General features: G+C 31.8%; 11 protein-coding genes, 2 long non-coding RNA genes and 2 pseudogenes across 15 annotated transcripts; 5 read left to right on the top strand and 10 right to left on the bottom strand.

Moving 5' to 3' along the window:
- Window positions 1-1050: 1050 nt before the first annotated feature.
- Window positions 1051-7867, top strand: LOC108339869 (ABC transporter G family member 15). The gene is made up of 9 exons (XM_017577090.2): window positions 1051-1347; window positions 4025-4104; window positions 4179-4640; window positions 5043-5165; window positions 5502-5612; window positions 5889-6173; window positions 6325-6597; window positions 6720-6827; window positions 7188-7867. The coding sequence occupies exons 1-9, from the start codon at window positions 1101-1103 to the stop codon at window positions 7542-7544; spliced, it is 2046 nt and encodes a 681-aa protein (XP_017432579.2). The 5' UTR covers window positions 1051-1100; the 3' UTR covers window positions 7545-7867.
- A 4516-nt stretch (window positions 7868-12383) lies between these two features.
- LOC108338903 (ABC transporter G family member 15) lies at window positions 12384-18434 on the top strand. Of its 2 annotated transcripts, none has more exons than XM_017575969.2 (9): window positions 12384-12797; window positions 15747-15826; window positions 15901-16362; window positions 16456-16596; window positions 16813-16923; window positions 17098-17382; window positions 17482-17754; window positions 17840-17947; window positions 18053-18434. In XM_017575969.2, the coding sequence occupies exons 1-9, from the start codon at window positions 12395-12397 to the stop codon at window positions 18407-18409; spliced, it is 2220 nt and encodes a 739-aa protein (XP_017431458.2). In that variant the 5' UTR covers window positions 12384-12394; the 3' UTR covers window positions 18410-18434. The 2 variants fall into 2 exon arrangements, with proteins under 2 accessions (XP_017431458.2, XP_017431460.2); XM_017575971.2 differs by having other exon boundaries at window positions 12388-12797; window positions 16474-16596.
- On the bottom strand, window positions 15168-16839 carry LOC128196508 (uncharacterized). The gene is made up of 2 exons (XR_008248859.1): window positions 16437-16839; window positions 15168-16342 (listed from the first exon to the last, which is right to left on the bottom strand). It is a non-coding gene; the product is annotated as an uncharacterized LOC128196508 (long non-coding RNA).
- LOC128196506 (uncharacterized) lies at window positions 17226-19052 on the bottom strand. The gene is made up of 3 exons (XR_008248858.1): window positions 18785-19052; window positions 17462-18421; window positions 17226-17362 (listed from the first exon to the last, which is right to left on the bottom strand). It is a non-coding gene; the product is annotated as an uncharacterized LOC128196506 (long non-coding RNA).
- Window positions 19053-20544: 1492 nt separating this feature from the next.
- On the bottom strand, window positions 20545-24517 carry LOC108338791 (protein TRAUCO). The gene is made up of 2 exons (XM_017575817.2): window positions 23381-24517; window positions 20545-21076 (listed from the first exon to the last, which is right to left on the bottom strand). The coding sequence occupies exons 1-2, from the start codon at window positions 24426-24428 to the stop codon at window positions 20802-20804; spliced, it is 1323 nt and encodes a 440-aa protein (XP_017431306.1). The 5' UTR covers window positions 24429-24517; the 3' UTR covers window positions 20545-20801.
- Window positions 24518-31932: 7415 nt separating this feature from the next.
- On the top strand, window positions 31933-39743 carry LOC108340697 (NAD(H) kinase 1). 2 transcript variants are annotated; one of them, XM_017578221.2, is made up of 11 exons: window positions 31933-32144; window positions 32765-32912; window positions 33011-33130; window positions 34014-34198; window positions 34613-34726; window positions 34877-34971; window positions 35592-35698; window positions 36628-36701; window positions 37457-37535; window positions 37690-37997; window positions 39229-39743. In XM_017578221.2, the coding sequence occupies exons 1-11, from the start codon at window positions 32118-32120 to the stop codon at window positions 39535-39537; spliced, it is 1566 nt and encodes a 521-aa protein (XP_017433710.1). In that variant the 5' UTR covers window positions 31933-32117; the 3' UTR covers window positions 39538-39743. The 2 variants fall into 2 exon arrangements, with proteins under 2 accessions (XP_017433710.1, XP_017433709.1); XM_017578220.2 differs by having other exon boundaries at window positions 31934-32144; window positions 32762-32912.
- A 6646-nt stretch (window positions 39744-46389) lies between these two features.
- On the bottom strand, window positions 46390-49665 carry LOC108340627 (protein RETICULATA-RELATED 4, chloroplastic). Its single transcript, XM_017578124.2, has 8 exons — window positions 48899-49665; window positions 48747-48815; window positions 48471-48602; window positions 48314-48367; window positions 48155-48199; window positions 47581-47717; window positions 46841-46966; window positions 46390-46745 (listed from the first exon to the last, which is right to left on the bottom strand). The coding sequence occupies exons 1-8, from the start codon at window positions 49400-49402 to the stop codon at window positions 46709-46711; spliced, it is 1104 nt and encodes a 367-aa protein (XP_017433613.1). The 5' UTR covers window positions 49403-49665; the 3' UTR covers window positions 46390-46708.
- A 3093-nt stretch (window positions 49666-52758) lies between these two features.
- LOC108340626 (phospholipase A1-Igamma3, chloroplastic) lies at window positions 52759-54491 on the bottom strand. The gene has a single exon (XM_017578123.2). It carries the CDS (start codon window positions 54354-54356, stop codon window positions 52842-52844), a length of 1515 nt encoding a protein of 504 aa, XP_017433612.1. The 5' UTR covers window positions 54357-54491; the 3' UTR covers window positions 52759-52841.
- Window positions 54492-58549: 4058 nt separating this feature from the next.
- Window positions 58550-61210, top strand: LOC108340735 (phenylacetaldehyde reductase-like; annotated as a pseudogene).
- A 3361-nt stretch (window positions 61211-64571) lies between these two features.
- LOC108340734 (phenylacetaldehyde reductase) lies at window positions 64572-66646 on the top strand. Its single transcript, XM_017578283.2, has 6 exons — window positions 64572-64725; window positions 64865-65034; window positions 65157-65348; window positions 65679-65841; window positions 66073-66259; window positions 66360-66646. The coding sequence occupies exons 1-6, from the start codon at window positions 64608-64610 to the stop codon at window positions 66502-66504; spliced, it is 975 nt and encodes a 324-aa protein (XP_017433772.1). The 5' UTR covers window positions 64572-64607; the 3' UTR covers window positions 66505-66646.
- Window positions 66647-67122: 476 nt separating this feature from the next.
- On the bottom strand, window positions 67123-70095 carry LOC108338801 (disease resistance protein RPP13). Its single transcript, XM_017575832.2, has one exon. The coding sequence runs from the start codon at window positions 69912-69914 to the stop codon at window positions 67215-67217; it is 2700 nt and encodes an 899-aa protein (XP_017431321.1). The 5' UTR covers window positions 69915-70095; the 3' UTR covers window positions 67123-67214.
- A 5813-nt stretch (window positions 70096-75908) lies between these two features.
- Window positions 75909-78035, bottom strand: LOC108339488 (disease resistance protein RPP13). Its single transcript, XM_052877664.1, has 2 exons — window positions 76136-78035; window positions 75909-75974 (listed from the first exon to the last, which is right to left on the bottom strand). Exons 1-2 carry the CDS (start codon window positions 77941-77943, stop codon window positions 75932-75934), a joined length of 1851 nt encoding a protein of 616 aa, XP_052733624.1. The 5' UTR covers window positions 77944-78035; the 3' UTR covers window positions 75909-75931.
- Window positions 78036-85020: 6985 nt separating this feature from the next.
- On the bottom strand, window positions 85021-87947 carry LOC108339489 (disease resistance protein RPP13-like; annotated as a pseudogene).
- Window positions 87948-91138: 3191 nt separating this feature from the next.
- LOC108339490 (disease resistance protein RPP13) lies at window positions 91139-94119 on the bottom strand. The gene has a single exon (XM_052878269.1). It carries the CDS (start codon window positions 93812-93814, stop codon window positions 91139-91141), a length of 2676 nt encoding a protein of 891 aa, XP_052734229.1. The 5' UTR covers window positions 93815-94119.
- Window positions 94120-97667: 3548 nt separating this feature from the next.
- Window positions 97668-100390, bottom strand: LOC128196509 (disease resistance protein RPP13-like). The gene has a single exon (XM_052877665.1). The coding sequence runs from the start codon at window positions 100371-100373 to the stop codon at window positions 97971-97973; it is 2403 nt and encodes an 800-aa protein (XP_052733625.1). The 5' UTR covers window positions 100374-100390; the 3' UTR covers window positions 97668-97970.
- Between the last annotated feature and the right edge of the window lie 6888 nt (window positions 100391-107278).

Consider the following 107278-nt stretch of genomic DNA (forward strand, 5'->3'; position numbering starts at 1 on the left):
TTAGAATGTTTGATTTGAAAATGGTGATTCCTTTAATAAAGCTGAGAGGTGTCGCTCTCCTTCACATGCATGCTCTTAACTGAACAACGAGGTCTGCATCACTATTACTTCTCTTCTGTGGGAGTTGGAACACACTAATTACTACGCATTCTTACCAACCACCATTCTCATTTCTCACTGCTCCCTCTAATTTTTCCCTCCCTTCAAAATTCCACACCAAATTTATACTTTATTTTACGAGTAATGACATACTTTATATTCATTTCACATAAAATATAAGAATAAAATATTCATAAAAATATAAATTTATGTATTTTTAAGAAAAAAAACAGTAAAAAATAAGAAATGATAGTATCAAATTAATATAAAAAATTTAAAAATATGTAAAAAATCATTTTTCTTATTTTACAAATCTATTTTATATAATTAAATTCAATTTAATATTGTTTCTTGATGCCAAAGTTATTCAAAATCATCTTAATTTTATTAGTTGTTTATTAAATTTTTTTGTATCAGAATTACTTATTAATATAGTATTATATATTTGTCGATATAGAAATGTATTGAAAATCATATATCAAATTACAGTCATATTTAAAGTATATAAATTTTATTTTACAAACCGATTTTTTTAAATTTAGTTGTTAAAATTTATTTATTAAGATTCCTTTAATATATTTATTATATATATATATATATATATATATATATATTGGTGTAAAAAATGTCTTACATTGATAAATTTACTTGTTACAAAACTAATTTTATAAGTTAGTTTAGTAAAATTAACTTAAATTTAAATTTACTTCTTAAAATAATATAAAAGTCATTTAAAATATATCTTAATAATATTTATTATTCACTAAAATAAGATGAAGAATGCTTTGAAAATAAATAAAACTAGATTTACCATATAAGTGGATGCAAATATTGTAAAGTTTTATAAAGTTAACTTAAAATCCACCTAAAAATATTCTTTCATACCTTCCATCACGTACATATATATCTATTTGTATGTAAGCAGGCTGGCTACTTTCCGATTATTTCTGCTTCCCTCTTTCATCTCTTTCCAGCCAAACCATCTTTTCATCTTTGGAACAATGGAAATAGAAGCAGCCACTGCAAACCAAAAGGGTGTTGCAGAGTGTAGAGAAACCATGGAAGTTTCAGAAAAGAGAGGAATGTACCTCGTATGGGAAGATTTAACTGTTGTGGTTCCAAATTTCGGAGATGGACACACTAAGAGATTGCTTAACGGGCTGAGTGGATATGCTGAACCTAACAAAATCATGGCTATAATGGGTCCTTCTGGCTCTGGAAAATCTACTCTTCTTGATGCTCTAGCAGGTTCATTTCAACTTCCTTCTTTCTGTTCATCATTGGTGTTTCTCTCTCTCTCTCTGTGCACGTCGCTTTTGTTGTACTTTTGAATATGATTCTCACGTTTGATAACATACCTTATATATGATGTACTTTCATTCACCCTTTTGCTTTTCTTGCTGTGATCTGCACAATTAATGGAACCTCAGGTTTGTTCTTCCATGATACTTTTTTTATTATCATTAACAGATTTTAATATTCATGTCTTTCCTTTTAGTTTATTCTATGGGAGTGTTTTTGTGCATTCTTTTTCATATATATATATATATATATATATATATATATATATATATATATATATATATATATATATGTGTGTGTGTGTGTGTGTGTGTGTGTGTGTGTTTTTTTATATATATATAATACAAATATAGAATCTGTGTTAGAAGTTTGTTTTTTAAGATGCCAGCTGAGGAGATGAATCAGAAGAAAACCAAGAAACTTTAATTTATTTGGATGAATTTTTCTTTCATCTTAATTTTTTATTAAGATGACTAAGAAAGTTTGATTTTTTAGATGAACTTTCATGTGGGGGAATGTTTGTGTGTGCTCTCTTTCTATATGTTATATAATAAATAGAATTTGTGAGGTTATTTAGATCTACTCACAGAAGATTTCGGGAGAGAAAACGTATTTTTTTCTAGCTTGGAAGCAGAAATGAACAGTGAGAGAAAATGGAAGAAATGAACAGTGAGAAAAAATGGAAGAAATGAACAGTGAGAAAACACAGAAGATTTCGTATGTTGTCTGCAGTTATCTTTCTTCAAACAAGGCTTAAAATTTCTGAGTTAACTCAGTACTATTTTTTTCTTCTCCTTTGTTCGTCTAAACAATTACACTGTTCCTGTTTTTGTTTTGATCTGAGTTTTTTTAGTACATGATGTGTCGATTCCAATCAAAGGAACAGTGTCATCTTCCCTACTAAATAAATTGTTGCAAACATAGAAAAACAAAGAAGCACGATAACATTAATATGAGACCTTTATTCATGGAAACATTTTCACTGTGTAAGTGTTGACTGCAGATTTATGCTTAGCCAGAAAATGAGCAATGGAACCATTCAATTGTTCCATTATTTCCTGTTCCATTAGCTTTTTATTTATTACAACTCTTGAAGAAAACAACTTCTGTCGCTCTTTGATTCAGAAGAAATCCAAAAAAAAAAAAAATAGACAACCAAATTCATTTGTGTTCTTTAGTATGAAAGTAAGAGACTGAAAGTCTTTTATGACATTGTCACCTATTTTTAGTATCCTTGTTTAATTTTTTCTATTTTTTAATAAAATGTTCTTAATTTTTATTTTCCTTTTTAATTATTTTTATATATTTTCTCACTCTATTTCTCTTGATTGACATGTAAATGACCAAACAGGGAGGTTTTACTTCCCATGACTCTTTCCTCATTTCAAAAACCTCAATTCATTTATTGGCTTTTAAGTAACTATATCTACCTCTTGCATGGAGATTCAACCTTTCGTTATTTTCCATCTACTTCACCAAACTAATCTGAATTATTTTTCTATTTTATTTAACTTTAGTAAATAATTTAAAATATTCCTTTACTTCATATTTTCATTTTTTTTAATAAAAGGTTTGGTATAGCATCATTGTAAAATCAGAGATTTTTAACAAAGTTGTAAATCCCAAGTTTTAACTATCATACCTAAAAAGTAAATATAAATACATATATATATATATAATAAAAATAAAGAAATACAAAAATTATAAGAGACTAGGTCAAAACCTATGAAGCCCTCCAACAGAAGGGCAACTTCAATTTTCAAATATTTATATAGAAAATGTGGTAAAAAAATAAGATTGTTATTTTTACTATATCTTATACACGCTGGGATTACTTTTATCGGGATACACAGGAGATTTACTATTATTATCTTATTATCACCTTTAATACAAAACTTTAAAGCTCAATCTTTATAAATTTTTTATATATCATTTATTTTTTTTATTTCTATTCAATATTTCTAACCATACAGAGATATTTATGAAAAGAAAACACTGTCTGAGATCGATTCTGAAAAAGAAAAAAAATAACTGTAGTAATGTTGTATCATCCAAACGGCCTCAGCCAAAACAGGCTTTTATATAAGCATAATTAAAAAAGAAAAAAAAGTCGGTGGAATAGACCAACCTGGTTTGGAAATTAGGTAGGAATAAATGAATCTGTATTTACGCTAGCTTTGTGGTATGTACCTTTTTTCCCTCATAATCCTTACATAAATTCATTCTATTCTTTTGTACTTTAGTTAGCTGTTTTGTTCTACAGCAAACCAGATTGTTTGGTCGAATTTATTCATATAACAAAAATTATTATTTATTGAATTTATTATATTATCTATTATTGGATTACTTTCAAATCAATTTTTAATATTGTATCAGAATTACAAATTAGTTTATCTTAATAAAAATAGATGTTGTCAAGTTTATTATTTCACATGAACTACAAGATCATTTCATTTATTAATGGTCAGTTTTGTTTGTGGTGAAATTGAGTTTGAATTACACTTCTTAATTACTTAACTTTATATCAGAATTTTTGCAGCTAGTTTAGTGGTATTATTGAGTTTCTTAATTATGATGACAGAAGCTCTATATATTAACATCAGATAACTGGAAATGGTTGCAGGAAGACTCTCCAGAAACGTTATCATGTCTGGAAATGTGTTTCTAAATGGAAAGAAGAGGAGATTGGAATATGGTGGTACTGTAAGTATGCGTGTAAATGTGAAAAGAAAAATCCATTTTTGATATTTCAGTGCTAATTAATGAGATATGTTTAGGCTTATGTGACCCAAGAAGAGACAATGCTGGGAACTCTGACAGTGAGAGAGACAATATATTACTCAGCGAATCTAAGGCTTCCAGGGAGCATGAGGAGAGAAGAGGTGAATGAGATAATAGAAGGAACGATTATGGAAATGGGTCTTCAAGAATGTGCAGATCGGATAATAGGGAATTGGCACTTGAGAGGTATAAGTGGTGGAGAAAAGAGAAGACTCAGCATTGCTCTTGAAATCCTCACAAGGCCAACTCTCTTGTTCCTTGATGAACCCACCACTGGTCTCGACAGTGCATCAGCTTATTTTGTTGCTCAAACTCTCAGAAATTTGGCTCATGATTCAAAGACTGTTATCTCTTCTATACACCAACCAAGTAGTGAGGTTTTTGCACTCTTTGATCATCTCTTTCTTCTCTCTGGTGGTCAAACAATATACTTTGGACCTGCACAAAAGGCTACTCAGGTATTCACATTAACCAAATTCTCCTGTTTTCATGTATGTCACGACTAAAATAACGTGTTTACGTAGTACTATTAAAACGGGTGATTCAGTCCAATCTGATTGGATATAATACGAGTTCATCATTTAGTGAACCAACTAAATTTTACTCGTTGAAAAAATTTGAACACCTTCCAACTCATTAGATACATATTGATGATTTAAACGGCTGAAAATTTTTAACTCCAGTCAGCTCACCAATCACTATAGATTGATGATTTAAAAAGAGTTGACTTACCAACCTAAATCCGTATTGGGTCGAGTGGTTCACAAGTTATAATCTATTTTCATAGTAATAGTGTATATAACATTAACAGGTTAAAAGCTGACACAGTTTATCCATATATCTTGTATTTTCGCATGCAGTTCTTTGCGAAAGCTGGATTCCCGTGTCCAAGTAGAAGAAATCCTTCTGATCATTTCCTTCACTGTATCAACTCAGACTTCGACGCTGTCACAACCATAATCACGGCCTCCCAAACAAGACATGTTTATATCTCTCACCATTGTTTTTTTTCTCTATATATCTATCTTTATGCATGTCTGAATTTGTTAATGAGATTGAAGGGCAATCATACTTTTATACTCAACAAGTTTTTACTCCCATTTGATGTTATTTTTCACTGTCCTTCACTCTATCTTTTTCTTTATAAAATAACTATATTTGATAACGTTTTATAGGGATAAAATGGTACTGAGTGAATTTTTTTGTATTTGTAAAGAAAAAGGTTGAGTGATGTAATATTTTTCTTCCATCCCCCTTGAAATCTTGTCTTTCAAATTTGTTACTTTCTTACTGTCTTCCCTGTTTTCTTTTTGATGCAGGAAGGAGTACCATTATCAACTACAGAAACCAAAGCAATACTTGTAGAAAAATACCGATGGTCAGAGCACGCAACCATTGCAAGAGCAAGAATCAAGGAAATCTCAAACATTGTAAGCAACCCTTCGCTCAGAAAATGCTATTGCTAACGATAGGCTATGGAAGAACAAGCATATTAATGTATTCTTTGATTTCTTAACTTGTGCAAATACAATGGTAATATTTAGAACAATACGATGTTTACACACTAATGTTTTTCAAATACCTATCACTTTTCTCTATCTTTATCGTTTATAATATCTATATATGCTAATGAATCATTGAAATCTAAGGACTAATCCATAAGAGAAATATCAAAACACGGGGAATTATTAATGGTGTTGTTGCAGGGAGGGATTGATTTTGAATGTAAAAGCAAATGCAAAGCAAAATGGTGGAAGCAGCTGCTAGTGCTGACTCAGAGATCTTTCGTGAACATGTCCAGAGATGTGGGATACTACTGGATTAGGATAACAATCTATATTGCCTTATCTTTGTGTGTTGGAACAATCTTCTATGAAGTTGGATCGAGTTACGGAGCCATTTTTGCAAGAGGAGCATGTGGTGCTTTTATCTCAGGTTTCATGACATTCATGTCTATAGGGGGCTTCCCTTCTTTTATAGAAGAAATGAAGGTATGCAATATAATATCTCTCTGATGAACCCTCTTATGAAAAAACTCATCCATAAGAAAAGTTTAAACCATTTGAAGAAAAGGGTTATGTTATGTATGGCCTTTAGGGTTTTTTTATCAGTGCTTAATTCTTTTCTTCCCTTTGGATACAGGTCTTCAATAAAGAAAGAATGAATGGATATTATGGAGTTGGAGTCTACATTCTCTCAAATTTTCTCTCTTCCTTACCCTTTGTGACAGTGATGTCCACTGCCACAGGGACAATAACCTATTACATGGTTAAGTTTCGTTCAGAATTTTCACATTTTGTGTATATCTGTCTGGATCTCATTGGGTGCATTGCGGTTGTGGAAAGCTCCATGATGATTATAGCTTCACTGGTTCCCAACTTCCTCATGGGATTGATAATTGGAGCAGGATATATTGTAAGTGTACTATATAAGAAAACAAGATATATATATATATATATATATATATATATATATATATATATATATATAAGCTTGTTTTTCATTGAAAATTGGTGAAATTATGTATGTTAATGCAGGGTGTTATGATGATGACTGCTGGCTATTTCCGTCGGATCCCTGATCTTCCCAAGTTTTTCTGGCGTTATCCAATATCATACATCAATTATGGTGCATGGGGATTGCAGGTAATTTTGGAGCATCAATATGTTCTCATAAGAGAGAAAATCTTGCTTTATGAAACTGACAACCAAACCAGTGTTTTTCTCAATATGCCATAATTCAAAAACATACAAAAGGTAGCAAAATATTTCAATATGCCACACACTCCTACATCTTATAATTTCATACATACCAGAAATACTTTCTGCATAATCCAGAGGAATGACTGCACAATGCAGAAACACTGATAAGTATATTGTTACTGCATAATCCATAGGAGTTACTGCATAATTCAGAGGAATGAATTACTTCACAAACCAGAAACACTGATATAACATAGTTTCAATATATCAGCATTAACCTATACTGGTTTTTGGGATATGCAGGGAGCTTACAAGAATGACATGATTGGGATGGAATTTGAACCCTTAGAACCTGGAGCTCCAAAACTGAAAGGAGAATTCATCCTGAAAAGTGTGCTTGGAATTGAAATTGATAATTCAAAGTGGTGGGACTTAGGTGCAGTGATGATGATTCTGATAATGCTAAAGGTTCTTTTCTTTTTCATTCTGAAATTTAAGGAGACAGTTGGACCTTTGTTTTATAGCATCTACGCCAGGCAAACTCTTCACCGTATAAAGAAGAGAGCTTCATTCAGAAAAGGACCATCTTTCCCTTCCAAAAGACACCAATCACTGCATCCTTTGTCTGCTCAAGAGGGTCTCAACTCCCCTATTCATTAGAACCATCAAAATTATTTGCTCATACAAACACACAACATTATTCATCACACAATTCATACCCCCAATATTATATAAATATGGTATAATTCTTATGCTTTGTCTAGATTACTACATGAATTAGATGGAATATATCAATAAGGAAGCACCCCTGATGCTATGATTTCAGGTATGGTGAAACCATTCAGTGTGTTTGGAGGAATATATAAGAAATTGGTTTACTATATAAATTGATTTTGAAGTGTTGCAAATCATGTTCAAATGTTTTTATTGTGAGAAATGATGTTCTTTGGAAGCCACTGGCATGAATTATAGAAATCACAATGCTAATTAAATGTAATGTCCTGGTAGCTTTTATAAGGAAATAATTTGGGCAGAAACTACACTTCTGTGATATTATAAGGAAATAAGTTTGTACTGCTAGCTTTTTCCTTTTCCTTTTGTTAATGCAGTAAAATTTTGTACAGATATTTTTATCTAACACAAACTGATTAGAATTAGTTAAAATCATTAACTAATGGTTGGTTAGACCTGATTTTAGGTAACTTTAGGTGAAATGCAATTAACCCAACAGAACATAAATACTGCAAAATAAGCAGCAGTTTTGTTTTTTCCTGCTGTTCTTATTTGAAAATAAGGTTTGGTGAAACACATGAAAGTTTAAGAGGTGTGGGGTGTGGTCACAATAAATAAACACCGACTCATCTTTTTTATAATTCAAAGACTACCAAAATTTGTAGAACATAACCTGTGATGTTATGACTTGCTGTTGGAACAGGGAATTTAAAAGGCAACTAGCCCACTACTACTTGGTACGTAGTTGGATACAAAAAACCAGATATTAATTGCACTTTTCTGTTTGTCTTCCCATTTCCCCTTCTTGTGTCTATAAAAGTAATTTTGACAGAATCAGTTTCCATTTTATAGTCATATACAACAAAATAGTTTCTATTTTGTTTACCAAATAGTTCTTCAAAAACTTTAGATACTTATTTAAAGGAAGAAATTGCATGTGTTAATGTGTGAACTGGATACAAGAGAATTGAATTTTAAGCTATTGAGTGTACCGGTTTTTACTCAACTTTTTTATTTTTATGGAAGATAAACTTATACTTAGATTTCTGAAGAAAAAAAAAATGAACACAAGTTATGTGTGGCTACTCAAATTCCCATGCAAGATGCATATGTTACGATGTTTGGAGTACAAGCTGACAAGTAAAAAAACATAAGCACAAAAAACCATATAATATGTCCCACAAAACCATACAACAAGAACATAAATGGTCACCAGCACATTGACAATGACAACTGCAGTAGATTTGTGACTCTCAAACTTTGATTGTGTATACAAATTTTCAAAAATAACAAAGTTATGTATGTTGGCATCAAAGAGTTACTGCAGTCACTCACACGAGCTTGAATTGTTGTAAAGAAAGCATCTGTTATAAATGTCTATCCTCTTTCATAAATCCAGTTATTGATGAGATACCCTTTCGTTCATGGTCATCTTTAGCGGAGAAAAGTCTAAATTTTGTAGAACCCCTCTTTGAAAAACTTTTAAAAGACAATCAAAATGTTGTAAAAGCATACAAGAACACAAATTAGATAAGTTTTCTGAGATAACTAACTTATCTGTAATGTATTGAAAATAAGTTCTTCAGAATACATCAGGAATTTAGAATAATGGAATCAGTCTTTTTTTATTTCTCTTTCTAGGTTTTTCTACGTTGATTGTACATAAATCACATTTGCAATACAAACTGGTACGAAAACCAACAGAACTTTTGAATAGTTCACTTCAACCACCGTACGGCCATAGCCTCCAAGAGTTGTCACTGTTCTATCTGTGGTAGTTGGATGACATTAATTCCTACGCATGGTTCACTCATGACAAAAAATGACTTTGAGTGTTCCCATGATGAGCAATATATAAAAAAAAAACATTCTTAAACCTATTTTCTTAAAATTGTGTTAGAGTTGATTTTGCTTAAGACTTACTGGAACCAATCCCAAGTTAATATGATTTCTATGCCAAATTAAGAGGAAGAAATAGTGATATGCACAAAGTATATGTAAGATTAAGAGTGCTTTTTATATGAGATGCTACTTAATTAGTTTAAGCATGTGTCTGATCACTTCCATATGTTATATCAAAGATAGAATTTGTGAGGTGCATTTTTGGATCAGAAGGCCGAGAACTCAGCTGTGTCAGCATAGTTTTAAAACTTGTACAGCCTCAAGAACAGAGAAAGAAGAATTTTAGCTCAGATGCGAGGTTCTCTTCTCTGCCACTAACAATCTTAGCATATTGCTTATATGGGTTTTTCCAGCTAACCACGATACCAGAGTTATACTATAATCATCTAAGTTAATCATCAAGATGAAAATTAGACCCTGAAACTACTGATAGATCTTTTAATAGAGGATTCATTAGAAAGATTTAATAATAATAATGAGATGATATCAGTCCAGTCAACATAAGAATTACTATAATCTTTAATCCAAAATGTTAAAAGTCTCACATCGATTAGAAATAAGACGATTTCATGTATATAAGTGAGTACAAACCTTGTTTTAATTTGTGGAGTTGGATTAAACTTAAAGTTCACTTCTTGTCATGGTGTAGTTCGTAGAACTTAAACTCACGCTTAAATTCCTACCTATATATGATATACATTCTTTTGCTTCGTATACTTCTCTAACAATTCATCTGCATCACCCATCATCGTCTGCCGCAACATAAATTAATTGGATCTCTTTAACTCCAACGTATAGCAGATTGACTCAGTGGAATGATTTTCCCAACTGTCTCCTTTTCACTACTTTCTAAAACCTCCTAAAAAGTTCATGTTTTTTCCATATGTGTAACTTTACTCGTACGAATTCGATGAGTCACCAGTTTTCAACTCAATATAACAGAATGGCTACAGCTGCAGCAAAACAGCAACTCTGACAGAGCTGCAAGAGGTTTTTTATATGTGTTTACTCAAAAAGAAAAGGTTGAATCAAAGCACAGATTTTCACGGATTTGCAGGAAATCACTTTGGGCTGAGCCTCACAGATTTGCTTTTGATACCACTCCAAAAGCCTCTTACCAAGGAAAGTATCTTATGTGTATATAAATCCATGTTTATATATTGTTTTATCTGATGTGGGACTTTTTTTTGTACGCAACAAGATGAAATCAAAGGAAAAATACAAGTAAATACTTAACCATGAATTTCTGACCAAATTTATCTTTTTCGTAAAAAAAGTTAGTCATATAGTAGTTTAAACCCTGTTAACAATATGAAAGGAGAATTGAATTTTTGACACCACAATCTTGACAACTCACTTTTATGAGCAAAATAATCATTAAAAAGTGAATTTTTTGTAGTGGCAAAGAAAGATTAAAGGATATAATAATGAATATAAAGTGGGTTTAAAAACTTTTTGAGTATCAAAGTAACACGGTCCATATCAAAGTGTACCTTCTTATTTTTTTTCCATTATGCATAGCAGTTTTGCCTATTTTTTTCTGCATTTTCTCCAAATAAAAAGTCTAGAGGCATAGCCTGTGGTCTTTGACTTCACATCGAGAAAGAAACTTCACGAGAATATTTAACATGCACTATTTTTTTTCTTTATATGTTTTTCTTTCCACTCATACACTCCAAAAGTAGACTACGTTTCTCAGAAAATTAAGTTCAAAAGAATGCAAATAGTTAGGAATAATTGTTTTTCGAAAATCAGACAAAAGCAACAAACATATCTCATTTGTGTTTTGTACTAATTTGAGTTTCTCTAATGTATACTTTTCTATTACTTTCTCACTCTATAAATTGATATTAAGTACTTGAGGTTATACCAAAAATAGATATTATTATTGATGAAAAGGGAGTATATGAATGAAAAACAAGTTGCATGTGCCTACTATGCAAAAAAGACATAAGCTGATGAAAAAGATAAGACCAAAACCATGTAATAACAAGAATGTCCCACAAATAGTAGAGTAGGAATGATATTGATTACATAGAATAAGAGAGCATGAAAGAGACTATTTATAATAGGTGGTCACCACACCAAACACTATACTCTTGTGACTATCAAACTTTGATAAAAAATATTGTATACATATCCCAATGTCTATGGCCTTCAATGCCAGATTCACACGAAAACACCTGAAGTTCATCACCATGAAAAAAGAAGCAAACTGCATGATTCACTGAAATAGGCATGAACTGTTTCTGAACATAGTTATCCACTCTTGTTCATTGATTCAGCTCTTGAGACACTTCTTTGTTCATGATCATCCACCATAGAGAACTTTCAAAGTATTGTATGATCAAAACAAAAATTAGAATATTTATTCTTTTACTGTAAAATTGTGAGGGAAAAAGTTTATATCAATTCAATCTTTAATTTGAATCCCCAAGCCGTACTGTCTCAGACTTGTCTTTATCCTCCACATGCATGGCCATTACTGATACAAGGTACGTGGCTGCGTCACTATTATTTTTCTCAGTAGGAGTTGAATGAAATTAATACACCAAATATCTCACCAGTGACCCTAATGGAATATGAGAGTGAAAAAATAAAAGTGGTAAAAACAATATTTGATAAGATGAAAACTAAGTCTATATCCCAAGTTCAATAGAAATGAGAAAATCAAACATCATATAAGAAAAAAAAATCATAAACTCATTGTCTCGAAATTTTAAATTAAAAATAATATCAGTTCTTGTGTAATTGACTCATGTGACATATATATAATACCATCAGTGATATCAGAGTCACTGGTGTGACAAACTTAGGCTGTTGTGATAATAACAAAACATCAACACCTTAACCATATGAAAGGATGTAAAAATTGAATGGTTTTTACTGATATTCACTTTATATCTTTATTTTCTGTCAACCACATCTTACATACATTTATATCTATACATTTAAGCTGGCAGGTTGCTCAACCATGCTATTTGTTTCCCTCTTGTTTTGATCATCCAAAGCCTGTTTTGGAGTTCAGAAAAATGGAGATAGAAGCAGACACTGCTAAAGAAAAGGGTGTTGCTGAGTGTGGAGAAGCGATGGAAGTTTCAGAAAAGAGAGGAATGTATCTTGTGTGGGAAGATTTAACCGTTGTGGTTCCAAATTTTGGAGATGGACACACTAAGAGATTGCTTAACGGATTGAGTGGATATGCTGAACCTAACAAAATCATGGCCATCATGGGTCCTTCTGGCTCTGGAAAATCTACTCTTCTTGATGCTTTAGCAGGTTCATTTCAACTTCCTTCTTTCTGTTCATCACCGGTGTGTCTCTGTGTGTGCATGTTGTTTTTCTTATACTTGGAATACGAATTTCATGTTAAAATTAAGATGGTCTTTCATGTTTGGTTTTTGCATCAGAAACGGACCAAACATGGTAAGTATCCTTGTTGAGGTCATGGTTATGTACTTCAAATCATCTAATGTTGTGCTAGACTTTTTTTTAATCAGTCATAAAGATAAAAAAACAGAACTAAATCTTGACATGGAGAATATTGGAGGTACACTAAGGAAGACTGATACTGTTACAAGAAAAGTAACTTATCATAACTAAAACCCTTCCTAACAAGAGAATCTAAGGACTTCCATTACTAAATTAGTTTAAGCATATGTGTGGTCACTTTCATTTGTTATATATCGAAGTTATTAGAATTTATGAGTGTTGGATCATAAGACGAACTCACAGCTGGAAAAAATAAAATAGGGAGAGAAACTGTTTTTTTTTCTTTCTCTAGTTTAGAAGCATAAATGACAGATAGAATGTGTGTAAACGTGTACCTGAAATGGTTTTGATAGTGACACTTTTTGCTTAAAAGCAAGGTTTGGAAGTGAAAAACAGTGGGGAAAATGTTAAATAAAAAAGTTTGTGTTTTCTTCCTAAATTCATCTCTTTCTTGAAAAGTTTACTCACCTTTCTTGAAATCATGACTCAAATTTATCAGTTAGGAGATAATTTTCATGTTTACCACTTTGATTGATTCTTACAGTGTCCTCTTGTGTATACATTTTGGTTTCCTACAGGCAAAGATGGTTATGTTGCACTGATAGAATTTTAAGTGAGTTTAAGTTCTGATAAAATGAAAAAGTAAAGCATTATATAAAAATGATAACTCATTGTCTTAGGATTTTGGATAGAGAATGATATTAATAATTTATGTAGTTGGACTCAGATCTTATTGATATTGTATCTCTCCGTGAATCTCTTCCTGTATAGATCTAAAATGCATTGCATCACTCTACCTTCCTTTTCCCATTGAATCTATTTCCTTGGAGTAACTTGAGTGCTCCATGAAGTATATCTAAAGAAGATAAACATATAAATTCCAATTGTTGCATGGATGAAACACTTTTACCTGTGAAACCATCAAACAGAATAACGTAGGTTATGAGTTATTTAAGGATAATTATGAGCGGACAACTCTGCACATATAAACACTTATTCAACACAGGTTTATCTTTTTATTATTAATATTATAGTATGCACTATCATCTGTCATACTTTTTGGTTTTCTATATTAGGTTAGAATATGGTAATGTCATCTATTGATGGAAACGCTTTCTCAATTAATGTGACGTTGAAATATGAGCAATGGGTGGAGCCATTAATGTATTTCATTGCAAAACAGTGGAGCAAAAGATGGGTTTTTTAGGTTTACCGACAGTCCGACAGACAGACCCCATTTATTTATTTAGGAAAAAGATTCCTTAACATTAATAATTACCATTTGACAAACCACTATAATGATAAAATAGTCCTAACAAAAGTTATTGTTTATATTTGTAAAGAATGAAAAGTATTCAAAGATACTGTCAAATAGGTCTAAACTTTTTTTTGTGTCAGACTATCATTTTTCATTTATCCATTTCAGCACTTCAAAGCAAGCTTTCTTTTATTTGGTAAAGGAAGAACTATTTCATGTTTTAGATTTTTGTGGGTTTGATTTATCTCTGCTTGAAAATTTATATTTTTTTATAAATTGAAATTTGATGTATTATGTAATATTGAACTGTGATCACTTAGAATGTGTAATTATCTCTTTTTGTTGACAAGCATCTATTAATTAACAACAAAATTATGTCTAATATCAAACTATTATGTATATGCAATCTTGGTCAATTTACATAAAACATAAAATCAGAGATTTTTAATTTGAAAAAATTATTAATTATGTGAAGATTGGCCAGCCGAAATCTCACAAACACAATAATTTCGATGATATAACCCCATCCTTTTCTTTCATGGAAATGTCATCAATTCATTTACTTACTACTCATATAAGGAGAAGTAATTATCTCAAACTCCAAACTTAATTTTTCTTTAAGTTCTTTTATTTCATTTTTGTGTTGGTTGATTATTAGGGATATCATCTACATAAAAGAGAGCGAGAATACATACTCTTCTCCTTTCATTTCAAGATGTAAATGAAGTTATTATAAATGTTTTTTACATTATTATCTTGGACTCTCTTTTAAGTTATATAGTGTTTTTTTACCAGAGACATCTTTTCAAAATCTGTATCGAACAATGTTTCACCGTTTGTGAGAATATTTCATTACTGTTTATATCCTTCCACTTGTTTAAAATCTTTTGACACCAATCTCGCCTTGAACTACTATCCAACCATATTTTGATTTCTAGGCAGATCTACAAACATATAGTGTGATTCCTCATAAAAAATTCAATCTCCTCTTCCATGGCTAGAAGACTAAGAACACCTCCTATTGCCTCTCTATAGCTCCAACGTTCTATATCTTCATCTGCAGTGAAAGTGTAGCATATACAAATTATTGTGTTGATTTGATTGTCTCCTCTCCCTATCAAGCGTAAACTGATAGTTGAAGTCTAAATCCGCATGTTCAAGCCTTCCCAAATGAGAAGAAGAAGGTTGATTCTTATCATCTGATGCTTCATCATCTAACTTATTTGATCCAACCCTTGAAGACTTAACCTCGATGGGAACTTTCCCCATACCTTTCTTTAGATTTCTATATATCATATGACGTTACTGCTTGTGAAGCAGCTAGCTTCTCCATGTTCCAACCTCCACAATTAATACTCTTTCACTCCTTTAGCATACCTGATAAAAATACATACTATTACTTGTGGTTATATTCAGTTTCGTAATTATCATGACAAAAGCTCTATATATTAACATCAGATAACTGGCAATGCTTGCAGGAAGGCTCTCCAGAAACGTTATCATGTCTGGAAATGTGTTTCTAAATGGAAAGAAGAGGAGATTGGACTATGGCGGTGCTGTAAGTATGCGTGTAAATGTGAAAAGAAAAATCCATTTTTGATATTTCAGTGCTAATTAATGAGATATGTTTAGGCTTATGTGACCCAAGAAGAGACAATGCTGGGAACTCTGACAGTGAGAGAGACAATATATTACTTAGCTAATCTAAGGCTTCCAGGGAGCATGAGGAGAGAAGAGGTGAATGAGATAATAGAAGGAACGATTATGGAAATGGGTCTTCAAGAATGTGCAGATCGGATAATAGGGAATTGGCACTTGAGAGGTATAAGCGGTGGAGAAAAGAGAAGACTCAGCATTGCTCTTGAAATCCTCACAAGGCCAACTCTTTTGTTCCTTGATGAACCCACCACTGGTCTCGACAGTGCATCAGCATATTTTGTTGCTCAAACTCTCAGAAATTTGGCTCATGATTCAAAGACTGTTATCTCTTCTATACACCAACCAAGTAGTGAGGTTTTTGCACTCTTTGATCATCTCTTTCTTCTCTCTGGGGGTCAAACAATATACTTTGGACCTGCACAAAAGGCAACTCAGGTATTCATATTCTATACCAAATTCTCCTGTTTTCATGCATGTCACAACTAAAATCATGTGTTTAGAACATTAACAGGTTAAAAGCTGACACAGTTGTATTTTCGCATGCAGTTCTTCGCCAAAGCTGGATTCCCATGTCCAAGTAGAAGAAACCCTTCTGATCATTTCCTTCGTTGTATCAATTCAGACTTCGACGCTGTTACAACCAAAATCACGGCCTCCCAAACAAGACAAGTATATATAACAATTTCTTTACGTCATCAACTTTTTTAATATGTTTTTTAGAATACTTATTATAAAAGTCATCAACTTCTGCTTGCAAATCTTTTACTCTAAATGTTATTTACTCATTTAAGCTGGCTATAAATTACATCTTTTTCTTCCTTCCTTGGAATCTCTTCCTATCAGATTTGCTTCTTTCTCACTGTCTTCCTTATTCCTTTAATACAGGAAGAAGTTTCATTATCAACTGCAGAAATCAAAGCAACACTCATAGAAAAATACCGATGGTCTGAGTATGCAACCACTTCAAGAGAAAGAATCAAGGAAATATCAAACATAGTAAGAAGCCCTTAACTCAAAATGTTATTACTAACTATTGTTTACAGAACATAGAACTTCACGTAATTAATAATATTCTTTGCATGAGCTGAAACTGTTAATTAATACTCCATTTTGCAACAATTGGAAACATATTTTGTTGGATGTAAAGGTAAGGAATTGATCATGTTACAGGAAGGACATGATTTTGAAAGTGAAAGGAAATGCGAATCCAGATGGTGGAAGGAACTATCAGTGCTGACTCGGAGATCTTTCGTGAACATGTCAAGAGATTTGGGATACTACTGGATAAGGATAACCACCTATATCGCCTTATCTTTGTGCGTTGGAATAATCTTCCATGATGTTGGAACGAGTTACAGAGCCATTTTTGCGAGAGGATCATGTGCTGGTTTTCTCTCAGGTTTCATGACGTTCATGTCCATTGGGAGCTTCCCTTCTTTCTTAGAAGAAATGAAGGTATGAAAAGTTAATTCGACACAAAATTAAAACGTTAAAAACATGTTTGCAAGAGGATTGTGGCATTTAGTTCTCTTACCTTTTACCCTCTGGATGCAGGTCTTCTACAAAGAAAGAATGGGTGGTTATTATGGCGTTGGAGTCTACATTCTCTCAAATTTTCTGTCTTCCTTTCCGTTTTTGGCAGTGATGTCCACAGCTACGGGGGCTATAAGCTATTATATGGTTAAGTCTAGTTCAGAATTTTCACACTTTTTGTATATCACTCTTGATCTTCTGGGCTGCATTGCGGTTGTGGAGAGCTCCATGATGGTTATAGCTTCACTGGTTCCCAACTTCCTCATGGGATTGACGATTGGAGCGGGATATATTGTAAGAGGACTATATACTATATATAATATAATCCCATTTTCAATTGAATGATCGTTGTTGCTGATTTCAGTGTATATGTGTGCAGGGTCTTATGATGATGACTTCTGGCTTTTTCCGTCCGCTCCCTGATATTCCCAAATTCTTCTGGCGTTACCCAATATCATACATCAATTACGGCGCATGGGGATTAGAGGTAAATTTAGAGGCGTTACCTTCAAAAGGCCATGATCAAAAGGGTATATGAACTGAATTATCTGGGAGTGAAATTTAGCCTTACTTACTGATTATGGGAATGCAGGGGGCTTTCAAGAATGACTTGATTGGAATGGAGTTTGACCCCTTAGAACCTGGTGACCCAAAACTGAAAGGAGAATTTATTCTCAAAACCATGCTTGGAATTCAAGTTGATAATTCAAAGTGGTGGGACATAGCTGCAATCATGATCATCCTCATATTGCTTAGAGTTCTTTTCTTTTTCATTCTCAAATTCAAGGAGAGAGCTGCACCTTTTCTTTATAGCATCTACGCCAGGCAAACTCTGCAACGTATAAAGAAGCGACCTTCGTTCAGGAAAGCACCATCTTTTCCTTCCAAACGCCACCAATCACTGCATCCCTTGTCTCCTCAAGAGGATCTCAACTCGCTCATGCATTAGAACCATCATTTGCTGATACAAATATGTAAGAGTAATAACTTAGTTGCTATTATTTCTTTAGGAATAATTATTAACTGTCATAAGCTCTGTAAATAAAGCATATAAATGGTGTTCTTATATTTTTTCAATTAATCAATTCGATGAGTTATTTTTATGGGTTTGTCTAACTTTAGAGTAAAAACGGAATTAAACGAAGCTGTCTCGTATTCTTTGAGTTTTTGTCATATCAAATGAATTATCAAAGCTCTCTTAAAGCAATGATTCCTCTGCCACAGAAAAGAATGCGAGAAGGAAGATGTTCGGGAGCAACAAACCAAACAAGACAACATTCACAAACAATAAATCAAACAAGAAAACAAGGACTCCAAATTGTACCTGAATTCGGGAGGTGATGAGATCTGAGTCCAACCATGTAAGGAATTGACACCAATCTCTATCCAAAACCTTAAGACAATGAGTCAATGGATCTTTTATCTATACTTTCTCATTTCTACAGACTTAGACTCACATTTGTATTACCATCAGATAACTACTGAAAATCAGCTTTATGGGGGCAATTGCAAAGTTTCTTCGATAGATACAACATCCATGAGCGTATTTGGAAACTTGTTCAAACACTACAAAAAATCCTTTTTAACTTCAAAAATGCGCTCGAGTTCCTTCAATCAACGTACCTTTGCCTTTGTAGCTACCCCAGATGTAATATTGTGTAGGTGTTTGTCAATGTATAATAAACCTCTCCAACATAACTATACTTCTCGACGAGGGGCCATTTCTGTTCTCACAAGCCTAACCAACCACTAGATGCCCAGTGGCCAATGATTCAGAGGAATTGGCGTAACTAAACATTTATGTAAATTTCTTGAAGCTCAAATTGAATAATGTTTTTTTAAGTGTAGTACTATAAATTGAATTGTTAGAAGGTGTTTAGAGATTTTAGAGGAGACAAAAACAAGCTAACCTGACCTAAGAACAACACCAATTGTCCAAGCCAAGAGTAAGCACTCCTTCTTTTGACACCCTTGAACCTTTGAAATATTCCTTGAATATTAATTGAGAACTTGACTTCGATGAATTGTTTATTACTTTGAGAAAAGGAACTTGGTATCAAGTATCCAATTTCTCATTTTATAACCAATAAAAGTCTTTCTATGCAGTACCAAAGTTTCCTCTGTCATTAATGCAATTAGAATCCTTATTTCACTTCAAGAAGCATTAAAGCATAAGAATTAAGTTCAAGCCATGAATGAAGCAGTGAGTGCCTTAGAAAAGAACAAGACATGGGAAATTGTTGATGGACCACTGGATAAAAAAAATATTTGATGCATATGGGTATATAATGTAAGTATAAAACTGGTGGCAGATTAGAACATTACAAAGTTGCTAAATGATATACCCAATCTTATAGTGATAAATACTCTTAGAATCAACCTCTCATTCGCAATTTTAAATTGCAACAACTTCATATGAAAAAATATTTTCCTCCATGGACAATTAGAAAAGTAAGTCTAAATGGAAATAAAATATGCATGTTGAAGAAAGTTTGTATGAACTCAGGTAGTCACCCCGTACTTGGTTTTCCAAAAGGTAAACTTACTCTATTCTTAATCTATATTGATGATATGATTCTTTCAAGAGATGATGAACATGAAAAAGAAAGATGATGAACATCTTTATCTTCCAAAAAGAAAAATGTTCTTGATCTTATCAAAAGAGACCTGAAAAGTTTACCGCAAGAACAAAGTTATTATAAAACAGAACCATAGAATTGAAACAATGAAGACAATTGAAATGTGAATTACAGTCAATACAAAGACTTGTGAGGAAGCTCATTTGCTTACCTCACACTAGACCTAACATAATCTTTGAACAAAATCCTTTAATATTTGAAAAAAAAGGTTTAGGAAGGAGATTATTGGTTAAAAAAATGAAAAACTGAAATTAAAAATATATATTAATGTACACTGCAAATCTGTCACAAATGAGAAATCTACCTCAAGATATTACATGTTCTTCGATGAATGGAAATTTGATGACTTGGAAAAGAAACAAAATGGTTTTGCAAGGACTACTACAAGAGCAGAATTCCGAACTATGACACATGTAGTGTGTGAATTGTTATGACCAAAGAATTATTGGTGTGTAAAGTGACACTTTATCCCCCTTGTGAGGAAGTAACCAAAGGGTTTGCGCATGATCATGATGACATCATATGTAACTCGAATAGAAAAAATAAGGCAACACCAAAAAAAGTAAGAAACTACAGAATGTCTACAGGAACACATACAAATTTTATGTACATCACGCGGCCAATTTCTCTCTCAGATGTTTACACCACCAATCTAATCATTAATGAATCAGATTTTATAATTAGCAATAAATGCAACACACGTCACTCTTTCTGGGGTTTCTTCTCATTAGATTCTCCATTTTCAACTCGATTGTCAAAACCGTGATAAGGAACATCGATCATTGGCCTAGGAATTGGTCGTTCAATGAAATCCTCAGGAAAACATTCAAAGTCAGGACCAAAGTTGAACTTAACCGTGCAGTTTGGTTCATTGGGTAGAGTAAACATTGATGCGGCAGGATAGTAACGACCACCGTGAAGATCCTTGAAAGCTACACCTTGGCATATGCCATTTTTAAAGAATGATATCTCGCTTCCTGCACACAATAGAATATATGAAACTTACAAATTGAACACATAAAATACAACAAACAGTTCCCGCATAAAAAACAATACAACTATCAGTTAAGAGAATATGTTTGTACTATATGCAAGGGAACAACACTAATATCAAGCCCTTTTCTTACTTAGTAGACTAGGCTACATGGATCAAATAATGTCATCCCGTGTAGACATGTAATACATGCAAGGGTTATTAAATGTCAACAGTTTTTTCAATTGTAAGGGATAAGGAGCACGGCTAATGAAGGCCTCTAAAAACAGTTGATTAACTATCAGGTTTTCAAGGATTCATGACAAGTACTCACGGCACAAATTGTATTTAACTACCAGCAAAAATGCTTCAGATATATTTACTATTCTGCATTCTCACTTTCTCAGCCACTTCCAAACATTTCATCCTAAGGGGTAACAAATTAGTGCATCTGGGAAAATTTCAATATAATCTCCATATATACACTGTATTCACAAGCTCCTACTCGCCCATGGCCCTGGTCTCCTTATACATCACAAAACATGTATACTCACTTAAACCTCTAATCCATAAATTGCCAAACCATTAGTATTGTAAATAGAGCATGGGTGACCTGGATAATGTTTGGCCAAGTTTTTGGGGGTGCTTGTCTTCTCATTAAAAAGTCATCCAATTAACTTTTATAGAAGCTCTATATTTTGGGCACCTTACATTTCAAAAAAAGCTACATTTATTATTAAAAACTTTCTTAAATTGTATTTGATATTTCTTCTTTTGAGGAGAAGAGAGTTCAAGAAAATTGGATCAGCATTAAATATTTGTAGATTGGGAAAATTAACATTTCTTTCTGCTTAACGTGCCCAACCTTTTTTAATCAATTGATGAGAATCTACTGGTATGTTTACAGCACATAATAAGTTTAATTTCACTTCCAACCCTAATTATTCACACTATTGACATCCTGGTAGAAGAATTTGAATTCTTGATCAACTTTAGTGTCATAGCAAGTATAATGCACCATCAACAAACTTGCATAACAAGAATGAAAGAAATAGACCAATACACGAAAAGAATTTACACAAAGAATCAGATTTATAGCCACATATTAAAGAAGATTTCCAATATGGGGTAGGGATGGAAACTAGTAAGCTAACAAAAAAGCATTGGCCTACTTGTACAGAGTAATCTGAAATCAAGCTCCACCTATTTCACTGCCCAAGAATATCCCAGATGTGCATCCATGTATAAGTCCCTAATCAAATTACAAAATATCCCACATCCATGATGAGTCCTATCAATAAGATTTGAACTTTGAAATATTAAATAACCCATAGTACTCAGGGTTTGCAAGTATACGTTAAATTGTATTGAAAACAGTGTTCCACATGATTCGTCAGAGTGGAAATGATGAAGGCATATGAGACTTTCCTCGTTTTCCAATTCTGTGCATGCCTCCAACACATGTTTACCAAATTTTAGACGATTCTTAGGTGTTTCAACTTACTTTTGTTACAAAAAGAAAGAAAAAGGACACGAAAACCTTATTGTCACGTTCTACTCTCATCTCTGCTACATGTCTTTAGGCAGCAATGGGTGAAAATTTTGAACAAATTCTCTCATCTCTGTTTCTATCAAGTTTTTTTCAATGATCCCTCTCATCTGTATTATTCTCTCTGGAGGCTCTGATCTCTGTTTTATTAAACCTAAAACACTGTTTCTAGATTCTTACATACAAACATTTTGCGTCTCTGTCTGTGATAACTTTAAGCATTTCTCAATTAAGTTTCACAATATGGGTCCAGGTTTTCGTTTGCAAGAAAATGTTTTAAATATGTTCATTGACCTCGATAGAAATCGTTAACTTCCGTTGATTCGAGTTCTGCAGGTTCTTTTAGTCTATTCTACATTTTTTAGCAGGGTTTCCAAGCCCACTAGCAGCTTTACCATCCATTACAAGCATATACATCGTTGTCCACCACTTATCATTGAAAATACTGATGGATAAATTGGAAACATTCAGTTTCGCATACTTAAGAATCTAGGCAGAAAATAGAACCAATAACACAATCACAATAAAGTAATCCAGAAATAAAAAAAGTTTGTCAGGTCAAATTCTCTCCCTCCTCCCAAAAGCACGAATAATTAACTAAGCCCTCAAACACTAAGCAAGCAACCACCAGGTATTTCAGTAGTATCTTAACTTAAAAACGCTAATCACCAAGTGCAAATCTATCGTTGAATATTCAGTTTCCTAGCTGAAAAGATAAATGAGAATCATGAAAACTAAATAACAAAGTTGGAAACTTACCAGGCACCACTTTGGGTGGATCTTCCTTAGCATCTTGAGCGCAAACATATCGCTGGCCTTTATACCAGACCAACTGAGGTGTATTGGGGGCGTAATTTTTGCCATCAGGCAAATTGATGTAGAAACCAATAACATCCCCTTCCTTGTAACCTTCCTCTCCATACTTCTCCCTACTCGCCTTATGAATCTTACTCCCATCAATGTCCCGATAGCCAAAACTGTTCCCATCGTACCCAACCGGAGCCTGCAAGTCACCCTTCTCAGTCGACCACCCAAGGCGCGTGTGCCCAGTCTCCCCCAACTTCACAACCCTAATCTCGAAGTACCACGCGCCTTCCACGACTCCGCGCGTTGCCCTCACCATTCTGTAACCCTTGGTGCTCCCCGCACTCATTCTGTCCTCGCTCAATTCCACCTTCTCTGCTTTGTAAACCTTCGACAGGCAAATCTTCATCTCCGCTGTGTCGTCGCTCTTGTCGGGAAACCGCGGCACCGGCGTAATCAGCACGTTGTCCTCACCGTTTGCATGGTTATTGTTGTTGCCGTTGTTGTTGTTGCGGTTGTTTTTCTTCTTCCCCTTCCGCGTCGACTTGGTCGCCCACACGTTATTGTTCTTCTTCTTCGATTTCTTGGCGTTCGGCGCCGAGCCGTTCGCAGCGGGAGTAGTCGCATTGTTGGCGCCCTCCGCCGTCGCTGGCACAGGCGAGTCCTCCTTCGACGCCTCCGCCGTAATAGAGGAGAGCTGCTTCTGTTTCTTCGGCGGCGGCTCCTCCTCAGAAGCGTCGCCTTCTTCGCGGCCGGACTTCGGGGACTTTTTGGATCCGTCGGAGGCGGCCTCGTCGTCTGAGAGTTCGTCGGAAGGGTCGGGCTCCGATCGCGCGTCGTTGGGGTGCTCGGTTGGGGTATCAGAGGGCGTGCTGGTGGTGGCAGGAGGAGCTTCCGGCGATTCGGAGTCTGTGGCTAGGGCGGTGTTTGCGGTGGTGGTGGGTGGTGGCACCTCGTCTTCTTCATCTTCTTCGTCTTTGTAAGTGGCTTGTAAGCTATCCATTGCTAGGGTTTGGTTTAACGGTGAGAATAAATGAGAAAGCGGAAGGCTCCGACAAGCGATGAGAATAGCGTATGTAGTAAAACAGAAGAAAGTGAAAGTAGAGAAAAATAGTGAACTACGACATAATGGGTTTTGGTTTCCTACGGCCCAAACAGGCACAGAACGAGGCCTCTAACTATGGTGCATTTCTGTCTGCACTTCCACTCCCATAATTTCAACCTGTCTCGTGGTATGGTGAAATTACCAGTTTAATAATATTTTTTTTCCAAGTTCATGAAGAGAGTTTTATTCCTTATGGTGATTTCTCTCAATAAGAATAATTCTTCTCACAAACTCTGTTAAAGTCAACAAATTCATTCAATGGTTGTTCCTCTAATCGAAGGTTGTCATTTCTCACAAACTTAGGAAAACAAATTTTAAATTGTATAATTCAAAAATATATTTTTATTTTGTACTATGAAATGTATAATCTATATATATTCTGCAATGTACATTCATATATAGTAGATTTTTTGTTCTTTTCATTTTGAAAGTCTCGTAGTTTAATCCAAGTCTAACGAAGAACACCAAACAGGAAAAGATATGCCGAGGGATTATTTGTACTATATTAATATTGAATTTACGTAGAAGATATTAAATAATAAAATTAAAGAATAGTTAAATTGTTTGATTACTTAATTAGATAATGAACGAGATAAAAATATGTGTGAATTTTGATTGTTGTGTGTATGATATTTAGAAATAATACTAGTTTTATGTTTGTGCAGTTTATGTTATCTTTACTATGTGTTATACAAAAGCCGAAAATATTTTAGATAGAAATACTCAAAAGTGATGAAATAAAAAATAATAGTTTGTGTATACATTTATATGTACCTCTGCTTCCTTGTAAAGATTGATATGACAAATTTGTCTTGAAAATTTTATATAAATATACTTATGTATAAATCTATATATGTGTAAATGCATGATGAATGAGTAGATAGAATGCAGCTAGAAATTAAATATTACCAATGTCAGTGAGGAAGTCTTGAAAATTAAAACTAAACAATTATTTTACAATATATGCCAACAATTTTTTTTCAATTAATTTTAGTATGATTTTATTTGTCAAAAATAATGTTATTTATCATTTCGAACTAGCACAAATTGTCTATTAATACTAAGTGAAATTATTTTGTTAGTTGATGTTATTTGAAGTAGTCTTTTGAACTAATATGAATTGAAAGTCATGTTAAAATTATTCTTCGACCAAAATTAATGAGTTTTCTCAACTAACATATATAGAAAAATAAATACTTACCAAATATTGTTATAGATGAAACTATTTTAATTGATGTAATTCAAAGTGTTTTAGTCAATGCTTAATAAGAATTATTTTTTTGGTTAAAATTTTTTAGTCATTGTAAGTTAAAGTTATTTCTAATTGTTGATTGTCTATTTTTTTTTAATATTAACAGAGGTAATTTTTTTTAATTAATGTCATTCATATTTATTCGGTTAAGTAGGTAGTGATTTTTTGTTTATGTTTTTAAGAATTCCTTTTCGATCAATATCATTAATGTTGTCATATTGTATTTACTTTTAACTACAATGGTTTATTTTAAGATATATATATATATATATATATAACATATTTTGATTACGATTTTATAAGCTCTTTGCTATCTAACTTTTATTTTATTTAAATGTGAGTTGATTTTAATTTCTAAATTGATTCGTGCAGAAATGAAACTAATACGCGTAAAATTTAATTGAATTATGGTCTTGATGTGCTAACTGTTTAGTTGAATTTTCTGAATGTCATGGACGAATGGTTCTGTTATGACTGAAAGTAATATTAATAATCGTATTATATATGGAAATGGTTGAATATATATGAATAATGAAAGGTTTAAAAGATCGAATGTTTTATTTTCATTTTATAAAATCAATTTATATATATTTTGTTTGTTTTGAAATCTTATCTATTATATTAGATGAATTATTAGATATGATAGAACAATAATTATTTAATTTTTTTATTTAAAAATCCCGTAAATGATTTATTCACGTAAATGTTGTCTAAAAGATAGAGAATTAATTTAATGTCTAAAAAATAAAATTAAAAAACGCGCATAAGGGGTTGTTTGGCTGACCCGAGAGTCTGACAAATATAGAAATGTGTGAACTCCATAAATGGGCATGTTGATTTTTTCAAAATTTTATTTTTTTAATAACAAAGAAATAAAATCATAACAATAACAATCAATAAATAATTAAAATAAAGTAAAATATTTATAATAAAAACGCTTAATTAAATAGTTTTATTTAATCACTCTCAATTGTTTATTTTCCCAGTGATGGAGAGTCTGATAGTCATATTTATTCCTGACCAACCAACTTTTATACTTGCCATTAGTAAATTTATGATGGAAAAGGTTGATAGAGGTTGTGGGAGAGTAACATTAATTATTTGTTACAATTAATATTCCAAGAATATGAAAATTTCCTTTTTGCAATTTTTGGATTGAATAATTAAAAAGATAATTACAAATCTAAAAATGATTTTCTGTAATATGAAAATTATCTTTAATTCTTAAAAAAATATATTTTTTAGATTATGTGATTTAAAAATTAAAATAATTTTTTAATTGTGTAATTATAAACAAAAATGATTTTTGGAATGTATATTTTAAAAGACAAAAATGTCTGAAAAATATTTTTAATTTTCTTAATTTCTCAAACTTTGTGAAGTGATTTTTTGACTTTCGTGTTATTTAATTATTTTTTTAGAAAAAAAATATATAAATTATATAGTTAAAAAAAATTGAAAATTTTATATTGATAAGTTGCAGACTATATAAGAAACATGTAATAAGTTTAATGTATAAGGTTTATAAGAAAGATGTTAGGTTTGGTTGGGGCGTGCGCGGGTAGTTGGTGTGGTTTGGTTGACTATGAATGCGTGAATTGCGTTTTGCGCGTAAACTCCACTTCTTCTTTTTCATTCTTTCAAAGGTTGTATTAAAAGAGTCAAAAACATGACTGAAGACTGAAAACAAATAAAAAAGTATAGAGCTCCAACAAATTCAGTCCATTATTTATAAATGATAAAGTAACTGATATATATATTTATAAATGATAAAGTAACTGATATATATATTTATAAATAATAAAGTAACTGATATATTAAAGTCAAATATTTCACTTTTTAAAAGGTGAAACTCACATTATTCATCATTTTTTTGTTTTAATTTCAGAAATTTTAGTTTAAACATTTTTCATCATCATCATATATATATATATATATATATATATATATATATATATATATATATATATATATATATATATATATATATATTAAAGTAATAATACTTGAATGAAATATCTTTTAATTTGTGACTAATTAATAAAACTTGATATATCCACTTTAAGAGATTTCTTTTCAAAACCTCTATTCAACGTCAATATAGTGTTTGATTTGGGCATAAACTAATTTTAGAATATATAATTTTATGATAGATTGAATAAGATATTAATAATATGACTATATAATAACAATAACGTCAAAAAAAAGTATACAACATTATAGTATAACGTGAACCAAACATAGCACTAAAATTAAGAATAACAAGTGATACTTTTGTAATTATTTGTAATAAATTAAAGTGGATTTAATTTAATTCATACGTTAATGACTTAAATGATGTCAGTTAATTTTTTCTTCGACGTCAATTAATGATGATCAGTCATTTTTTGATATCAAAGTTTTGAATAATATTTGTCATTAGCTTATCTAATGTTATAAGTTTTTTTTTTTAATTTTAGAAAAAATAACGCGAGGCTCATTTCATTACCATGTTCTTTTGTGATTTCTTCTGAAGTACATACAATGATTATAGCATGGAGTTTTAAAGGTGATTTTAGTCTCTTTTTACTCGCATTCTAATTCTTAACATGCATATGCAATTTTTCTTTCTGACTAAATGGTTTTTGAGTTCACTGTGTTTTCAAGCTTTCAAATTCACTTTCCATTTAAGGCGACAAGGCCTTTTCCATTTAAGGCGACAAGGCCTCTACGAAGGTTTTTTTCGATTCTCTATTCATATAATACGGAAAAAAATTGGTCGTCGAAAATTCGTTGGTAATGACTATTTTCCAACGAATTATCAACATACTTAAATCTATCGTTAATAACATCGTCGATAATATTTATTAACGGAATATTATATCGGTTGATAATTACAGCAAAAATTTGTTGGTAAATATCCTGATTTGGTTCATCTTCTTTCTCTTTTTCCTTCTTTTGTTTTTTTAGTGTTTCATTTTTTTTATCAATCTTCCTTCATCCTTAAACCAAAACAAAAATTCTATTCATTCCAAAACCAAAATCAAAGAGTAAATCTAAGCATCCTAATTGTTTTAGAAACCCTAAAATTGGCAAAAATCACTGATTATTTTTTGAACAACCATCTTTTCTTCATCTTCAACGACACACCATGTCATAACCATGTCGTTGTTTGCGTAGCAACCATGTTTTCTTCATTTCCAACGGTACACAATGCCACAACCATCTTTTCTTCATCTCACAATGGAGACGTTTTCCCTCTTTCGTATGTGGTGGTTCTATATGCTCGATGGAAGAGATGGCAACATGCAACATTGCTCCGAGTGGTTCTCCTTCGTCAAAGAAACTTGTAGTTGTGGTGGCCTGAGCTGATACGGGAGAACTTTGGAAAGAATATGGTTATTAGAGAACGAAAATAGAAAAAAAAAAGGAGAAGAATGGTTCCTCATATGAGAGAAACGAAAGTGAATAAAGTGACTTGTGTGAGAGAGAAAAATACAACATTATTTACGAAGAGGGAAAGAAAATTTTGTCGTTATTTTTACCGACGAATTTACTGACAGATTTTTTCAACTTATTTACCAATAAAAAAAATCTATCAGTATCATCATATTTACCAATAAAAAAATATGTGTACATGACATATTTTTATAAACATAGAATAATATTGATTTCATGTTTATTTTAATAATTTGAAAATTTTAAATTCTCAGGCTTACATAATGATTATAATTATAATCTCTTTTGGATTTTTATTTAAAAAAACACAAAATTATTGTAATTTTTAAAATATTCTCTCTATGTAATTTGTATTTAAACAACGTTACAAAAACCATAGTAACATAGCCTGCGTATTATTTATTTATAAATTTATAACTTTAAACTACTGCTTTGGAATGAATTTTCGTCCATGAACATGCTTCTCGAATTTACATTTCAAAAATGGCATTCGATTCAATGTTCATTTCAGAATAAAATGGAATCCATAAAAAAAAATCTAATGAATAATATTTCTGAGAATGAAGTTTTTAAAGTTCTTTCATGATTGAGTGGGGAATACTTTTTCCTTCACGATAAAAAATTCCCATGAATGATATTTTCAAGAATCACAATGTAAAATTTATTCCATGTTTATTGAGAAGAATGTTTTTTTTTTTCAGTACAAGATCCTCAACATAATTTAACAATGATATTCTGAAAATTATTTTATTCTTATGAAGAGGAATGATTTTTCCTGTACAAGATCCTCCTCGACAAAATTATCATTTAAGAAAAAGGTTACAAAATTTTAAAGATAAAAGATTTTAAATTTACAATATAAGAATATATTAAAACAATGTATTTTCGAAAATATGTATTGATAAGATAAAAGAGGAACTTAGGAAGTGTTGTTTGTACTAACATTTAAAAGAAGTTAATCTTTTTATTACAACTTATTACACACAATAAATTTGTTGATCTTCAGTGCAACAAATACCTTAAAAGTATTTTAATAATGAGTTTTTATTAGTTCTTAATATAATTTAATTTACATAATCCATTATCCTTACCACTGTTTATCACATGTTTGAATTAGAATTTAAACTCTGTTTTTTTTTTACTTTTACGTAATACAAAAAATTAAAAAGAAAAACAAACTTTGATCCTATTTTATCATTAATTTCTAATGACATGTAATGATGCAGAGGTGCCAAATAAAGTTTTGTTTAAAAATATTAAAAAAACTTAAATCGTAGAAAGTGAATTTCATAACATTTTGAGAAATAAAAAAAGAAAAGAAGGTTCTTAATGATGTGATAGGACTTAGCTACACACATCAAGCAATAGCATAGATTCATTATTAATTTTAGTTAATACCATACATTAATGTAAGGGTTTGTGGTCCCTATTTGCAAAATGTCAAACTTTTACGTTATATTAATTCCAATATATATATATATATATATATATATATATATATATATATATATATATATATATATATATATATATATATATATATGGTTTATTAACTTATATAACCTATTGTATAATTTTTATTAAAAAAAAACTTATTCATATAAAAAACATACTTTAAATACATAAATACTTTAAGAGGTTAGATAAATTAATAAACCTATTTATATATATTTATATTCAACTATTAAGTTACAATTGGTACCGAATATATTTTAAATATGTATGAATAATTTATTTTATCACTTTTAATTCATCTTATTTTAGTGAAACATCTTGATGATTATTTGGAGGCGAATCTGTCCAGAAATATTGAATGTTAAATTTTCTTAATCAATAGGCTTTTTTTATATTCTCATTTATGTTTTAATTTTATCTTTTAACTATATTTTTAAACTAAAATAATGGTTTTATTAGTTATAATTTTTAAACAATTTTTTTTTCTAATTTAATTATTTTTAAAATTTAATTATTTTTCTTTAATTATAAAATACTTACAACATAAATAAAAACAATTTATAATAAAATTTTAAAAAATATTTATATTTATAATAAAATTAAAAAAAATTATTATAAAAAAGTAAGTACACCTATTAGCATGTTTCCTCGCTAATACATATTAAAACAATTATTATAATAATAAGTTTTTCTGTTCATTTTTCATTGATAATACTTTTAGTGCCAAAGGTGTGAAAATTGGTCACAAATTAATTTCAGTTTTTTATATTATTTATATATTTGGTCAATCCACCTTTAAATAATTGGAGTTCTTAAAATTGGCACTACTAATCAATTTAATTCTTAAGTAAAAGCTAAATTACTATTTTTAACAACCATTTTTAATTTAATATATAATATGCATTAGTTCAAAAGACTAAATAATTATTTTTTTGTCTGGAAGACTAAGTCAATTGACTCATACAAAGGTGACGATAGACTAAGCAATTATTTTATTTTTCTCACAATATTAAGAATTAAATGAACTAACAAAAGAAATAAAAGTAATATGCATGTTAATCTTCAAGCACAGGTTAATTAATTATTAATTAACTAATTAATTACACTGCTATACTCACGAAATATTATCTATCTGTCTAGGGAAATTAATTAGTCTTGCAGTAATTAACTTACAAAAAAATGGAAGAAAAAAACAAAACAAAAACCTGAAAACCTCACTGTTTCTGGGTTGTTCCAAATTCGAAAGAAAAGTTTAATCTATTGTACAGAAACAGCATGTGCCTTGGCGTTGCGTTGAGTTGTATATATATAAATATAAGTAAACGAATTTGAAGGTCAAAATTATTCAGACACTTTGGATTGTATTGTGTTGGAGCAGAAACGAGACAAAGGGATCCCAATTATTCATTTTCCTTTGTTCTCTGTCTTCTCCATTCCCTCTAATGGCTCCAAACAAGCTCAATTCTTCGGTAATTTAATCGTTAATTTCATTATCTTCTTAATTTCAGTTTCAATTTCTTTGTTTTTTAATCTTAATTGTTGGTTGGTTTGGGTCATGAATTGATAGGGTTTTTCTTCGCTAGCAAGTTTGCTAATTAGGATGCTTTGTTTTGTGTCTCATTTTGAGGTTTGGAGTTGTGCTCCTGGAATCTGGGAGCGGGGAATCCTTTACTGTTACAATTGGCTACACTTTTCATACTATTGCTTTTAAGGAAAATGAAAGTGGGATGCCCAAAAATGAGTTAGAGTCAAAATTGATCTTGATTTCCCTCATTACTTGTAGGATCAGTCTAGTAGGATTGCTTGTACGAACAAAATTTATTCATTGTTAGGTGGGATTAGTTGTAAACCACTACTCTTCATGTCAGTCTGTGCTACCTTTTTATCTCTCTGACACAGAGAAGTATATGCCAATATGGATACCTACTGGTCATTTGCATGTTCATGCTGTAATCAATCAAAGCACAACCAAAGTTCAAATATATCACTGCTTCAGAGGGCAGCGCTTTCAGTTTCACATAAATCAGAATTTTTGACAAGTGTATATTTCTTGTTTTGTGACTTTTGCCTGATTTACTTTATGCAGCAGGGAAATACCAGCATGTCATGTTCACAGGCTGAGAATGGTTTTGTCAATTCCTTTTCTCTATTCCCTGAAAAAGCAGTGGAAGAGATTCTTCAATCTGCCATCCAGGGATCGGATGATCATCTTATAGAGTTCTCTGAAGCTTTAAGAAGTATGATCGTATTCTGTTCAAATTATTAATATCAACTGCAACAAGACATGATCTTGATGCAAGATCTTTGTCCTTATTTTGTCTTGAACTCCTTCTAGCTGTTGCAAAGGCTCTCAGGCAAGTTGCTGAAGGGAAAGCTTCTGCTCAAGCCGAGGCTGCTGAATGGAAACGTAAATTTGAGCTGGAGAGGGATCGGAATCTGAAGTTTGAACATGCAGGTTCTAATCACTGAATAACTACAAGATGAGGATTTTTTATTTTTTTAAATTTTCCATTCTGTAGCAGTTGATATTGCAAAAGGAAAATAAACTATTTCATCTGTTTTTGACTTAACTGTGATCATGCTCTCTTATACTTGTTGATTGATGAACAATTTATTTCTTTTTGTCAATTCTGTTCTCATATTTCAGTCACATACATTGTCTTTTATTTTTTATTATCCTTTTTCGTGCCCATCATCTTATCCAAAATTGCTGTCTCAAGTATTTGTTTAATGCTATGGAATTTGTCTTTTACTGATTGGAATTTAGGTTAGTTGTATTGTGCTGTTTAGAAGTGATGAAGCCTACTTTTACTTTCTCAAAGAGAGTACTTTCTGGCTTCATTTTTTTATGTTTTTAGGGTCGAAACCTTTTGCTAAATATGGAGTAGTTTTGTTCATTGCATGTTTTCTTAGCGTCTTGGTTTTCCATTGATTTCACTGTGTATTCATGGTCATTCGACACAATATTGTATTTTTCAGAAGCTCCACTGATGAAAATATAATACCCCTATTTTCGTAAGGTTGCAAAAAAGTTAGTTGATGATCTCAATCTTGACCTCAAGGAAGTAAACGACTAAATATTTTGGATGTTAATATGGACCTTCTAAGCTTCTGATTTCTACGAAGGTCCACTGGCAATACTGAAATTTTTTAAAGATATAGTGATTGAAGCATAAAAGTGAATGTTAGAATTTTGTAATTTTCTGTGTCTTCTATATTTATGTTTCCATGTGGCCTATTTCATTATGTGGTTTCTATCTCTTCTGCTATGCGATGTTCTATCTATATCTCAACTTTGGAAGTTTGTAATTTCTGTTTGCTGTTTGTTTTTATTACAGAAAAATCATGTCTTGAGCATCAGGCTGATCTTGATGATATGAGGACAAATAGCCCTGCCAAAAATCCTACATCGTGTAATGTAGCTAATGGACAGTCTGAAAAATGTTGTTCGAGGAATGGTATTTGCTCCCATGAGGTTCTTAAGGATGGAGCACCCAGTTCTGATTCCAAAATAGTCAAAAAGGTATTTTATAACTCCATGATTGAAGCAAATTGGGCTATATGATCAACCCGTCACAGCCGGGTGTCCTGTTGGTATTTTATTTTTTGAAATATTTGTGTTTCTGTGCATGTGTTTGTCTAGCCTTTTTTTTAACATTTGTCATGGTCAAACATCCAAAAGACTGAACAGATATGACTCTTCAGAACAGCACAAGCTGTTGAGCCTTTACATTCAAATGACAGCTGGGTTAACTACTAACTAGTAATGTTATTACTGGTGTAAAATTAGGCAAATAAGTCTGTGCTAGGGCACCTTCTTCTATTTTTACTTCCAAATAATATTCTAATTGTCTCCTGCTAAATTTGCAATTCATGAGCTTCGCTTCCTTGCTTCTTAAGCTAATTAGTCTTAATTTATTTCTTTATTCTCGAGCAGGCTTCATTTAAACTTTCATGGTTCTGCAAAGATGACCAAAGTGACCAGTACAAACATGACATTGTCTCTTTTGAAAGAGGAAATATAACCACTGCACAGCGCAGTAGTAAGCAGGTGTTTCTTGTTGTGGGCGATTTGATTTTATTACTCTTGTGACCGGCAATCTTGTCTCCTTTTTTTTAAACTTTGTTGTCATGCTAATTCTAAATTTACAATGGCTGCTATACTTGTATATTGTCTAATTGAGAAGTTTATTTATTTCAGATCTCTTTGAAGTGGCAATCATGCCCACAGACAGTGCTCATATTGACCAAACCAAATTCAGTTTCAGTTCAAATTCTGTGTTCTGAAATGGTTAGGTATGAACTCTAATATATTGTTTTTTTTAACGTTTAGGTCTGCCAAAGTTGGGTTTTCCTTAATATAATACCAATTTTAGATTGAAACTCTTCGTGAAAGTAAGGAATATGCTGATATGGAAATTAATTTTGATAATAGATCTCAAAACTCATTTTACATTTTTATACAAAACTTGCTACATTTGATGGTGTCTGTCATTCATTCTTTCTTAGCGGTTGTTAAGAGAACATAGAGATCTTGGCCTAAGATGGAAGAGCTTTCTGTGCTTACTTATTTATGCACATGAAAATGTGATAGTCTTAACTTTCAATCATAATGGGTGGTTAAGATTTTATTCACTCACTAGATTCGTGCAAAATTTAAGTTAGCTTAACTTTGCAATTCATTTTTATGAGTTTGATGTGACTAAGTGAAGATTGTTTATTTTCAAGTTTAACTCCAATTTTCATTATGTATTATTTACATCTATCCTGTGCCTTTTTATCCTTCGATGTATTTGTCTTTGGTACAAGTGAATAACCAGTTATACAGAACAGAAACTTTATTTTGATTTTACCATTTCAGCTCATGGCAAACCTTCATTTAAATCTACTGTGTGCTTCTTTTTTATCATTCCCAGATGGTTGAGGCAGCAAAAGAATCTACACATCTATGTAGAACCACGTGTCAGGGTTGAGCTTTTGGCAGAATCATCATACTTTAATTTTGTAGAAACCTGGAATGATGGTAAGTAATTAAAGTCATAAGAGGACACTTTTCACTTGATCGCCTTCACAAAATTTCTGGCTTGTACACCAAGGTTATCTTTGGAGGATTGAACCCTATCACTGGCTGTTTTTTTAAATCATCTGGACCAAGTTCAGAGATATATATATGTATATATATAATTGTTTTCATCAAAACCCACACTAGATACGTAGCATTTATGGTTGGCCACACTTGCCTAAAATCAAATTAATTGTCTATTATCCTACCTTAGTCTTCTCTCTGTTATTCTTTCATTGACTATTCCTTATTGCATCCCAAAACTCAAGTGTCATCTGCTATCTAAATTGTGTCTTATGTCTTCATTCTATTGGAATAACGGACATATAAAGCAAAATGCTGAAGGTTATCGTGATCCTAAATGAAACGTAGTAGTCAAGTAAACTTGGCCATTCCTTCATTTTGTATCAAAATGTTTACCTGCTATTTCAATATGCTACCATGCTCATATTGCATTACTTACCGTTGGTATGCACCAGACCAAGATTATTTGAGTTTAGCTGAGTTGACAGACCCGAATCAATAATTTTTTTAAGCGAATAATATGATTCTATATTAAATGATCATGTTTTACCTTTTGTATTGCAGCCTCCTGTTTGAAATAAGATTATGATTTTCGCTTCATAAGCCATCCTTTAATTTTAATAAATTATTTTGCCTACTGTTATTTTTCTGAAAATTATAACTATTAATGAATATTCTTTGGAGCAAATAATGATTTTAGATTAAGAAAATCGTGTTTTGTATATTGTATTACAGCCTCCTGTTTGGAATAAGATGAGGAGTTTTACTTCATACAATATATCCTTTATTATTATTTTAATAAACTATTTTGCATTCTTTATTATTCTGAAAATTATAATTATTTGAACAATGACATTTTTGTGTAGACGAGGAAGTTTTGATGCTGCACACTAAGGTTGACCTCGTGGTAACTCTTGGTGGAGATGGTACTGTCCTATGGGTACGTGAGATCTATTTAAATTATTTGTCATCGTATGAAAGCAGCACAGATTTCTAATACACATTCAAGCTATTAATTTACTTTATTTTGTCTCGGAAAAAAACCTATTTCTGATCCAAATCTAGAAAGGTTCACTTTTCAAAGTGAAACCTGTTAACTTTGTCACATAAAATATGATTAGAAGCCAGAAATTATTTGCCTAAAATTTAACTAACAGACATTGTGAATAATAGAAAATTGACACACCAAAGAAGCTCGTGGATTTCCAGTATTTTATCCATATTACTAATGTCTGAAGTTTAAGCAATTTTTCAGTTGTTGATTTTTTAGTTCATTATTATTAGTAGTAATAGTATATATATTTCTTGATGCTTTATTTATGTGAATGATTCTATGCATTGAGATAGTTTGGAGGGAATGATATCATGCCGAGGTAAGTCTGAATAGGCATTTACATAGTGTATTAAATGACTTAAAAAATATTTTCATCTTAAGAGTTAAGTTCATTTAATTAATTACTGATCTTGGATTTCTATAACTTCTCCTTTTGGATTGAATTTTCTAAGAATATAACGACTGTTAGACTCAGGATGGGGTATCTTTAGTACTATTAATCTCTGGCAATGGATTATTCATTCTTAAAGAGTTTAGTAAGTAGATATGATACATGGCTTTATTTTACCTATGATATTATGTGTTGTATATTGGTTTGCTTAGTGACATTGACTAATAACTATCATGTACTAAATGTGCAGGCAGCATCTATGTTCAAAGGGCCAGTGCCTCCCATTGTCCCCTTTTCTTTGGGGTCTCTTGGCTTTATGACCCCTTTCTGTATCCTGCAACTTTTATTTATATATCTTATCTTTTTTTAGAAGATAGATCAAGATACTACCAGAGTAACTTATTTTGTCCCTGGGGACCTTTTTATTATATTATAGTATCTGTTTTCATTTCTAATTGGAAATTGAACTTAACCATCCTTCAGACAGTGAACATTACAAAGAATGCCTTGAATCAATTTTAAAGGGCCCCATTAGTATCACGTTACGGCATCGTTTACAATGTCATGTTATACGAGAAGCAGCTAAAAATGAATATGAAACTGAAGAACCTGTGCTTGTTCTAAATGAGGTTACAATTGATCGTGGAATATCTTCTTTCCTCACAAATTTGGAATGTTACTGTGACGACTCCTTTGTCACGTGTGTGCAAGGAGATGGATTAATCCTATCCACTACATCTGGCAGTACAGCATATTCTTTAGCAGCTGGAGGATCAATGGTTCATCCACAGGTACTTTGATGAATAGCTTCTTATTCGTATACCTTGACTGCAGAGTTTAATTTTTTTTTTCTCTGGTATAGTGTTTTATCTCGGTCAATAAAGATAATATTTTACAATGGAAGTTTTGGTCAATCCTTCTCTTAAATTAAAGTTTTTTTCTCGGTCTTAAAATATATAATGAACGTAAATATTTACGAAAAATGTTATTAAGGTTGAAGCTATAGATTTTCTGGTTCCTTTGTGTACGGTGATTATCCAATAAAATAAATCGTTGTGATTTTAGTGGAACTTTACTGTGAAATGAATTTTACAATAGCAGCTTTGATTTGATCAAGTTCTTGGGGGAGCACAGTGCAAGGAATTTCAGCTTTGGGAGGGAATTATGTAGTGCCAGTATGTCACTTGTTTCAGGGGAAATTCTTGACGATTGTTAGAGTCTCCCGAAGATTTCTAGAATTATTAACTGAGGGAAAAATAAGCAATCTGGCAGAATCAGTTGTAGATAAATGAACAGAGTTTTACTTGGACCACCTTCCAATTAACTCTTCCCAAAGTGTGAAAAATGTAAATTTGAAAATTGGACAAATAAAATTGAATTTCAAAATAAGCAAACTTTATTAGATTGATTTTCTATTTTTCTGAATTAAGTGTCTCACACAAGTCACAACTAGAGAATGAACGTAGAATTCCTTTGTGGACTATAGAAATCTGCTTAGTATGAAGTCACATTCACATCGACCTTATTGTTCCTGTGACATCATCACGAAGCTAATTATTTATTTTATTTAAGGGTTAGCAATGTTTTTTTCCCCTAAACTATAACGTGATTTTAGTTTTCGATTCTATCTCAAACTTTAATTCTGTTAAGTCTTCATTCTTAAGAAATTGATGGATGCAGTTCTTTTCCTCGCCCAATGGTGTTAATTAGTTTTTGGTGTGACAAACGATAAATCATGCTGACTTTTAAGACGTTGGTAGGAAGAGAATTTGTGGATTGCATTCATAATAATTTGTTGTTTGTCATGTCAAAAAACAATTAATACTTTTACGCCAAAAGAATTTCATCTGTGCATTTTCTAAGTAGAGATCTAACCAGATCAAAGTTTGAGATAAAGTCAAAATTGCATTATAGTTTAAGTACGAAAAACATAATTAACTCTTCATTTTACTTGTCTAGAACTAAATATAAATATAATAATTCTCCACCTTCATCTGAAACTGAGTCTTTTTTGAATTGCAGGTTCCAGGTATTTTATTCACCCCAATATGCCCACACTCTCTATCTTTTAGGCCAATGATATTTCCAGAGCATGTAACTTTGAGGGTGCAAGTACCATTCAACAGCAGAAGCCCTGCATGGGCATCATTTGATGGAAAAGACAGGAAGCAATTAGCACCTGGAGATGCACTGGTGTGCAGCATGGCTCCATGGCCTGTTCCTACGGCTTGTTTGGATGATTCTACAAATGACTTTTTGCGCAGCATTCATGAAGGTCTCCATTGGAATTTGAGAAAGACACAATCATTTGATGGCCCTAGGGAAACATGACATAATTATATCATTGTAGTTGGAAACTGGCTAGTTTCTTCATCAACAATATCTAGAAGCAACTTCAATTTTAGTACCTTTTCGATAGTTACATATAGTTGTAGTTTAGAGTAAATTATCCCCCTCTACACCTTATCCTCTCTTATTTTATGATGTATGTATACTCACTCCCCTTGAGAAAGAGATGAATATGGATTATTCTTCAGTTCATTTAAATATGAATAAACCTTTTAGTAATAACTGATGAATATTTTGCCAAAGTACTTTTCAATGATGGTTTTTATTTGCCACCACTTTTAGTATGGAGAGAAATTGGGTAGACAGAAAAAAAAAAGATGAAAGAAAATAGGTGAGGAATAAAATGTAAATTAAAAAAGTTTGGTTGAAAAAATAGAAAAAAAGAAAGAAAGAGGAAGATAGATATAACCTGAAGTTGAAAATACATCTGAGAATTACTCTATTTTCATTAACTTTTACTTTCATATACCAAATAGTTAAATATTATTTTCATCACTCTTATTTTCACTATTTTGCCTTATCTTTTTCATCCAGCTAGCGACTAAGTTTTTTAAAGGCAATTTTTTTTTAACTCTATAGTTAATTTTAAATTAAAAATAAATTAGTAAATATAAAAACTTGTGTCTGGACCCTTAAACCTTAAAATGTTCAAAATTAGTTGACAATTATATGAAAGCATACTATAATTAAATAAATTAATATATTAGATAAAAATATATACTATAAAAACATTTTAAAGGTTATATTTTAGCAATACAATTCTATTTTTATATATTTCACTCAGTGAAATCAATTTGGAAGATGTCAGACCCATTAAAAATCCACCCAAAACCCAGCTGACTTGAAGATAAGTGTCGAGGAAGGGGAGCTGGAAAACAGAAAGTGGAAGACAGGTGTAAGCAGTGGAGTGGCCGTTCGGTTTTGACGGTAGGAGTAAAACTCTGAGTTTTCAAAAATTCACGCCACTCTCTGCATGCAACCATCTTCTTCAACCTTCTGAAACTCTATTCTAGAGGTGTCATTTGAGTCTCTGGCCCATGGGTTGACCCTAACCCTTCTAAAATCAAGCCCCAATTTTCTAACCCCCTTAATAGGGGGCTTTTTAAAAGTCCCAACCCCTAAAGCCCCACATAAAGTGGGTTGGGGTAGGGTTAGGATGGGGCTAGCCCCCAAACTAAATTAATTCACTTTTAATGTTTTTTTAGTTATTTCTTTTATTTACTTTACAAGTTCAATAATTTTCAAAATTTACATGATATTTAATATCTTTTTAATTAAATATAAATGTATAAATATTGATTTTATAAAAACTTATTTAAAATAATTTTTTAATTATAAGTATATTTTAAATATATAATTTTATTATTTTGGAAAGTTAAAAAAGAAAATTTTTATTATTATTTTTATTTAAAAGAAAATGAAAAAAATTTCAAAAAAGAAATTATAAATGTAACACAGTTGAAAATTTGATTTTTCAATAATTGAATTCTGATATCTATATAAATATTTGAAATATTAATTATGGATAGATTTTAAATTCAAATCTACTGATTTGATGAATTTTTAATATCGGTGTAAAATTTTTATTTTTTATAGTTTGTCATATAAAATTCTTTTGTTGAATGTTTTGTATAGATATATATACATTAAAAAATTAAAGCACAAACTTTGTAAAGTTTAAAATTAATTTCACGTAATAAAATATCTAACTTTTTAGTGAAAATCCTTGTTAGGCAAAATTCTTATGAATATCATATATGTTAGTATACAAGATCTAGATGTAATCCCAGTGGTTATAAAATCATATTTTTTTTCTAACCTTTTAGATTAAATTAATATTTTAAAATCATACTTATCTTTATCCAACAAAGATCGTTTTTATTGAATTATTTATCATAATTGAGCCGATTGTAATAAAAAATAATTAAATAATAGATACAATATTTTTAAATAAATATAATATTATAATTTATAATACTAAAATTAAAATTATTATTGTATTTAATTATTAACATATAAAATAAATAAAAATTATAATAATAAATAAATTACATCAATGTCTCTTAATAAGAAACTAATAAAAAAGACAAATGAATATAATATAAAATATATGAAAAAGACATAAAAATATATAAATTGATGTAAATGACTAAATTATACGTTTCATAAATTTTTTTTAAAAGAATTATATAACTTTGTAAATAATAAATATTAATTTTATTAAATTTGGAAAATTAAAAAAGTTAAAAAGTTATTAAGTCAAAATTTTAACATGTTCACACCAATTAAAAATAATGTAATTTTGATCACAAATCTTAATCGAATGATATTGATTTAAACTAGTGACAAAATAGATTATCATCTATAAATAAATTCGTTAATCCATCAAAATTTTACAAATTAAATTAAATTTTTTAACTTTTAAACCTATTTTATGTGGATATCTCTAAACCGTCAAATTTACAAACCAAAATTAAGAAACCAAAATTAAGATGAAAAAATTATCAAAACAAAATTTGGAAATTAAGGAATAATTGTATAAAAGCATTATTATTAAACTAATTAATATAGAAACAGTTATGAAGTAGAAAATTAATTTTATTGGTAAAAAAATATAATTATACATGAATCAATTATGGTTATAAGTTATTACTAACAAAGACAAAATGAAAGCTGGATAAAAAATACACATGATTTGTGATTATTTGTATGATGATATTATGTTTCTGGACTTAAATTTTGTAAAAAGGAAAGCCCATGGGCTGGCCCTGGCCTATAGGGCTTTAGGGGTTTTTAGCCCTGTGGGCTTTTTTAATAAAGAGTTATTTTGGTCCTGTGGACTTTTTTGGCCCTAACACATATGGGCTAGGGCCAAATCTTATTAAAGGGGCTTATTTGACAGCTCTACTCCATTCTTCTCCTCCTTCTCTCTAAGATTTCTTAATCTTCTCTCTACAAAATCTTACTCTTTTCTTCCTCCGATCATCAAACAGACCACACCTGAGCATTCCCGGCGTCGAGGGCGTTCGTTTGAACCGATCAGTTTTCGATTCTGAGCTGGAAAGTTCATCTCTCCCTCAGCCGTGTGTTTTCCTGGTACATGCAAACCTAGTTTATGGGTTGCATGAATCAATCATCTTGTTCTGAGAGTTTCTGGATTTTCTGTTTGGTTTAGTTTTGGAAGTTGTTGAACGTTGAGTGTAGAAGGATTTGTAGAGGTGAACCAGTAACCATATCTGTGAGCGTTCGGTCACGTTAAGAGGTAAGGGAAGCTTATATAATTTGATTTTTATTCTCGATTTTGAATGCTGACATGCTTGTTTGATTGTTGGATGAAATATGAAGTATGATTGTTACTATGTTTTGGCTGTATGAATGTATGAAGATAAATGCTGAGGAATGTATTAATAAGAGGATGAATTCTAAGTTTGTATTTCTATGTGAAAATTGATGTTCGTCACTGAAGGTCATTGACCGTTCGATTTTCTTGTGGACTTGGTTGGAACTGGATTCTGTCATTTGGAGAGAATTCCAGTTGAGGACCGAGCGTTTTCATTTTGGTTATAAACTTCAGTATATCTATATGTATTTGTATATTTCGTTCATTCTTGAACACTAGTTAAATGATATCTTATATTTATCAAGCCTTTATTCTATAAGTTTAGTAGTGCTCAGTCTTACACCAAGCGCTCGTATTAAGTAGTGCTCGGTCTTACACCAAGTGCTCGTACTAAGTGGTGCTCGGTCTTAAACCAAACGCTCGACCTTGATTCTGTAATTTAATTTTTAAATAAGAGCATTCGGCCAAAACCAATAGCGTTCGGTCTTTATAGTGCTCGGTCTTCGACTAGCACTCTTTCTCCTTGATGTTAAACTCATAAATAAGCTAAGTATTTATAGCGTTCGGTTTCTTCATATAATTCTGTCACTTATTATTATTCGATGTCCTACAGTATCAGTTTCTATGGTGTTCGGCCTAGAGTCTTAGTACTCGGCCTAGGCTTATTGGCGTTCGGTCTAAACTCTCATGAGTCAATTCATTAAATTGGCTCACCTTGTAAATAACGTTCGACTCTATTAGTCTTTGAGAAATATTACTGTAATCGATCTTTTTCTACACCTCGATAATATCTCTCTCGGTTTTGATATGTTTTGGAACTGGAGACCTCTCGGTCTCACTCCAAGTGTTCGGTCTCGTTCGGGGTTGAAGATTAACGGTCGGTATTTGGTATCCTATGGGATCTGTATTCAAATTGGTTCGATTTGAGGTTTTGAAAATGAAAGATGATGGAATATGATGTAGATGAAATGAGTATGAATATGAAAGAGTGTTCCGGGGAGAAATATCTCATGAATGAATATTGGAAATTGGTAAAGTATGAATGTGGATAAAGCTAAGCTGGCGGTTCATCCTGATATTCCGTGATTACTCGTTCTCACGTAGAGAAGGGTAAGTCATGTGTGGGAATGGCAGACGGTCCTAGTCCTTATGGTTAATTTGGACAGATAGGACTAACCTCGGGTGGCAGCTGTTGAGGGTATCCCAGTTACTACATCATTCGGGTGCACGAATGTCGTAGCTACACAATTCATAGAGTCCGGACAGTCAGAGTCTAGTATTAGGCTTTGCATGAAGGAGTTAATGATTTATCTTGTTTAGTTGATTGTGTGAAATATATGCTGATACATGAATTAAATTACATAAGCTTACCCTATTTTCCTATCTTGTCCGTTTTGTACGTTCGGTTATTGTCCTGTCGCAATGATCATCCGTGTGGATGTGAGCAGAAGGAGAATAGCTGCTGGAAGAAGCGCTAAACGAAGAAAGTTTGGTCGAGGTAGAAGTTAAGACCGAACAGTAGAACCGTTCGGTCAGTAGTTAGTTTATTTGTACGATGATCGTTCGATCATCTTTTACCTTTTTCTTTTGTATGATCGTTCGGTATAGGTCTTTTGTAAATCGTTCAGTCTAGATTGCTTATTTGTACAGTTTTAACTTTCTCGTTATTTTGTAAGGCCGTTCGGCCATAAGCGTATGTCCTATCTTTTGTAAGACTGATCTGTAGTATTATTAACATGTGATTATTCTATTATATAGTTTTATACTATATTTTTGGATGTTACAGAAGACATCTTCCACCAATTCACTGGTTTATTATCTTTATTTTTTACAGTCACTTAACTTTAAAAACAACTTTATGAATCCTAAACAATGCTTGACTTAAAAATAACAATTCAAAGTCAATTTATTAATAATTCCTTAAAACATATTGCATGAAAAACATTTTAGAAATCAATATATCACTTCTGTACTAAAAAGCAATTATCAAAATATATTTCTGTGATTGATAAAAGTTAAATAAAATGAAGAAGAAGGAGACAACAGATAGCAGCTAATAATAAAGTATTTATGAATTCTCAATGGACATTTATAGAGAAGAAGAAAAATAAACTTTTTCAGTTAAATAAATTTATATATTTTTACTTTTGAAAAATTTAAATGATATAATTATATTTTTAATTTGAGGCAAAGTTAATTTTAATTTATTGAAAAAGTTCAATTTAATTTTCTTTTCTTTTTTTATTGTTTTAGTAAATATTTATTAAGCAATAGATCAAAACAGAGCAATAACTGAAGCCTTTTAAGACTACCCAAATGTCTACTTATAGAAACTCGTATATATAATTTTAAATTAGAAAATACATCGATTAAAACAAAAACTGCAAACATTTTAGGCCTATTTCAGAGATATATAATAACTCTAAAAGGTTGCTTTAAAAAAATGTTGCAGTATTACCTTTTTCAATGTATTTTTTCACCTTAAACTTAATTTTTCAATTTTTAATTGTAAGAATCAAGTTTCCTTTTTATTAATATTTCTATATCTCAAACTTTCAAGTCGCAAATCATCATCTTCCCCCTTTCAAAATATGTATAAACTAAATTCTTTAAACTCTTTCAAAGGATTCTTCATCCAAAATTTACCCATTAAGATACATATTTTTCTTGAGAAAAAAAAATTCACGTTTTTCTTATATTTGTAACATTAACCCCTTGATTTTAAAAAAATCGTTAAATTTACATTAATGGAACTTTTTAGCCATCTTATAATAAATATTTAAAATTATAATATTTATGGTTAACAAACAGGCTCACCAAAAATTGATTATCGTTTGGACCAGTGGAATCTGCAATCACTTTTCCTTTTTGGAAGTATTTATCTTTTCAAGACAACACTTCTCACTTGACAGAAAAAGCTAAAACTCCCATTACCAGAAAAAGCCTCTTTCTAATATTATTTATAAATTTTGTTTCGGATAATGATGTTTTGTTTTGTCATCTCTGTAAAAACGTCAATTGTTTTTGAGTTTTGACCCTAGCTTTAAAAGCTTCCATTTTTGTTTATATTTCTGCATATTCTAAATAGGAAAATTCTAAATATCCTAACACTCGTCTTATTCATCCTATTTTTGGAACACGTGACGTGTCTAGACAAAAATCACAAGGGGAGAAAAAAAAACTGGCTATTTAAGAAATGCAAAAACAAAGCAAGGACAATGTTACAAAGATAAAAAAGAAATTCCATTAATTCATTTATTTTTCATTATTTTGTTAAATTTGTTATAAAAACAATAACAATAGTTATTATTATAGCAAGGGTTTGTCATGAAATGATAAATTCATCAAAAGAGAACAAATGCATAAAGATTCCTAAGGTATTCAGAGTTCTGCAAATGAGTGGCATAATGATTCTACCAAACAAATACAGGGAATTGATCAAAATGTAGGCTAAGTTTGAAATGATAGAGGATTCTTGTGTTAGCATCAAAATACTTGTTTTGTATCTTGCAATCACAAGATTTTCAACTTTCATAGACTGTCAAATCATGTTCTGATAACAAAAATAAATTATTTCATATCCTCATCACATTATTGAATGAGGAAACTTGTACAAAGAAGAATACGCAGAAAGTACTCAGTGATGAGCATGTAAAAATAGAGAACGAAAACCTATTGAGATAACAATCCTACAACCAAACCTCTGCAGAAAAGAAACAGGTTTTGTGATGTTTACTACTGAAGCAAATGAACATCTAGAGAAAAATCTACTCAACGAAGAAAGATCCAAGTCATGTAATCTTGGTCTTGAGCCTACTGAACACCTATCCAACGAGCATAATCCACCCACCTGTCAAGGAAAATCACAGATCACACACACATGAACCACTACCAACAAGCAAAACTCTTCTAAAAAGTAATCAGAAAAGGCATGAGATTTCTTACAGTAGTGAACCCAAATAAGTGTTGCCAGTTCGCACAGCGAAACACAGTGCACTGAGAATTAGCTTGTGCTGGTGCAGCAAAGGTTCCAAAAGCCTCTGTTCAATAATTCCAGCAACTACTTGATACCTGTCAGAAAAATCAGATTCTTAGTAGACGTTTTAAACAACAGTTGATGTGCAATTACTGCAGAGGAATGAACTGGTGAGAGCATAGTTTTAATGCAATAATAAAAGAAAGACTAATGACTACATACTTTTATACGGCAAAGAGAACAGTTTATAAAAGTGAACTTTCTTTACAAAGTCATGCAACATAAATTGTGCAAATACCACTTACAATCATCTGCATTTTGTAACTTTTCCAGTAGCTTTATTAGTCTATTAGATGTTGATTATCATAGTAAAGAAACATTTAAAACAGGACCAGAGAATAGAGAAACCCCTTCTCTCCAAGCAACTCATCATGATATATTGACATGCTTGACCATAATCGGATGACAATGAGTCAACATTATGAACAATGACAAACAACTGATGTAAATTATTCAACTATGGTTAGGTTAGCCCTCACATTATAATAATATCGATGGTATTTTATCAAATGATTCCTTTAGTGGTAATTATTTATAGACCAAGTAGAGAAATAACTTTTCTAAATCTTGTAATAACAATTAGTGAAAAAATACAGATGAACAAAGGCAAGAGCAAGTTCAAAACAAAAGCCACATCATTCTTTTTTACCTGAGGTTGCTAGAAATAGACATATAGACACCATAGGCAGCACTGGTAGACAATATGGGAACATTTTCAATTTCCCCTTCCGAAGATTTAACTGCTTTCTTTGCATTGATTAAGGCATTTGTCATAGCAGTACCAACCTGAAGGAATACAAAATGGAGTACATATGTTAGGGTCTGAAGTCAGTTGATTCCAGTCACATGTAGAACATTCAAGTCAAAACCAGTGGGCAGGATTATTTATCAAAAGAAAAGGTTGTATTGTAAAACACAAAATGGATCCATGGAAAACATTAATGCAGTGCTAGCTCTGACTAGGATCATACTCATTACTCAAAGGAAAACATTAAGACTAAACTCTTTGTCCAACTCTCAAGTAGTCAAGTTTTGTAGATGAGAAGACTGCATCAGTCAACTCAATTGCCAAATCATGAGCCCCCTTAGTTCTTCTGGTAACGGTTAATACATAAATATCCATAAATTCTCATAAAACTTGCGGGGAAGACAGATCAAGCGATGCAAAAACTTCTCAAACCAGAAAAGGACAGGAAAAATTTCCAGGGAAGACAAGAACTAACCAGCGATGAAGCAGTACCAACAGCAAAAAGCTTAGACCCATTACGCTGTGCAAGGCAACCACATTATATACAGCAATTAGTCACGGGAAACGAAAGGGGAAAAATTGGATTCAAATTGCAAGATAAATAAATCAGAAGTTACTAAATTGAAATACATACCACAATTGCACCAATCCTCTGTATCAATGAATATGATGTCCCAGACAGAGCAACCTGTTGAAGGAAATCAGGAATACGAGATGAGATGCACAAACACCAACATTTGATAGCAAAACTATGAAAGTAATCAAAACCTATTGGATATATTTATAAAAACCTGAAAAGCATTATCCGGGCAGCCATGGAAAAACTTAGCAATAGGCCCTGCAGTGCCTGCGAGTGGCGGTCTAAGCGCAACAGTAGGCGCAGGAAGATAAACCAGCATGAAATCTGCAATGATGGCCATCACCTAACAACAAAAACAGTACATGCAAAAGGGGATGTTAAGCCGCAAACTTCAATCCACATTTCACACAAACCAACACAACATTCATTCTTGAATGTCGAATGTATAACACGAGAATCAACAAAAAAAAAAAGAAAAAAGTTGTACCACATCGGCGAAGACGATTTCGAGCTCATTGAAAAAGTTTTCTCTTCTTCGATCGTACTCAGCAGCAGTCTAAACAAACACAACGCTAAGTTATACGGCAAATAGATGTTGAAAGAGTGAACGGAGAGAAGGGAAAGAGAGATAAGAGAAACCTTGGTGAAGACGCCAACGCCGCATTCCATGGCGACTTTCGCGAGGAAGAGATCATCGGCGAGGAGACGCTCTCTGAAACCGGGAAACTGAAGCAGCCACCGGAAGAACGCGGATTTCTCCAGCTCCAAAAACCGCGTCACCACCGCCGCCGGAATCTTTCCCTCCTTTATCGCCGCCGCCAAATCCGCCGGCACGCTCTCCAACGCCCTCCCCGCCTCCGCCACGACCATCAAGGCCTCGTTCCTTCCCTCATTGCCGTGCTCGTCGTCACCGCCGCCGCCACCACCGCCATGTCCGTGACCATCATGTCCGCCACCGTGTCCTCCGAAGGATCCGCCGACAGAGGCTCCTATTGTGGTGCAGAGAGGGAAAAAGCGATCCGCGCGCCGCGGGATGCGGATGCCGAGGGAGGAAGAAAGGGAAAGAGAAGGAACGGCTTTGGAAGAAGAGAATGAATATGAAGATGAAGTGGGCGCAGTGAAGAAGGAGAAAGCGATCGCCATTGTTGCTTGGTACTGTTGGTTCAGTTCCCTTCACTCTTCCTCCTCCTCCTTCTTCTTCTTCTACTTTTTCTTCCTCTTGGAAGAAACAGACACAGAGGAACGAGTGATAAATCCTAGGTATGTTGCTGTCTTCTACTTTTGCTGTTGATGTTTTTGGCTTTGTAGTGAGAAAATTTAATATTCCGACAAATTTGCTGGTGCGTTTGGCTTCTCCGTTTGCACATGAAGAACGCGACGGGCGTTACTTCTTAGGTTTTTTGTTCCACAACACCAAATTAAATTATTACTTTTTTTCTAAATTCTCTCATTTCAAAATTTATTTTTACTTTTTCTTCACTTATTAAATTTTACAATATTTTCTTTCCTATAAATATTTTTACTCGGTCCTGTTATCACCATCCCTAACCTAACAACCTTCCCTTTTTTTTAACTTTTTTTCTTTTATTTTATCATTCTTTTTTATAAAGTTTATCGACCACTAAGCCATACACAGTATCTTTTTCATTCATTCGTCTATCCCCCATTAAAATATTGAAAAATATCACCTGACCAATCTAAATTTTTTAGGTTTATTTGATACTATTTTTTTTTAAATACATAAATTTATATTTTTATGATTATTTTATTTTTATAATTTGGGTCGTATGAATATAAAAGTATGTATGATACCATTAATCTAAAAATATTATTTGAGTAAGACATCTCATTTCATATCTAAATTTCTTTTTTAATCTCAAGTGAAAAATGAGATGTGAAAGTATCCAATATTTTTTTATTTGAGATTTGAGTCCTAACTCATTTAGTTAACTAGGTTTTAAGCATTTAATGACTTTTTAAAATTAAGTAATTAATAAATTATAAATCTTTTATTTAAATTTCAGAAAATATTCATTTATATTTTATTGTCTTCCTGATTGATTTGAAATATTCTAAATGTGGTAATATATGTTTCAATTAAAGTGATGTATATATAAGTAAAATTTACTTATATTAAAATTTCAAATAAAAAATGTTAAATTAATTAACTTAAATATTAAATACTTAAATAAAAGTAGTTCATATTAGCTTTTATATTTTTTATAATGCAATTATGATCGAGATTTCTTAACCATTTGTGAAAATCATTATTAAATATTTGAATGCAGTGATTTCTATGGGACCTAGCTTATTATATGATTGATTATTCGATAAATTATAAAATGAACATATAATTGGCTTTTGCACTATGTTAAAAATTATTCTTTTTTCTCATTCTGTTCACACAACTTTTTCTGGCCACTGAATCACTGATCACAATCCTAGAATTTATTCGTCATCTTTATTTAAGTTGAATTAATTTTTAAACATTTTATTTTGTTAAAAAAAAAGTATTCTTAATTATTCAATTATGAAATGGAACGCATCATTGATTTTAACATCATCTTAGGCATTATTCTTTTACATGTATTCACTAGTCTGTTTAAGGATGGCGTGGTTCGGTTTAGATTGAATACGAAAAAAATAAAAAAATAAATAGAAAATGTGATTACTTTGAGTCAATCTGAAAATGATATTAAACTTAATCAAATTCGAACAGATTTCAATGACTGCAATTCAGATTATTTTGACCTTTATTTTTATTTTGTTATGGGTGGATTGATGGACGCTTTTTTTTAGCTAACAAACACGAATTGAATGAAAATCAAATACATAATAAATAATTTTTTGGTGTATTGTGAAGTAAAAGAATTACATTATTTAAAAGTTATTTCAAGTATACATCAGAAAATTCAAATGGCAAATTTTTAATGAAAAATTATGTTATAAATGACAATCTATAATTAGATAATAGTGTAACAAATATTTATTATGTCTATATGTTCTGATTACGTTTAATAATTGGGTAAAAAATATATTTTGAAACATTAAATGCGAGACTCATTTTTATGTTAAGTAGAGATAATTTTTAAAGTGATAAAGTTTAATATTTTAAATTAATTAAAGGTATAAATTATAATTTTAATTAATTAGTTTTTTTCCATTTGGTTTTAATTAAAAAAATTCTAAATTTGTTCAGACTTCTCTTTAATTTTCTAAAGTTTCATTTTCATATTCCTTGATATTCATTTAGGCTAAATTTTTCCCTTCTCCTACCTATCGAGTTTCATTATCTTACACAACTAAGTCTAAGCATTTGTGTTATGATATATTTGATTTATAAACAACGTATTACGAGAAGATAAATTGCAATTATTTAAACCTTTTCCTAAATTTTCAAAACAATTACATAAAGAATCTATTAATTAAGGTAACATAAAAAAATGAATTTACTATAAAGTAAAATTCATCGATAGAGGTAAAATTCATTTATAATTGATCATGGATGACTAAAAATTTATCTATAAAATACTTATCAATAAAATATAGATAAAAAATTGAAAATTTATCAATAATTATAGACGTCAAAATTATAAATATTATGATTTAATTATTATTTCTTTGTCTATCTTATAAATTGGTGTTTTTTTTTCAGTGGAATATTCAACATTTTTTTCAAGGAATCTTCATCGATAAAACATATGTATTAATATTATAATAATTCTCAAACACAAACTTTTATTAAATTGATACCAATGTTTCGTATTGTCTTTTATTCTTAAGACATGTTTTATTACATTCCACATATATTCATTTATAACATTAAAAAAGAAACAAACTTCCTTCAAAACAATATATATTCTCACATTTTCCTCCTACACATCATACTTTTAATCTTGTTAATTATAGAATCTAATTTCTATACACTTTCACAATAACAAGTTTTATGTTACAAAACAACAAATTATTTAAAAGAAAAACACTCACTTTTAAAATAATTATGGTCAAATTAACAGTCTATTATACCTAACAATTTACAAACACAAATTATTATATGAAAGTATAAAAATTAAAAATTAAAGTTTGACTTGAAATGTCATCGGATTTGGATACAACAGCTCAAGCATTTCTCAGTGGATCACGATATTCAAACCCTTGGGTTGGAAGAACATGGTGACTATCTAATCTAATGTTTATGCATGGACCACTTATTTTTGTCGTTATTACTCTGAATGGAAACGTGTTTTCTTTATTTATTTATTTATTCCTTTTCTGCAATCATTTTCCACAACATTTTCCTCTAGTTAAATAAAATAAATAAATCCCTAATCGAAAATATATTTCTTCATTTTCTACGGTCACCCTTTTATAGTTATACATATATTTTTTCTATTTTTATTATTAAAATTTGTAAACAGTTTGTGGTGTAATTTGTTTGTACGTTGAAAATTAATGTTTTGAAAACTTTTTTTATTTTTTTTATCGATTTTCAATATACATTTTCTTCAAAACACAGGTTAATATTTTCTTAAACATCATCAGAACATATTTTACACTGTTTTTTTTCTTAAACATCATCATGTTAAGTGGTTTCTAATTGCTGACCTGCGAGGTGGTTGTCCAACACTTGCTGGAGATGGTGGGCCATGTCTGGTGGATGAGCCTCCAATCTGGGGCGCTCCGGCAGAACCCACCGCCCATCGCCGCCTCTCACCATCCCCTTGTTCTCGTCCTGCCGCCAGTTCGGCGGAACGCCGTACTCACTCCTGAGAAAGTCACAGCTCTTGTTCACAAGCGCTATGTCACGCTTCGACGCCAAGCAGAACCTCTTTTCCTTCCCATGGTAGCCATCAACGAGGTGCAGATGAACCTCCAAGTTATGCGCACTCACCAGATCCACGTTCCCCTTCACGAACGGACTCTCTCTGTGATCCAACGCAATCTCCGTCCCCACGTGCGCATAGCTCCACGGAAACGACAGCGCATCCTCTATGTACTTCTGAAACCGAAACTTCTCGTTCGTTATTATCCCCGGCACGGTGGGTACCACATCGTGCACGTTCACCACTCTCAGAACCTTCACCCCGAGCTCCTCACACCGCTCTTTAAACTTCAAATTCCCAACCCTAGGCCCCGCAAACGAAAACACCGTCACGGGAACACGTTCACCACCGTCGCCAACCACGTTTAACCTAACCTCGGCTATGTCGTACGCGCTCAGAACGGCCAACGCAGCACCGAGACTGTGCCCGGTGACGGTGATGCTTATCTCTTCGTCTTTGTAGTAGTTAAGAAGACGTTTAACCTCTGAGAGTACTTGTTCGCGAGCCGAGAAAGAGCAATAGGTGCAGGAGTGTTCTTTCTTGGTGTACAAGTCGTGGAATCCAGATTCTACCTTGATGGTTTGGTCTCTGGAGAAGAGCGCGGGACGGAGAATGTCTTTGAGGTCGTGGATCCATTCGACGTAGGTGACTGTTCCGCGCCATGCAATTAGGATGTCGCGGCGACCGAGGTGTTTGATGTGTTCCTTGTCGGTGATGACGGCGACGTAGCCCATCCAGTTGGCGTGCGGGCTCCAGACGGAGGCGAGGTTGGACTTCTGGAAGAAGTTGGGGAGGTTGATGTTGGAGGTGGCGTAGAGGTAGCGGGTGATGGTGTAGCCGGAGTGGGGAATGCTGAGTTGGTGGAAGAAGTGGGAGGGATGGTACTTGCAGGTTCCGCAGTACTTGGAATGAGGGTCGAAGTCGAAGGAGTCGTAGCATGCCTGTGCCAGTTCCCCATACCGGATTATTTCTCGCCGGAGGAGAGGGTTCATGGTTGGCTCTATCAACCCTTTCCAATCCTTCATGCCTTGGATTTCCCTCCACACTTGGCTCAAGGGAGCCTCAAAATCAAATGTTTCTTGTTCTTTTCCTTGGACGTCTTCTTGGTCCAGTTTTGGGCTTAGGTTTGAGGTGGAAGAGCATTTGAGGATGAATGGGGGTTTGGTTTTGGAAAAGAATGAGAGGGTTGTGGTTGGTGTGTTGTTGAAGGTGGTGGCGTGTGGTGGTGAAAGGGGAGGAGATTGGAGGTGGTTGAGGAGCAGAAGAGACGCCATGAGTGATGTTTAAGGAAGATGAAGTTGCAGAAAAGAGTTAACAATGATGAGGAAGAAGAAATGAAGAGAGTGAGAGAGAGGGAGGTCTATGGTATAGGTTAAGGATGGGATGGTGGGAAGAAAAACATTTTGTGAATGAAACACGTTCCTTTGTACAATGTTTATAATGTTCCACTGACGTATGCTCCATTATACAAAGTTGTGGTCCACCAGCTGGACCATGATGACACTATCACTCCAGGTCTTGGTCCTGATGCTACGTCAAATTTTGCTCAGTTTCATTTTCAATCCGTTAGCTTATGCTTGTCCTCTTTTATTCTATTTGACTTGTCTAATGTTTAAAATCTATTATTCTAATATAAGGGTATGTCGTTTTACAATAAGAACACTTTTTTTTTTAACACGATCATTAACATTTCTTTTTTTTAATGCTTATTTAAGTTTAGTTTAAAATATTATCATTAGATTAATAATATAATTAAGGATCCAACAACTTTAAAGAAGAAAAATAATTTTAATATATATAATTTTATACTCTTCACTAATTTGTTATGAGTTCTTCATATATCTTCATCACCAAAGATAACACTAGGGAATCTAACCTAATTTATAGTTTTTATAGTTGTATAGTATGATATATAAACCAAATTGTTATGAGCCACAACCAATAGACCGATCGCTCTATCCATTATAGAGACGACCTAATTTCTTCCAACCATACCAAACGCTTGTCAACTATCCTATAGTTGAAAGCACTCGTCAAACCTACGCACGCTCAATTATGTTTAAAAGGGTTGGCGGACGCTCAACGCTTAAATAATTGGACCAATAATCCAGTTAAAGAAGAAATACTAAAAAATATATAAACCGTGATAGCGTAGATTACGGAGCCAACTAACCGAATCTCAAGACTAACGTGGATTACGGGTAGGTAACTGAATTTACCAACTAACCAGATTTTAAGGTAATTAGTTTGTTTTACTTTTTAGGTTAAATACATAAAAACTTAAGGAAAAAAGGTACGTTTTGGTCTAAGAGAAAATAGTTTACTTTGTGAGAAAAATCACTGATTGAGAGAACTAAAGTTCCAATACTCATATCTGACTTTAGCATCGGAGTATCTTCGCAGGTACCCCCACTCTCATTGAAGGAAAGACAACGGTCCCCGACATACAAGAGTAATAAAGCATCACCAACCAGGTTCGTATATCGGTCCCAAACAATCACACTGAAACAATAACTACTTATTAAATCAAGCAATAATATTGTAATATTTCATTTTAATATAGTATATTATTATTAAAATAACATATTTTATAATAATAATTAACAACTAAACATTCAAAATACATTATATTTATATAGTCTTTCAAAAATAGAATTATGATAATATACCTTTCTTATTATCGTGACAATGTATCTATCTTGAGACTGTATCTAATTTGATCTAATGACTTCCTCTTATAACTTGGATAGATGACTCCATATCCATAAGAGATGCCATTACACATATGCATATCCTTTTGTTCACACCTGTCAAGGTTATTATTGTAAAATAAGAAAAACAACACAAAGACAAACCAATTAGACACATATAAAGGGTAAACTAATTTATAAAAAAGAAAAAAAATAATATATATAAATATATAAGATCAAAGAAAACTTTATTTAAACCATCCAAACACATTTACAATATAAAGATATCATTCACACCAAGATGACTCTAGACTTAATTATTTAGATATGGCAACGATGTATGATTCTAGGTTGTCTCGCACTTATGGTTAACATCTATTATTTTATAAAGTTATTACTAATGAGTTTCATTCTACCACACAAAATGTCAATCCTTTAAAAATCTTTGACCAAGATAAATCTCCTAAATCAGGACCTTCTACCCCTCTCACTACATAACTCAATCTAGTCTATATAAGCTCGAATAATTATCAAGATAAACCTTCAATCCAGACTCCTCACATCAATGCACACCCTATAATTACATTCAATAGGATTTCCTCATAGCAATCCCCATGACATTAACCATATCAAGTTATAGTGTATAAACATCAATAATATCATAACCCATTAATTAGAAGATCACAAAATCACATAATAAGAAAAACAACAAAATAGAAAAAAACATTGAAGATTGCCACTCGACGATGAACAGAGCGCGCCCAAAAGCTTATATCACAAAAGCTTACTATCAAGAGAGTGCTCAAGAGCATAGACTAACATTCAATGCTAGCATCACAATGAGTTTTCTAACTTAAGAACACTTAACATTGAAAACACTAAGGCTGCTAGAGCTCTCTAACTTGAGCTCGTTGAGCAATAGAAACCATCACTCAACATATTGTCATGAAAAATAGCCACAGACTTTAAAATTTAAAATTATCGTCAAATACCTCCAAACCCTACTTAGCGTTATCATAAATATTACAAGACTTATTTTGTTTGAATGTATATAGTTTTGGTTTAGATGTTAGGTTGTATATAGAGTTTATATTATGATAATTATGATGATTGTATTAACTTATATGTGTCGACGGTTTACTTTATTGATTATGTAATGACTCTATTATAGTATTTATATTATATTTAGGATGTTACACATAAAAATATTTTGACATTAAAATATTTTTCAAAATCCACTTATATCCATTAATAATTTGTTAAAATAATAAGAATTAAAATAATATATATATATATATATATATATATATATATATATATATATATATATATATATAAAGAGATTTTTCGTGTATAGATTTTGTTTTCAATTTTATAATTTTTATTATTATTTTTAAATTAAAATAATTATTTTACCAAATTTATCTTTTAAATGATTTTTTTTTAAATCAACTGTTTTTCCCCCTAAAATTTAACTATTCTTTTAAACTATAATAACTAACAGAATAAAATTACTTATAATAAAATTGTAAAAATCATTTAAATTTATTTACAAAATTATAATAATAATAATTTTATTATTTTTTGTGACCATACTCTTAAGTCATGTGTGGTCACCAGTAGATATGGATTGATTGGCTTTTTGATGTGCATATTTCATTACTTTTGTTCTTAATAATATAAATTATTTTATTAAATATATAATTCTTTAAATTTTGTATCTATATGTTATAATTATTTTTAAAAGGTATTTTTTTTTAAATTTAATAGTATTTTTATTTTAATAATAATTAAAATAACTATTTTTTTATAATTGTAATATAAAATTGGATATACGTGCGTTTCACGTGTTTATATATATATATATATATATATATATATATATATATATATATATATATATATATATATATATATATATATATATATATATATAATAATGAAGTCGAAAATAATAATAAAAGGACTAGATTTTAATAACAATCCAATCAAGCCCTTGTAAAATCCCAAGTAATCTACTGAATCTCAACGAAAAAGTAAAGTTTTGTTACACATCAAAATAACAAAAGCAGCATCCAAGAAAAGAAATCCATAGATCCATGAAGAAACGTAAGCTTCTAAAAGTCCAAGAGAACATAACTATTCTCAGAAAAGGAAAAATTCAAAGATGACCCTCAAGATATCTGAAACAGACCCTTAAATACCGAAATAAGAAGAAAATAAATTCTCAATAGGATTTTAAATTTTATTTTGAAACGACTTTGAGCATTTAAGACTTTTTGAAATGCACATTTAATATTGAATTTAAAATTGTGCCCACTGCAATGGCGTCAGTAGTTTAATAGGGCAGTTCATATCTATGTATTTTGCAAGATAAAAAGGAAAAAAATCAAGAAAAATATTTTTTTAACAATTTTTTTTTGATAAATTTTTTACAATATCCTGGTGTGGTAAAAATAAATTCAAACGGAGTAATAAAATAGTAATATCTATCTATTGTTAAAACATTATTATAAAAAAATATTAATATATCATAATCTAAAAATCAAATAGTCAGCATTCAAATGGTACTGAAAATGTTTGTTAAAAAGCAAGTCACTTTTAATTTGTTGAATAAAGTATGCCATGTTGACGAATCAGGGTTCTTTGTTTATTTTGAAAATTAGAAAAATGAATGAAAGAATCGATTTTTGACTCAGAAAAATAACCCAGTTTTGTAGTAAAGATTTATTACAAGGGTTTTTATTGAAACTATATAAGATAGATCTAAAGTATGTGTTTTTTTACTGATGGATGATATGAAATCTCTTTAAGTAGAAAATAACGAGACATAAGTTGAAAGCAAGGTGTTTGATCAAGGAAGAGAAGATGAGCAGCAACATAGAAAAAGTGGTGTGTGTGACTGGTGCTTCTGGTTTCATTGCTTCATGGATCGTCAAATTCCTTCTCCAACGTGGTTACACTGTCAGAGCCACTGTTCGTAACCCAGGTCAGCTCCTCTTTCACCTTGGATCAACCATATATATATATGGATGATTGATCTTGTGCTTATTGATCTATGCAGCTAATCATGAAAAGGTTGATCACTTGCTGAAACTTGATGGAGCAAAGGAAAGGTTACATCTCTATAAGGCAGATCTTCTTGAAGAAGGATCATTTGACTCTGCTTTTGAGGGTTGTTATGGTGTTTTTCACACTGCTTCACGGGTTCAGTTCGTAGTCAACGACCCACAGGTTCATTTTATTATTCACTTTGAAATACCAGTAATGCACGTTTTCATCAGATGGTTTTGTAGTTCGGAAAATTCAGAAAAAGACTGAGTTTTGTTGAATGGGGATGATCTATATCTGATTGGTTTTGTGATGATTCAGTTTGAAACGTTGTTTTTGTTTTTGTTTATTTCAGAAAGAGTTGATTGATCCAGCTGTTAAAGGAACTCTTAACGTTGTTAAATCATGTAATCGACATCAGTGAAACGAATTGTTTTAACTTCTTCTTTTGCTGCGGTTTTGTACAATGGAAGGCCTCGAGCTCCCGAGGTTGTACTTGATGAAACTTGGTTTTCAGATCCAAACATCTTAAGGGAAAATGAGGTGTGCGCTATTCTTCTTTCTTAGCAATTGCCATTTGTCTTTTGTTGTCACAAAGTCTTACATATATAGGAGAAGATTAACTTAAAATACGTAAATGGATCAAAATCTCACTTTATGTGTATAGTTCCATGGATGAGATCTATATACCTATGTGAGAAGGTGGATTGAAAGTTCTATTTCTTAACATTTGTTGTTTGTTTGTGTTAATAAGTGAACTTTAATTAGTTCTTTGATAACAAATAGATTGATATGCCATCTTGTTAGAATAGACTCTAATATCATGTTAAGAAATAAATTTTAAGTTTAACAACGAAAATTCACAAAATCAGTTTGTAAGTGAGATTTACACTTATTTATATAATATAAATTAATCTTATTTCTAATTGAGGTGAAATTTTCAAAAATTTGATATATTGTTTCATTCGTTAATAAACTGCTATTAAACCGTTTAATGCATGAAATCTACATATTATGGTGTGAGGTGATATGTTGAAAGTTTCATTTCTTAACATTTGTTTTTTCGCAATTTTCTTATTTTTGAGTGTTAAACATTTTCAGAGATGGTATGCATTATCAAAGACTTTGGCTGAGGATGCTGCCAGAAAATTTTTGGACGAACAAGACATTAAGTTGGTTGTTATTAACCCAGCAATGACCATAGGGCCTCTGCTGCAACAAGAAATGAACGGAAGTTCTTCCTCAATTTTAAAGCTAATCAATGGTGATGTTTATCTTCTGAACCATTCAAGTCTTTTAGCTCTGCAGATTTTCCCAAAACAATAAATCTTTCACTTGGTTGATGCAGGTTCAGAAACGTTTCCAAATTTCAGTTTTGGGTGGGTCAATGTGAAAGATGTTGCAGATGCACATGTTCAAGCATATGAGAGTGATTCAGCCAGTGGAAGATATTGTCTGGTTGAAAGAGTTGCACACTTCTCTGAAATTGTTAAAATTTTAGGTCAGATGTACCCAACTTTGAAGATTGCAGACAAGTAAGTTTACGTCTCAGAAATTAATGTCATTTAGTTAAGAATTGACATGTATAGCAATTTGTTTGACTTTTAATATCATTACTTAAGTTATACATAATTAATTTAAAAAATATACTTTGACACACATAATATTTTGACATTATACTATTTTTTTTTATTTTTTGACTTTTTTTTTGAAATATTATAAAATAAAATTATTTTATCTTTGTCAAGTATTCAAATGAATATTAATGTATGTCATAGTATTCTTACTCAATTCATTTATGAGTAATTTACGTATGTAAAATTTAAACTTTATTAAGCTATGTTTATGGTGAATATTGTGAGAAATTGTTGAGAAATTTACTACTCATATGAAATTGGGAGACTGAACATTTCTATGGATTAAATTGTTTATGCAAGAAACTTAATATTATTTTCAACACAAAATTTTAAAATTAAATATTTGTAAGTTTATTTTTTTATATATTATTATTTTTTTTCATTTTTATTTAATGTAATATTTTTCACTTACTCTTAAATTAATCAAAATTATATTTTTTGACTTTCTTATCAATTGTATCAGGTGTGAAGATGATGAGCCATTTATGCCAACATTTCAGGTTTCCAAAGAAAAGGCAAAGAGCTTGGGAATTGAGTTTATTTCCTTGGAAGAGAGCCTTAAGGTGACAGTTGAATGTTTAAAAGAAAAGAAGTTGGTTGAGCTGTAGTTCATGTTATCTTTTTCAAAAATTAGTAATATTAATAACATGGGTTAAGTTCCTCCATAAAGTAACGATGAAAATGAAACATATTTATATTTATGTGATAGGCCAATTACAAATTCAACAAGATCATGAAAAACAATCATATCTCAATTCAAACTAACTAGTCCTGCCCAATTTCCCAATTGTGACAGTATCTAATATGTTCTATTTATAAACGCAAGCAATTCCCAATCTCCCAACTGTGAAACTGCTCATAGAATAGACATTAAAACATAAATAGAACACTGGGATAATTAAAATGAACTTAACATCAATTGAAAAAGGTTCAGAAAATATAATCCAAAGCACTACATCAATCCACTAACAAAAGGAAATTTAGTTCTGCATAATGGAAAAGAAAAATCAAAAAGCAAAAAGTTCCGCAAAAAGTTGCAGCCAAAAGCTCCAAGAAGAAGATGAAGAAGAAGCCCTTTGTTGTACGTCAATCCCTTTTTGTCTCCCCCTTCCACGTGTTTTCATTCCTCTCCCCTCATTTCCACCAATTCCTCCTTTTTAGGAGAGTGGTTTTCCTTTTCCCTAACTTCCTCCAATTTTCCTTTAATTTAATCTCTTTAAATCAGTCATAAAAGAGATCAATAACTGCTCAATAACTGCTCCTGGAAACTTTCACAGCCCATGGAAAACTTCCCACTCTGCCTGTGTTCTTCTCTGCTTTAATTCTGTTTTCTTACGTGAATCCACAGATTACTCCACAGGTTGTAGGAACTTTCACAGCACAGTTGTTGAACTTTCTGTTTTGCAACTCCATTTAGAAGCAACATCCACAGGTTGTGAGACTGTTCACAGCTTGGTTGTTGAACTCTCTGGTTTCATCTTGGTATCTTGTACATCAATTCTTCCCAAATTGTGATTTTGACACTTAAAATCATCAATCTACAATAAAAACACAAAATGCCAATGTATGATCCGAAACAAAGATAATCCATGACTAAATCCTTCAATGAATGCAATTATGCATGCAAATGACCTAAACTAAGACATGAATGCAATTACATTTACTCACACATCAAAATATAAAAAAATTATATGTATCAAAATATTTATATTTGATTTCTACTTATGTTTTATTATTAGTAGTAATAAATTTTTATAAGTAAAAAATTGATGAATAGAGTTAAATAAAATAAGAAATTGTGATAACAAGACCATGAATTCAAACTTTGATGAGCACATTTCTATAAGGTTATTTTATATTTTTATAAGATTATTTTATAGAAAGATTTTCCCCACAAAATACAATCAATGGTGGTTGAAATTATAAAGAAGAAAAGTGAGGTCAATGTCAAAATTTTCAAAGAAAGATTTGTCTATAAATTGGAAGTGAAAGAGACCCACTTTTCCTCTTTTTTTCTTATTATAATTTCAGCCACATAAATTGAATTGGCTTAATATGATAATTGGTTGGTGAAAGTCATTTTGGTTGCATGAATCATCAAAAGTTCATTGCATTTTGTGGTGGAAATCCTTCCATAAAAATAATCCTATAGAATCCATGTTTCTCCTATCACAAAGATAACTATCATCTAACCTACCACAATTCTTTATTTTAATTATTAATTTTCTTTTATATAACTCTATTCATCACCTTTTTACCCATAAAAAATTATTACTATTAATAATAATAAAGAAATTATTACTATTTATTATTAAGATAATTATTTTAATGGATCTTATAAGTTCTAATTCATGTTATCTTCTTCAAAAACTAGTAATATTAATAATATAGGTTAAGTTACTCCAGAAGTTTACTTACTTATTCATTATTAATATTTTTTTTGTTAAAATTTTAAAATTTATTGATAAAATAAGTTAATAAATTTGATTCTAACTATAAATTTATTTATGCAAGTAAATTTTTATTTATAAAATTTCTTATAAGACTCTCATAATTAGTTTATTCTTTATACTTGTGTTTTCTTAGTGTTACTTTATGGCTATTTAAAAAAAAAAATCACCTATGTTGCTTATTTTCACATACGTTTAACCTTGATGGAATATTAGCTTATAATAAAAGAATATGTGATAAATTATAAAAATATCTTTATCTTTTTTATTTCAATTTTAAAGTTCAACATCTTTTATATTTTTTATTTATGAACATTATTTCCAACGAAAACTTAATACAGTAATATTATGAGTTATTTTTCTTATATATTAGTTATTATCCCTCTCAAATCTATTATTAATATGAACAACTAAACACTACTTTAAAGTTTTTTTTATAAGAGAAAACATACGAAAGATTCGTTACTAATAAATACTATTTTCAATTCAAAACTTTAAAATAGTAAATTTATGAATTTTTACTATTAATCTATTTTATTTTTATTCAATATAAAACTTTAAACTCAATTTTAACTCTTAATAATATTTTTAATGTTAACAACAGTGTAGGAAAAAAAAGAATCTGAAAAGGAGTTAAAAAAGAAACGGTATACTTTTGTTTAATATCTGCATTTTATCTGAATCTTTATAAAAAATTAATAATAAATTTAAAATTTGACTGAGCTAAAACACAGTGACAATAAAGAGGTCAAAGTTTGGGTGTGAATGAGAAATAAAAAAATAGAAACAAAAGCTATTTTGTATAGTAAATAGTTTAATGGTAGTGGGCAAGGTAATAATAATGTTGTCATAATATTATAAACTATCTCATACCTAATAATTGTACTTTATAATATAAAATGAATTATTATGGATCACTATACCAAATTTTAAATTAACGAATTTTATATTTAAGAACAAAACAACAATTACATGTAAGCGCACTCGTCATGTGTAATCATATTCAATTATAGCAGCCATCTATATTCTAAGCTTAACGACTAAACTTTGTAACATTCATATTTTTATTCAAATGTCATACTATATATCAAATTTAAAATTATATTTTTATTTAAAGGAGAGAATAATAAATAGAAGAAAAAGTAAAATGAAAAAAATAAAATTTTTAATATATTTATTTAATTCAGTAATCCAACTTTCACTTTCCTCTTAAATATTTTTTTCTTCTATGCTCTTGTCCTCTTCTCCAACTTTAAGGAAATCTAAAGAGAGGATTGATAATAAATAAATATATGTACGTAGAATATTCCTTCAACCCTTCTCCATATTAACAGAAAAAATTTGAAGTGACATGAATGAATATATAATAATACTTTATTTTTAAATTGAAACAATAATATGTAGATATTCTATTTAAATTATTATATCAATTACTTAATATTTGAGAGAGTACGAATGTGATTTGTCTCCTTATTACATGTAATTAAGACTTAAATTTGATACTTACATTTGAAAATTCAAACAATCTTACAAATGATATAAAACACTTTTTAATAAAATAACATTTACGTTTTCAAATAAACATAAAAGTTATATATTTAATAAATATATTCAGTCCTCTTATATTTTTACTAATAAAATTTGAAGAAATCTATATATAGGGAGATAGAAGATGAGTAGAATGAGTGGAAGGAAGCATGAGTAGTGAGGGAAAGTTGGTGTGTGTGACTGGTGCTTCAGGGTACATTGCTTCATGGATTGTGAAGTTCCTTCTTCAACGTGGTTACACCGTCAGAGCCACTGTTCGCAACCCAAGTCAGTTTCTTCTTTCTCTTCTTTCACCAATTTCTCTTTCTTTCAATTTATTCATTATATTGGAAGTTCCATCTCGACCATAAATAAGATCAGGTCTAAAGTCTATTTCTTTAACAATTTATTTATCTGGGTTTTGCAGATAATCTTCGAAAGGTAGAACATTTGCTTAAACTTGAAGGTGCAGAGGAGAGACTGCACCTGTTAAAGGCCGATCTTTTGAGTGAAAATTCCTTTGACTCTATTGTTGATGGTTGCGATGGAGTTTTCCACACTGCTTCTCCCTTTTTCAACAACGTCAAAGACCCACAGGTTTACTATATTCATATGCTTTTGTTCGTAAATTAATAATTGAATGTGGTGTTATTTCATCGTGTCAAATGTTTTGTTTATTTAATTTAATTATCTTGTGTTTTTTTTTTCCATGAATTCAGGCTGAACTGATTGACCCTGCAGTGAAAGGAACTCTAAATGTTCTTAAATCATGTGCGAAATCATCATCTGTGAAACGAGTCGTTTTAACCTCTTCAGTGGCTGCTGTTGCATATAATGAAAGGCCTAAAACTCCGGAAGTTGTAGTTGATGAAACATGGTTTTCAAATTCAGATTATTGTAGGGAATTGAAGGTATGTGTTATATTCTAATTCAAAAGTTGGAATTGAATAACTCAAATTTTCAATGTTGCCTTTACTACCGCAAATGCTAGCTAGCTGCATAATTGTTTGTTCCTTATGTTAGAGACGTCTTTGATTGATGAACTTCCATGTGTTGTGCTCAGTGTGAAGAATTTGATAACAGCGTAGTACTTTCAATCATGTAATCACTAGACAATAACTATCGAACCAGATGTGCTGCTAAAATGTATTTGTTCGATGAACAGAAAAGTAATAAAGCAATCAGTGTACTGTATTAACAATCTGGTTAACTTTGCTGCCATTTGCTGTTTGTGCTGTCAGTTGTGGTACCTACTTTCAAAGACATTGGCTGAGGAAGCTGCCTGGAAATTTTCCAAAGAGAACAACCTTGACTTAGTTTCTGTTAACCCAGCAATGGTTGTCGGGCCACTGTTGCAAGCAGAGCTAAACACTAGTGCTGCTACAATTTTAAACCTAATAGATGGTAATTTTGGTTCATTCATTCAATGATGTTATGCAAATTCTATTATCAGTTCCTATGTGCATAAAATTTATTGCTAGTGAAATTGAAATTGGAAACAAAATCATTGTGCAATATATGGTTGAAAGTCCTGCATCATCACAAGAAAATGCTAATTTATAGTATATATTTAAGTTTCTGGCTAAGACTTGTTATATATTTTCAGAAAGTATAGTTTTGAATTGATTGACGCAGGTTCAGAAACTTTTCCAAATAGTACTTACGGATGGATCAATGTGAAGGATGTTGCAAACGCTCATATCCAGGCTTATGAGATTGCTTCTGCAAGTGGAAGATATTGTTTAGTTGAGAGAGTGGCACATTTCTCCGAACTCGCCAAGATTTTGAAAGATCTATACCCAACATATCAGATTCCAGAAAAGTAAGTTTAATCATTTCTGTAACTCCTTAAATGCTTGTAATTATCTAACATAAAGTAATCAATGTTTTATTTTTGTAATGGCATTTTTGTGTTTGTGTAGGTCTGCAGACGATAAGCCCTATGTACCAACATTTCAGGTTTCCAAAGAAAAGGCAAAATCATTGGGGCTTGAATTTATTCCTTTAGAAGTGAGTCTTAAAGAGACCGTGGAAAGTTTGAAAGAAAAGAACTTTGCCAACTTTTAACTTCTGATCTCTCTCTATGAACGAGTGAAGGATGATAATCTCAACTGTGTTTCGTTATTGATTCTGGTTTTAAAATTCCATGTTTGGAAATAAATTATTGTTATGAATGTAACAGTTCTAATGTGATTCCTTGCTGGTTTTATTTCGATTTGTACTCATAAAACAAGACTACATGGCTTTATTTCGATTTGCATAATCTATTATTTTACCATAACATAATCATGTAGTGTTTTATTTTATTTATAGTATTATGATACATTTTTAATATTCGATAATGAAAAAAATTGTGAATCCATCGAATCATTAATAATATTATGTTTATCTTATTTTGATTTTTATATTTTATAAACAAAATTAGTTAATATGTAAAATAATAAATAAATAGGTATAATCCTAGATACAAGTACGTACATTAATAAAAGAAATTTATTAGGTAAAAAATATAAATGAAAATGAATATATGAATGATAAAACTTTACTTGTCTTATATGTTCCTATTATGTTAAAAAACATTTATTTAATGTCTTTTATTTAAATTAATTTTTAGAAAACCTTTCAATATTTTAAAAATATAAATATTGCTAATTATTATTTAAATTTAAAAGGGTAAAATTAAGATATTATTCATATTTCACTTGTTACATTTTATTTACTCTATGTAAAATACAACCATAAAATAAATAATCAACTGTATAATACATCTCAAACTTCTAGTAAATATTTATAATCCAATCACTCTTATCTATAGGTGGAGGATTCTCTGTAATGACTTTGACTCCATTATTTGTTTCTAAAATTCGTAAGATGTGAGCGATTTGTCCCGTGCGAGATTCCGTTATTTGCACTTTTCTCAATCCATTCAAAGAACAAAATTTACTTGGAAGAGTATCTAATAGTGGACAACGGTGGATAAACACAGTTTGAAGCCTTCGCATTGCACCATTGCCTAATTCCCACTTTCCAAGTGGCAAATATTTAATTTCCAATACTTCCAGCTGTGGGAAGCTGTCATCCACACAATGTATGTCAACGGAATCCCGGGATGGATAGGCATATTCATCTCCCGAAAGTCTCAAAATTTTGATTTTGGAGTGATTTCCCAGATCATTAAACCCCTTATCAGTGATGCACTTAATCTTTAACAAGGATAACTCTGTAATGTTTGGGGGAAATATGACCTCAGAGGTTAGAAGGTCCCCAACATTATCAATAATCAATTTATTCAAATGCCTTAATTGTTGTAGGTTCGGCAATAAATTGGGAAATTCACCTTTATACTCATCAGCCTTCAGGCACAAATTCATCCTCCTAATATTGGGAAATGTTCCTTTCTTTAGTAAAGATGTTGCTTGCTTATTGAGTATAAGGGGAGAAATGGTCTGAAGATTCCACATCTTCTCATCTAATTCTGAACATCTTCCTCGCAGTTTGAGAGACCTTGATGTATTCAAATGCCTTAAATGTTTGAGTTTCCGCATTTGAACAGGGAAAGAAATTGGACTTTCACTCTCCCAAAAACCCAGGTCTATGGTTTGTAGATTCCAAAGGTTGAGTATTGAATCTGGAACAGATGTAACATACATTGAGTCTATTCTTAAGTACCTTAAGTGGATGAAGTTCCCTAAATTGGAAGGGATCTTTTCGCAGCTGTTAGGTCCAAACTCTAACACTCGAACCAATTTGAAGTCGTCCAAAAGCCATTTCCACTCTCTCCCATAAACACCATACTCTGGCCCAAAGAAAAACAGGGAACGAATACATGAATGGTCATTGTTGCTTGAAGAAATGTAGTGACTCATATCACTCTGAATGGATAGTCTACGAGGTTTGGTAGGGATTACAACATTGTTGTCTGTACAAACTTCAAACATGTTGTCCTCTTTGCTCTCTGATATACAAAGATCTCGAAGAAGATCATGAACCTGACACGTCGCCAAACCTCCATTCAACTTCACTCTTACTACCTGGACCAAACTGCGATCGATGAGCTCGTACAAGTAGTCTTCCGCAACATCATCTGGGTCTCTATTTCCTGTATCTTGTATAAAACCCTCTGCAACCCATTTTTGCAATAATGACATAACAGGTATTTCAAAATCTTCAGGAAATAACCCAAGATAGAGAAAACATGGTTTTAATGCTCTTGGCAAGTTCTCGTAGCTGAGTTTGAGAACTATATCCTTCACTTGGGTTTCATCTCGAGTGAGATACCAGTTAACATGACCTACCACTTTAGACCATTCTCTATGTGACTTTTCCTTCTTGGCTAGCATCCCTGCTAAAACAATGACGGAGAGCGGCAAACCACGACAACTTTGAACCATCTGCTTTCCCAGGGTCTCCAAGTCAGAAGGGCAGTTTTCACCCTTAAACACTTTCCTGCAAAACAACTCCCAACTTTCTTCTTCGCTCAGGAACCGAAGATCATGAGGAACATCATCACCAGCATGCAAGGCCACCTCTTTCAAACGACTAGTTATCAATATTCTGCTGCCTCTGTTGTTGTCCGGAAAAGCATCTTGCACCTCATCCCAATCCTGCCTTTTCCACAAGTCATCTACCACCACAAGATACTTTTTACTCTCCAAGCAGTTCAACACCTGTTTCTTCAGCTCCTCCTCACTCGGGCTGTTAACGTCTTCGGCGTTTTTCTTACCTCTCTTGTTGCCTCTGCGTGGTTGTTCAAAACTTGGCATCAAATGCTTAAGAAGGCCAAGCAAAAGCTCCCTAACTCTGCACTCGTTTGAGACATAAACCCACGCACGACAATCGAAGTGGTTCTTCACCTGGTCGCTATTATAGACCTTTCGGGCAAGGGTGGTCTTCCCCAATCCCCCCATGCCAACGATAGAGACAACTTTACGATTTGAACCACCTTCCTGGAGTCGCATGACCACATCCGTGGAGACCTGGACAAAGCCAACCACATCTTCTTCCTCCACGTCTTTTCTTAGCTTGTGCAACGATTGCAACCTTTCCTTCTCCTCCGCCTCTTCTGCTTCAGATTGATTATTGGTTTCTTTGAAAGCATCATATTTGTCCTTGTTGTCGCGTATCTCATTGAGAGTGGTTTTGATCTTGTCTATTTTTTTGGCTACGTGGTGGATCAACCTTGCTTGACCAAAGCCATGGAGCATCCTCCCCAGAATGGTTCTCCTCTTGTAAATGACAACTTTTGCTACGAAAGTGTCGATGACATCCTCGGCCAAGTTGGCCACATCTCTGATTTGGTTCAATACAGTACATTCCATTCCCTTCTTTCTCTTTGTGGTATTGAGGAGGTCTTTGATCATTTGAAGTTCGTACTGGAGAGACTGGACTCTGTCCTCCACGCCATACAGCAAGTTAGCTTCGCGTGCGGCAAGCTGGGCTAAGTGATCTAAAACAAAGGAAACTACACTGTCTGCCATTACAGCGTGGACGAGAGTGTAGATTTGGATACTGGGTTTTGTGATTGATGATGGTAACAAGGCACCAGAAAAAGCAGTAGTGTGTAGCTTGCAATCGCATAACACATACTATGAAAAGTGGGTACAATAAAATAGAGAATGCAGCATAAAAAACAATACTGTGTAGCTGGTAGTAGCATAAAAAGAAGAAAATTAATATTTTATTGGTTGGTCCAATGACTTTGCGTGAACCATGACAACTTTTGAAGTGCATGTGAGGAGCGTGACACCTTCCTGCCATGTGCATTGCACTTTCTACCCATTTGCCTTAAAATATTAACATTTATGACATTACAACATATTCAAATTGCTAACACAGCGCTCCAACCTTTGTCTTATATGCTTTAAATACACGTTGCCCTCCTGCTTGGATCAAATTATTAAATGTATATCCTAACAATTTCTCATCACTGATATATCATACTCAAAAATAAGATACAAAAACTCATTAGAAATTTAGTGTTTAACTATGGAATCAATGAACTCTTCGTTACGTTCCGGTTACTTCTTCTTTTTTTATATAAAAAAGTCCTTTACTGGTCCTTTTGCATTGTATTTCAAAGACATGAAATATATTTTTTAAGTCTAAATTGTTTTAAGAATACAATAAAGTCAAATGATATTTAACTGAAATTTTAAGAACAAAGTAAAAAATAAAATCATTAAAATTTACAAATCATACAAATTTTAGTGAATTAATTTTTTTACTGAATTTTTATAAAATCTGTATGATTTTTTATTTGTATGTATAATTGTCATTCTAAAGACAATTAAGTTTTATAGAATATGTTTTATATTATGAAGTCTCGTTGGCTTGAAAGAGGATTGGATCTAAAGTTACTAAGCTCTACCTTTGACGCATTTCTCTTGTATTGAATGTTAAATATTTGCAGTTTTTTAGGAATTTATGATTGTTTTATATATTTGCGATTCCAAAAGTCATGTCTAACGTATTGATTGCAAGTTGTTTAAGTAAAAAGCATGGTTTCTCTGTCACTTTGACTCTATTTTAATCAAATTTTGGTTGTTTCACTATTTTAATTTATAGTCCTACTTTTATATTAGTAAATTTGGCTTCTTCCCCATTTTTAATTGGGAAGGATGAAGACCCGTGATCAATAAAAATTTACGAGTGTACCCAATTCCCATTACAAATTTAGTAAATATATATATTATTTAAGTTTAATTAAGCTTTTAATAAATTTAGTTATTTTTAATTGAATTTTTATTATACATTTTTATGTTGATCGAGTAAAAAGTTTATATTTAGCCTCCTCATCTTGTTTATTTTGACTATCGAGTCATCTTGTTTTTAAAAAATATAAATTGATAATTAATTATAAAATATCAATTAAAACAATAAATATTTTTAATAAAAAACTTGTTAGATTATCAAATTATCATATTTGTTAACGATATATTTTTTAACGAATCTAAGTAAATTTTAAAAAAATTACATATATTTTTTAAGCAAGCGTTTGGTAAATAAAGAAACAGATGATAAATTTAATATTTTTTCTTTGTGAATGGAAAATATAATAAGTTTATAAAATGTGAAGTCATTATTAAAGAATCCATTATGTAAGTGGTGAATCCATTATGTAAGTGGTGAAATTAAAATAATAAATAATATTAAAAAAATGATGAATAGTAAAATTTTTGGACTATAAATTGCAAGCATGGGAAGGCTAAAAACTTGCACCAAAAATTTAGAAAAATTTTGAGAGAAAAGAGTTGAAGGAAATTCTAGTTACAAAGGGGAAATTCTGGAAGTTTTCGGGGAACAATTTCTAAGCACGAGATTAAGTCTGGAATTGAGGTAGGGGAGCTAATCCTTCTTATATATGATTTTTATACTTGTTATGATCATGAATATGAGTTATGAATATGTTAAAATTTTGGTAATGGTAGTTATCTATTCATTTGTATAAATTTAGTTTTCATGATTATAATTTTCTTATTTTCGAATTACTATGGTAAAACTTCCCTTTTAATTGTTTTTACCATTGGATTTAGCTAAAAAATTAATATATGAATCCTAAGACCCATTTCTTAAGTTTGACCGTTCGGATCATCAATTAGAAGTCTCTACTTAGAGAAATAAATCCTGCATGTTTAAGTAAATTAATTACCCCTACAGTTCTGTTACTGAGTTCTCTCGGTAAAATATAGATTCTGACCTATTTGACCGTTAGATCAACCTGAAAATTGGATATATGATTCTTAGGATATATTACTACACTTTGACCGATTGGATTTGTAATTCGAAGTCTATGTTGTGAGAAAGTAATTTTGAAAGTTTGAAATATCTGATGAACACTATATTTTTGTCCTTAAGTTATCATAGTAAAAACTTCATATATATTTCATTTACCGTTAGATTGAGCCCAAACTTTAGTGTGTAGTTCATAAGACATATTAAATTACCTTGACCGTTCAGATTTGTAATTAGATGTCTGTGCTTAGAGGAATTTGTTCCACATTTTGATTATAACCGAAAACCACTTAAAATTCTGTCCCTGAGTTACCTCGGTAAAACCTCAATATCTATCTAGTTAACCGTTGGATCAACCTGAAATGTTAATATGTAGTTTCTAACACATAGGGAATTAGTTTGACCGTTCAGATTTGAAATCGGAGTTACAGATTTAGAGATATTAATTTCGTATCTTCTTAGGGATCTCAATATTGCTTAATTTCTGTTTTTGGACCATTTATACAAAAATTATGAATTATAATTGTAATGATTGTATTTTATTTTATTTTATTGGATTTGAATTTATGCATCTGAACATGGTTGTGAACTATAATGATGTATTTGAGTATGAAGTGGACATCTAAGGGTGAGATGACTGAAAGTGGTTGTGTGGGGTGTTGTTGTTGTTTTGTATAACTATAGGAGCTTTGACCTGGTATGTCTATCCCTACACTCAAAGCATTGTTCATACTCAAATAGAGAAGAGAAATGTAAATGGTGAGAGTAGAGGGAGGTCCTCGTCTACAGTCTTTGAGTTTAGACATAGACAGATTGGGGGATTTACCTTGCTAGTGTTGGGGAGGGCCAACTGAACTATGCAAGTGCAAAGACGACCAATAGTTCGACAGTTATACAAATCCGGATGAGTCGTGTGAGTGTTTGAGTCGTGGTTTAAATGGTATGCTTAAATTATTCTTTTATATGTAACTAAGCATGATGACTTTTGCATGTCGTGTGAGGTTGAATAGCATGCTTTTTATGTCTAGCTCACCCCTACTTGTTTGTGTTTGGGTATGTGCGATGATCGTATAATTCGTTATAAGAGAGCAGATGAAGAAACGTCGTCTGACTCAGTGCCTAGGAAGGGAGAAGTAGAAGAACTCAAGTTATGATTAAGAATTTGCAAATATGAGCGTAAAATATGTAAAATTCATATATCAATTATGAATTTTTAAGTGTGAAATTACGGGATGTACCGTAAATGTAATGTTACAATATATAATATATGAAATTTCAAGTGTGAGATTTTGGGGATGTTACATTAATGGTATCAGAGCAGTTCGTCCTTAGGATGACCTGTGTGTTGTGGATCTACCGTGTCTTCTCTGTGAAGAATTGAGTCTAAATGATATAATTTACCATTTCCTCCAAGTCTAGATAGTAGAGTATTGTATTTAACTAGAGGTTTTGAGAATAGAAAAACGTCTTAATAGGAGTGATGAGGGTGCACACTCATGACTCTTATCAGAGATGAATTTCCTTTCTTAATTCTGAAGGTTTGAGGAAAGATGTTAGAATTAGTTAAAGCCTTCGAAGATAGGGAGATATAATACCGGAGTTTAGGTTTCAAAGGATGAGTGAAGATGTTGGTGTTTAGAAGTAATGTTTTAAGAAGTTTCCAGAAAAAAATTATGAGATCAAATATCTTACGTTTCACAAAAAAAAAAAGAAAAAAAAAGTTGAGTTCAAAGGCTAGATTAAGAGAAGCTTTGGATAAGCATGAATGTAGCAAGGATTGAGAAATCAGTTTAGTATATGAGTAAACGTTAGAAGTCAGAAGAGAGGGAAGTGTTGGTGAGAAACAGAGTGGCATTGTGTGAGATGGATTAATGTATCAGTGATGGTTGAAATCTGAATAAGAAAGTAGTGGATGGCCTAAAGTTTAAGAAAGGAATAGGAAATTCTAAAGTGGACTAAGGGGAGCTAGGGTACTTTCTTATAAGTTGTTATACGTTAGGTGTATGGATTGATTTATGCATCATTGTGCTGTCTGGGTTACATTTTTTTTAAGTTCTCAGTGTATGGAATGATATGTGATGAAATATTCATCTGTGAACATGTGAACTAATGTTGTGTGAACTGCTTTAGACGTGTTGTGAGATTACAACTAAGGATGTTTAATGAGTAAAGTCTGACGTAGTAGCTATATGTTGAAAGTTAAGAGGATTATTAGTGTTTTGAGTTATTTTGGAGGAAGTGGAATAATGAATTTGAGAGTTAAGGGTTTAGGGCTCTTGTAGTCTGTTGGGACATTATAGAGAGGTTTGATTGTTTCAATTCAATTTTGGATGATTATGATTTTAAGAAGAAGAGTTGAGTTTAAGGAGAACAAATGATTATAATATTTTTAAGTAGACATAATATTTCATTATGTTAATTAATGTAATAGTTAAAAAATATTTTTAAATGAATAAATATTATTTATAAGTTTCAATATTTTAAAATTTTATTATTAAACTAATAAAATGAGTAATGCAATATAGAAATATTAGAAAACTAAGTATCACATATTATTTATATTTAATGTAATAAAAAGGTAAACCAGTTCAACCAAATAACTGGAACAGAAAATAGAAATTTTTTTCTAAATTAATTTATAACATATGGGAAAGCAAAATAGCGATGAGAAAGCTAAAATAGAATTGTATATATAGTCATAGTAAAAACAAATTAAAAGAATATCCTCATAACAAAACTCCTCCCGTTTATAATTTGTAGACTATGCTTAGGTGAAGAATGACAAATAAACTTTTCCATTGAACTTAGTATAGTTTTTTATAGAGAATTCTACATATCTAGTATAAATATTTTTATTTATGGTATTTTAAAAACTTCGAGTTCATTGAATAAGTAGCTTTTAAGATAAAAATTTGATTATTTTATCACAACTTTGGTTTTTTTAATGATTTTGTTCAAATTAAATACAATTTTCAATCTCATTATATTAACATTTGATTATTTTTACTTATTTATCATTTTTATTTTTTTCAATTATTATTTGTTATTTTATTTAATATTTATGGAATTATATATATTTTTAATATTTGATAATGAAAAAAAATTTGCATACATCAAATCATTAATATTATGTTTATTTTATTTTTATTTTTATAAAAAAAGTAATTAATGTGTAGAATAGTAAATAAATTGATATAGTCGTGACATTACATGAGAATGATGAAATAAACTTATTAAATATAAAAATGCAAATAAAAATGAGTACGTGGAAAATGAAAATGAATATACGGATCTATTGTGTTAAAAAATATTTATTTAAATTAATTTTTAGAAAACCTTTCAGTATTTAAAAGATATAGATATAGTTAATTATTATTTAAATTCAAAAAATCAAAATATTACTAATATTTCACATGTTACATACATTTATAAAATAAATAACCAACTATTTACTGTAATAAATCTCACACTAATAAATATTTAAAATAAATCGTTGACATGAACTTCAACTCCACTATTTGTTTTCAAATTTTGTAAGATGTGAGTCACTTGTTCCGAGAGAAATTCCCTTGATGTCAAAATCTCTAATTTATTCAAATGCTTCAATAGTTCTAAGTTTTGTAATAAATTAGGTAATTCACCTTGGTAATCTTTAACGTACAACTCCATCCTCTTAATATGGGGAAATGTTCCTTTCTTTATTAGAAATGTTGCTTGCTTATTGATCATAAGACCAGAGATGGTTTGAAGATTCCACATCTTCTCATCTAATTCTGAACATCTTCCTCGCAATTCGATAGATCCTCCTACACTCAAATGCCTTAAATGTTTGAGTTTCCATATTTGGACAGGGAAAGAAATTGGAATGTCAATGGGATAAAAACTCAGGTCAATGGTTTGTAGATTCCAAAGGTTAAGTATTGAATCTGGAACAAATGGCTCTGAAAAAATTTCTACTCTTAAGTACCTTAAGTGGATGAAGTTCTCTAAATTGGAAGGGATCTTATGGCAACAGTTAGATCCAAACTCTAACACTCGAACCAATTTGCACTCGTCCAAAAGCCATTTCCACTCTCTCCCACCAGCATCATACTGTGGCCCAAAGAGAAACAAGGAACGAATACATGAATGGTCATTGTTGCTTGAAGAAATGTAGTGACCCATGTTACTGTGAATGGACAGTCTGCGAGGTTTGGTAGGGATTAGAATGTTATTGTCTGTGCAAACTTCAAACACTTTCTCCTCTTTGCTCTCTGATATGCAAAGATCTCGAAGAAGATCATGAACTTGAAACTTCTCCAAATCTCCTTTCCAGTCCACTCTTGGTACCTGGACCAAACTGCGATCGATGAGCTCGTACAAGTAGTCTTCCGCAACATCATCTGGGTCTCTATTTCCTGTATCTTGTATAAAACCCTCCGCAACCCATTGTCGCAATAATGACATAACAGGTATTTCAAAATCTTCAGGAAATAGCCCAAGATAGAGAAAACATGGTTTTAATGCTCTTGGCAAGTTGTCGTAGCTGAGTTTGAGAACTATATCCTTCACTTGGGTCTCATCTCGAGTCAGATACCAATTAACATGACCTACCACTTTAGACCATTCTCTATGTGATTTTTCTTTCTTGGCTAGCAGTCCTGCTAAAACAATGACGGAGAGCGGCAAACCACGACAACTTTGAACCATCTGCTTTCCTAAGGTCTCCAAATCAGAAGGGCAGTTTTCACCCTTAAACACTTTCCTGCAAAACAACTCCCAACTTTCTTCTTTACTCAAGAACTGAAGATTGTGAGGAACATCATCACCAGCATGCAAGGCCACCTCTTTCAAACGACTAGTTATCAATATTCTGCTGCCTCTGTTGTTGTCTGGAAAAGCATGTTGCACCTCATCCCAATCCCACCTTTTCCACAAGTCATCTATCACCACAAGATACCTTTTTTTCTCCAAGCATTTCAACACCTGTTTCTTCAGCTGCTCCTCACTCAGGTTGTTAACGTCTTCGACGCTTTTCTTACCCTTCTTGTTGCCGCTACGTTGTTGTTGAAAATTTGGCAACAATTGCTTAAGAAGACCAAGCAAAAGCTCCTTAACTCTGCACTCGTTTGAGACATAAACCCACGCACAACAATCAAAGTGGTGCTTCACCTGACTGCTATTATAGACCTTTCGGGCAAGGGTGGTCTTCCCCAACCCCCCCATGCCAACGATAGAGACAACTTTACGATTCGAACCACCTTCCTGGAGTCGCTTGACGACATCCTTGGAGTCCTTGACAAAGCCAACCACGTGTTCTTCCTCCACGTCTCTTCTTAGCTTGTGCAGTGATTGCAACCTTTCCTTCTCCTCCTCTTCTTCTGCTGCGGATTGATTAGTGGCTTCTCTGAAAGCATCATATTTATCCTTGTTGTCGCGTATCTCGTTGAGAGTGGTTTTGAGCTTGTCTATTTTGTCGGCTACGTGGCGGAGCAACCTTGCTTGGCCAAAGCCACGGAGCATCCTCCCCAGAAGGGTTCTCCTCTTGTAAATGGAAACTTTGGCTACGAAAGTGTCGATGACATCCTCAGCTAAGTGGGCCACATCTCTGATTTGGTTCACAACAGTATGTTCCATTCCCTTCTTTCTCTTTGTGGTATTAAGGAGGTCTTTGATCATCTGAAGTTCGTACTGTAGAGACTGGACTCTGTCTTCCACGCCATAGAGCAAGTTAGCTTCGCGTGCGGCAAGCTGGGCTAAGTGATCTAAAACAAAGGAAACTACACTGTCTGCCATTACAGCGTGGACGAGCGTGTAGATTTGGATCTGTGGTTGGATACTGGATTTGTGATTGGTGATGGAAGAAGAGTAACAGGGATTTACGAAGGCAGAAAAAGCAATACTGTGTAGCTTGCAACAATGCATGCTATGAAAAGTGGCTGCAATAAAGAATACAGCAGAAAAAGCAATAGCGTTTAGCTGGCAATAGCATAAAAAGAAGAAAAACAATAGTTTATCGGTACATTCACTTTCCGTCAACAATGACTACTTTTGAAGTGCATAATGTGCGGAGCGTGGGACCTTCCTGCTATGCCCATTGCACCTTTTTGCCTTAAGATATTTACATTTATGACATTACAACATATTCAAATTGCCAACACAGCACTCCCACCTTTGTCCTATATGCTTTAAATACACGTTGCCATGCAGCTTGGATCAAATTATTAAATATATATCCTAACAATTTCTCATCACTAATGTATATCATATTAAAAAATAAGATAGAAAAACTTATTAGTATACCAAATATGTTAATTAATTCATTTTTGATAATTTGTAAGCTCAACTATATATATTCATTCAAAGCTAAACCAAAAAAACGGGTATACTCAATTGAAATTTAAAAATAATAAATTTTCTATAGAAAAATATTATGGTATTCTATGAATATTTTTAATTGTAAAAAAATCATATAACTTCCAGACCATATTGAGTTTTTAGACATTTTTCTTTGAATATAACAACATCATCACATGATATTTAGACACAATCATAATCAACAAGTTAAAAATGTAACAATATTCAAGCCTGTGTGAAAAACAAAAATAAAAGGAATTTTCTATAAGAATATATATATATATATATATATAACTTAAATTTTATAAAAGAAAAACAGTTATAATTTTTAGTATATAATATAGTGTTTTTAGTACACGTATTTTATTTATTAAATAAGGGGGTGAAATTTTATATTTAAAATCGTCAGTCAACAAATATCACATTTGTTAAATTATTTATATATAAAATTCTATAAATGAGAAAATGATAATAAACCAACGACTATTGTAGAGTTTCAAATATTTAAATAAACGAATGTAAGAGATGAATAAGATCAACCCAAATACTTGTGTTTAATTTTTTTAATTCAAAATTTAAAATAATAACTATTGCAAAAGAATAATTTTGTCAGTTTTTTTCTCTCTCTCAACTTTTGTCACATTAAAGGTCAATGGGACATCCGACTCCTAAAAAGAAAATTCATGTACCTTGGAGAATGAATTCACGTAAACAAATATTGAAAAATGAGTTTTTCTATAAACATTAACGATTATGAGCTTTAACTAAGGTATTCTATTGTAATCCTAATTTTTAGGACTGATGTAGTATAAATAAACATAAATTTATGCTTGGCGTGATATTAATCGACCTAAATTTACGTTAAATATTGTATTAATCAACATGAATTTACGTTAAATAGTGTATTAATCAACGTAAACTTTAGAATTTAAAAAAAAAATTGTTCATTTTAACTTAAATCCAAAATCTATGATTAAAAAAATAAGAAAGCTATATCAATCGAGACATACTATTTATATTAAAATAATATATTTAACTTAAATTACTTAAAAATAATAAATCTAAATACTCTATGTAAAAAAATAAAATCGATTACCAACATAATATATCATTTTCTATAAATAATCATTCATTTCTTTTTCTAACATGTTTTTGTTGTCAATATAGTTTAAATATATAATATTTGATTGTATCATATTCAGTAATTTTTTATAATATCAAAAATAAATAGGTAATTTATTTCAAACAATAAACTTGATAATTTTTTTGAAAGATAATTCACTATGAAGACACCAAACTAATAAAAAGTAAATTTAATTCAAATAAGATATTGAAATAATTTTTAACAAAAAAAAAAAACTTAAAACGATATTTTTATATAGATTTTTTTTATGTATTGTTTAATTTTGTTATTTTTACTGAAGAGACTTAGACTTAGTTGAATTTTTTTAACAGAAGACATAGACAATGAAATGTCTCCTTGATATGTTAATCATTTTACCGAACACAATGCAAATCATTGTCAACTCATTTTTTATTATTCTTAACGTGACGTGCATTCATCAAATTTTAATCCATAACATATGTTACAAACTCTATAGTAATAAATAATGCAATATGATTCTTAATTTTTTCCCAATTCAAAATCATACTTATTTAAATTAACCTTTCCTTAACTCATTAACACATACAAATTAAATTTAATATCTTAAATTTAATCAAATTTTGACAAATTTTCAGATTGATATCCAAAGTGAGCAACATGTATCTACAAAATAAAATTAAACAGTTTGAAAAATTATATGAAAAATAATTTTCAAAGAATGTCTAACCATACAATTTAAGACTAATGATTAATGTTTAACCACTTTTACTAAAATTCAAATGAAAACTAAGATTTACTCGAAGTATACATCAATAAAATATTTATTTTAAATAAAATTAGCAAAATAAATACAAGCCAAAAATTAACTAACCTTTATATTTAGGTAAATTCAGTCCTACACATATCAATGGTTATTTAGAAATAAAAAGCAATAGTGTGTAGCTTGCAATGGCATAATGCAGAGTATGAAAAGTGGCTGAAAAAGCAATAGCATATAAAGAAGAAATATAATCGTTTATTGCTCATTCACTTTCCGTCAACAATGACTACTTTTAGCCATTTTTCTTTAAATATAACAACATCGTGATATGATATTTAGACACAATGATAATCAACAAGTTCAAAATGTAACAATATTAAAACCTATGTGAAAAACAAAAATAAAAGGAATTTTCTATAAGAATATATTTTTGTTTTGAATAAGAAAGTGTTGAAACATGGTAGTAGTAGAATTCTTTTATTAAATGCTTACACAGAAACAATTTTGAAGATGAATATATATAAATTTTATAAAAAAAGACAATTATAATTTTTAGTATGTAACATAGTGCTTTTAGTACACGTATTTTATTTTTAAATAAGGGGATGAAATTATATATTTAAAATGGTCAGTCAACAGATATCACATTTTTTTAATTGTTTAGATATATAAATATATAAATGAGAAAAATGATAATAAAAGAAGGACTATTGTAGAGTTTCATATATTTAAATAAATGGATGTGAGACAAATAAATTAACCGAAATACTTGTGCTTACATTTTTTAATTCAAAATTTATTATAATAACCATTGCAAAATAAGAATTTTTTCAGTTTTTTTCTTCTTCTCTCAACTTATTAATGCGACATCGGACTCCTAAAAAACAAAATTCATTTACTTGGACAATAAATTCATTTAAACAAATATAAAAAATGAGTTTTTCTTGTGAGACAAACATTGCCCATTATGAGCTTCTAGGGTATTGTATTTTAATCCTAATTTTTAGGACGGGTGTAGTTTAACTAGAAATAAATTTAGGTTTGTTGTGATATTCATTGATAAGAAATCAATAAGAAAGGATAGAGGAATATACTACTTACACCTTCCACAGGGAGACTCATTAACATTAATAATAGTAAATTTATGATTATTAGAAGTCATATGTAACATTCCAAAATTATACAGTCATCAACTATATAATAGAATATTCACATGTATTAATATGACAAAACAGTCTTACAAAAAAAAAAGATAAACCCCCGCAAATGGCCGAACGGCCTTACATAAACAAGTAACTTACGAGCGTTCAAAAACAATAAAGACGAACGGTGTACAAAAATAAATACCGAACGTCCAACTATACAACTATAGCAAAAGGGCGCTCGTTCTAAAACGGCCCGCTAACCTAACTAAGCTAACAGCTCACCGAACGTCCTACTGTTCGGCCTTCACTTCAACCTCTACAAGATTCTCTTCAACAATGAATCCTTCTTCAAGTGCTTCTTCCAGAGATGCATCTCCCTCTGCTCACATCCACACGGATGATCATTGCAAGGACAAGACGGACGTACAGATACAGACAACACAATGGAAAACGAAGGGTAAGCTTATTGAATTTAATCCAAGTAAATCAAGCATTTCATACATGCCAAACACATCAAATAATTACAACGCATATATTCAACTCATTCATTAACTCAATCAAATTCCTGATACTAGACTGACTGTCCGGACTGTATGAATCCTGTGTAGCTAAGGCGTTCGTGCACACAGGTGGAACAACTGGAATGCTCATCAGTCGCCACCTGAGGTTAGTCCGTTCTGTCCAAGTTACAGTTATGGACTAAAACCTCCTGCCATTCCCACACATGACATACTCCTCTCTACTTGAGAACGAGCACTCACGGAATATCAGGATGAACCACCATCTAAGCTTACCACGTTCATACTTTACAATTTCAATTTCCATCCAAGAGTCGTTCCTCCCTAGAACGCTCGTTCAAAATCCACAATCATAATTTCAGTTCTTATACTGTTCGCACATCATAATACTTCCTTTTAAATACATTTTCATTCTTTGTTCCACTTTTATAAAAGGACGAGCGTTCAATCCTCTTCATAATGAGGACGAACGTCAAAAGCTAGACTGAAAGATCTTCTTTTCTGAAGGGATAAAAATGACACATTTTACACGACGAACGTTGTTATAATTTGAATCAGTTAAATGAACTGACTCTAGAACGATTCAACTTATACTTAGAATAATTCACTTGCCAAGAATCCAGAGTCAATTCAATTGAATGAAGATACCGAAGACGAGTACTAAATGTACTAAGTACAATTTAGTTAGAATAAACCGACTGTCAGTAAATGACCGAACGCGGTAGGCGAATTCACTCAAGTTTAGGACGAACGTAATTTAAGTTTTGGACGAACGCTATGGGAATTCAGGACTAACGCTATTTCTGCTCGTTGGTAATTACGGAAAGATCGAGCGTTCGGTATAGGACCGAGCGCTACTTATCACTCACGCTTTGGGACGAGCGTTCGGTATACGACCGAGCGCCACTTAGGACGTACGCTTTGGGTCGAGACCCATCGCTGATTCAAAATCTTGGAAATAGGATTTTATATAAGTTGTAATGGTGAAGTTACATTTTTAACAATAGGATTAAGTGTCTGACTATATATATTTTCAAACTTCTCAATCTCTCACACAACACTCAGAATATCTATGGTTGGCCGAACGCTCAAACGTAAAGCTATATATATATATATATATATATATATATATATATATATATATATATATATATATATATATATATAAAAGGGCGTTCGTCCTCAAATAGAATCCTTTCCAAATGAAAGGGTTCAGCTATTTCAAAAAGGTTACTGAGAATACCGAACGGTCAAAGACCGTTTCGATAACGAACGTTCATTATCATAGAATTTCGTATTCAATTTCAACTTACAGTAAACACATTTTTCAGTATAAACTTTCATACATTAAATTATTCATCTCATAGTACAATCCATACTTCTCATGCATTATCTCATCATCAAAATCATATACTAAAATCTGATAACATAGATCATACTTAACAAAATTCATAGAATATGCATCCAACACAGTATAATTCACATAACAGTCATGCAACACAATATAACTCAAGAATTAAATTTAATAAGCTTCCCTTACCTTTAAGATGAGCGTTCGTCCTAGGTTTGCAACTGAACGTGTCAACTATAATTTCCTTCTACCCGCACACTCACTACTCTAATATTCAACATCAAAGACAGATGAAAAAGGTTTCAGTATCAAATCTTAAGAACTCAGGCACCCAAAGTTGGGTGTGCGTGTTCACTAGAACGAACAGTGGAAGGAAGATGAACTTACCGGTTTCAGAATTCTAAAACGTTCGGCTCAACTTGAAGCTTATTACTCCGGGACTACTTCCACGGTGCCTGAAGGTTGATCGGAGTAGAGAATGGTAAGTTGCAGAAGAGAGAAGGAGAAGAGCTCTAGAGAGAAGAAGGAGAAATGGAAAAATCTGAGTTTGGAAGGGGAGAAGGTGCGCGTAAGAGAGTGGGAGATTTTTCCCGAAAAATTCACTTTTGTTCAAATCCCACTGTCAGACGGACGAGCGTCCCTCTTGTCGACACCTGCACCCCACCACTGACTTCAGAAGTTTCCAATTTGACAAGTGGCGCGCATGCATGGATCGGTGGTGGATTTTTAATGCACTGAACGCGTGGCACGGTGCATTAATGGAAACAAAGAGGTGATTCAGCACAGTAATAAATGAGACGTGACAATCATATTATGATTAGGAACACCTTAATTAATTATGTAATTATTATATCTACTAACAACAGAAAAATTTAATATACATATATATATATATATAATTTAAGTTTAATTAAGTTTTAAATAATTTTAGTTATTTTTAATTGAATTTTTATTATTATTTTTTAAAATGTTTTTATTTAGTCTCACCGTATTGTTTACCTTTTTTATGGTCGACTTGCTCACTTTCTTTATATATGTTAAAAAGTACAAGGTTTGATAATTAATTAGAAATAACATAAAAAAATAAATATTTTTTAATGTAAAACTTGTTAGATTATCAAATTGTTATATTTTTTAATGTTCATGTCATTATCTAATGAATGATCGTGATGAATATTATTGGTATAGGTGATAACGATGACATATTAGGAATTATAAATATATTTGCAAGTATGTTCAGATAAAATATTATAGTTATTTTTATTTTTATTTAATATTTATGTAATTATGATACATTTTTAATATTTGATAATGAAAAAAAAATGTGAATCCAACAAATCATTAATAATATTATGTTTATCTTATTTTGATTTTTATATTTTATAAAAAAATTAGTTAATATGTAAAATAATAAATAAATGGGTATAATAATCCTAGATACAAGTACTTACATTAATAAAACAAACTTATTAGGTATAAAATACAAATGAAAATAAATATATCAATGATAAAACTTTACTTGTCTTATATGTTCTTGTTATGTTAAAAAATATTTATTTAATGTCTTTTATTTAAACTAAATTTTAGAAAACCTTTCAATATTTAAAAATTATAAATATAACTAATTATTATTTAACTTTAAAAAGATAAAATTAAGATATTATTAATATTTCACATGTTACATTTTTTTACTCTATATAAAATACATCCATAAAATAAATAGCCAACTATTTGCTATAATAAATCTAAAACCTCTAATAAATATTTAAAATCCAATCACTGTCATCCCAAGGTGGATGATTACCTCTAACGACTTGAACTCTTGTTTCTAAAATTTGTAAGATGTGAGCTATTTGTTCTAAGGCTGTTTTTGAAATTTGCACTTTTCTCAATCCATTCAAAGAACAAAAATCAATTAGGAGATTATCTAATTGTTGACAATCGTGGATAATCACATTTTGAGTCTCTGCATGGCACCATTGCCTAATTTGCACTTTCCAAGTGACAAATATTTCATTTCCAACACTTCCAGCTGTGAGAAGCAACCAACCACACAGTTGAGGTCAATGGAACTCACATGGCAATCATCACCCAAAAGCTTCAAAATTTTGATGTTAGAGTGATTTCTCAAACCATTCATCCCCTCATTAGTAATGCACCTAATCTTTGACAATGATAACTCTGTAATGCTTGGGGGAAATATGACCTCAGAGGTTAGGAGGTTGAAAACATTATCAATCATCAATGTATTCAAATGCTTTAATTGTTGTAGGTTCTGCAATAAATTGTGTAACTCACCTTCATAACCAAAGATCTCCGCGTACAACCTCATCCTCTTAACATTGAGAAATGTTCCTTTCTTTATTAGAAATGTTGTTTGCGTATTGAGCATAAGACCAGAGATGGTTTGAAGATTCCACATCTTCTCATCTGATTCTGAACATCTTCCTCGCAACTTGATAGGCCTTGATGTATTCAAATGCCTTAAATGCTTGAGTTTCCATATTTGAGCAGGGAAAGAAATTGGACTCTCAAACCTATAAGTACCCAACTCTATGGTTTGTAGATTCCAAAGGTTAAGTATTGAATCTGGAACAAAGTTAACATTCCGTGAGTTTATTTTCAAGTACCTTAAGTGGTTGAAGTTCCCTAAATTGTAAGGGATGTTTTTGCACCTGTTAGGTCCAAAATCTAACACTCGAACCAATTTGAAGTCGTCCAAAAGCCATTTCCACTCTCTCCCACCAACATTATACTCCGATCCAAAGAAAAACAGGGAACGAATACATGAATGGTCATTGTTGCTTGACGAAATGTAGTGACCCATGTTACTCTGAATGGACAGTCTGCGAGGTTTGATGGGGATTAGAATGTTATTGTCTGTACAAATTTCAAACACTTTGTCTTCTTTGCTTTCTGATATGCAAAGATCTCGAAGAAGATCATGAATTTGACACCTTGCCAAACCTCCATTAGACTTCATTCTTGCTACTTGGACCAAACTTCGATCGATGAGCTCGTACAAGTAGTCTTCCGCAACATCATCTGGGTCTCTATTTCCTATATCTTGTATGAAACCCTCCGCAACCCATTTTTGCAATAATGGCGTAACAGGTATTTCAAAATCTTCAGGAAATAACCCAAGATAGAGAAAACATGGTTTTAGTCTCCTTGGCAAGTTGTCGGTAGCTGAGCTTCAGAACTATATCCTTCACTTGGGTCTCGTCTCGAGTGAGATACCAATTAACATGACCTACCACTTTAGACCATTCTCTATCCGACTTTTCCTTCTTTGCTAGCATCCCTGCTAAAACAATGATGGAGAGCGGCAAACCACGACAACTTTGAACCATCTGCTTTCCCAGGGTCTCCAAATCAGAAGGGCAGTTTTCACCCTTAAACACTTTCCTGCAAAACAACTCCCAACTTTCTTCTTCACTCAGAAATTGAAGATAGTGAGGAACATCATCACCAGCATGCAAGGCCACGGCTTTCAAACGACTAGTTATCAATATTCTGCTGCCTCTGTTGTTGTTTGGAAAAGCATCTTGCACCTCGTCCCAATCCTGCGTTTTCCACAAGTCATCTATCACCACAAGATACATTTTCCTCTCCAAGCAGTTCCGCACCTGTTTCTTCAGCTCTTCCTCACTCGGGCTGTTAACGTCTTCGACGCTTTTCTTACCCTTCTTGTTGCCTCTGCGTTGTTGTTCAGACTTTGGCATCAGATGCTGAAGAAGGCCAAGCAAAAGCTCCTTAACTCTGCACAAGTTTGAGATATAAACCCACGCGTGACAATCAAAGTGGTTCTTCACCTGGTCGCTATTATAGACCTTTCGGGCAAGAGTGGTCTTTCCCAATCCCCCCATGCCAACAATAGAGACAACTTTACGATTTGAACCACCTTCCTGGAGTCGCTTGACGACATCCTCGGAGTCCTGGACAAAGCCAACCACATGTTCTTCCTCCACGTCTCTTCTTAGCTTGTGCAGCGATTGCAACCTGTCCTTCTCCTCCTCCTCTTCTGCTGCAGATTGATTAGTGGTTTCTCCGAAAGCATCATATTTTTCCTTGTTGTCGCGTATCTCGTTGAGAGTGGTTTTGAGCTTGTCTATTTTTTGGGCTACGTCGTGGAGCAACCTTGCTTGGCCAAAGCCATGGAGCATCCTCCCCAGAACGGTTCTCCTATTGTAAATGGCAACTTTTGCTACGAAAGTGTCAATGACATCCTCAGCTAAGAGAGCCACATCTCTGATTTGGTTCAAAACAGTATGTTCCATTCCCTTCTTTCTCTTGGTGGAATTGAGAAGCTCTTTGATCATTTGAAGTTCGTACTGGAGGGACTGGACTCTGTCCTCCACGCCATACAGCAAGTTAGCTTCGCGTGCAGCAAGCTGGGCTAAGTGATCTAAAACAAAGGTAACTACATTCTCTGCCATTACAGCGTGGAGGAGCGTGTAGGTTTGGAAACTAGGTTTGTGGTTGGTGATGGAAGAAGAATAACAGGGATTTATGTTTATGACAGTACAACTGGCTTCAGTTTTTCCTCGTTATAAAATGAAATAGAATAATATATATCAGAGAATGGGTAAGAGATTGACTAAGAATATATTAAATTTTTTTAATATATTTCTCTAATTTTTTTAAAATATTAAAACATTTTAATTTAAATATGTAATACTCAAATATGTTTTTCCTTATAGTTATTTATATACAAAAGTATTTATACGAAGGTCGTCTACAAAATAAAGATAAAATAACAAGGTCTTGATGTTACATCTATTTAGACTCAGCTCCAAAATATGCATATCCACTGATCACATTGAAAACAACAGAATGGTAAGATACTCTAAGAGAGGTACTATTATATCACATCTTTAGATAAACATTCAACAAATCATACTGATATTAAACTATATATGTGTACACATTCATTTTTCAAATTATATTTCATGTTATTCAACTCCGTAATAGTTAAAGTCTTTTTCTAGTGTGATTAAATATAATCAACAAACTCTTTCATATATATTTTAATTATTATATATAATGTCATATTAACACCTTCCTGCTATGTTTATTGCAACTTGTATTCATTTACCTAAGAATATTTATATTTATGATATTAGACGTAATAGAATAATATATATTTAAGAGACTGATTTGTTTTTTTTCCCACATGTAGTTAATCTATACAGCCACTTGTTTATATGTTTAAAAAAATGGATGTAAGAGAGGAATAAATCCACTAGTGCAGAAATTATGACCAGAATCAATTATGTATTCGGAGAACAACACAAATATTATACCAAAATTTTATCAATCTTATTCATAAACTCCGATTCATATGTTATTACAAATTATGAAAATTAATTTTCTCAAACTTTCAATCGGACAATTCAAAATTTAACACAAACGATTAAAAGATTAATCGTTTGTGTTAAATTTCAAACGGGAACTAAGGGTCACTCAACGATTTGATACTTCTAATAAAACAACTAGTACATACATATTCAAAAACCAATAACACATGCATACTTTAGAGTAAAAAACATGCATACACAAAACCCAATTACATGCATACAAAAATTTATCAACCAACAAACTAACCTGAAAAGTAGATTCGAAATGAAAGAGAGGAAAATCAAGGAGGGAACGGCCTAAAACGTAGCCCAAAAACAGTCAAAAGTAGTCGTCCAAGAACACGTAAGACACTGCACAAAAACGGACCGAAAACGATTTTTAATCGATTCAAATCAAAGACATTTCATCACAGGGCAATGTAATCGGATTAAAAGTAAATTTAAACGGTCCAAAACAGAGAAAACGAACCTCGAAAATCAATGGCGCAGCAACAGCGTTCGCGGGGAAGACGATGAACAGTGAGCGTAACTGCTCGCGGGTTTGCGTTCCCCATTTTAATACTATTAGACGACGTCCGGCCCATAACTAATATGACGTCTTTAGGAATTTAAAATTGATATTCGCGGGGCTTTGAGACGTCCGTTAACGGGGCACAGACGTCTATAATATTATAGACGTCCGTCCCACCCCCAGCCGGACGTTTAAGAGATTGAAGAAAATGAACGCTTCAACTCCCCCCTATCAGTCCTTAAACGTCCGTGGTGTAGGGGGCGGACGTCTATAATATTATAGACGTCCGGGGCGGACGTTTGCGAGGCTAAACAAATGAACGCTTCAAGTTCCCATGTCAGCCCCTTAAACGTCCGTCATGATGAGCACGGACGTCTATAATATTATAGACGTCCGTGCCCCTCAGGACGGACGTTTAAGAGGTTGACATGGGAGTTGAAGCGTTCATTTGTTCAGCCTCGCAAACGTCCGTCCCCTCACACAATGGACGTCTAGAGTTTCACTTATTTACGAATATGCTACCAGTCAATTTTTTACGTTGGGACGAATACGGACGTCTATGTGGGACGTTAAAAGCCAATTCTGCACTAGTGACATCCGACTCCTAATTATTATAATAAATTTTTTAATTCAAAATTTATTATAATAATTATTGCAAAAGAAGGTTAATGGGACATCCGACTCCTAAAAAACAAAATTCATTTACCTTGGACAATGAATTCACGTAAACAAATATAAAAATTGAGTTTTTCTTATGAGATAAACATTAACGTATGAGTTTAACTAAGGTATTGTATTTTAATCCTAATTTTTACCACGGATGAAGTTTAATTAGACGTAAATTTACGTTTGGTCTCATATTTATTGACGTAAATTTATGTTAAATATTGTATTAATCAACGTAAACTTTAAAATTAAATAAAAAACGTTCATTTTGACTTAAATCCAAATTCTATGATTAGAAAAATGAAAAAACTATATCAATACAGATATTCTATTTATATTAAAATAATAATAATTTATTTAACTTAAATAATAATAAATCTAAAAAAAGTAGATTACAAATATTATATATCATCTTCTGTGTAAATGATCATTCATTCCTTCTTCAACATTTTTTTTGTCAATATAGTTAAAATATATAATATTTGATTGTATTGTAATTATTATTAATACAAAAGATAAATATGTGATAACATTTTTTTCAAGTTCCTAACACATTTATTTCAAAAACAAACATGATGAGAATTTTGGGAGTAGATTTATAGAAAGACACAATAATACTAATGAGACATGAATTATATCTAAATAAAAAATTGACATTATTTCTAACAAAGGATTAACATTTGATTATTTTTACTTATTTTTATAGTTATTTTTATTTTTATTTAATATTTATGTAATTATGATACATTTTTAATATTTGATAATGAAAAAAAAATGTGAATCCAACAAATCATTAATAATATTATGTTTATCTTATTTTGATTTTTATATTTTATAAAAAAATTAGTTAATATGTAAAATAATAAATAAATGGGTATAATAATCCTAGATACAAGTACTTACATTAATAAAACAAACTTATTAGGTATAAAATACAAATGAAAATAAATATATGAATGATAAAACTTTACTTGTTTTATATGTCCCTATTATATTAAAAAATATTTATTCAATGTATTTTATTTAAAATAATATTTAGAAAACCTTTAAATATTTAAAAAATATAAATATAGCTAATTATTATTTAAATTTAAAAAGACAAAATTAAGATATTATTAATATCTCACATTGTTACATTTTTTTACTTTATATAAAATACATCCATAAAATAAATAACCAACTATTTGGTATAATAAATCTCAAACTTATAGTAAATATTTAAAATCCAATCTCTGACATTTTAGGATAATACCCTCTAACGACTTGAACTCCATTGTATCTTTCTAAAATTTGTAAGAAGGGATCTAGTTGTTCTAAAGGAGTTTCTGTTATTTGTACTTTCCTCAGTCCTTTTAAAGATTGAAACCCAATTACGAGATGATATAAATATTGACAACCCTGGATACTCACATTTTGAAGTCTCTGCATTGCACCATTACCTAATTTGCACTTTCGAATTGACAAATATTTCATTTCCAACACTTCCAGCTGTGGGAAGCCGCCATCCCCACAATTGAGGTCAATGGAACTCTTAGACCATTCAACACCCAAAAGTCTCAAAATTTTGATTTTGGAGTGATTTCTCAAACCATTCATCCCCTCATCAGTAATGCACTTAATCCTTGATAACCACAACTCTGTAATGCTTGGGGGAAATATGACCTCAGAGGTTAGAAGGTCTAAGACATTATAAATCATCAATGTATTCAAATGCTTTAATTGTTGTAGGTTTTGCAATAAATTGGGTAATTCACCTTCAAAACCGTGGGTCTCCATGTACAACCCCATCTTCTTAATGTTGGGAAATGTTCCTTTCTTTATTAGAGATGTTGCTTGTGTGTTGAGTATAAGGGGAGAGATGGTTTGAAGATCCCACATCTTCTCATTTGATTCTGAATATCCTCCTCGCAACTTGATAGGCCTTGATGTATTCAAATGCCTTAAATGTTTCAGTTTCCACATTTGAATAGGAAAAGAAATTGGACTGTCATACCCTAAAATACCCAAGTCTATGGTTTGTAGATTCCAAAGTTCAAGTATTGAATCTGGAACAAATGTAGCACGCGTTGAGTTTATTCTCAAGTACCTTAAGTGGATGAAGTTCCCTAAATTGGACGGGATCTTTTGGCACCTGTTAGATCCAAACTCTAAGACTCGAACCAATTTGAAGTCGTCCAAAAGCCATTTCCACTCTCTCTCACCAACATCATACTCTGGTCCAAAGAAAAACAGGGAACGCATACATGAATGATTATTGTTGCTTGAAGAAATGTAGTGACCCATGTCACTGTGAATGGACAGTATGCGAGGTTTAGTAGGGATTAGAATGTTATTGTTTGTGCAAACATCAAACACTTTGTCCTCTTTGCTCTCTGAAATGCAAAGATCTCGAAGAAGATCATGAACCTGACACCTCTCATAACCTCCATTAAACTTCACTCTTGCTACCTGGACCAAACTACGATCGATGAGCTCGTACAAGTAGTCTTCCGCAACATCATCTGGGTCTCTATTTCCTATATCTTGTATGAAACCCTCCGCAACCCATTTTTGCAATAATGGCGTAACAGGTATTTCAAAATCTTCAGGAAATAACCCAAGATAGAGAAAACATGGTTTTAGTCTCCTTGGCAAGTTGTCGTAGCTGAGCTTGAGAACTATATCCTTCACTTGGGTCTCATCTCGAGTCAGATACCAATTAACATGACCTACCACTTTAGACCATTCTCTATGTGACTTTTCCTTCTTCGCTAGCATCCCTGCTAAAACAATAATGGAGAGCGGCAAACCACGACAACTTTGAACCATCTGCTTTCCCAGGGTCTCCAAATCAGAAGGCCAGTTTTCACCTTTAAACACTTTCCTACAAAACAACTCCCAACTTTCTTCTTCAGTCAGGAATTGAAGATAGTGAGGAACATCATCACCAGCATGCAAGGCCACGTCTTTCAAACGACTAGTTATCAATATTCTGCTGCCGTTGTTGTTGTCTGGAAAAGCATCTTGCACCTCATCCCAATCCCGGCTTTTCCACAAGTCATCTACCACCACGAGATACCTTTTCCTCTCCAAGCATTTCAACACATGTTTCTTCAGCTCATCCTCACTCAGGTTGTTAACGTCTTCGACGCTTTTCTTACCCTTCTTATTGCCTCTGCGTTGTTGTTCAGACTTTGGCATCAGATGCTTAAGAAGGCCAAGCAAAAGCTCCTTAACTCTGCACTCGTTTGAGACATAAACCCACGCGTGACAATCAAAGTGGTTCTTCACCTGGTCGCTCTTATAGACCTTTCGGGCAAGGGTGGTCTTTCCCAATCCCCCCATGCCAACGATAGAGACAACTTTACGATTTGAATCACCTTCCAAGAGTCGCTTGACGACATCCTTGGAGTCCTGGACAAAGCCAACCGCATGTTCTTCCTCCACGTCTCTTCTTAGCTTGTGTAGCGATTGCAACCTTTTCTCCTCCTCCTCATCTTCTGCTGCGGATTGATTAGTGGCTTCTCTGAAAGCATCATATTTGTCCTTGTTGTCGCGTATCTCGTTGAGAGTGGTTTTGAGCTTGTCTATTTTTTGGGCTACGTCGTGGAGCAACCTTGCTTGGCCAAAGCCATGGAGCATCCTCCCCAGACTGGTTCTCCTATTGTAAATGGCAACTTTTGTTACGAATGTGTCGATGACATCCTCAGCTACTTGGGCCACATCTCTGATTTGGTTCAAAACAGTATGTTCCATTCCCTTCTTTGTCTTTGTGGTGTTGAGGAGGTCTTTGATCATTTGAAGTTCGTACTGGAGGGACTGGACTCTGTCCTCCACGCCATACAGCAAGTTAGCTTCTCGTGCGGCAAGCTGGCCTAAGTGATCTATAACAAAGGAAACTACATTCTCTGCCATTACAGCGTGGACGAGCGTGTAGATTTGGACACTGGGTTTGTGGTTGGTGATGGAAGAAGAATAACAGGATTTAACAAGGTACCAGAAAAAGCAACACAGTGTAGCTTGCAGCCAGATACGAAAGAATGTCCAAATATATATATATATATATATATATATATATATATATATATATATATATATATATATATATATATATATTATGGAAAGTGATTGCAATAAAGAATTTATAAAGACTTCGGTTGAAGACTTGAGGTTTTATTTTTCCATTTACTTGGTGTGAACCATGAACGTGGTTCAGTTTTGAAGCTTCCCCTGAAGTGCATAATGGCAGCTTCATTCATTTTAAAAGTTGAAATATTTATTACGATACAATATTTCATTTTGCTAAGTTCATACTCTCGGTAGTTAGGCACCTTCCTGTTATGTGCACTGTACCTTCAACTCATTTCACTAACAATATTTATATATCAACGTCATTCTCCACAATAATTAGCTCTTTTTTATTAGATTTATATGTTAACATTTATATATCAAATTATTTCATCTAAAAGATTAAACATTTAAATTAATTTTATTTTATTAGATAGAATGATTTAATATAAAATTTTTTAAAAAAATTTAACGTTAATATAAAAAAAACTTAATTGAATCAAATAAAAATTAATAATTTAATTAAACTTTTTATAAGAATTAAAAGACAAAAAAAAATTATAACACATATTAGTTTCTTAAAGACGATAAATGAATTTATTTACTAAAACGCATACTAATATTGATAAAAGACCAAAATTGATTTAATATATTAATTACTGATCAATTTAAATAGTTAAAATTTTGATAGTTAATGTCAATGATTAATTTAAGCTGTAATTACTAATTATAATTTTTTATTTTTAATAGTAATTATTTTAAAAACCAATAATTTTTATTTATAAATTATTATCTAAACTAATCACTATAATCATTAATATTTATATTTTTAAGTGTCTTAAATTAGTTGTTTAAATATTTGAATGTAGTTCATTCAAACCTTTTCTCAATTTCAACTATGATAATAGGAGAACTTTCTTTTCCAATTTCAATCAATTTTTTCGTTTACACGTAATTGTATTGCATTATTTTTCTGAGTTAAGGTTTCCTACAAACAATTTTTAGATTTTTCTTTTAATATTTCGTATGGTTGTTTCAATTTAGTTTGTATAAACAGTGCTAAATCATCAACGTATTTCTCTTATTTTTTAAAAAAAATTTAAAACATTTTAATTTAAATATGTAACACTCAAATATGCTTTTCCTTATAGTTATTTATATAAAAAAGTATGTATACGAAGGTCGTCAACAAAATAGACATAAAAGAAGGTCTTGATGTTACATCTATTTAGACGCAGCTCCAAATATTCATCCATAACAACAACACAATGGTAGAAGAGAGTTGTTATTATATCACATCTTTAGGTAAACATTCAACAAAGAATAGTCAAGTCATCTACACTATATTAAACTATATTTGTACACATTCATTTTTCATATTATATTTCATGTTATTCAATTACCAAACACTCGTTTACATCTTTTTTCTTGATCCGTTTACGTTATTTTGAACACACTTAATCAAATTCTTTTATGTTTTTAATGTTCGAACTCTAAATCATTAGATAAATATCTATAAAAAACATTCCGATATTCAAATTAGTAATCTAACAAAAACGGATAATACAGTAAAATCTTATATAAATCATTTCTTTAAATAAACATTAAACAAATCATACTGAATCACTGTTATCATTTGTCAAGTCATCTGCACTATATTAAATTATATCAATCACTGTTATTCTTTGTCAAGTCATCTATACTATATTAAACAATACATGTACACAATATTCATTTTTCAAATTAAATTTCATGTTATTCAACTCTGTAATAGTTAAAGTCTTTTTCTATTGTGATTAAATATAATCACCAAAGTCTTTCATATATAAATATTTTAATTATATTTATATATATAATGCATATTAGTCACACCTTCCTGCTATGTGCATTGCAACTTGTATTCATTTACCTTAGAATATTTATATTTATGATATTAGACGTAATAGAATAATATATATGTAAGAGACTGATTTGTTTTTTTTTTCTTTTTTTCACATTATGTGAGTAGTTAATCTATACAGCCACTTGTTTATATCAAATTGCAAACATGCCACTTCAACCTCCGTTTTCTATACTTTAAATATATATTTCGCTCCGACTTGGATCAAATTCACTAAATATATATCTTTAAATTTTTCATCACTAATATATCTGACATACAATATCAAAATTTATCAATATACTTAATATGTTGATTAATTTGTTTTGGTTAACTAAGAAGGTCAAACTAAATTTATTAAAAGGTTTAAATGAAATAAAGACTATTGTTTCGGATGTGTAGGGTTGTATTATCTTAAATCTCCAAGTCCTCTTACGTTTGCGCTCCTGTAGATAGTCCTTTCTCCTTAGATCGTTGATTTCCCTTTTGATCCAGGGGAGAGACCTGCAAAAGATTCTCCGATGCCAAAGTCAGTTCAGAGCAATGGCTTTCTTTCAAGAATAGCAATGAATGTGCATTCAATGTAATCTATCTACCACTCACCCTGGACTTGTATTTATAGTTTTCGCTATGGGTTTGGGATTAGTGAGAAGTTAATCACGGCCCAAACAGCCCAATAGCTTCTAATTTCTACTTACCTTAAGCCAAGTTGATTAGTGACGTGACAGGCCGTTTTCGCGGGACTTATACTCTGGGCGGCCGGCTTCGGGCGAGTGTTGATTTAGGGGACATGGGCGTCCGCCCTGTCATGTTCAATCCTCCACATTAATCAATAGAAAGGTAGTTTCCCAGGTCTCGAATGTTGAAATGGGTGGACGATCCATTTGCTGCTTCGATGACGTGGGCGTTGAAATGGGGGGACGGTCCATTTGCTGCTTTGATGACGTGTCGTTGAAATGGACGGACAGTCCATTTACTGCTTCGATGACGTGAGCGTCCTTTCATATGGCGTCTGGTCCTTGCTGGTACAACTATTATAATTTTTAGTATATAATATAGTGCTTTTAGTACACGTATTTTATTTTTAAATAAGGGGATGAAGTTTTATATTTAAAATGGTCAGTCAACAAATATCATATTTTTTAATTGTTTAGATATATAAGTATATAAATGAGAAAATGATAATAAAAGAACGACCATGGTAGAGTTTCATATATTTAAATAAATGGATGTCAGAGACGAATAAATCAACCATGGTAGAGACGAATAATAAAAAAACATAAGACAATATATTTATGACCTTATATATTGTTCAATATTTTTATCTTTACTTAACGTTGAATTTAGATTCATTTAAATTTTTCATTAAAACACATGAACAATAAAATGTCATCGTGATAGGTTATTCATTTTACTGAACACATTGCAAGTACTCGTCAATTCCTTTTCTATTACTCCTAACGTTGATGTGCATTCATTCAACTTTGATTTATAACTATATATATTACAGACTCCATTGTCATATATAGATAATACAATACAATTCTCATTTTTCTAGTTCAGATTAAGTTCCAACTCATTTAAGTTAACATTTACCTTAATTTATTAACACATGCAAATTAAATCTATTGTTTTAAATTTGATAAAATTTGACATTGTTGTCCAAAAGTTGTGATAGGTATGTATAGAATAACATTAAATGATTTTTGAATTGAAATTACTCAAATTTTAAGGTTAAACTTAATATGTATACATTAGCAAATTATGAAAAAGTATTTTTTTTTTTCAAAAATGTTTAACCAGACAATTGAAGACTTAGCATTAAATGAATAATGTTTAATCATTTTTACTAAATCTCAAATTAAAACTAAGATTTGCTAACATCAATACAATATTTATTTAATTAAATATAGACCTAGCACAGCACGAACACTTCCTCTTCAGTCTTCTTGCATTCTTCATCGTGCCCGACCTTAGCACAAAGCTTCCTCTTCGAAAATGAAATGGTGCAGTGAATGACAAAATGAGTCAAATGAAATCAGAGACAGCAAAGTGAAATCAGAGAGAGAAAGACTTTACTAAAACCCAACGTTTCATTTAGCGCGTAAATGACCGAATCACCCTTCAGCAAAGTCCTAGAATTTGGGCCCTGTGAAAGTATTCTTTTTCTTTGTTGAAATTGATAACAACTTCAACTCCATTTGTTTCCAAATTATGTAAGAAGTGAGTCACTTGTTCTGAGAGAGATTCTCTTGTAGTGATGCAAATCACTAATTTATTCAAATGCTTCAATAGTTCTAAGCTTTGCAATAAATTAGGTAATTCATCTTCATCATCATTAATCTCCATCCTCTTAATATTGGGGAATGTTCCTTTCTTTATTAGAGATGTTGCTTGCTCATTGAGTACAAGACTAGAGATGGTTTGAAGATTCCACATCTTCTGATCTAATTCTGAACATCTTCCTCTCAACTTGACATTCAATCCAACATTAAAATGTCTTAAATGTTTGAGTTTCCACATTTGAACAGGAAAAGAAATTGAATCAATGCTATAAGGCCACCAATTACTCCACTCTATGGTTTGTAGATTCCAAAGGTTAAGTATTGAATCTGGAACAAATGTAATATCATCTGACTCTATTCTCAAGTACCTTAGGTGGGTGAAGTTCCCTAAATTGGAAGGGATCTTTAGGCACGAGTTAGATCCAAAGTCTAACACTCGAACCAATTTGCACTCGTCCAAAAGCCATTTCCACTCTCTCCCACCAACATTATACCGTGGCCCAAAAAGAAACAGGGAACGAATACATGAATGGTCATTGTTGCTTGAAGAAATGTAGTGACCCATGTCACTGTGAATGGACAGTCTGCGAGGTTTGGTAGGGATTAGAATGTTATTGTCTGTGCAAACTTCAAACACTTTCTCCTCTTTGCTCTCTGATATGCAAAGATCTCGAAGAAGATCATGAACCTGACACGTCTCCAAACGTCCATTCAACATCACCCCGGCTACCAAACTACGATCAATGAGCTCGTACAAGTAGTCTTCCGCAACATCATCTGGGTCTCTATTTCCTGTATCTTGTATAAAACCCTCTGCAACCCATTTTTGCAATAATGGCATAACAGGTATTTCAAAATCTTCAGGAAATAACCCAAGATAGAGAAAACATGGTTTTAATGCTCTTGGCAAGTTGTCGTAGCTGAGTTTGAGAACTATATCCTTCACTTGGGTCTCATCTCGAGTCAGATACCAATTAACATGACCTACCACTTTAGTCCATTCTCTCTGTGATTTTTCTTTCTTGGCTAGCAGTCCTGCTAAAACAATGACGGAGAGCGGCAAACCACGACAACTTTGAACCATCTGCTTTCCCAGGGTCTCCAAATCAGAAGGGCGATTTTCACCCTTAAACACTTTCCTGCAAAACAGCTTCCAACTTTCTTCTTCACTCAGGAATTGAAGATAGTGAGGAACATCATCACCAGCATGCAAGGCCACCTCTTTAAAACGACTAGTTATCAATATTCTGCTGCCGTTGTTGTTGTCCGGAAAAGCATCTTGCACCTCATCCCAATCCTGCCTTTTCCACAAGTCATCTACCACCACAAGATACCTTTTCGTCTCCAAGCAGTTCCACACCTGTTTCTTCAACTCTTCCTCATTCATGTTGTTAATGTCTCCAGAGCTTTTCTTACCTTTCTTGCTGCTTTTGCGTTGTTGTTCAAAATTTGGCATCAAATGCTTAAGAAGGCCAAGCAAAAGCTCTTTAACTCTACACTCGTTTGAGACATAAACCCACGCACGACAATCGAAGCGATCGTTCACCATGCTGCTGTTATAGACCTTTCGGGCAAGGGTGGTCTTCCCCAATCCCCCCATGCCAACGATAGAGACAATTTTAAGATTCGAACCACCTTCCTGAAGTCGCTTGACGACGTCCTTGGAGTCCTGGACAAAGCCAACAACATGTTCTTCCTCCACGTCTCTTCTTAGCTTGTGCAGCGATTGCAACCTTTCCTTCTCCTCCTCTTCTTCTGCTGTGGATTGATTAGTGGCTTCTCTAAAAGCATCATATTTGTCCTTGTTGTCGCGTATCTCGTTGAGAGTGGATTTGAGCTTGTCTATTTTTTGGGCTACGTCGTGGAGCAACCTTGCTTGGCCAAAGCCACGGAGCATCCTCCCCAGAATGGTTCTCCTCTTGTAAATGGAAACTTTGGCTACGAATGTGTCGATGACATCCTCAGCCATGTGGGCCACATCTCTGATTTGGTTCAAAAGAGTATGTTCCATTCCCTTCTTTCTCTTTGTGGTATTGAGGAGGTCTTTGATCATTTGAAGTTCGTACTGGAGAGACTGGACTCTGTCCTCCACACCATAGAGCAAGTTAGCTTCTCGTGCGGCAAGCTGGGATAAATGATCCAAAACAAAAGAAACTACACTCTCTGCCATTACAGCATAGACGAGCGTGTAGATTTGGATAATGGGTTTGTGGTTGCGATACTGTTTAGCTTGCAATGGCATAATGCATACTATGAAAAGTGGCTGCAATAAATAACAGCAATTTTTATAAATGGAAAGTGGGAAATAACGTGTGAAATGAGTGTAAAAACCGTGTTAAAATATATTTTCTCGATAAATAATGCACCAGGAAAAACAATACCGTGTAGCTGGCAATACAATAAAAAGAAGAAAAATAATACTTTATTGGTCCATTGACTTTGAGTCAACCATGACTAGTCAACCATGGCATCTTCCTGCTATGAGCATTGCAATTTCTACCCATTTGCCTTTAAGATATTTTCATTTATGACAGTACATCGTATTCAAATTGCTTACTTTAAATACATGTTTGTCTTGTATACTTTAAATACACGTTTGTCTTGGATGTACGAGACGAATAACTCAACCGAAATACTTGTGTTTACTATAACACTCTAAAAAAAATCAAGTATTACACGCGATTGAATATTTTAAATAACGATACTTTACTATTTTATTTTAAAAATATCAAAAATATAAATAAAATTTTATAAGAAACTTCATCGTTTAAGAAGTTTTATTTTTAATACTTCTTTGTTTAAAATTTTTTGAATCTTCTTTTTAAAAATTCTAACTCTCTACTTATTTATAGGAAGATCAAAGATTGTTTGAAGGTTTCTTGAGACAAATTTAACACACTTTAGCGAAATTAATGATAAAGAAAGCAATTAAATCTTTTAAAAAATTCATTTATAGCAATAAAATGTGAACCTGATATGGTTACCATACCACATAATGCATCAAACTCAACCTTGAGATTATTATAACATTACTGTTTCGGGTGTAGGGTCAACTAACTGTCAACTCCTTCATAATTTCCTCTCTAACCATTTGGAGGAGTATCTGTCAAAGGCTCTTTGATGCTTAAGTTAGCAAATAGTCCATACGGATCAAAGCAAAAATATTAAATGCACAGTAAAATGGGATCACGTACATCTTACCTTTGATATTTATTTATAATTTTTGAGATGAGTTTAAGATCAGCAAAACCTTAATTTTGGCCTAATCTCGACTCATCATCCTTAATGAATATTTACTTTAATCCTTAATGTGGGGAAGCTGGTAATTGAGCTAAACGGTCTGATCTCATCGTGCCCGCTTCGCATTTGATAAAATTGTCCGATGACACATCATACGCGGTCCAACCTTACGGTACAATTACGATTATTATATAGAGGTAAAATAGATATAAAAGTATACATTTTTATATTTATAAAAAGAAAAAGTAAAATATAATAAAAAATAATGTAAAATAGGTATAATTTTTTTTTTGTTAAATTTACGTCGTCCGATAAAAAAAATTGAATGGGTAGAAAAAGAAAGATAATTTATCTCTAAAGTAACTTTAGACATGTTATAATTTACTTTCTTTTATATTATTATTACAACTAAATGTATATTTCACTGTTATAAATTAAAATAATATATCAAAGATATGGATGTATATGGCTGTGGATACAATAGAAAAATATATTTTATTTGATATATTTGAAATTAAAACTACCATAAATAAATATTAAATTTAAATTTGTTAAATGGAATAGCGGAATGAAAAATGTGAATATAGTATTACTGTATCTATATTTTCGCTGATTATAATAAAAAGAACAAAAATAATAATCATAATTAATTCCGTTGTGTGTTAAAAAATCACCTATTATGTTAGTAATTACTTGTTAAACGTAACATAGTAAATGCTCAATTTGTAACATATATTTAGCTACTCCTTCTTTTCTTCTCTTCTCTAATCCCATATTTTCTTCCTTTTTTTCCTTTATTCAATATCTCTTTTAATATCGTTCGTTCATTAGAAATTTAATGTTTAACTATGGAGTCAATGAACTCTTCGTTACGTTCCAGTTACTTCTTCTTTTCTATATAAAAAAGTCCTTTACTGATCCTTTTGCATTGTATTTCAAAGACATGAAATATATTTTTTAAGTCTAAATTGTTTTAAGAATACAATAAAGTAAAATGATATTTAACAAATTTTAAGAAGAAAGTAAAAAAAAAATCATTAAAATTTACAAATTTCTATATTTAGCTACTTAAATTTCTAGTCCTACTTTGCTTATCGATAACTATATATCAGTAATTTTGGCTTCTTCCCCATTTTTTAATTGGGAAGGATGAAGACCCCGTTATCAATAAAAATTTACGAGTGTACCCAATTCACATTACAAATTTAGTGTGTGTATATATATATATATATATATATATATATATATATATATATATATATATATATATATATATATATATATATATATATATATATATATATATATATATATATATATATATATATATATATATATATATATATATATATATATATATATATATATATATTATTTAAGTTTAATTAAGGTTTTAATAAATGTAGTTATTTTTAATTGAATTGTTATTATGCATTTTTATGTTGATCGATTAAAAAGTTTATATTTAGCCTCCTCATCTTGTTTATTTTGACTATCGAGTCATCTTTTTTTACTTTCTTTACATGTTTAAAAATATAAATTGATAATTAATCATAAAATAACAATAAAACAATAAAAACTTGTTAGATTATTAAGTTATCATATTTGTTAATGATATTCATGTCATTAATGATTATTATCAATGTTATTAGTGTAGGTGATAATGAAAAAATGTCATTCTAACATCTTACAATGATAGAAGTGAATGTGAAATTTGTAGTGACTATTTGTAGGTATTTATTAGTTATCTTACAATGATAGAAGTGAATGTGAAATTTGTAGTGATTATTTGTAGGTATTTATTAGTTACTATTGGATATTCTAATATTCATTTATAAAAAGATCGAATATTAGTATCATATTATTTATATTTATTCAAAAAAAATAAAAATAAAAATTAATTTATATATAATTTAATTTATATTTTTTAGTTTTATTTAGATTTTAAGTTACAAATTTATAAATATTTTTTATCGAATATATGTAGATATTCACTTGTCAATGTGAGTTTAAAAAATCTTCAAATATTTTAACATGAACAAATATTATCTATAACTTTCAATATTTTAAAATTTATTATCAAACTAATAAAATGAGTAATGTGATATAGAAATATTAGAGTTTACATATTATTTATATTTAATGTAATAAAAAAGTAAACAAGTTAAAAAACATAGCCGGAATCGAAAATAGAAATTTTTGTCTAAACTAGTTTATAACATATCGAAGAGCAGAAAGTGATAAAAAAGTTGTAAGGACCGTATATTAGAAAAGAAAATTTGGTGGAGGTGGGGCCCATGTGGGCAGCTGAGCATGTGAAGTGGTGGGAGCATCCTTTGATGTTTGGCATGGTAGGGAAGAGCTTCACGGGACAAGTTGAAGAGCTTCACGGGACAAGTTGAAGAGCTTCACGGGACAAGTTGAAGAGCTTCACGGGACAAGTTGAAGAGGTGGGGGGAGAAATTTTAGAGGGGCAGCAGGCTTAAGAGTCTCACCACCTGGAAGCATGCTGGACGCTGTTGTGCATGGAACGCTTCTCCTCTTTGCTGGCTGCACCTTGCGTGAACCGTGAGCAAGGTGATGATCAACTTCTCCTTACAGCCGTGACAGTCTGAGCTTGGGTGTAGCAGCTGCTGCTTGCTGCATAAGGAAGGAACATAAAGGAATGAGCAAGAAGAGAGGTTGGAAGGAGGAAAAGCCGAGATGAAGGAAGAGAGTTTGAAAGTTGCTGGGAGAGAAGAAGTGAAGAACTTTGGAGTTGGAAGGAGATCCAGACGCTTGTATTTCTAGGATCAAGATTGCTAGGAGGTCTTCAAGAGGTAAGGGGAGCTAGATATTTTGCGTTTTGATTGTTGAATTATACTATGTTTGGTGCAAATCTGAGAATTTTGGGAGTGAAAATGGGTTTCTGCGTTTTCTGGAAAAAACCTGTGATTCTGCATAATCTGCAGAATCGCGTTCGTCAATTTGGTCTCAAATTGAACGTTCGTCCAACTTGACGAATTGAACGTTCGTCCCGCCAAATTATCTGAGCGTTCGTCTAGTTTTTGAGGACGCTCGTCCAGCTTGACCTTGTGAACGTTCGGTATTTTCTGAACGTTCAATTTTTATATGTATTTTGATGAGCGTTCGTCCGAAACGGCGACGTTCGTCCACGTTGTTGAGTGAGAGTTCGTGCATAAGAGTGTAGTGTTCGTTCATGCGTTAGAATTATTTATACGTTCGTCCTCGGTTCAGCGCGTTCGTCCAAAGTGTTCGGATTAGTGTTCGTCCAAAGTGTTCGGATTAGTGTTCGTCCAAGTGTTCGGCTTAGCGTTCGTCTCGTCTTAGCGTGCGTCCCGTAGCGTTCGTCCTTCCTTTGAGCGCTCGTCCAAACGAGTGTTGTTTTCGATTCTGAGCGTTCGGTCTTTTTGTAAAATGACGTTCGTCCGTTCGGAAAATGGACGTTCGTCCAAACTGTGAAAAGTGGACGTTCGTCCTAAACTTGAGCGTTCGTCCGTTTAGAGCCACATTGGACGTTCGTCCAAATGCCTAAGAACGTTCGTCCAGACGTTGAACGTTCGTTTTTATGGAATGAAAATAGGATGACTGAGAGTGGTGTCTGGTAATCGTTTACAACACCCCTGTAAACGATTACCCGAGAGAATTAGCCAATTTGTACAGAAAGTCCAACACAGGTACTCAGTTAGATGAACAGGGGTCACCATTGGAAAAACCATGAGTGTAGGCACTTCTGCACCTTCCCGGAGACGTTGTACGTTCGTTCTGGACGGTCAGTGAGCGTTCGACAGTGAGCGATCGTTCTTCCCCGTGAGCGTTCGTCCTTCCCAGTGATCGTTCGTCCAGTTTGAGCGTTCGTCCAGAGAGCGTTCGTCCTTGATTTCATCTGTGAGCGCTCGTCCATTCGTCCAAACCGAGCGTTCGTCCAAAATGATCAGCATGGAGCGTTCGTCCAAAGTGTAGCGTTCGTCCTTTCGGATTAGTGTAGCGTTCGTCCTTAAGTAACCAGTATGGGCGTCCGTCCTTAAATGAATGGTTGAGCGTTCGTCCGAATGGTTGAGCGTTCGTCCGAATTGTTGAGCGTTCGTCCTGGTGAGTGTAACGTTCGGTCAGGAGGTTTAATCTTTGCGCGTTCGTCCAACTGTGCGCTCGTCCGCGTTCGGCAGCGTTCGTCCAGACTGCTCAGCAGTGAGCGTTTGTCCAGTGACTTTCGTTCCAGAATGGGTTAAGTGAATAGTGGTCTTCCAAATAGTATTTTACAAATATGTTGGTTTACCATGTTTGGATGACTTTTGCATGTTGTATGAGTGGGTGGAATTATGGTTTAATGAATATGCTCTAATTGTTCTTTTGTACGAATCTAAGTATGATAACATTGAATTTAACTGTTCTATCTGTATAACATGTTTTTATATCTAGCTCACCCTTGCATTGTTTTGTTATGTGCTGTTTGGGTATGTTTCGTTGGCGATGATCATCCACTTGGATGGGAGCAGATGTTGTCGCGGAGATTTTTCCCTTGGAGCAATAGCTAGAAGTTGCTGATGTTGCGGAGTTGTCTTCTTATAGTTTCCTGATTAAACACTTGTAGTGTTTAATCCTTTCCACTGTTCAATTTAAATTCAGTGTCTGTCATTGGTGAATGACTGTAATTTCTTACATGTCGTATTATGACTGTTCTCTATATTTGAATGATGACGTCTTTATTATGTAATATTATTATTATATAATTGGGATGTTACAAAAGCTAAAATAGAACTTTATATATAATCATAGTAAAGAAAAATTAAAAGAATATCTTTGGAATAAAAGGTCTTCTAGTTTTGTAATTTCTAGATTATGCTTAGGTGGAGAAAGACAAATAAATTATTTCATTGTTAATTATAATTTTTGTTTCAGTTAAATTGATCTGATGGTTGATTGTCCTTCCTTATTATGTTTTCTTTTGAACTTCAATCCTCTTCGAGAATGGAATTCACTTTGATGAGTTGTTAACCTGCAGAAGACACTTCGACGCTCAAATCGGATATGTTACATGTCACTATTTTATTATGATAGAAGAAGATGATTGTACCTGAATATCAATTATATATTTATAGCACTTGTGACAGTCAAGTCCATTGACCTATTAATACCTGTTAATTGTCCATTAATATTCTTGTACAATATGGTCTGTCAATCACTCATAAATAGCGTATATTCGTATTTAATATGGCCATTAAATATATTAATTGACCATTAATGATATTTATATTTTATGATTAGTGTTTGACTGATAGTCGGTCAGTTGTCTGTTTTAGCTCCAGATTCTCCTTAACCAATTGGTCACCAGGGTATAGTACAATTTTTATAAAGAATTCTGAGATTTATTCAATATAAATATAAATAGTATTTAATTTTTTTTAAAATTAATTAAGTTCGTATGCATATATTTCTTATTATTCTTATAAGTAATTATATAATTTATTATTAATATATTTTTAACAAAAAATAATGAAAGTCACTTATCATTTTATATTAATAACAATAATATTTTATAATAATAACAAAATTTCATATGCTTTTAATGTGGATACAAACCCAAACCCATCAATATGATAGTCCAAGCTAAGAGCTACACAACATAAACTCAATTAAAAAATATGAAAATTTTGAGTACTCAATATAAAAACTAATGAAGACTTAATTAAAAATATCCAATTTTAATAAAAAATTTAAAATTTAACTAAGTTTATTATTTATGAATTACTTCTCATATCGATTCCTTCGATTTTCTTTTCTACATGTTCCATGTTGACGTTTTAGTTTAAACATGTTAATGAGTTTTTTTTCCATTGAATACAGTAATGCAGGTTGTTTGCACCTACATTACTTTGAGAAGAAACAGGATTTTAATATATTAAGCAT

This window comes from Vigna angularis, chromosome 5 (assembly GCF_016808095.1).
Source record: "Vigna angularis cultivar LongXiaoDou No.4 chromosome 5, ASM1680809v1, whole genome shotgun sequence".
Taxonomy (NCBI): domain Eukaryota; kingdom Viridiplantae; phylum Streptophyta; class Magnoliopsida; order Fabales; family Fabaceae; genus Vigna; species Vigna angularis.

What these genes read in the sequence shown, in the direction of transcription:
- LOC108339490 (XM_052878269.1), bottom strand. Translation starts at nt 93,814, where the DNA reads ATGGCAGAGAATGTAGTTTCCTTTGTTATAGATCACTTAGGCCAGCTT.
- LOC108339488 (XM_052877664.1), bottom strand. Translation starts at nt 77,943, where the DNA reads ATGGCAGACAGTGTAGTTTCCTTTGTTTTAGATCACTTAGCCCAGCTT. An exon ending in GAGAACTTCATCCACTTAAG is followed by an intron (nt 75,975 to 76,135) that starts GTACTTAAGAGT and finishes ATTTGAGTGTAG; the next exon opens with GAGGATCTATCGAATTGCGA.
- LOC108338791 (XM_017575817.2), bottom strand. Translation starts at nt 24,428, where the DNA reads ATGGATAGCTTACAAGCCACTTACAAAGACGAAGAAGATGAAGAAGAC. An exon ending in TCCACCCAAAGTGGTGCCTG is followed by an intron (nt 21,077 to 23,380) that starts GTAAGTTTCCAA and finishes TATTGTGTGCAG; the next exon opens with GAAGCGAGATATCATTCTTT.
- LOC128196509 (XM_052877665.1), bottom strand. Translation starts at nt 100,373, where the DNA reads ATGCCATTGCAAGCTAAACAGTATCGCAACCACAAACCCATTATCCAA.
- LOC108340626 (XM_017578123.2), bottom strand. Translation starts at nt 54,356, where the DNA reads ATGGCGTCTCTTCTGCTCCTCAACCACCTCCAATCTCCTCCCCTTTCA.
- LOC108338801 (XM_017575832.2), bottom strand. Translation starts at nt 69,914, where the DNA reads ATGGCAGACAGTGTAGTTTCCTTTGTTTTAGATCACTTAGCCCAGCTT.
- LOC108338903 (XM_017575969.2), top strand. Translation starts at nt 12,395, where the DNA reads ATGGTTTTTACTGATATTCACTTTATATCTTTATTTTCTGTCAACCAC. An exon ending in CGATTGGAGCGGGATATATT is followed by an intron (nt 17,755 to 17,839) that starts GTAAGAGGACTA and finishes ATATGTGTGCAG; the next exon opens with GGTCTTATGATGATGACTTC. An exon ending in ACGGCGCATGGGGATTAGAG is followed by an intron (nt 17,948 to 18,052) that starts GTAAATTTAGAG and finishes ATGGGAATGCAG; the next exon opens with GGGGCTTTCAAGAATGACTT.
- LOC108340734 (XM_017578283.2), top strand. Translation starts at nt 64,608, where the DNA reads ATGAGTAGTGAGGGAAAGTTGGTGTGTGTGACTGGTGCTTCAGGGTAC. An exon ending in ACAACGTCAAAGACCCACAG is followed by an intron (nt 65,035 to 65,156) that starts GTTTACTATATT and finishes CCATGAATTCAG; the next exon opens with GCTGAACTGATTGACCCTGC. An exon ending in ACATATCAGATTCCAGAAAA is followed by an intron (nt 66,260 to 66,359) that starts GTAAGTTTAATC and finishes GTGTTTGTGTAG; the next exon opens with GTCTGCAGACGATAAGCCCT.
- LOC108340627 (XM_017578124.2), bottom strand. Translation starts at nt 49,402, where the DNA reads ATGGCGATCGCTTTCTCCTTCTTCACTGCGCCCACTTCATCTTCATAT. An exon ending in GCCCGGATAATGCTTTTCAG is followed by an intron (nt 48,368 to 48,470) that starts GTTTTTATAAAT and finishes TTCCTTCAACAG; the next exon opens with GTTGCTCTGTCTGGGACATC. An exon ending in TTGGTACTGCTTCATCGCTG is followed by an intron (nt 47,718 to 48,154) that starts GTTAGTTCTTGT and finishes GTATTCCTTCAG; the next exon opens with GTTGGTACTGCTATGACAAA.
- LOC108339869 (XM_017577090.2), top strand. Translation starts at nt 1,101, where the DNA reads ATGGAAATAGAAGCAGCCACTGCAAACCAAAAGGGTGTTGCAGAGTGT. An exon ending in TCTTCTTGATGCTCTAGCAG is followed by an intron (nt 1,348 to 4,024) that starts GTTCATTTCAAC and finishes AAATGGTTGCAG; the next exon opens with GAAGACTCTCCAGAAACGTT. An exon ending in GATTGGAATATGGTGGTACT is followed by an intron (nt 4,105 to 4,178) that starts GTAAGTATGCGT and finishes AGATATGTTTAG; the next exon opens with GCTTATGTGACCCAAGAAGA.
- LOC108340697 (XM_017578220.2), top strand. Translation starts at nt 32,118, where the DNA reads ATGGCTCCAAACAAGCTCAATTCTTCG. An exon ending in ATTCCAAAATAGTCAAAAAG is followed by an intron (nt 34,199 to 34,612) that starts GTATTTTATAAC and finishes ATTCTCGAGCAG; the next exon opens with GCTTCATTTAAACTTTCATG. An exon ending in TGGCTTTATGACCCCTTTCT is followed by an intron (nt 37,536 to 37,689) that starts GTATCCTGCAAC and finishes ACCATCCTTCAG; the next exon opens with ACAGTGAACATTACAAAGAA.